Raw genomic sequence first — 121,896 nt, forward strand, 5'->3', positions numbered from 1 at the left:
CTCTCTGGCATTTGATGTCACTGACCGCTTCCTCCATTTTGAAAGTGTCTTATCCTTAGGTTTCATAATACCCACTGTTTCTTGGTTCTTTCTCTACCTCTCAGTCTGCTCCTTCCATGTTTTTTTTTTTCTTTTTTCCTAGCTTGATTTTATTCAGCTCATATTTATTGAACACCTGGCATGTAGCAAGCACAGGGCTAAGCATTTTCCAAATGTAGCTGGTATATATCTCACTGCACAAGAAATAAAACTTCATCTCCCTAAAATAAATTTCACGTCCTTAAGTTTATTTATTTATTTTGAGAGAGAGAGAGAGAGAGAGAGAGCAGGGAGAGGCCGAGAGAGAGGGAAAGAGACAGAATCCCAAGCAGGCTCTGCACCACCAGAGCAGAGCCCGGTGCAGGGATTCAAACTCGCGAACCACAAGATCATGACCTGAGCTGAAATCAAGAGTCAGATGCTTAACTGACTGAGCCACCCAGGCACCCCAAATTTCACTTCTAATCTATGCTTCCAGTGCGCATGGCTTACATGATGTTTTCATTCAGTCTTTCTTGAAGCTCCCATCATCCCCCCAGGTCATACCAGAATCTAATAAATGAAAAATGACGAGAAGTGCAGTTGGCATGCATTTCTTCACTGTACCTGTGTCTAGGTCCCCTGAGGTTTGCTGATCTGTTGTTTCCAAGTTGTGGCCAGGACCCCCAGGGCCTAGGGTCCCACCTCCCTGAAAGGATCACACAGCACATCCTGAAGTGTAACCACCTTCTCAAACCCACAGACTTCTCCAATCTGAATCTCAGGAAAGGTCCCTCTCTCAGCACTCTAAAGGCTACGTCTTTTCACCTCTTCAGTGGGTTTCTGATTCATAAAAGGCAGGAAATCCATGAACTGCAGACTGCTTCTGCTCTCCACCCCTACTCTGCAAAAAGACCCAAAGCCAAGAAAATACTTTAAAGGGAGATGTCTTCCTTGGTAGGAAAAGGAGATAAAAATGAAGGGAAAAATTTAACAAATTATATTCCAGTGAGACTTCCTGCCACAATTCTTACACCAACTCTGAGAAGTAGACGTTACTATCACTATTTTGCAGATGAAAAAATTTAGAGTGTACATCACTCAATGCCATGTAACTGCAAATCTCCAGCTTTTAACCATGGCTTCATAGCCTGTCACCTTGCCTCCACCCTGAAATGCTGGTGGTCTTCTTCTTCCAGAATCCTGCAGAGGGTCTCGAGTATTCAGTCGAACACTAATCAGCACTTGAGGCTTTTGGGGAGGAACTACCTAAAGGCAGGGAAAGAGCCACCCGAAGGGATTGGAAGGAACAGTGCCCAGTGTCACACAAGTAATGGAGTTTTGCCTGCTCCCAATAACCAGAGTGCAAAATTCCATTGGGCAAGGGCACCATTTCCATTTTTATATTCCAGCCCAAACTGAACATCCTTGCCAAGAGGGGTCAAGCACATGCGCTTCCTAGAAACGCAGCCCAAAGAGGAACCTACTGCCACACGTGGTTGGTCCTCCGGCACTGCTCTATTTACCCCAGCCTACAAACTCAAACATCTAAATCTGGTTCCTCACTGTCCCATACAATCCCTCTGCTCAAAGCCATGGGAGAATTCCCTTTGCCTTTACCACTTCCCACCCACAAGGCAGCCCAGTCCTGACTCAGCAAAGACGTAGTGAAAGACAGTTGAAGTGAGAGAAATACCAACAGGAGGAATCATCTGGACTTCACTGCAGCCACCCTCTTCCCAACCACCGCAAGGAATAATGGGCACTGGACTGGGGGTCTCTGGCCCATAGGCAGTTGTACAAACCCAACTGGCACCAACCATTACTTTCGTTCAGAGATTTTTTTTTTTAAGTCAACTCTCCTAAAAACAATTCAGAATGATTTTGCTCTTGGGAAACTATGTGGCTGCTTTCCTGGTTTACACTGTTTACAATGAGCTCATTTTAGAGAGGCAGTTTCTGAATCCATCCACTAGAACAGGACCACCATGCTAGCAAGCAGTTGGCAACTTGCTCAATGAAAGCATGAATGGACTAAGGTCTCCATGTAAAAAAATACCAAGTACCCCAACTTAAAATAGTCTTTCGGTTCTCATTTTAATAGAGCCCCTGTCCATTCAGGGACTTTTGTAAATAACCCCACAATTAATGACGTGTTTATCGGCAAAGCCACTCACCTGAAATACAGACTGGTTGATGTTCTCTCTGGATATGAAGTTTATTCATGAGAAAGAAAGATCTGACCTAACGATAAAAATAGAGCAGAAGTACTCAACTAAATTTGCAACTGCTCACCCCAAAAGCCTCGAGTATAACCTATTTTGAGAAGAGTTCAATTTGAGGTGATCTAGCAATCTGGCTAAGCAAAGAGCTTGCGACCATTGCCACTATTAATAAAAAACAGAACTGCCCCTTCTCCTGCAATGTTGCTGCTGGGAAACAGAATTACGGCACCTAATAGGTATTAGGTGTATTTTGTGTGGAATTACATTTAGAGCATACTATAATTGTCGCATATCTATGTCAACATCCTGAAATTGTAAATCAGATTCCGTCACATCGCTGCTTGAGGCTTCTTTATTTTCCACCGTACTTAGAATCTAATCCAAATGCCTCAATGGGCCTCTAAGGATCTACTCACCTGGTCCCCATCAACCTCGCTGCTATATCAGGTATACCTGTCTCCTTTCACATCCTCACCCATTCCAAGATCTTTCCCACCCCCAGTCTTTGGCCATGCCCTTCTTCCTGGTCCCAGCTCTTCTCATCCTCCAAGTGTCAGCTTTAATGTCACCTACAACGCTCCTCTCTTTCTACCCCTGTGTCTCTCTGCACCTATTTAATTCTTTCACAGCACATGTCACAAGCATGACATCTGGAACCGTGGTTATCTTTTCCAGTGTCATCCCCATAGCAAGTATAAATACTGGAGTGTAGCAACTCACCAATAAATCATTATTGACCGTTAAATGTATAAGAAGTCATATTCCAACTCATTTCCACCATACCCTCACCCCAGCCCAAACTACAAAGCCCAATGCAAGCATTCTTCCATGTTGCCAATCTCGTTTTTCTCTGTCCCATAAAAATCTTCCCTGAGCTCCTTGTTTCTCCGAGTTCAGAGACAAGGTATATGAAGTGCCAGAGATACGCCTGGAACATAGTGGGTGCTCAATAAATACAGCTGTCATCAGCATTGGAGTGTTCACTTCTTCCCATGTATCCCAACAGCTGTTTTCCAGTAAGTACTTTTACTGTTACCACGTTCCTGGTTTTTCCCAATGCCCAGTAAAGTCTCCCCCACTTCTGTTGTAAGGTGTTTTTTACTTGACACAATGCCTTCCTTCTTAAACAAGTTGATTTTACTTTTGTTTTATTGTTTTTTAAGTGTTTATTTATTTATTTTGAGATAGCATGAGCAGAGAGAGAGAATCCCAAGCAGACTCCACACTGTCAGAGCAGAGCCCAATGCAGGACTCGAACTCACAAACCATGAGATCATGACCTGAGCCGAAATCAAGAGTTGGACACAACTGACTCAGCCACCCAGGCACCCACAATTTGATTTTTAAAGGAAATTGTATAGAAATTAAAAACACACTTCACTGACCATAAATGGGGCAACTATAAGAATTAACATAATGAAAACAAAGCAATATGCTGTCCTCTTTTTTTTTTTTAATTTTTTAAATGTTTTTATTTATTTTTGAGAGAGACGGAGACAGAGTGCAAGCAGGGAAGGAGCAGAGAGAGCGGGAGACACAGAATCTGAGGCAGGCTCTGGGCTATCAGCACAGAGCCCGACTCGGGGCTCAAGCTCGCCAACTGTGAGCTCATGGCCTGAGCCAAAGTCAGATTCTTAACTGCCTGAGCCACCCAGATGCCCCCAGTCCTCTTCTTTTTTTAAAAGGAGGACTAGCAACTGTTAGAGATATGAGGACACTAATGTGATCCTTTCTCCCAGACACAATCAGAAGGATTGAAAAATTTCTGAATGACTTCCTCATCCTGTTTCATTATTTGAAGCTGTGGCCATCTATAATCACCCCACCTAGCATTTAGATGCTTGGCATATTAATTATTACTAACACTTTTCACTTGGCATTTATTATTTTCTACCTGAATTGGTTAATTATACTTTTACAGCTATACCCACCCCACCTTCTTACTTCTCTTTATATCCTCCATGGTTCATAGGTTGGTACCTTATACAGAATATATGCTTCAGATAGTACCAGTTGAGTTTAATACTCAGAGCTTTGAATCAACTTATCAAAAGAAACTACTCCTCCAAAATTCAAAATATTTTTAAAAGAGACTGGTGACAGAGGGTATTCTGGAGGTCTTCTGGTTCTCTTGCCCTCTGCCCTTCTGATTTCCCAGAGATGTGTACCTAAACTATCTCATCCAGGCCACTATGGCTGAATAGCATGGATGTTCCTTTGACTATATGAATTATATTCAACAAGGAAGAAGGCCCAATACAGAAAATTTATACTTTTCATGCATGAATATACCAGAAGCAAACACTCTAATTTATAAGTGAAATGAAGGCCAAATAAAACCAGAAAAAACTGAATGTGTGATTTATTATATTTAAGATTGGTCTAAAAGGCTTAAATATGTCTGTCATAATTAACAGTAAATGAATGCAACTTTACAAAATCAGTATTTCAATACAGTACAGGACTAAATGTGGCAACTGTGCACTGGAAAATTAATATTTCCTCAATGCAAATATCAAATTTGCAGCACCATTTAGAAGCTTCCACTAAAAATGCAAGCTGCAGTATTTATTACAAGCTCTACTCGGAACATAAGACTACCTAAATCAAGCGTGAGAGAAAAACAGTGGAGTCATTCAAGCGTAATATGTCAGATTTGGTACAGGATTAAAACACTAACATTTTTTTTAATGTCCTCGTTTCAAATTAATAAATACAAAAACAATATAAAAATATACACCAGTTGATAAGACTGCACTGCAGATGGTCAGATCGTTAAATCTCACTCTCGTATGTATGCAGGTATGTCTTTAGCGTCAGAATTTCTGGATAGCTGCGACTGGTCTTTCGGAAGAAATCCAGACTGGTGAGATGTTCAATGTCCCGCACCCGAGCTGTGTGCATCTTTATGAGTTCTTCGACCCATTTCGACTCGTCCTCTGAGCTCTGCAATGGAAACAGAATACAATCAGAGTCACAATTTTCCAGAGGAGGTTCTCCAGATGATCAATTTGGTGCAGGTCCACAAACGACCCCTCCATACTCCTGCGCCCAGAGCCAGCGCCTGTGATTCCTTCCTGGCCTCCCTGGCCACTCTACCACATTCCTGTTGGTAACACACCACAAATACCTGTCCTTGGCTGTTAACATTTTTGACAGCAATTAGCTGTACCAAATAAATGAGACATGTGGTGTGAAAGGGCCTTTGACTCAATAGGTTTTCAGAACATAAATCCAAATTACAAAAACCAAAGGCCCTGGAGAATTCAGTAATTACTTTCTTCCCCCGCTGCTGTCAAGCTGCAATGTTGGGCACAGAGCAACTTGGAATGCTCTTCTGGCTCCTAAGGAAAGTGAAGAGCTTACGCTCAATGCACAGAATTTCGCGTGTGCGTTCCTGGTCTTTCAGAAGAACCCGCAATATCAAGTACATCATCTATTAAATTGCAATGAATTGATATTCAAATAATGAGTTCAACTTAAAGCAGCTCAAGATACACCTGGTATTTGGGGGCCCAACAGGCCTGGGTTGGAATTGTGGCTTTACCACTTCCTGACTATGAGACCTTGGCAACCCACTTGACCTCTCTAGACTTTCTTCATTGGCTCACAAGGAAAATAATGCTGACTTCAGCAGCTCCCTGGAAAGTAGGAAGAAGAGAAAGGAAGAAGGGGAACAAAAGACAAAGTAGGGAAACATCATAGAGAAGAGGAAGGAAATCTCTTTCTGCCTTAGCTACTTGCCAAGACTGTCTCATTGGCACAAATTCCAGATGAAAGACATCCGGATGTCCCACACCAAACAATTTATTTGTGTCTCAGTTGAAATTAAAAGGTACTTTAGGACAAGTAATCCTTTATATTTTAAAAATACCTTCTTTCACTTTGGTGCGAAGTTGAGAGAAAGCATGAGATCTGAGAGCTCTGGGAATTGTGGGGGAAATGCCTACCTTCACTAGTAGACATGAGGCAGGAGGGCCTTTGCAAATAATTTCATTCCCAAATGCCCCCAGAACTGCAATGGCCCTCAAGAGCTGTTCCACAAGTTGAAAGGTGGCTGCATGTCCAGGGCTGAGTATGTTCAGAAATGCCCTCGCCCAGCTCTTCCACCACCAGTGGTCTCAATGAACTCCCCACCAAAGTCCAAGAACCTGCAATGGGTTTTCTCGGAAAGCTCCAACCCACACAGACCTGGACAGGGAGCTACAGCAGCTTTTGCCAGTGCTAAATATGTACCACGAGGGTGTTGGTTCAGGAAACTGAGGCCTGGCCATCCCAGGCAAAATGAAGAAATAGGAAGAAATTGCTTTGCAGGCTGGGGAAGTAAGGATTTTAACCCTCCATGCCCCACCCTCCTAACCCAAGCTAACCAAGGTCTCTGCGATTCACAGGAAAAGACAGACCTAAATATAACTCTGCCCACAACGGTACTGACCAATCCTCAGTGTGACCATATAATTAACGAAGTAGGAGGTCTCCAAATGGATCAGGACCCCCTCAGAGTAAGGAGAGTAAGCATGAAGCTGTATTTTGGGAGAATTTTCATATTCAACTCTTTATTTGATTTTTCAGTGGTCTAATTTTTCCTCTTGTAAATGCAGTCATTTGAATGTAAAGACAGAGGGTAAAAAGGTTTTTCCTAATATAAATAGTGGCCAGCTGGGATTACAAGAATTCAGGGGGAAAATTGTCTTTTGCTAGTTCTTTCCTTGGGAAGTATTTGCCAATTTCATTCGAAGGGCATTTTCTTCTGGTTCTCACATGCTAAAATCTAGCCTGTCACTAGTCATTAGGAAATGCTGGCTATGCAACACAGGAAGAAAATATCTTCTGCCTGATGCTAGCTGGCAATCCACAAAAGTATTTGCTAGGAGAGACTCTAGGGTGAAATGCAAAACTAATAAAATTCAAATAAAAGTTCATGTGTACCAAGGGAAGAAGAGAAGGAAACATTTTAAAAATAAATAAATAAGTAAATAAACAAACAAACAAACACCCACCCATGAACTTCTTTATTATCTTTCTTGCTATGGACATTTATTTTTCACCTGCCTTTTCTTCCTCACTTTCTCATAAGATTGTGAATTCAAGCCCCAGCAGTTTTATTTAAAAAAAATTTTTTTTTAATGTTTATTTATTTTTGAGACAGGGAGAGACAGAGCATGAACAGGGGGCGGTCAGAGAGAGGGAGACACAGAATATGAAACAGGCTCCAGGCTCTGAGCTGTCAGCACAGAGCCCAACGCGGGGCTAGAACTCACGGACCGCAAGATCATGACCTGAGCCGAAGTCGGCCGCCCAACCGACTGAGCCACCCAGGCGCCCCAAGCCCCAGCAGTTTTAAAGTGACATTCACAGCAAGGACAGGTTTCTGTGTGGGCAGAATAAGAAACATGCTGGCCCTGAACTCTACAAGAAATATCTCTAAGCTCTGTGCAGAGTCAGGAGCCAGAAAGTGGAGGGAGACAGCTGTGAGGACATCTGTGGATTTCATTGGTCAGATGTACAATTTGGGGGTGACTGAAGAATGTCTTTGAACTCAGTGTCCCATCACCAAATTCCCCTGATGACAGAGAAACTTGAACACATACTCGCCAGGAATCTAGCTGTATCTTAAATGACCTCCTATCAGTCTGAAATGTCTTTGCAGTCTCTATCTTAAAAGTGCAAGGCAATTGTGAATTTCACTCCATAATATATGGGTTTAGTTTTTTGCACACATTTTTACCTCTCCATAAGTTTTTAGGAAAACTAAAGTTCAAACAAAGTAGATCATGTTATCCAGAGGCATGACATCCCCCTGGTACACCATTAGCCACCCTCGTGTTTCCGAAGAATCAAAATGGAGAAGGTCAAGTCGATAAGCTGACGACAGCTTGCCTTTCACTTGCAGTTCCCCTGCTTCTCCACCTCCTACCAAATTATTATACGATCTTATTGATCCTTCAGTATAATATTGCTGCCTTCTACTCTCTTTGTTACATTTCCAACACCACAACCTCACTTCCAGTTCTGCTCCTTCAATCCCGTGAATCTTGCCAAAGCAATTTGAACTCCAGGCTTGACCCTTTCCAACTTAAATTTATCTCCCTAAAGGAGAGCCCTGAAATGTTGCTCTTATGCACCAGCATTTTCCGTGGCTATTTAATGCTTGTGCAATAAGAAAAGTTTCTAAGGTCCCAAGGTTCTACTGTGGAAATCTGATAAATTTTAAGGAGGATGGGCTTTTGAAGTCAGAGGACTTGAATCTACAGTTCTGTTCTCCTACTGACTAACCAGGTAACAATGTGCCAAACTTTTCAATGGGAGCGGGGAGAATAACACATATACCTGCCTCTCAGGATAATTAGATGATTAGAAATAATCTATGGAGAGGACCTGCCCAGTACTTGGGTGGTAACACATACTCAGCAAATGGTAGCGATTCTTACCTCTGCCACTACGGCTTCTATTACTACTACTTCAATTTAAAATTTATTCCAATCAACTTTTGTTTTGTTTTGTTTGGGGGGGGGGTTGTTTTTTGTTTTGTGTGTGTGTGTGTGTGTGTGTGTGTGTGTGTGTGTGTTTATGTGTGTTTTGAGAGAGAAAGAGGGCTCAAGTGAGCGAGGAGCAGAGAGAGTGGAGAGAGAGAGAGAGAGAGAGAGAGAGAGAGAGAAGCCAGGGATCACCTGGGGCTCGCGTTCACCTAAAGCGGGGCTCAAGCTCACCTGAAGCGGGACTCGAACTCAAGCGCTGTGAGATCATGACCTGAGCCGAAGTCAGACGCTTAATGACTGAGCCACCCAGGCACCCTCCAAGCAGCTTTAAAAACCTTATCTCCCCCTATTACCCTCAATTCCAATATTCTGGTCAAGCTTAATTAGCTATCTTGGCCATATTTCAAATTTTGTATTTGTGTCCTGCATCCCTTATTTTGCTCTGAACATCCATAGCCTCAGTCTCCTCCCACAGCTGAAGCCCTAGTCCAAAATCGACCTTGCCCATGAAACTGATAACCTCTGTTGAAGCTATTCTCGTGGCTCTTTGCCTTGTAGGGTAGCAAAGTCTGCACCTGTTTTCTGCTCCCCCCTGCTGCAGGCTGCCTTGAGTAGTGCCTATGTTTGACACACTGTTGTTTCTCCCAGAGCACCACACAGAGTTTAGGAACTGAGCAGTGCTTGCTGACTAAGATCCTCTTCTGTAGATTGTATCTCTGCTCCTGCTATTCTATAAAACAAAATCATAGAGGTTACTGCTTCTAAAATCAATCTTGGAGCACAGTCTTTCTGTCACATCAAAGAGATCTGGGGAAGTGATGTGATGTGTCCCTGAGTGTAAGCAGAAGGAGGAGAGGGCCAGGAGCACACTGCATGGCTCCCACCCCCCTGCCAGGGGCCTTCTCGTGATGCCTTGCTGCCTCCACTTACGAATAAGGGTATTGGGTGTCATCTGTGCTGTTTGGGAATGGTGACCTGTTACAAGTGCCTTCATAACTAGCAGCAAATGAAAAATCTGATTTATAAAGTATATACTCCCATCTATATGTGTCTTTATAAAAAGTTTTTACTATAGAAATTTTTCCAATGCCCGCAAAAGTAGAAAGAATAATATAATGAACCCCTGTGAATTCTTATCTAGTTTCAACAATTATCAAAATGTTGCCATTTTTATCCTACCTTTACAAAATACATATGTCTTTTACAAAACCAAAAACATTTGGGCATTTTATCATTTGACAAAATCAAACACGTAATCGGAACTACAATGAATGCACACTTCCATGCCTCCCCACACCCTTACACTGAAAATTCAAAAGCCATTCGAACACAAAGTTCTGAGGTGATAAGCAAAGGTCTTTTCTTCTTTCCATTTGGTTTTACTGTATAGTCCAAACGTCTTATAATAAGTGTATAAGAGTTTAATGGTGGGAATATAAATTAAGAAGCAAAGATGAATCATTTTAAAGGACTCTGTCTTTGAACTCACATTGCAGCTCTCCTCATTGTCTGGTCTGTGAGGGAGAATGAATGAGGAGACAGAGAGGGGGCCATCACACTTGTCAGCAGGCTGGGTGAAATCCAGGCAGCTGGTGATGATGCTGTAATAATGAGTTGGTACGGGAATGGAGCTGCCCTCCACATACCTGGAACAGGAAGGAAAAATAAAGTTACAACACATGTAATAGCTTTCTTGTTTAAATGGTGACCCACGAACATTGCCTAAGTCACGAAAATTAACTTCCATTCAACTGAATCATTTTTCACTTCTAAGAAAGTGGCCCACTTCTGTATTTTGAACCCAATGTTTTTATTGCCTGGAATTCCCTGTCTCTTAGCTTGGCAGAGTGAAAACGATACTCCAGGCAAAGAAAACAGCTTGAACGAAGGATCAGACGCTGGACACAATGAATGGCTCAAGATAGTAGAAATGTGAGGCTGAAAGAGTCAATAAAAGCCAGACTTTGGAGGTTCTGAGGGCTACATTGTGGAATTTGGGTGTTATTGTTTAGGTAGTAAGGTCTCGCTGAAGGTGTCTGTGGCAGGGAGAGTCATCATGAGATCCATGTTTCAGGAAGAGAACTTGCATAACATTGTATAAAGTGGACCTGAGGCAGGAGACGCCGAAGCTGGGGCAATAATAAGCCCTTTCAAACTACAATGAGATGCTGAGCTTGGTAGAGAAAACTCATTCACTCAAGGAAATACTAAGGACTAATGAGCTAGTGATGAGCGTAGAGATTGAAAAAAAAAATCTTTTCCAGTAAACTGAAGTGCAGAAACTCACAATTCCTTACCTGGTTCTCTATTATCTTAATTTTAATCATTTTTAAAATACTGAAATTATGGCTAAAATGATAATTTTGGTTAAAAACTACAGCAATGAGGGGCGCCTGGGTGGCTCGGTCGGTTAAGCATCCGACTTCGGCTCAGGTCATGATCTCACGGTCCGTGAGTTCGAGCCCCGCGTCGGGCTCTGTGCTGACCGCTCAGAGCCTGGAGCCTGTTTCAGATTCTGTGTCTCCCTCTCTCTCTGCCCCTCCCCTGTTCATGCTCTGTCTCTCTCTGTCTCAAAAATAAAAATAAACGTTAAAATTAAAAAAAAAAAAACTACAGCAATGATCAGCAATAAAATAAATGTACAATTAAGTTGACATTTCTCGTATGGATGACTAGAAAGGGAGTAAGATAATTCCTATGTTATTAATTATGTGTATGAAAAAAATTGTTCGTAATTATCTGTAAATCACAATTAAACCTTCTCATCATTTGTGCCCCTCTGTTTCACACATGTATAAAATTAAATGACTTCTTATGAATTTGTCATATTTGTATCTACTTCCCTTCTCCATTGAACTGTTAGCTCCTTCTGAGCAAGTATGCCTTATCTTTTTTTAATCTCCCCAACAGCATCATGGAGAAGGGTAGAAACAACTAGATTTTACAAAAGTCTCCATGGAATTTCCTATTAAGATATACTGACCCGGAAATCTAAGGGGTTCCAAAAGTCTCCTCAAATAATGGAGATGAGGGAAAATTATCATCTTTCCACTGACGAGTTGATAAAGAATAAATGACAAATTAAAAAAAAATCTTTTGATACTTTTCTCTCATGGAATGGAAAAGTACATTTATTTACCACAAAACTCCATTCCATTCCAACCACCAATAAGACATTTAATCAAGCGTCCAAAAGCACTGAAGAAATTACAAGGAGATTCAAAGAGCAAAGGCCTTTAGGGCTATCAGCATTTCTCTAGTACGTGAATATTTGAAAAAGAGCCTTGAATGAGATCTTAGAATTTAAAAACACACACTGAGTGGAAAAGACAAACTTACTGTTTGATTTTGTCCTGTGTGTCATGTAAGCCATCATAGTCATAGTCAAAAATTGGTCCACTTATCACATTAACTCCATTTCTTTCTGAAGCATATTTCTTCACCAATACCCTTTGGAAATAATTCCAGACTCCTGCGGGGGGGAAAAAATCTGTTCTTCATGATCAAAACTCCTTGCTTTGGTCAAATTCTCTCTGGGATCAGCCACATGTCATAAGCCAAGAGACAGTAGAGCTCCTGCGATTCTTGAAAAGAATTCATCCTGAAGTACCAGCTGTGTGTGTCATTTATGAACGAGCAGAGAGAAAGGCATGGAGACACCAGTAGGGGAGTTTAACCCAGCCCAATAAGTCGGGGGAGGGTTCCTCAATGAAGTGGTTACTGAGCTGAGATCTAAAGGATAAGTGGATGCTTTACAGGCAAAGAGACGGAAACAGAACAGGCAAGGGGAATCGTGTGGTCAAAAGAGGAAGGACAGTGTTTGTGAGAAACTGAAAAAAAGGCCTTAATCTACTTTTTCTTCCTTCATGATCTCATAGATATACTTGTTCCCAAGTTTATGTCTCTAGCCCTGACCCTCCCAAGGAGCTCCAGACATGTTATCCAACCACCCATTTCAGGGTCCACTTGACCTAATGACCATGTCTGGCAAAAAATGATCTAAACAAAATTCTTGGCCTTCATTCCCAATCCTGCTCTAACTCCCTGCTTTTCCATCAGGTAATGACACTCACTCACTCACATGTTCGGGTCCAAATCCTAGGAGTCATTCCTGACCTGGCTCCTTCTTTCCTACACACGTGAACAAGCCTTGTCAGTGCTACCTCTGAAATACACCCTCGTCATCCAAATCTGACCACTTTTCAACTATTTTCACTGCATCCATCCTGGTCTCAATTACTATCCTCTCTGCAAAGAACTACCACAAAAGACTACTTCCCAGGCTCCCAGTGAGAACCTCGCTCTTCCCTGCAGCCCACTATATAATAGCCACTCGGATCATTTTACACCATACCCAGAATGTGTCACACTCTTCCCAACTTCCCGTTTCTAACATTCCAGATGATGTATCACTGCAATTAAAATAAAATCCTAACCTTGCACCGTGGCCCCTGCCTACCTGCATGACTCTGTTTCCCCCTTCCCCCTCTGGTACATAGCTTTCTTCCCGTCTTCCCATTTGCCAAACTCATTTCAGATTAAGCTTTTGCATTTTCTCTTCCTTTCATCGGGAAAACTCCCTTATCTGTGCTTCTCTGGTTTCTTCTCCATCGCTCATTTCTCATTTTCAAGATCACCTCTGGAGGGGACTTCCTTGTCCACATTAGGTCCAGGTAATATTATAGTCAAGCAGAGAGAGGAGTGGAGAGGAACAGAGTGGGGAGAAAGGAAAGGCAAAAGAAGGGAATGACAGAGGACAGGAAATGCGAATAGTGAGTTGGTTCTGAAATGTTAGGTTTCACTGAACTACGTGCTACTCTACATGAGGGCTGTGAGGCTTGGGCTATTATCACTTCTTATCTCCCCCTGTGAAAAAGTACTTGGCTGTTTTTTCCCTAGTGCTTCTACCATTCTTTAGACCCTCTGATACTCTACTCAGAAAGAGCCGTCCACCGGAGCCAAAATACCACAGATAATTATTTGCAAGAGAGAAAGGAGGACCATGGGAGAAAAGTTCGAATGTTGAGCACAAAAACTGGAAAGGCAGAAAGGGAGAAAAATAACAATGAGAACAGTCAAAAGGCCAAACCCACAGAAACGTGGCATGTGAGAAAACCAGTCCCAGGGAAGAACAGGGAGCCCTCTGTGAAAGGCCTTTCGCCATGCCAGCCTCAGGGTGGTACCGTGTGTTTCCTTTATTGCTGCTTGGTCAAAAAAGCATCAGCAAAGAACAAAGAAATTCAGGAAACCCTGATGTGTGGACATTATGAAGATGCATTCCATGTAATATTATGACAAATCTATCTATGTTGGTTTCTGAAACGTTTCTCAGTTGGGACTAAGAAAAAACTAGGGAACTGCCTTTTAAAAGCATTCTTTAAATTTTCACGCTTAAGCAATGGATTCTACCTTTGAATTAACCTCCACTTACTAACTAGGACATCAAATAAACATTTTTTTCCTCTAAACCATGTTGGCCATTTCACTGATGTCAAATTCTGGAGGCTTGCTGCTGGAGATGACACTCCACAATCACGCATTCTGAATCTGACACTTCATTTCAGCCCAAGAGTCCTGGAACACAACCAGTGGTCCTCTGCCAAGTAGAAGTAGGTAGAGGTGCTTCCTTTTCCTACCTTTCCTATAAGAATACAAGTCTCGTCACAGTAAAAGGAGGTAAAAATTATTGCATAATGCTTTCTCTATCTTTGTATGGATGGATGGATGGATGGATGGATGGATGGATGGGTGGATGGATGGATGGGCAAATGAGTGAATTATCTGTTATCAGAAATAGAAAATGGATTATTCCATTGGACAATTACATCATATCCATATAAGCCATAGATGTCATGCAATAAAATCTCATAATTTTGTAAATGAGAGGTTAAATATCATTTCTGTAATTATATAGCTAGTTGTCAGACTCCAGGGAAGTCAGTGTTTGGACCAGGGCTCACTGTGCCAATACCATTCACGGCATCACTTTCACCCACAAATATTTACGTCACGTACAAAGACATTATGGGTGTTCAAAGAAACTAAAATAATTTACAAAGCCCTAAGACCATCTGAATTTAATACTCTGATGATTCAGAAGATCCTTTAAAGTTCTTCCTGGGTTTCAAGGTCAACATTCAGAATACATCATTACCATCCACCCTAAAGGGGGAAAGTTCTGGTGGCTTTTACTTTAACATTCAATAAATAAACATAAGTGTTGTTAAACATCAGGTGGCCTCCAAAACAAAAGAAGACCCTTCTTAACCACCAATATAATGAGCATTGAAATAGAAGGAGCACCAGTTGAGAAGCAAAACACAAACTGGGTTTGGTTCAGTTTCTATCATTCGTGAATTGGGTCATGTCTTGTGACTTTAATTTTTTAATTGTAAACAAGAGACAAACAACCCACCAACCTCCCTCACAGATTCATATTTTGGATTAATAGTAGAGAATTTACGTTAAAGTTCTTCTACAATTACAAAGGCTAGACACATGAAATATATTATTATCAAACTTAATATAGAGGTAGAAAGGGTAAGTGGTAAATTTAGAAATATTTCTTTTCATAAATAATAGTTTACTAGGTAAATATCAGACTTACGTTTGAAAGCAGGATACATTGGAACCATATTGGTTACAAGGAAAGCATCATATTTAGCTTCCGGTGAAGAGCTCAGATCTAAATGTTAGGCAAACAAACAGTGTCCATTAATTCCCAAAATCAACATCAATAAAAATGTAATCTACTAAAATGGTCTGAACAGTTTGAAGTGAATTGTGTATAGAACTACTCTTTTATTTCTACTCATTCCCTACTTTAAACAGTATTTCCCAGTTCCCCTCCCACTCAATCTCTTTTCTTCACCAATAGCTTTCTCCCCCAAATTTTTACAATGCTTTTTCTTCCTACCTTGTCTTGGGTCTACTAAGTATTATGTATATAGGTTTTAGAGTTTAAAAAATGTCATCAAGGTAATGAGAGATAATTAAAGTGCTTCCCATATTCTTTTTTTTTTATTTTATACATTTTTTTAATGTTTATTTACTTTTGAGAGAGACAGAGACAGAATGTGAGTGGGTTAGGGGCAGAGAGAGAGGGAGACACAGATCTGAAGCAGGATCCAGGCTCCAAGCTGTCAGCACAGAGCCCGACACGGGGCTCCAACTCACAAGCTGTGAAATCATGACCTGAGCCAAAGTGGGCCGCTCAACCGACTGAGCCACCCAGGAGCCCCAGGGCTTCCCATATTCTTAAGAGATCACCTCTCTAGTATTTAAAACATTAATGTCCTAATGATATACCATTTTACTGTCAGATTCCCACTAATGATGTGAGGGGCACGCTATATATTCCCTTGCACTTCAGAATTCTGGAGAACAGGATTCGTGAAAGGTGGTCTGTTTTCTGACCAATTTTGGAAGTATCTCATAGAAGTTCAATTTTTCAATCTCTTGAGTGCTCCTCTTGAAGAAGACCACTGAAATCCTAACAGTCCAGATTCTACGAAATAATATCCCTCTAGAATGGTCAGATCCTGATATGCTAAAACTTACAAGGAGGGAAGAGGAATCCATAGGACATCTGTTTATCATTTTTGTAGGCCAAACAGCTTTGACTGAAACTCGGAGACACACGGACATCAGGCCGGACGCAGTTGGTCAGGTGCTCAGGGATGCCAGAGACCTCAGCCTGCATGTTGAGTCAGAGGTAGTTAGCAATGCCATCACAAAGACCATGCCAAACCAACAAGGAAATACCAAAACCACGTTGCTCTGTTACGAACAGCCAGAACCCAAACCCCTCTAGCTTTTACTGTAGCTCATACTTGGACGCTGACTCCTTAAAATGAGGCCTCCTCACCCAACCCCCCCAAAAACCAGCAAGGCTTCAGTTTTAAATATGGTAAGCCAGGAATTTGCAAAATCTTATTTTTTCTTAGTGGCAGAACACTTTTATCAGTCTTAAGTAAAGCCATGATATATAAAGCAGAAATTGCATTGTTGAAATAATGGATGGGATTCCATGGAAGACAGCCTTAAAAAATAACACTCTAAGAAAAAATATAGAAATACCCTCTATAAAAAGAGAGACTGCATAGAAATCTGTGCACCAGGGCATATGTACATGCACACCGTACAAACGAACAAGAAGCTGTGTTTGCAGCAGTAGAAGTGTTCCTTTGTAATCAGAAATTAAAAACATACTTCAACTGCCAAATAAACTTTTCTAATTCCATATATAAACTTACCTATCTCATCTTCACCAAAACTGAAACCCCAACATAAAATCTTTATTAAAAAACAGGATGTTGATAGGGAGGCTGTGCACGTGTGGGGCCACGGGTATATGGGAACTCTCTGTCCTTATTCAATTTTGCTGTGAACCTCAAGCTGCTCTAAAAAAATAAACTATTAAAACAAACAGTCAAATCTTGGTGGCTTCTGCAACTATCGGGCAATGGCAAACAGAGGAAAAGCAACAAGCGTTAGTATATACTTCCTTTAATACGTTGATAATTTAACATATTCCTATGAAGCTCTTAGAAGAACATTGAATAAAGTCTAATTCAAAATACTTTGCAGGACACCTGGGTGACTCAGTCGGTTACGCATCTGACTTTGGTTCAGGTCATGATCTTGTGGCTCATGAGTTCGAGCCCCGCGTCAGACTCTGTGCTAACAGCTCAAGGCCGGGAGCTTGTCTCGGATTCTGTGTCTCCCTCTCTCTCTCTGACCCTCCCCCACTCACACTCTGCCTCTCTCTCCTTCAAAAATAAATAAAGATTAAAAACAATACTCAGTAATAGATTCGATATAAAATTTCTTTCTTCAAGATAAATTAAAATCTTTTCTAAGACAAAATTCTGTTAAGCAAGCAATCATTACATTAATGCAAAGAATGTAATCGCATGAAGAGTATAAGCCCCAAAGCCCCAATTTTTTCAGTGACCTGTTTGGAAACGGTGTATGACGTCCAGAGTGGCATTAGGAATATTTCACTATAACCGCTTTCAAAGTCAGTGTGATACAAGATATCGTATCGAGTCCGATAAAGCACTGCAGGCCGTCCGTAGAGGAGGTGTCGCTCTAGGAAAGAGAACAAAAATTGTGTTAAACACACATTAAACTTTACATTAAATATGAAAGAAATATTGGAAGAGTCAAGTTGTCCATAATTTGCTTGCTTACTTATTAATAGTGTAGTTCCTTCTTCTTAATTTAATCAAGTTAGTTTCCCCTAACACTTTGTGGTTTATCTGATCACCTAAGCATGGGTCAAATCTTACAGTTATCAAAAGTATAATATAAATGCCATATTTATTTTAATACTGTCTTTAGTTGTAAAGAATTTTAATCTGTATAGGAATGAAACAATATAGGAAATTTTTAAACGATTCAGCTGAATGGAAGTCAATAGGAGTGATTTTTACACAATTAATTCATTTGACCCCTGGAAAGGCTCATCAAATTAGCCAATGATTTAATTAAGAGGAAGGCACTCTTTGATCATTATTTGCAAACTGCAACTCAAATAATGCATTATTTCAGCATAAACAGTGAGTAGTGATGAGCATTTAAAGTAAGCAGATTTGTCACATGGAGAAAAACTCTTTAGGTAAGAACTTAAAGGAACATGTATAGATAAAGTAAGTGGGCATTCAAGAGGGTGCTTTAAATACAGAGAGGGGAGGTCATCAGCTACCAAAGAGCTCGATTAAGACCATAAGAATGTAGACCTCCAAGAGAAAGCTCTCCTTTTGTGGGGTGGGGGGGGGGGTGGTGGAAAGAGGTCTGAAACCTTACTCTTTTAAGGAGATGGAAGTTTAGTGTGCAAACCTTCATTCCACACCCACAATAAGTGCCTGGAGTTTGATCTGCACATTTTGGATAGACTAAAGTCAGAACTTCCATAGATTCTTGGAAATTGGGGTCCTACGGACCAAAATATTTAGAGATTGAGGCTTAGGTAATTCACAATTCCCTAAGTGATCATCAAAAAAAAAGTTTATGATTATTTTTATTAGAGAAAATCAGTTCTGGTAATCACTTGTTAAATTATGTATACATGTTGCTTTAATTAAAGTATTACCATTCTATGCAAGTAACAGAGAAAACTCTCCGGAGAATATTTTGCAAGCCTTTCCCAAGTAGAACTGCTGACTTGAGGCAAAGGGGCCCACACCTACTAAAGCAAAAGCCTGTTCTGGGTAATGTGGCTTCTTCAGCAAGCAGTCAATGTAGAAGCCTTTTTTAAGCTGCCAAATTTGGGGACCCACCCCTAAAAATTAGAACATAATATGATAACCTTATATAAACAAAATATAATGAACAAATAAAAAGCCAGCAAATCATAACAGTAGTACTTGGGGGCAGTTAACCAAGTCAGACTTTCCTTCAAAACTCAAACCAAACCTTTTCTAGGTTCAAAATTTCCATTAACGTTTTCCTTGTTTTCATTTTTGTTGCCTCTGAATTTCCTGGTTTCAGCTGGAAGCAGAAGTATCAAAATTCTTTGAGAAGCTATTCTCTTTTTATCATTCAAGTTTTAATGCTTACCAAACACATTCCTCCAAATTCAAATACAAGCCTAGCATCCAATCTATTCCATTAAGAGACAACAAAACAGCAGCCATGTTTTTCCATGCAATACCCCTCCTAAGAGCAGCCACCAACAGTAGTCTTGGGCAATCTAAAGATTCCACCAAACCTGGCTCCCCCTCCAGTCCTCATTTACTGGCATTCCTCCGCATAACAGCCCCTTCCATGAAGGCTGGTTTATTTATAACACTCTGGTCATAACCATCCTTAGCAATTCTATGCTATTACAATGTGATTCCTTTTCATTCTACTGGGAATGGCTTCTCCAACAGACCTGTCATGTCTCTCCCTTCAAATTTATCATTAATGTATTCTCCCTCATCAGACATTTACTGAGTACCTTCTTTGTGCCAGGCCTTTGGCTATAGAAGAGAGATGCTGGGCAAAGATAATTAAGTTACAGCTCTTACCTTCAAAAAAACTCACAGTTCAATGGGAGAGACCAACATGGTACAAATAACTCAAATGCAATATGATACACACTATATCAGAGATATCTATAGAGTGCAATGGGAACACAGAGCATGATGAATATCGTGGATGGGGATGAGGTGGCATCAGTACAGTCTTTACGGAACGCACAAAGATAAGCCAGGTTGACCCCAGCCTTCCCTGTCATAATTGGTAATAGTGCCCCTTTCCATACTCAAATGTGGATGACAAACAACAAGCTCACATAGTCCAACCCCATGGAAGTGAAATGAAGAAGGGGGTTGGGGGGGGGGGGGACAAAAGGAAAAGAGACATCTTAAGATTCACTTTCTTTTGAAAGATTTCCTCAGTTGTTTCTTCATCTCTATTCACTCTTCTGCTCTGCGTGTATAGAAATGTGCACTGCAGGGTCGCCTGGGTGGCTCAGTCAGCTGCACGTCCGACCTCAGCTCAGGTCATGATCTCCCGGTTTGTGAGTTCGAGCCCCACGTCAGGCTCTGTGCTGATAGCTCAGAGCCTGGAGCCTGCTTTGGATTCTGTGTTTCCCCCTCTCTCTGCCCCTCCGGTGCTCATGCTCTCGCTCTCTCTCTCTCTCTCTCTCTCTCTCTCCCTCTCTCTCTCTAAAAAATAAACATAGAAAGAAAGAAAGAAAGAAAGAAAGAAAGAAAGAAAGAAAGAAAAAGAAAGAAAGAAAGATAGATGCGATGCACTGCAGGGGTGCCTGGGTGGCTCAGTTAAGTGTCCGACTTTGGCTCAGGTCATGATCTCACAGTTTGTGAGTTTGAGCCCCAGGTTGAGTTCTGTGCTGACAGCTCAGAGCCTGGAGCTTGCTTCAGATTCTGTGTCTCTGTCTTTCTCTGCCCCTCCCTTGCTTGTGCGCTTTCTCTCTGTCTCTCTCTCAAAACTAAATAAACATTAAAAAAAAATATTTAAAGAAATGTGCACTTCATAGCTCCCAAGCTAAGCACATTTGCTGTTTTGGGCACATAGCTGAAGCACAAATATTTCATGATGTGATTTCTTCTCAATTGTTAACTGGACATATTTGGCATGAAGAAAAAAACAATATACTGGTTTTGATAGTTTCCTAAAATTCAACCACTTTCCCCAATTAACCCAAAGAATCTATTTGGCTCTTCCTGAAGCATAATTGCTTCATCTAAGCAAGAGACGAAATAATCTTTGCAGTAAGAAACACAAATTTATAGTCCAGAATCAAAATTTAGATCTTCCTTTTTCAGTTTATCAGAGTATCAACGGACCGCTGATTCTTGGTCACAGCCTGACTCTGTTACTTTTTGTGACATTGTAGGCAAGCCACCGACTGCATTTCTGTTTAACAAAAAGCTCCTGTTTGAGCCATAAAAGTGTGCTTGAATCTCAGTCTCTGGCCATGTAAGATCTTCATCCTGAGACCAGCCACCCTGCAGATGAGCCTGCAACCTTCTACTTTAGAAACATGCTCCTCATGATTTCTTGATATGGGTCTGATGCATTCCATGTTTTCCCAGCTGGGTTCCTCCTCCATCAGATTCCAGACAGAGTCTTCATTCCATACCCAAGTTCCCTGTTTACAACACTTCTCTGGCATTTTGGGCATATCCACGGTTCTCCTCCAGACACCACATTTGAAAAAATACTTGGAGGCATATCTTTTTAAGTGGTGTGGACTTTCCCAGGGCTCATTCTTTTGTCTTCCAAAATTTGGTCATCCAGACTGGAGTTTGTATTTTTTTCCCTCTCAGCTTCCTGATTCATATTCCCACAGATTAGCTGGCTGACTTGAGAGCCACATGAAAATCTTTTTTTTTTTTTTTGTCTTTTTTTTTTTTTTTTTTAAAAACATTCACTCCCACAAAATATGCCCTTGGATTTTACCACATAATCTCTACTCAAGGTCTTTCCTTTTCCTGCATCCTTTCTCCTCCTTCCCCTTGCAAGTGCCTGCTATCATTTATTGCCACGTCAACCTCCCCTGAGATTTGATTCGATGCTTCTGTTCTTTCTTATCTCAACTCTTAAAGCACTATGCTATAATTCATCAACTGGCTAAATATCACAATAAAATAATAATTTCATAAGGACAGGGATTTTATCTATCACTAGATCTCTACCTCTAACAATACCAAATGCATAATATCTACTTGGTAAATACTTGTTGAATAAATGGAAGCTTGTATTATTTTTTGAAACACTGTTCTTTATGACTATCAAGGACTGACTTTCCACATATGACCTGCCTAATACAACCCTGAGAGACAGACTAGGCAGATCAATATCATCTCCATTTTACTAATGAAGGAACCGGAGGTTCATGATTTGTACAAGACAATTCAGCTACATAGCAGTACCCAGAATCTAGGCCTCCATCTTCCTGGTCCATTATTTTTCCTTAGCATTTTGGGCCGTCTCCAAGTGGATGCTAAGTGCTGGGTTATCTAAGGGAGGGTATGCTGGGATGAAGATCCAGCTAATCCCAGACGTGAGTTCTGCCTGAGTCATGACTGCTGCCAAGCTAATAAGAATAGCAATATGCCTTGAAAAAGAAAAGCAAAGTTGGAGGCATCACACTTCTGGACAAGCTGTAGTGATTAAGACAGTATGGTACTGGCACAAAAATAGACACATAGATAAATGGAAAAGATAGAAAACCCAGAAATGAACTCATAACTATATGGTCAATTAATCTTTAACAAAGCAGGAAAGACTATCCAATGGAAAAAAGAGTCTTTTCAACAAACTGGATAGCAACATGGCAAAAGAATGAAAACTGGACCATTTTCTTACAACATACACCAAAATAAATTCAAAATGGATTAAAGACCTAATGTGAGACAGGAAACCATTAAAATCCTAGAGAAAACAGGCAGTAAATTCTTTGACATCAGCTGTAGCAACTTCTTACTAGATATGTCTCCTGAGGCAAGGGAAACAAAAGCAAAAACAAACTATTGGGACTTCATCAAAATAAAAAGTTTCTGCGCAATGAATGAAATAATCAACAAAACTAAAAGGCGACCTATGGAATGGGAGAAGATATTTGCAATGACATATTTGATAAAGGGTTAGTATCCAAAATATATAAAGAACTATAATTCAACACCCCCGCCAAAACAAATAATCCAAATAAAAATGAGCAGAAAACATGAATAGACATTGTTCCAAAGAAAACATACAGATGGCCAACAGACACATGAAAAGATGCTCATCATCATCATCAGGAAAATGCAAATCAAAACTACAATGAGATATCACCTTACACCTGTCAGAATGGCTAAAATCAACACAACACAAGAAACAACAGATGTTGGCAAGGATATGGAAGAAAAAGAATCCTCATGCACTGTTGGTGGGAATGCAAACTGGTGAAGCCACTGTGGAAAATAATATGGAGGCTCTTCAAAAAAGTTAAAAATAGAACTACCCTACTCTCTAGCAATTGCACTACTAGGTATTTACCCAAAGAATACAAAAACACTAATTTGAAGGGATACATGCATTCCAATCTTTATAGCAGCATTATCTATAATAGCCAAATTATGGACACAGCCCAAATGTGTATCAAGTGATAAATGCATAGAAGTGGTATATATATAGTGGAATGTTACTCGGCCATAAAAAATAATGAAATCTTGATATCCGCAATGACTCGGATGGAGCTAGAGAGTATTACGCTAAGCAAAATAAGTCAGAGAAAGAACAAATGCCATATGATTTCACTCCTATGTAGAATTTAAGAAACAATATAAATGATCATAGGGGAAAAAAAGAGAGAGGCCAACCAAGAAACAGACTCTTTACTATAGAGAACAAACTGATGGTTACCAGAGAGAGGTGGGTGGAGGGGTGGGCTTAAAGAGTGTACTTGTTGTGATGAGCACTGGGTGTTGTACAGAAGTGCTGAATCACTAAATTGTACACCTGAAACTAACATTACGATTACATCGTACATTAACTAACTGGAATTTAAATAAATTTAAAGAAATTAATTCTTTTATTTTTAAAAAAAAATTTTTTTTTAACGTTTATTTATTTTTGAGACAGAGAGAGACAGAGCATGAACAGGGGAGGGGCAGAGAGAGAGGGAGACACAGAATCTGAAACAGGCTCCAGGCTCTGAGCGGTCAGCACAGAGCCCGACGCGGGGCTCGAACTCACGGACCGTGAGATCATGACCTGAGCCGAAGTCGGACGCTCAACTGACCGAGCCACCCAGGCGCCCCAAGAAATTAATTCTTAAAAAAGAGAACAGCAGGGGTTCCTGGATGACTTAGTTGGTTAACTGTCCAACTCGTGATTTCGGCTCAGGTCATGATTTCATGGTTCATGGGCTTGAGCTCCACATGGGGCTCTGTACTGGGAGCATGGAGTCTCCCTGGGATTCTCTTTCTCCCTCTCTCTGTCTCTCTCTGCCTCTCCCCTGCTCACACTTGAGCGTGCTCTTTCTCTCTCACACACAAAATAAATAAATAAACATTAATTAATTAATTAATTAATTAATTAAAATGTAAAAAGAGCGGCAATTTGTATCAAAGCATCTAGTACTTCAGAAACAACTTCCAAACCCTGATAAGCGCTGAGTTTCTCTGGACACTTCGTCTTCATTCCAACCCTTGGAATAAGAAGCATTTATAGAGAAAAGCACAGGGCTGTTGTATCACACAGACCTGGAATCAAATCTCATCTCAGCTTTTGATAGCTCTGTGATTCCGTAACTTAACCTCCCAAAGCTTCACATCTCACTGGGATGTTGCATTGTTTAGAGGCAAAAGTGTAAATTGCCCAGCTTAGTCTTGACCCAAAGTGGCTGTGGTTGTAGTGATTTTGTAAAGAACATATGCTCTACCTCAGTAGCAGCAAGGAACACTGGTAGGCAAAGGTTATTAAAATTCAGTGTCAATTGTAAAGAATTATACTATGTATTGATTTCTTCCAAATCTTCCCCAACACACACGCACACACACACACACACACAAGGATACACACACAGAGAAGCACAAGCATATCTCCTACTTTCTCTAGCACGGCTAACATCTCCAGAAATAACAAAAATTAGAAATATCTCAGAATTGGAAAGAGCTACAAAGACTGCCTGTCTAGCCTAGTCTCTTTATGCTTTAAGGTTAATAAGAATTATGAGTGTTTCAGTCATTTATCCATCCAAACTAACTTCTTACTGTGTGTGTGATAAAGAGTCCAATGTATACAGTGTTAAAATGATTTTTAATTATTTTTTTCACAAAGGTGATAGTGAATATGAATCTAACAAAATATAAACCATTTTTATATAAATGTAAATAGAATAAAGACTAAGGTGAAAATGAATAGTATAATTATTCTTAAAGTGAAAATTATACCTGATTATGATGCCCAAATTGCTTGCTATGAGAGATTTAAAATTTTTCATTTTGCTCATTCATTCGTCTATTGACTCAATGGTTCAAAGAAATCAGCTTTCATTGCACAGTAAGTTTGCTAAGACATTATGTACATGTGATTTGGAAACCACAGTCATGCAACTAAAATCCAGAATTCCCCACAAATCTAGAAACATTAAGGCTTTAGCAAGCAGTTTAGATTGCTGTTTTTCCTCTTTATTTTAGTGAAAGACTTGATCCTATAACAGTTTAAATATTTAGAGCAAAAGATTGCCTAAGATTAATTTAATATGCCTCAAGTATCCCCTGGGCTGTTTCACTACCATAACGTACAACTTGCACATGTGTGTTAAGTATGAGAGGGTTTGCAGCATATAACATTAAAATAGCCACACATGAATATTACAAATGGAATATGTACAACACGTGGTTTCTTAAAAAAAATTAGCTACCCGCAGGTGTGTTTAAAAAGAACTAGGAATAAAAATAATCCAACTTTACATTTGTGTAGAATTTTAGGTTCACAAAATACGAAACTTCTATATTTATGTATAGAAGTCTCAATATATATTCAAAGATATTCAGAAGGGAGAAGTAATACTCTGAACATAACATGCACATGCACTTACACACACAATGACTCGAATTCATGAAGTTTTACTCTGGTGGAGCAGACATCCGATATTTCAAGTGGGAGATGAGATTTATGACCCAGGAAACACCATAAAGACCTGAGATAACTCTGACCAGGAAAATGTCACTTTGCAGCTTAATAAATGACTAAGTTATGACCCTTAAGGAGACAAAGACCAAGAGACAGAGTTACAAAAGGACAGGGGGAGAGAATACTGAGGCTTATACATATCCCAAAATCCAAACAAGGAAATGCTTTGCACATAATAAGTCAATGGTATGTAATTATTTTTATTCCATGCAATAGTTCTAAAGTCTCCCTTATATCATTAAAGACTGTCCCACTAGGTCATGAGCAAACCAAAGAGATACGCTACCGTGATCCTCCCCTAACATTTTATGCCACCATTGTGATGTCACATGCAGGAAACTATCAGTGACACGGCTGACAAAACCAAATGATGTCTCAGAGAAATCAGTTCCCAGCCCAGGGTGGGCGCTCAACAAACACCTGTGAAGGTCCATTTCCACGAAAGCATATCAAGTTTAAGCTTCAGTGATGTAAAATCATCTTGAAACAAGACACTTCTGTTCACCTCTGAGTATTGCTTGGGGCAGGGGGCTCCTTCAATCCTGAAAGTCAGTGATTCACCTAGAAGATGCTTATTTTCATGCTCAGACGTTTGAGAGTACTCTTTATGCTGAGTTGTGAGACTGATTTTGTCACATGAGCACACTGTCACCAACAAGTTAAATGCATGATTTTTTTTTCCCAAAATGGAAATGCCTCAGTATCATGAACAGCCAGATCCTGAACCAGCATAAATACGAGTCCATTAAAAGTTATTATAACTAACTATTTTACTGGTGTCTCTCTTTTTTTTTAGCTTATTTATTTTTGAGAGAGAGAGAGAGAGAGAGAGAGAGAGAGAATGAGAGAACAAGCCAGGGAGGGGCAGAGGGAGAGGGAGACACAGAATCCGAAGCAGGTTCCAGGCTCTGAGCTGACAGTGCAGAGCCTGATGTGGGGCTTGAACCCATGAACCATGAGATCATGATCTGAGCCAAAGTCAGATGATCAACTGACTGAGCCACCGAGGCACCTCTTATTGGTGCCTTCCATAAGAGAAACATCTTACTACTATTTCTCTGACTTGGTGATGGAATATTTGAAAAACTCAAATCATGAGACTCTGCACCCATTTACCCTGTCAACATTCCAGTTTTTCTAATTATAATGACCCTGTGGTTCACCAGCAGCTAGATGTCAAACATTTCAAATCACTTCTAGAGTTTGTGGAGGATTTGTATACCTTCTACTAAGTCCTATTTTTCAAAGCTGTTTATCCAACTACATGCCCAAGAGTCTGTGTGTTCTTTGCTCAAAGAGAGAAAAGGGAGGGTGGTGAGACAAAAAGGCAAAAAGGAGGAAGATGAGGATCTTTATCAAAAGGGAAAATAAGTCAGGGGCGCCTTGGTGGCTCAGTCGGTTAAGCATCCGACTTCGGCTCAAGTCATGATCTCACAGTTTGTGGGTTCGAGCCCCACATCAGGCTCTGTGCTGACAGCTCAGAGCTTGGGGCCTGCTTCTGATTCTGTGTCCCCCCCCCCTCTCTCTCTGCCCCTCCCCTGCTTGCCCTCTTTCTCTCTCCACCTCTCAAAAATGAATAAACATTTTTTTTTTAAATTTTTTAAGGGAAAATAAGTCAAGTAAATAAAATCCACTGGTTTCCTTGTTCTTTACTTAACCAGACTGAAAATAACACATATGATAAACAGGACCCTATGTAAGCTAATAGCTCAAACAATGCTCTCAGAAGGATTGACAACGTGCATTTGCTGCCTGACTTGGAGCTGTTGTGTTGAGTTCTATCTGCTTTTTAACATATTTTTCATCATTCATTTGCTGTTTGCTATCCCATCTACTGCAGTAACCTACCTTGGAGCCTTTCCCTCCCCTTCTATTTTCTTCTTATTTTCTGGAATTTCAAAACCAGAAGGAAGAGTTTGTGAGGTAGATGGCACCATTGTTCCTTATTATTTACTGCCCTTTCGTAAAGGAGTATATACTACCACCCATCGGCATGTATCTTGCAGGACGGCATCCCTGTGGAAAGAATACTTCCCTCCTCCATCGGTTTCATGTGCTCTGGCTTCACCAGCCAACTGTGAATGGTAATGACAGATGCCTCATAAAAGCAGAAGCATTGAGGGGCGCCCGGGTGGCTCAGTCAGTTGAGCTTCTGACTCTTGATTTTGGCTTAGGTCATGATCGTGGGGTTGAGCCCCATGTCGGGTTCTGCACTAAGCGTGGAGCCTGCTTAAGATTCTCTCTCTCCCTCTGCCCCTCTCCCCCATTCACACTCTCTTTCTCTCTCTCAGATAAAAAATAATAATAATAATAATAATAATAATAATAGAAAGAAGAAGCCTTGAGACCCACTGCATGGTTCTGGCATTCGTCTCTTCCCTCTGCCATGAGAAGGGCATGCCCCAGCTAGGGGCTGTTCCTGCAGCTTGGATTCCAGAATAAAGAGTTCCCAGAGCCACACTTGGCCTAGAGTCAGCATACCGAAATGTGAACAAGAAATGCAGCTTTCTTGGTACAAACCACTGAGACTCTCTTCTTTAGTCACAATCTTGCAAAAGTTGACTAATACATGCATGTTATCATTGTACACTGCATTTTATGTACAATATACAAACAAAAGGAGAATTAGAGGGCTCAAGATGATCCTCATATAAAGAGGGAGTTCTGATACAGTTCATTCTGCATATCTCTCCCGACCACAACACATTCCTTGCTTCTCCAGGTACATAAGCTTCAGCATAAGTACCAGCTGCTATTATTTATACTGTGACTTCCAGTCCCTTCAGAGAAGTCCCCAACGGCACCTTCACTTATGACCCAACAGATACACAATGGTATGTCTGTTTTTCAGAGAGCCTAAAAGCTATTGGGAAACAAAAAAGCTAATGGAATTTTTCTAGCTATTTAAAGCTGGCATCTTGTGTACATAGAATAAACCAATACCCTTGGCCAGATGGATATTAAAATCACGTTGCAACTCCAATTTTAATTTTCAAAAATATTGTGCTTACACTGTGAAGTAAATAAGAGGTCTCTTCAATTTTTGAAAACTGAAAAACAAAACTTATCTGATTGTTTTTCCCATCAACTCCTCACCTTCTGTGGACCCTTTTATATGAAGGCGTTTGTTGAGTTCATCCAATTTGTTCTTCATGTGTGAAAACCAGAAAAGGAAAGGAGAAAAAAAAAGCAAATCAGAAATGTCCTGTCTTTCCTGCATGCTTCTCTCTACTTAGTATCTTGCTAAATTCAAAACAGGACCCTAAATTCCATCAGTATCATAAGCCCTGTAGAGGAATTACTGTTTTATCTCAAGCTGACATTCCAGGCTTCACCTCCCAGTGGATCTGTGGCCACGAGCACCTTCTTTAATCTTTCCATGACTCTGTTTCCTTTCCCTCAAACTGTGGACACTCATGGAACCAGGCTCCCAAATTGGGGAGAATAATGATTTGGGTACCTATACACGTAAATTAATTAGAATAGTGCCTCAATATTTCAGATTAATCCTAGGTACACTAAAGTGATTCCCAAACTGATTTATGAAGTCACTTTTCCAAGGTTGGAAAGTAATGGCTCAGCAATTCTATCTGTCATTATATACCCTAGGGACACTAGCATATGTGTACGAGAAGACTGGCAATAATGTCTACTGCGGCATTGTTCGGAGATGCTAACAACTGGAAATTACCAAATGTTCTCAAATAGGAAAAGGAAAAAAATCATTATGGTGTGTTTACACAATGAAATATTAACTATTAGCGGTAAAAAATGAACGAGCTAAAACTCATGTATTAATGAACAAAATAACTGCAGAATACATACAGTATAACAGCGTTCACATACAAATGTATAATATGCAATACTATACCATAAGTTATTTTAGGGAATTATATCAAAGATTAATTAACATATTATTTAAGAGACATATATGCATGGAATAAAAATTACCTGCCTGGCAATTATGTACACTATCTTCAGGTTACTAATTACCTTTGGGGTAGGAACGAAGCAGGACTGGCAGGGAGTGTATACAGGGAGCTTCCACTGAATTTATAACACCTTCTTTCTCATGATGTGTGTATTGTGGCATTTATTGTATTAATCTGTATACCTTTGCGGTATGTCTGGACTTTTTTTTAAGAAAAGGAATGTAGTCTTTTGGAGAAACCCATAGACAAAATAAAGACAATCCAGAATTCCTCTCAAATGGTTTAAGATAACAAATCCAAAATATTTCTTGTTTTCCAGAAGAAAGGTAATTCAGAAAGCAAGATACAACTAAAAGATTACTGTAGGGTTATGTTTGGAATCCACCTCAAAGGCCACTTCCTATTGACTTTGGTAACAAGACACCTCCAGCTGAGGTCTCAGAATGACCTGACGGATAGTAGTGGATAGTAATTAGCTTTGTTCATTCTCGTCAGGAGCCAAAGTAGGAAGAAGAAGTAAAAGGGGTCAGGGGGAGAAGAGCAAGCTGAATTCCTCCAGTGGTGAGCTTTTCTCATCCTGTGGCTCCCAGGCCCCCAGGAATCCTGGAAGGTAGCAAATAGTAGAAGGGGATAGGGCAGGCAGGCGGAGAGCTATGTTCCATTTTTCCAAGGTCTACTAGAAGGTTCACACGTTTACCCATAATAAAACCACACATGCAAACATAGCAGATTGTTTTGCTTTGTGTTGGAATCACATCAACTCAGTGTGGTAACACTGATTATTTCTTGCTGTCCGAGCAGTGATTGGTAACCATAAAGGACTTTGATCAATACAAAATTCAGTAAGTCAATTATTGCTTAACACTTACAGTTTGATATTCAAAAATTCTTCAAACACAATGTACTGGGCGGATTCTACTTGCACCACCACCCTCCCCTCTACCCTCCATGCTCTACCCTCCCCTGCTCTGCACCCTGGGAGACTGACCTCTAAGGACTCTTCCAAAGAGCAAGCTTGCCTCCAGCTCCTGAGAGACAACAATGGGTATCTACCCCAGGTAGATACCCCAGAAACCCCAGGTTTCTCTTCCCAGGTTGCAGTGTACTCACTACACCCATCTCCCAAATCCAGGAATTCCTCCCCATACAGCTCTCTCTCCATGTTCTGGTCCCTTTATTGCTCGGGTCTAGGACCGGCACCCTCTAGCGCCAGGGTGCCTCACTGTCCCTCACTGCCTTGCCTCTACCCTGCCCAGCCCATGTAAATAGTCCTCTCATTAAACATGATTTACCCAATCCCTTTAAACTCTCTTTAAAAACCTTTTGTGCATAGGCCATCTGTTTCCTTTTTTTTTTTTTTTTTTTTTTTTTTTTTATTTTTTAATATATGAAATTTACTGTCAAATTGGTTTCCAAGGCCATCTGTTTCCTATTGGGACCATGACAGACAGACACACGATCCACGTTGAAAAAAAAAGGAAAGCCTTTGGTTAGGAATTATAACGCTCCAGAATAGCAGCATGAGTTCTAGTTTTTTGCCCTTTGTTCTCTATATCTATGCTGCCCAATATGGTAGCCACAAGCCATATATGGCTCTTTCAACTTCAAGCAATTGAACAAGACTTAAAATTTAGTTCCAAGTGCTCAAGAAACCATATCTGGTCAGTGGCCAGCACAGATGTAGACCATTTACATTTTCACAGAAAATTCTATTGGACAGCACTGCTCTATACCCAACAATCTCCTCCATGATAATAAAACATAAAGATTATTTCTACCTTTGGCTCTACCTTATCATCACAGTTACAGCCCAGGTCAAAATCAGACTGAAGGTACATAATCCCAGGATAGTTAGGTCTGGTAACTTCCTCTGGCATGGTTGGCCTGAAGGTATTAGTGCGCAGGAGATGATTCAAACTTCCATGGGTCCCATTATTTGGAGCTGGCTTCAAGCCCAGGAGATCTGGTGAGAAGAAAGAAATGGAGTCAGGTGCTTGATAAATATTTTTTGAGGAGCTATAGTGAGAGTCAAAACCATGCATCTTCCAAGGGTCTGAAAACTCTGAACACAAAGCAGAACTGAAAAAGCCAAAATTAGTTTGTAAGCCCCCCTTTCTTAGCTCCTGAACCGTTCTAGCCTGAACATGTCTTGCCACAGCTTTCTGAAATAGCCATGTTCGTTGCCTGCCCATAGAGAGAGGCATTCCCAAAAAGAAAGAGTGAATGAACAGGGCCTTGACCAGCTATTGCTTATGTCTGTGACAGCTATAGGGACTACCAGAGTCAGTGTCAATGCCCTCCTGCATCTCTGAGATTTTTTATCCCACCTTTTGAAATGAGACTTATAATCAATACATAACCCCTAGCCTGCCCTCTAATGCACTCCACAAAAGTATGGGGAGAAGAGGAGGGTTTGGCCCTGTGCCTTGAAAGGCTGCTCTGAAATGAACAGGCTGATTTCATAGCAAGGGAATAGTTGCCAAGCAGGCACACAGTGACTTGCCTAAGCTGAGAGGCAGGACAGGGGAGAGCTAGCAGCCAAGATGGGAAAAGAACCCAGGAGACCCGACTTTCAGACTCCCCCTCTAACCACCAGACCGGCACTCCCTTACTAAATAGGAAAAGTTGTCCTCATTCAGCGACTAGAAGCTCAAGGAAGAAAAATAATTAGGAGCACATAAATAGCTGGCCAGGATGCAAGCTGGCACCATTTTAACCGGGCTGCAACACCAGAGATGGAGGTGGGAGAAAGCTCTGTGAGGAACTCTCCTTGCTTCACCAGGTCTCTGACCAGTGGTGTCAAACTGTCACGTGATGTTAGATCAGCCAGAGGCTGCCAAGAACAACACTAGGAAAACTCCCCATTAGTCAACTGTTAAAGGAAGACAAAGAAGCCTTAGAAGGGGATGATATTCTGTCCTTCGAACCAGTGGGCAAGTTACACCAATGTTTTGCAGGGAGGTGAAGTGGTCCTAGAAAACAGATACCTCGGTTCTTTCTCTGACCTCGCTGAAGTTCATACGATAACTCAGATTGCTTCATTGGCTTTGATTAAATAGGTGACTTACCACACATAACATTGTAAAGCTCAATGTTTTCAAATGGAGGCACTTTAGTCTTGTACTTAAATGTCGGGCCATAACCTACAAAAACAGTCTTCCAAAAGAAAGGGAACAAAAACAATTAGACGTTGCTGGTATCTCGTAGCAACCCTTTTTCCATTTATGAATACTGTTCAACTTCTCTCATGCCAGTATTCTCTAGCTCTTCTGAGAATCACTAAAATCCATTTTCCATTCACAGTTCTGTGGTCATACCTGCATGCTGTTAACTTTGTTATCAAATCCATGGTCTCCCTGGAAAAAACATTTTCCTGATGGTTTCTTATACACATCCAAAGGTTTCCTACATCGAAACAATTGTAGGATTAGTCAGGATTTCTCATGAAATCACTCCTAAGAAGCCGATTTTGACACACACAAAATCTCCGAGAAGTGGATTTTACAAGCATATTCATCTCTATTTTAATTGCATCGTTCTTGTAGTGATGAAAAGATGATGCTATTCATTTTCCCCAGGTGCCTTTATGTTGGCAATTGGCACAGGACAAATGGGGGCCTCTGAAGACAAGGCAGCTACTGTCCTGTACCTTGCTTGTGCTGAGCAAAGCATTTGTCACAGGTAATGTTCTGTCTGCCAATGTGCTTCCCTAGCTCCACAAGGGTAAGATTCTCCACCCTGGGACCATGTTTGTCTGGTTCACTTCTATATCCCTATCACTAGGCTCAAAGCCAAGCACATAATAGGTACTTAAAAATATGTGTTATTTAATCAATGAATGGAGATGTATTTTATAAAAGTGTTTATATACAAATTTACCTATCAATATAATACAATTAGAGGGTATAACTGAGTGGCAAATTTAACATGTATTAGTGACATATTTAACAAAAGCCCAGGCTCCCATAGACAACATCACTGTTTACAAATAAGAAAGTGAAAACATTGCTCTCTAGGCATCAAAACCACTTGACCTTTCTTGTTATGGCAGGGAGATGTCTTTTGCTTAAATGTCATGCAGCACGTTTCCAAAATACTTCCATGTTTAGTAATATAAATACTCCCGTGGGTCCCATTTCTATGGATCCTTGTAAGTGCCTACAGAATCTATTGCACTGCACTGACATGCCTGGTGGAAAACAAATTGAACATTTGGGTCCCCACTCCTAGGAAAAGTACTTTCAGCTTGGGATGATGAGATATGTGCATAGGATAACTCAACAGTGCAAAGTTAAATTAAAAAGGTTTACGGATTGTTGGGGTGTCTAGGTGGCTCAGTTGGTTAAGTGTCCAACTCTTGGTTTCTGCTCAGGTCATGATCTCATGGTTTCGTGAGTTCCATCCCCGCGTCAGGCTCTGTGCTGGCAGCATAGAGTCTGCTTGGGATTCTCTCTCTCTCCTTCTCTCTCTGCCCCTCCCCCACTCACACTCTGCCTTTGTCTCTCTCAAATAAATAAATAAACTTTAAAGAAAAGAAGATTTAGTGATTAGTAAAATGCCTGGCTTTGGTCTCCACTAACTTGGTCAACTGTCATCATCTCTCACTTCTACTCAACTACCAGCTTTTCTGCGTATCAACCTATCAACTGCACCAAATTTGCTCTCTCTTCCAAGCTACGCCATCCATAAAAGGTCCTGAAGACATACTCAGCGAAACCCATTGTGTTCATATCTTGGTAACTACTTCATGAAGACCGCCTATGTCTGTTCTAAATGGTTTCAGTAATTTCTGGTTTTCATACATCTCTCTTCATAATCCTAAATATTGAACTCTGTGTAGACCCTTGACAATTACAGTAGGATATTTATGTATGCGTCACATGTGTCCCAAAAGGCGGTTCAAACTGATACACTGATAGAAGTTTCTAGAGGACCACAATCTTATCATCATCTTCTCTCCCTTGTAAACTCATTACCCAAGTAGAGTACATACAGTAGTTGCTCAACTATCACTACAGACCAACTCCCAAAACTTTTCTTGAGGAGCAAGTCAGAGTAAGAGTGAGCAGAAAAGGGCTTCTGCCAGGTCTGTGTGAAAATGGATACCCTTTTAATGATTAATTCTTTGGAAGTGCTTAGAATTTCCAGACATATTCTACATCAGATTCAAGAGCAAGAAACAGTGTCTTAAATATTGGAGAGTCTTTTGTAGTTCAAAAGAAGGTAAACATTTAAAATATTTAAGGCAACAACATTTTCTAAACTCCTCCACAAATGTTGCTACAGGGTAAGTCTTGTCAAATGAGACCAAATCAGTCCAGTTGTGGTTAAGTCCATGTCCCAGGCATACTTTTGACCTACTCAGGCAATAAGGATAGAGGTTAGAATGTAAATTTAAAAAGTGAAAAGAGAGAGAAAGAAAGAGAGACCACACAGAGATGCACTGAGAGACTTCAAAGAGACACCAAGAGGCTGAGATCCAGAAAATAGAGATGTGTTGGCTCAGCGCTAATTGTTTATCTAGCATAAAAAGTATTTGGAAATGGTGGGATTTCCAACTGAGATTTCTTTTTTTCATGGCTAAGGACCTTATAGCATTCCAGTTGCCAAAGAGGTGGTTATGAAGATCAAAAACTGGGACAGCCAATCCCCAAGTTACCTTGCGACATGCCATCTGCGGTCCACCAATAAATGGATGTCCTCAATTCTTCTGTTGTTGGCATAGTGTAAGCGTTTAGGAAGGTGCTGTTTCATGTAAGGCTTAAAGTGCTGATCTGGTTTTTTACACTGAAATATAAATGGAAATTGGACTTTTACATCGAGTGTTTTCTAGAAAAAGTCGTACATACTCTCTCTCTAGAAAGTTGAAGGAGGTTGTAAGCCAAACAAAGGGCTGGTTAGTGAATAAATGGAATCTGTTATCCCCTATCAAATAATACAAGCTAAAAACAAATGGGTTCAAAGGGGATTTGATAACTTGGTAGATGACATGGAAGGTTATCAGAGGGTAGTTAGGAATTTTTAAGATACATTCCTGACTTGTGAGACTATCACTAACAGCAACTCCAACACTAAAGCCTTTTCCAACTACTTGGAGTCAAGGATGGGAGGCGGGGTGGGAAGGGAGGAGATGAGCACTCAGGCCTGTGTGATTACATCCTGCATGGTGGGGAGGGTGATGGAACAGGGTGATGGGCAGATCTGCTTCAGAGAGAGTAAGGATTTGTTTACTCATGAATGAATACTATTCAGTTCTAATGGAAAGATCAAATATTCTCAGTTTGTGTCATTGCCAAGACCATTAGGGAGTCTGCAGCTGTCCAGTTTTGAAGTTTTGAAAACTCTTAGAGAAACAAATATATGGGACTGCCGGGCAGTAAGGAAAATGTTCCTTCCGCCCCACAGGGTAGGTGAACCTAGGAGGTGAGTGTGTGGAAGCCGCTCCAAGGGCAGAGACCGGGTGACCTGCCATACTTACCGTGAGATTAGCAATAATGGCTTTAGGGTCATCTGTTCAAAGAGAGAAGGAGAGCAATTTCAAAAAAAGATGACAATAATCACTGAGAGAAATAATTTTTACAGCAAAGGACTCAATTATTTCTCTTTTTTTCCCCCCTCCCAGTAGAGCTATCACGTTAGGCTCTATTTAAAATATGTGTAAAGTTGTGTGTGAGTATTTAATATTTTGGTAAGTGGAACGCAGCTAGGTACGTGGAAATACCTCTATGGCACATTTCCTGGCAAGGTCTGGTTCTCCTCTTCTGGAAGGGAATTCCTCCTTCCAGAGCACAAAGATAATGCTGGGTAAACATCTTCTTGAAGTTTCCCCAGTGGTCCCTCTGGATCTTGGCTTCAGTTTATTTGCAATTTGCCATCAGGAACTAAATCGGGCACTTGGGGCTTTTAGTGACACTTCCTATTTATCTGCAGGTCTTTGAAATAAGCTATCATCCATTTTAAGATGAATCTTCTACTCCATTGAGTTATTTTTTTTCTAAATGGAGTTTTGTTTCCCCAGTAACATCATGGGTCTAATTAGGTAGCTGCCCTCTCCAGCCACAGACACACACAGGGATGCACCTCCTTTATTTTTACTAACCAGCAAACAAAAGGTATTTTAGTCAGTACCCTGAGCTAGCTAAAAGCAAAACTATGTAAATGATGACTGTGTTTAAACTGTGGACAGGATTACATTATCTGAAGGTCCCCTTTTGGGGGGTGTAGAGAGAAAGAGCAGATTGTAGGTTGGTTGGATTTTGTTTTGTTTTCAAAAAATTTGCCTTAGTGTGTCATTACAGAATCAGCAGAAAAGGAAAGCAGCATACGGAAGAGATATCAACGCTCATGAAGCAGCCCTCCCTGAAATTTTTAAAAAAAATTTTGAATGTTTACTTATTTGGCGGGGGGGGGGGGGGGCAGCATGAGTGGGGGAGGGGAGAGAGAGAGGGAGACACAGAATCTGAAGCAGGCTCCAGGCTCTGAGCCGTCAGCACAGAGCCCGATGTGGGGTCTGAATTCACAAACTGCGAGATCATGACCTGAGCTGAAGTTGGACGCTTAACCAACTGAGCCACCCAGGTGCCCCAGCCCTCCCTGAAATTTAAGTATCAGTGGAGTAGGTCATGTCTATGTCATTTCTGGCTGTATCCACGGGGCCTGGTTCATGGTAGGCATTCAGTAAGCATTCGCTAATATAAATAAATAAATACTTGTTGTTATTTTTTGAAAATGCATGACTGGGGTGCCTGGACAGTTCAGTCCATTAAGTGGCTGACTCTTGGTTTTGGTTCAGGTCGTGATCTCATGGTTCATGAGTTTGACCCCCACGTCAGGCTCTGCACTGACAGTGCGGAGCCTGCTTGAGATTCTCTCTCTCTCCCTCTCTCTCTGCTCCTCCCCTGCTCTCGCTCTCTCTTTCTCTCTCTCTCTCAAAATAAATGAGTAAAATTAAAAAAAAAAAAGAAGGAAAAAATGTATGAGTAAGCTTGTCTTGCAGTGTAAGTACACATACTTCAGAGACAATTTTCAGAATCTTAATTCTAAAGCTATGAAATCCAAAGCTAAAATGTGGATTCCATCCTACCTAAATTGGGGTTTAATTTTAGTTGCATTTTTTAATGGAAAGCAAGAAAGTAATAAGGGTAGCAACAATATGAACCCAAATTGTGTCCCTTTCATGTGCAGTCTCTGTGAGAACTTTGCAGGCACTTTCTCTCTGGTCACAGCTACTCTGGGAGGTAGGTGCTAACAGAACCCTCACCAAGCCAAAGGGCATTTAGAAGAAGGGTGCTTTTACACTGGGACCCTGGCAATCTGACTGATCGGGCCATCCTCTGAACTTCTATACTCTGTGGACTCATAAACCACAATCCTCAAAGGGACCAAACAGGGTAAGTCACGTTCTTTGATGATGAAGAAAAATAAACAGCACGGGGCAATCTTGTGCTCAGATAAATCCCAGAGAACTACTGGAAAATAACAACTGCCTGAGTCCATGCTTGAGACACCAACTTCGAGTTCTCAAGTTCTCAGGCCTCTCACGCTGGCAGCTCCTGCTTTGCATGAGCGGAAGTGGTCACCCAGCACATGGCGGTGCTTAAGAACTGGTGAATGTGGGTTCACATTCCAGCTCTGCCATGTCCTAGCTCTCTTGTTTCTCACCAGAAACTTCACCTCTCTCTGAGCCTTGATTTCTACTGTTTGCAAAAGGGGATAATAGCACCCGTCCCACAGGGTTATTAGAAGGATTGAAGAAGACTGTATACACATCTAGCTGAAATAGTGACATGGCCAAGACACCATCATCATAGCTAACATTTATACAACTTTGACTATGTGCTAAACTGACCAAGGGGATATGTAAATAATCTCTCATCAATCTTTCCAACAATCCTTTTTTAATAGATGAGGAAACTGAGGCACAGAGCATGTAACTAGCTTGCCCAAGATCATAAAGTGACCACCTGGCCAAGCGGGGATTTGAACCCAGACATCCTGCCACCCTTGTCTGTGCTGCTAACCATCCACTCTACTGACTCTCACGGGATGAAATCACATATAGGAAAGCGTCTGTAAAGTATGAAATATTTCATTATTGGTACTTATTACTTCATTGGCCCCAAGGTTTTCCTTTTCCCCTAAAACAACCTCGTCATTCCATTTACCATTCATTTACTGAAAAGACCTTTCAATATAGACAAAACCTTTCTTGCACAAGCCCTAAAATGTAAGCACCGATTCAAGAGATACCACAGTGACCCGTGTCCTGTCCCTGGCCAGGGCCTTCCTGTCTCAAGTGAGCAGAGGAGAAGGGAGGATCCGGAGGACAGAAAGGGCATGGAAAAGAGACGGCAGAAACACAGAGGATTTGTTTATTTTACAACGTTGCCTGGAGCTGACCTTGGAACTGTTCCCATTTGTGTTGACTCAGGAACGCAGTTTGGGAAAAACTTAATTTTCCAAAGCTTTACACTTTTGCCGATGGTTTCTTATTCCCAAGGCTAAAACCTCTAAAGGATTTTTTCCCCCAAATGCAGCATGTCTCCAATAAAACTGTGGACTTCTCAGAGGCTAGGGAGGCACCACCTAAGACATCCTATTCTATCGATAAAGGTTCTTGTCAGTGGCATATCATAACCTGAGTGTGTACAACATAAGCGATAAGACGGTTCCTGTTTATTTCTAATCTTTCAAAATGGCTGCCACTTCCCAAAGGCAGGACCCCAGGGTTGTGTTGGTCACTTTCATAAAGCTGAAGAGTCCCCTTTAACTGGGCTCCTAGGGACATTCAGGGTCTGAGTGTGGTTCTGACAAACCTGTCACAGACTCCCCTGCCTCAGCTAAAGAGTAAGCTTGAACCTCTTGTTGAAATGTTCCTCTGCTGTAAACATAAGTTTATGGTTATGCGCATGCCTCAAATTAAGTGTATTTTCCACATAAAGAAAACAAGAGCAAATATTTACATAAGGCTGTCATGTGCCAGGACCCTCTCTGAGTGATACACATAGATTTATTTCCACAACAGCTCGATCCAGGAGCTGTTATTAACATCCCATTTTTCAGATGAAAAAGTTGAGGCTTCGAGTTTTTACATAACTTATTCAAGGTCGCCCAGCTACGAAGTAGCAAAGTGAGGATTTTTACGCAACAATTTCAGCTTCAGAGAACGGGGCTGCACCTACTCTACTCTATTACCATTCTAACAACTTAGCATTTTGAGAAGCAACTTACATTTAGCATTATTGCTAAATTTGGACCGAATTCTTCCTAGAGTTCCAGGCACTAATGTAATGTCATCCACGTTAGTCAGGTAATTGCTCAGGAACTCTGTTCTGTCACAGGTGACATCTTCCATTCCTGTAGGGGGCAAAGAACATATTTTCAGGTGATTGTAAACTTAGTATCCTAGCACAGACACTAAAAATAACACCCAGATATGTCCCTAATTCATTTCTAACAACTTACTGTGAGGATCCCCCTCTTTTGAGATTTCTTAACTTGACTTTACATTTTTTAATGCTCCTTTCTATAATCATTTCACCAGATTCTGATATAGCCACATCATCTTGCAGTGCCAGAAGGTGGAAAATGCATCATCTCAATGATCATTTTAAGTCATTCAGCAGGAACAGCAAGACAGAGGAAGTGACTACGATCTTGTTTTTAAAAAGCTATTTACACAGTCATTATGGAAAAGATCTACTCTAAAAAAAAAAAAATCCTAGATTGCTTCAAACTCTTCCCAGCTGGGGGTGGTGGAAATAACTGGAATACATAGTTCTGTGTCTCTTTTACAAAATGTCATTTTCCAATTCTCTCTAATGTATCTCCTGACTTGAGTGCATAATCACCAGTCCTCAGTCTGTCTCCACTGGTGGCCTTGGACGTTACTGACAAAACAATACTGGCAACAAGAGATGAGAAAAAAATGTCAGCCCCAATGACCACCCAAACTGAAAAACAAAATATTGCTGAAAACAAGTTGTAAACAATGTAATCAGTCAAAACTGAAAGCTAGCAACTCAAACACAAAAAGTGTGTAGGTAGGGAATTTTTTTAACCAACAAATATTCCTGCCCTACCCAAGACTGGTTTTCTGCCCCCATAAAAAAAAAAAAAAATCTTAATCAATATTAAAAATAGATGAATAAAAAAACAACATAAACTCAAATGTCAGAATAATAGACTATGGGGACTGGTAGACACATTTATGGTCATTTTGGAATTTATGAGATGACACATAACGATGAAGATTTAATATACTGCTTTGCACAATCCAATATATAGATATTCTCTAAGAGGGGGAAAATAAGTGATTCTGTAAAGGACATCATAAGGTTTTGGAATAAAGAAATACAACCCAGAGTGGCGCAAACCTGATAAAATCCAAATTATCACCTTCTGGGATCCCAGATCAAGACACCCCATCCCTTTTGCAATACAAATGGGAATGAAGAAAGACAAAAACATATCCCAACATAGCACAAAGTTGATACAACTTGTCTTTTAACATTTAAACCATCATAAAGAAAAAACAATGAACAGCTACTGTTTTAGTACACTGTTAACTCAGAAAAAGCAAGTCTCAAAACACATATTGGTGGAAGACTGGAAGGATCTTCCATTTGTTACACGTCTAGGAAGTCAGTTTTGCCATCGTAGCGGTGAACCATCTCTCTTGCTTTCAAAGACCATATGTGAAGAGCTTCTCAAGCGTCATCACTCTCACCCTCTGGACTAACTCTGTGTAGGTAGTATTAGTGTTTTCATTCTGCAGACAAGGAGGCCGCATATGACGAGGTGGCTCCTTAGTGGCACAGTGCAATTTGAACTCCACTGAAATTACTTCTTACTCCAAAGCCCAGGCTCTGAAATACTAGACCATACTACCTTTTAAGAAAGAGATGCAATGGCTTCCCAAAACTAAAGCAATCTACTCATCTCAGAAGCCTGCACCTGGTAAGACAAGGTTTTAAACTAAGACCTTTACAATGCTCCAGCATGTGACTCGCTGGCACCCATCCACTTCTTAGACATGAGGCTCCAGCCTGTGACCAAATGCTCTTGACACCTCTGGGCAACTTATATTGAATCAGCCGTGTCACATGCTCCAGAATCTCTGTCTTATCTGTAGCTCTCTCCCAAGTCAATCTTATGGAGCATGATTTTGCAGAGGGTCACATTTAGCCCCTGCCAAAGAGCAAGCAAGTTCCCCAACTTCTTTTTTTAACTTCTCCTAGATTTTCTAGGACATTCTGGAAAGAAAACTACAGGCCCAAAGCAGACCTTTGACTAGGGACCCTTGCCTGCCATTCTTAACACAACTACCAAAGAGTCTACCAATTGTTTTTTCTCTGAAGCCTTTTCCTAGAAGGGAGCAGGCCCACATTCCAGGGTCATTCTTTCAATTTGATAGTTCTGGAATGCAGGAGGCACTCTCTAGATAGAACTCAGGGTACACAGCTGTGAATAAGAACGCCCTCTGAGGAACTCCCTGCAGCTCCATAATATCTAATGTTTATGATGTTCAACAAAGTGGTTATGAATTCTTCTACTTTATACAGTGATTTAGAAAAACTCTGCCTCTTCCTCTCTTTAACAGTTTCTGTACTGAAGCAAGGTCCTGTGGTTTTGGTTTTGAATTCTCTCAGTGAATACAGGGAAATCGTTTTACTTATATACCTCTTCTTTGACAAGAATCCTATGTCTCCTCCTCCGTATCATATTTAGATTGATTTTTTTTTAGGCACATAAACTCTGTAGGCTCTTTTTGGGGATGTGGCTAGCAGAGATGAGTAGTATCACCTGATATGTCACAGAGAGGAAGCTATTAATACCACAAGCAAATTGTCTGCCACACTTTGGCAAGAGACAGATTTTTGTGGAAAGACTTTCTTTCCTGCAAAGAAAAGGATGACACAGGAAGTCCCCGGTTTGGGTCAGAATGACCCAGGGTCATCTCGTGTCATCTCACACTTTTGAGTCATGGCTGACTTCTTTCCCTACCCTAAAGAAAGAGGGAAGAAGGTGAAGAATACAATCTGGGACTCTGAGGGCAAGCGTTCTCCATCAGAAACATGATCTATGTAGTTGTCCTATTAGCGAAGAAGAAACAAAGGTTTACCATGGTCTCCAACAAAGATGACATTGACACAGCGATGCAGCTTCAGCTGTTTCAGTCCATCCATTAATTGCCCCACTGTTTTGTCAATTTCCCTCAGAGGATTCGTCATCTGGAAAAAAAGAGCAAATTAGGCCCGGCAGGTTTTTGGTTTTTTTTTTTCCTTTTAGTTTCTCATAGATCTTCTACCCCTAGAACATTCTGGAAAGAAAACTTTAGGCCCAGAGGCAGAGCTTTGTCTAGGGAGATCTGTCTGCTGCTCTTAATGGAAATCTGTTCTGATCACTTTTATTTGTATTATTTCAGGAATGTAAAATCTCCCCTCATTCAATCCCTTTTAAGATTCTGTGATACAAAAATATCAGAAAGATGAAGGTAAATTCTTTTTTTTTTTTTTAGAGATAAACTGGCCTTTCTAAAATGTAACAATGTTATTTAAATCCAAGAATTTTGAGAGTGAGCAGAAAGTCAGATGGATAGTTTAAGCCTGTTGTTTGCTAGGTGAAATCACATCAGATTTTGAACCATGGCAAGACGATGGAGGCTAAGTGAATCAAAAACAGTTGTGAGGCAAAATGGTACCCTTCCATTTGATGCTAAATTAGAACATCATTAATACAACGGAATCCATCTAATGTCTCCAAGAACTTAACTGTCAATGTCTGAGAATAATAGATCCCATAATAGAATCTCTTCCAAGAAACAAGGTTACTAGAAGAATCTCTTCTAAGAAACAAGCTATTGCTTCTCAATTTAGTCCCTTTCAAGCTGATTTTGAGTGAATAAGAATCTACAAGAGTCTTAACTTCAGAAGAAGTGAACCACTGAGCTTGTTCTAGAATTCTTATTGAGCTTAAGGAAACACAAAAACTCAGTTGTCTGAAGATTTACAAATCTTAAGAAATATAATCCATCTCTCATTTTCTTGCCTCCAGTGGAAGATTCTAACAGCATGAATTCTCCCACACACTACAGACTTCCCTCTCACTGTCATCTCTATGCGATGGAAAGATTTCCAAGAAACACCTCATCAGACAAACACTTGGCTGTACTTCAGGTGAATTTTACAACTTAGCTGCAACCACACACATACACCCAAGATGACTGGTAAGAACAGAAGGGTCTGCATATCATTTTTTATTTCAGACATATAATATTATCCTCCATTAGTGTCTTCTCAGATGACTCAAGACCTTTCCTCAAATCACATCCTCAGTAAAATCAGCCGTAAACTTGTTTTCCTTCATGGCAGGAGTCAGTATTTCAAATTCTGTCCCAAGGAGTAAGTCACAAGTGAAAAGTCTCAGAATGATATGCGCCAGCATCATCTGAAGGGCTACCACATGTGGAACTAAATGGTATTTGCTTTTGGGAAAACATGCTTTCTTCTAAGACCTTTGCCTCAACAAAAACATACCAAAAGCATTAATATGTCAATGCTTGGCAATGCCTTATTTTCACCAGACAACTCAGGTGAAATCCAAGACCTGCTTCTCAGTGACGATTTCAGATGGTCATAAGCAAGAGAGCGCCTCAGAGGTACCTGAAGGTTTTGAGAGAAGTGACAACTTCTAACCTCTTCTGAATGTACTGAAAAGAGTCGACGTTATTCATGTCTCTATAAGAAAATACACACAGTTCCAACTACCCATTGTTTTCTTTTGCTTTCCACCTCAGCTATTCCCTTGTCTATAACCTAAGACCTTTTCTGGACTCTGAAGGTATGCACCATTAATCTGAGCCAATTTTCTATTGAGTTCGAATTTATATGGTCTTTGAGGAATCCCCTCGCTGCCTTGCTGGACTGTCTCAAGAACCAAGGCTACAAACCATTGTAACCAATTCCATGAATAAGTGCAAGCAAAACCAACAGCCTTCCTAACATTCGTTCAAGCCTAAATGTTAATACTAGGTTTAGGGCGACTGATTCTAAAGAAAGTGGAAGGTTCTTTTTTCCCATCTTGCAGAAAGTTCAGGAGGTCTTCACGTTAGTGTTAACCTCTGAAGTGCCAGATTCTTCTGGACTCAAAGCCAAGAATGACAAAACCAGAGTTTTTCTGAAACATATTCAGCTGATTTTCAAAGCAAGGCACTAAAGAAAACCTTCAACTCAGACCTACCCGCCACAAAGCTTTGGAACAATAGATAAACTTACTTTGTCCTGACGAGTTTCCGCAGCATAATGATCCATCCTATGTAATTTTCTTCTTCTTTTCTTTGGAGGAGCAACTGGTCTTTCCTGTCTCCTCTTAGGGGTAACCTTCCTCTTAGGTCTCTTAGCCGGAGTAAGAGGTGAGCCATAACTACTCTCCTGTACTGGCGGATAGAGATGTCTGGACTCAGAAGTCGTCTGTCCCTCTGGGTCAGATAATAAAGCTCACACTTTGCCATCTTGGGTCAGCAGAGCCTTAGTTAAAAAGACTAAGGCTCCTTAAGTGAGAAAAAGTTGGTAGGAGAAATGATTCATGGAACTCTATAGAGAGAAGCTTCCTAAACCCATCTTGAGGCTGTGAGCAAGAATATAATTTAAGAGAATCTAGTCATGCGGGTTTCTCTTGGGCTAAGGAGACTGCTTGTGGATATACTGAAGGTGACATACAGTTCTGCATTCCATTAAATCCCACATTAGGGAGAGACTGATCTTTGGTTATGAAGAGGTCTCCATTTATAAAGTACTAGCAGAAAACCAAATAAAATACTAGCCATTTAGTCATTTCAAGGTAACCATGGGATTCATGTAGGTGGCTCCAATTCAGAATCTGATGGATATCTGTTCGCACCACCACTATATCAAAGCAAGTGTCACCTTCATTTGCAAGGATTAGGGAAAAATGTTTAAACCAAGGATGGAATGGAGCATAAATAATAAGCAATCCTCCTTGGACATAAATGTATACTTAGACAAATCAGGACTTTCAGCAGGAGAGAGAACTTCCTTCCCACTGATAATTTAGGTTTTCGGTACAGAGGACCTCTGAAGCCAAGAGAGAACCATAAATAAAACTGTCTTTTAAAAAACTATCTTGCAAAATTAGGTAAAATGTAAAACTCATCAAGATCTCTTCATCTTGGTATAGATCTCAAGAAAGAGTCTATGTGCTTATACTCTTTCTATACATCTCGTTGTGAAAATCTAGAGAGAGTGGTGAAGGCTGACACAGAACCTGAGTAAGGAAGATAACCTTTGGGACTTCCAAACGCTAGAGAAAAACAGGCCCCTGATTTGCTGATGGTGCAAAGGTGAATTAAAGCAGCAAGCCCTGACGTCTCCCTGGCTGAGTCTCTCTTGGTGGGACTGCTGCTCCAAGAATCATTCAGATGCAGGAAGGGGCAGAAGGAGGAACAATGTTAGTGTATCCAAGAGGGAGGCCATCTGCCATGCCATTTCACCGTTTCCAGAGCAAGCCACTGCAAAGGCACTTCCGTTTCCGCCTCATCCTCTGTCCCTGGCAGAGCAATTGAAAGACACAGCCCCATGGACTCTGGTTTGGTGGTGTTTGTTTTTTTTTTTTTAATGCATCTAGTTTCAGGCAGTTCTCCACGAGAAGAGAAGCAAAAGGAAAAAGACAGTTTCCCATTTCATGGTCACTGAATACATTTCAGCTAGTGCTCAAGTCGGCCCATCAGACACCCAGCCATTTGCAAGAGACCCCACCATTCAGAAGACTCCAAAGGTGAGCCCTTCTGGTTGCAGCAGGTTAGAGGAGCAGCGGGAGAAACAGGATTTAGCCAAAATGAGTTTTCATCCAGTGATTATATTGCACGTACTTCCTTCTTCAAATGTTAGAGGTAGACAAAAGCTAAGATTTCACTGACCAGCCATACTTTAGTCTGACTTTAGAAGATTTAGCCTGAGGTTATTAGGAGGACCGGAGGGAGAGGGGCAAATTTCCCTGCTTTTCAGAAGAATACTTTGCCATCTGAAGGTAGTAACTAGCCAGCCAAAGCTCTGCCTCTAGGCCTGGAAGAGCAGCCGAACGAGGAGTCACAGAGAAAGCACAGGTCAAAGAGAGAAAGATTGCGCCAACAATCAAAAGCAAGCATGTTTCTGAACATTCACCCTTACACTATGAAACCAGGAGCAATAAACCATTTCTTGAAGCTATTAGCCCAAAGTTTGGTCATCTCATTTAATAGTCTTTGAGAATCGTCCTGGAAAAAGTATACTCAGACAGTAAGCAAATAATGCACAGATTTCAACTTCGTTGTAGCACACAGCATTTTTAATTTTTTTCAATTAAACTTCAAATGCAAGGTATTTTCTCCTTAGATGTAAGTGAAGACATGTTACTGATTTTATGAATAATATTTCCGTTTGTAAAGCCTTTACATGCACACCACATGTATATAACGGATCTACAGGTATATAAACCAATTCGTCTACTACAGAAAAGAGGTTTTGCTGGCTTGTTTTGGTTTTGCATTTTTAAAGCATAAATGGTTTTGTTTTTATTTTTCAGTAGAAATAGGATTCCTAGAACCAAATGAAAAATAGTTGAAATCTGAAAATATCTCTTGCCTTACCAGAAGAAAGTGACCAGGTTACCAAGTTATCGTAACTGGAGATACATTCCAAGGACCTAATTAAGAGTTTTACTCAGGGGATACATGAGAATATCCCAGTTAAAAGGAAGTATTAATACTAAAAAGAACATAGCTCTAATACCTTCAAGTCTTAATTCAAAAATTCTAGAAGAAAAAAATCTCTGTTTGTATATTTAGGAGTAACCCTGAGCACAGCATCATCACTACAACAAACGAAAGCATCTTATATTACATTCCATCTAGCACTGCTCAGTACTTTAAAAGAAACCTTTCAGTTTATTTCTTGATTAAAACATGCACACAGACACTTTCAAGTACGCAATTACAACTGAACTACACATTCTAGAAATCCAGAGATGTTCATGGATAAAAAACATTGCTGAGCTTTATGACTTTTAAGGAAGTCAGGACCGTAAGGGTTATACTTCATCTACATTGTCAAAAGCCAACTTTTGACATGAAGAAAATCTTCTGTATGAACTGAACATGGTTATTAATGACCACTCTGCTTATGTCCTGGACTAAAGGAGAGATAAATGGTTCTATGGGAAGACCCTGGCCCAGGAGTTCTGAGATTCTACCGCTCAGTCCACTTACCAGCCAGGTGACTCGAGCGGCCCCAGTCCAGCTTCTTCCTTTTAAAAGAATGGCTAAACCAACCTCTGGCTTGCCTATGCCATGGGATCTTTTAAGGGATATTATTATTCAAGCAAAGCTGAACTTTTAAATAAGGCACATGGAACTACTTAGGATTTTTTTTTTAACATTTTCATAAAATGTAGTTCCTTTTGTTCACTTTAGATTAATCTCAAAGAAAGTCATCCTAAAGATAAAACAGCCATGCTTGTTCTGGCAAGAATAAGATTTGTGTTTCATGCAGATGTTTATCTCATTTTATCATTTGTGTTTCATAATCATGCAACACTCGTTAAACATCAAAGGGACAGGAAAAAGAGCATCAGACTTATATAACTTCAATGATTTAAGGCAAACTAAGAATGGTTTCACATAGCCATTAGTTTCCAGTGTTTAAAAAAATCATGACAGAATTGATGTTGAAACATTCAAAAATATTTATGGCTTCTTGGTATTTACTGCCTTTGTTTAGATATACTGGGTTTTGTTCAAAAGTATTTAAACCACACTTCTCTGTATTTCCTACTCAATCTTATGCTGAACACAATGAACTTAATTATCACGAGCAGTGTTGTCACAGCCTATTAGAGAATGGAAGGCAGCTTCCATTAACAGAGTTTTTGAAATGATTTTTTATCCCAAATCAAGTTTTATTGTGTCAATGTAGATCTTACCACACTAGTTAGAAAGAGAGATGGAAAACGTTTTAGATTTGCAAATCCTGTCATGTTTTAAAGTGATCTATGCTGCAACACTGCGAAGATTTCCATTTCCAGACAAATGAGGAACATAACAAAACACAACTATCTCTTTCCCACCTCTGAATTTGAAGTTATACTGGATATCATATAGCAGATTGTTTCCAACTAAGATTACTGACTGACTGATAAAAGGGCATTACATTGCTCTGCTAAATAGATTCATTCAATAGTGCATCTCTCTCCATTAAAAATTAATTTCAGGCACCTGGGTGGCTCAGTTGGTTAAGCATCTGACTTCAGTTCAGATCATGATCTAACCATTTGTGAGTTCGAGCCCCGCATTGGGCTCTGTGCAAACAGCTCGGAGTCTGGAGCCTGCGTGGGATTCTGTGTCTCCCTCTCTCTCTGTCCCTCCCGTTTGTGCTCCCCTTCTCTCTCTCTCTCTCTAAAAAATAAATACACGGTAAAAATTTAAAAAAAAGAATTAATTTTATTTGGGGGAATAATGGATACATTCATAGTCTTGATTGTGGTGATGGTTTCACAGGTATATATCTATGCCTAAATTGATCAAATAAAGAAGGGTCCAATGCTATAACATATACCAGGTTGATTGCACCTGCTCAGGCTATTAGAGCTACTTAGCTGACCTATCCTCTCTGACTGCATAATCATTGTAACAGAGCTAAAATTCAGTTGTAATGTTTTGTATTGTGCGTTTCATCTCCAGATGCCTTTCCACTCTATCCCAGTGATGGCAAATGCCAACCCTCCCTGATCCTTCACCTTTTGACTAATGCCTTCAGGGATGGCATATACTTCTCCTGTCAACACCAAGATTAGGATATGTTTGAATATCAAATCAATCTGAAATGAAATTCTTATAAGAGAAACAGGTATGTTCAAGATTTTTTTAAATGTTTTTAGTCTTGTAGTATATATATAAACCTTGCATATACAAGACACTTTGTACGAGACCTGAAATAAGGTCAGCAGCTCAGGTAGCCAGGGGCACAGGTTCTCCTCAAGCAGATGATAAGCTACTAACCTCAGGGCCAAAAGGGCCATATTTGTGTCCAGAGAAATCAGGTTGTTCCGAATAGAAGGCATAGACTGAAGGCCTACGGGAAAATTGGAAGGTTCAGAATCTCCCTCAAACCACATATAACAAAGAATATCAAGTGTCTCTTCACATTAAGAGAAAATTATCTCAAATCAAGTTAATTAATATCCCAACCACTGTTAGTATTACCATGGAAAATGTCTCTTGTTTTTTTGGGGGTAGGAATTCTATTTTTTCCACATCCACTGCCCCCTACACCACCCGCACTGTAGTAACTGCCTGGTACCACTCTCAGGGACCAAACGTCACAAAGGATTATCTGAACACATACTCAGGTCTTTGATCTTCAAGATAACAGAGCCCAGTGAAAATTCACATGGACCATGCAGTCTGCAGCCTAAAAGAACCACTCCATTAAAGTGAAAAGTCAGTCTTAATGCTTCCCCGGCATCATTGGGATGCTGCTGGTTCATTTATCAAAGCCAGGAACTCCCTTAACCTCTGCTGTAGTGGCCAGGATTAACAGCTGTAGTCCATCCATGTAATTACATGCTCCCCAATAGCCTACGTCCATTATACCCTTCTTAGGGAAGGTAACATTCAAGACTGAGAACCATAAAACTTTTAATAATACCAAACCTTGACTGTGCTTCTATTTCACAGCCCATCTAGTTTTCACCCAATTCTAACCTACAATGGAAACAGACTGAAGAAAGGAGAGGTTAAGTCAGGGAGATGGAAACAAATACCTTTCATCGTCTGGCAGGGTGAGCCACTGCAGTATGGTTAAGATTCTCCGCTCATGAGGGATGACTCTGTAGGGTGATAACAAGTAAAGCATGATGTTAGGTTGCATTTCCACAAACTTCAGCCTGATGACTGCTCACGCTGGCACCAGGACCAAGGGCTCTCTATTTACCGCCATTTGCTTTCACATCCTCATCATAAAAGGCCATCTTTCGAATCAGTGTTTAAACTTCCACTTCCATTTGCAACATATCATATTGCTCAACCTCTGTCATAGAAGGTGAGACTTGAAACTCTCACTCACAATCAAGTGAGCAACCTGTCTGGCTGATCAGAGATTCTGCTACAGGCAGAAAAGGACCCTGGGCTCAGAAGCATTGCCATCCAGTGAGTAAAGCCATTAGCTATGGCCACCGAGGTTACCAGGACACCTCAATCTGCTTCTTGCTGGTGGTATGACCTCTCTTAACCTCTACCCCACTTTGATCTCTCTGGGCCTCAGTTTACTCATCAGTAAAAGAGAGATAATAGCAAGGCATATGGCACATAGCTTGGTCATAAAGATAAAATGAGACAAAACAGGCAAAGGGCACGTACAGGGCCTACCACATAGTAAGTTCCAAAAAAAAAAAAAAAAAAAACCCAAAAAACAAAAAACCTTTATTTTTATTAATGATCATAATTAGTTATCATTCTATCTCTAAAGACCTATATGACTTTGGAAACATTATTTAATCTGAAACTTTACATTCTTCCTCTATAAAATAAGGGGTTAGGAAAGGTATTCATGAAATTCTCTTCTAGCTTATCAAAATCTATCAAGAATAGGCACCTATAATTATGAGACTGACAGGGTATAATCTTCATCCACAATGACTTTTGTGTTTAAGTCTCATTCCTCTGTTGAAATATAATTACCCAAAATCTGGCACCAGCTTTGGGAGCTCTCAGCTAACATGATGGTACTGTATCCTGGGCTGAGTTTCACTGAGATGCTCACAAGCTGAGCAATGTCTTTATTTATGGGGAAATTGGCTTATTCTTCCCTAACAAGTAGCATGACATGCTTTTCTGCCTCCCCCCCCCCCCATCCAAGAACAGGCATTAGAGCTTGTTTATGACGAACTCAAACTAAAGCCCAAGTTTAATTGTAGTCAGTAAACATTACTGTGACCAAGAGTGACCCCTCATATGAACTGTGTTCCCTGGGTGATAATAGTGTCAGTGTAGGTTCATCAGCTGTAACAGATACACCACTCGGGTAGAGGACATTGATAATGGGGGAGGCTATGCATGTGCAGGGGCAAAGGGGGGCTTGGTAAGTCACTGTACCTTCCAGTTTCATTTGCTGTGAACTTAAAACTGCTCCAAAAAATAAACTCTACTGGAAATTTATTGTGTGATGTTGGGTGAGCCACTTACACTTTTACTCTTGGTGGAGGTGAACAAGAGAAAGCTGGGAGAAAAACCAAGCTCCAGAGCCATGGTGGAAGGCTGGATGGAGCTGGCAGGAGCCCTAATCAAGCAGTTCCTCTCCCCAGGCAACCCCCACCCCCCAAGCCCCACCAACTCTCCTAGATCGGAGCTTTGTCCTTCCTCTGGCCCCCTCCCAGTCTAGAACTATCCCAACAGCGCCAGAAAATCATGTTTAACATAAAATGAGTCTTAATGTAAACAAATTTCAAGGCTACTGAATAAATGTGACCCTGTGTATTATAGCCTATAATTGAATTAGAAATAGGCATAGCAAAGCCAAGATCATCACTTAAGGTATTTAATTCATCAGCCTCAGAAATCCTCTGTATCTGAGCGAAATAATTACATATTTAGAATTCTTTCCTAACTTAAAAAAAAAAAAGCCAAATGCGGTAGCCTTTTCATTTTACCTTATTTCACGACCTACCTGCCAGCTGCTTTATTTTACATAATTGCTGTTAAGTCACAAAAATGGACTCTGATGGACTCCCTTGATGCTAATGGAAAAATACAAGCTAATAGATTTTGTGTCGAGCTCAGAACACGCATCCTCTAACACCTTCGTTGGATGGGGCGTCTGACCAGCAAGGAATAAAAGCATCCACTCTGAGGCTGGAATGCTTGCGTTTGAATGCTGACTCCAACATGTGCTGGTGACTAGACTTTGCCAAGTTACTTAACATTTCAGTGCCTCCATAAAATGAGGATAACAATAGCTCTTATCTCATAAGGCTCTTTTAAAGATTAAAAGAGATAATACACGAAAAGCACTTAGAACAGTGCCGGGCACACAGAAGTTAGAAAAATGTTAGCTTTTATCATCATGTACTGGATCCACAAGTCCACAGAGATGACACACACACTCATGAAATATTTGTTAAACGTATAACATGTTCAAGGCATTTGTATGAATGTAAATAAAGATACAAAATTCTCCTACTAAAAAGACCATTACGGAGGAGTCGCCATTCTCTTCTTAGAAAGATAAGCAGGGGATTACCATTTTCTGGGCAGGAGCTGAGTATGTGTGTGTCCTAAGAACCAGAGATGAGAACTGTAGATGCCTGAATATCCATTCAAACTGTGACCCTCGGGCATGACATTTCACCTCTCTCGGCCACACTATTCTAACCTTGCCAATGAGGAGCTGGACAAAGTGGTCTCTAACTTTCCTATGAGTTCTACATTATCTTTATGAAATTGCCCAGGAACCAAAAAGACATAGGCCCTAGCCATTAGTGTTTAAAACACAACCCAGAGACAGCACAAACAAATGTGGCAAAGGAACAGTGTGTGTCCAAATGGAAAGGGAATTGGTGCTTGTGTCGCTGTCTTTACCATCACTGTTTGATATAGAATTTGTTCTGAGACCAAGTATGTCAGAGATGGTCAGAAAAAGAAAAAAAAAAATAGGAGGGATGGAAAATGAAGGACCAGATGAGGCATTTAGTGTTAAAGGGAACCAATTACCTTAGAACACATATAGCCATTGTATGGTCAGTGTTGGAAGAGATGATGTGGACTAGAAAACAAAAACCACTTATTGGTTACTCTCTGTGTACTAAGCACCCTACTAGGCCCTTTAAAAAAGTTAGCTCATTCCATCTTCACAACACCCTATGTTATCGAGGGATTAAATCACTTGTCTACAGCCAGCAATCTATTAAGTGGCAGCGCTAGGATTAGAAGCAATCTAAACACTCATACATAAAAGGAATTACTGCTTTTGAACATGAATTGACACACACACACACACAAAATGGAATGGAGCAGCATCAGTACTTTGGAATAGAATACTATCATTTAAAAAGCAAGAATAATTCTAGGTTGCAGTACAGAATCACGTTAAAAAGATGGCCTTCCAAGTCTAACTCTGCACCTTGAATCTGGTTTTAAACTTAAAATTTTTCAGAATGTACCATGTGTAGATTCCCCTGACATATATTCCATTAAAAAACTGAAAGTATGACCCTGGTGTGTGTGTGTGTGTGTGTGTGTGTGTGTGTGTGTGTGTGTCTGTGTGTGTGAGTTATAACAAGATTTTTTTTTTAAAGAAAAAAAAAAAACAAAAAAAACCTAAATCCAAGTCACTCCTGGAATATAGAGATAAAAGAACAATAGCCTGAGAAGCAAAGCCAAACTAAGGACATCTTTAGAGCACACAAAAGCTACCTTCTTGGAAGTAGTTTGAAATGGGTGGAGAAAATTGCCATTCAAAATCAGAACACTGGGCCTTTCAACGAAGCTTTGCAGCAGTTTCGGGGGGTAAGGGTGGGACCTAGGTATTAATTATGTTGTTGGCTCCTTTCCGTTCTGGTGAGCAAATATGTTGTGGAACAGAAGAAATCATTTCTGTAAGCATCTATGACAGTCGAGGGTTACAAAAATGTAATGCAGATGATTAAATTGGTAGATCAACATGTCATCTACATGTCATTTCTAACATACCCACACTTATTTCTCAACTCAGACAAGCTCTTTAAAAAATAGGGCGGGGGAGACTTTTAAAGGGTCACTGTCTTAAAGTCACCAAACCCAGTTTCAACGCAGCCCTTCAAATCTGAAAAAGCTACTTTTATTCCTGAATTTGGAGAATATAGATGGTCCCATTCTGGATTAATCTGAACCTGTGATTGCTCTCAGCACACTACTATTATAGAATAGTCAGATTTTTGTTAAGGCATAAGAGGCAAATATGGAAACAGCTTTAGGTGGTTAAAAAAAAAAAAAGATGGAAAGAACATCTCAGTGGGAACAAAATCCCCATGAAAGTTGAAACAGATTCCTTTTCTAACTAAGGAGCCTTAAAAATAATCAACATGTTGACACTTTTATTAGGTAAGTTTCACCTAAAGACTACTTTATGAACATTAACTACTAATCCCCCCATTAGCTCTGTGGGGAAGACAAGTGGTATTTCCATTTTTCTTATTAGGGAAATCCTAGAGTTCAGTGGAAAATGGAGTGGAAACAGAGGCTTCCCCTTGTCTCCTGTCTGGAATTTCCAATCTCTAGACTACTACATCAGCTGTCTGAGACCACACTAGACTTTTAATGTTGTGAACCAAAATAAACATAGTATGTTATAATATATTTATAGAAAATGATAATGCAAACCACAGCAATAAATAGTCCAAGAGAAATATACGATCCTTGGTGGTAAGTTACCAAACCCTATAAATGGACAGAAAAATCTGAAGGATGACAAGAAGGGAAAATCTTCATATTCTATTAAGAAAAGACGGAGGAAAAAGGAGGGAAGACCTCTAAAAAATGATTGGAAGATTATTTTCAATCAGAAAATATAGAAAAGCTCAAGTGCTTTTGTATTTAACTGAAATGAAATCAAATTGAGTTAATGTTTCATAAACTGATCATAATTGCAATTTTACAAACACTGACAAAATAAAGACAACTTACACAGACCAGAAGAATGTCCCAGCTTTCACCCCTTGCTTGGTGGCTGTAATCCATAGCTAATGAGGAAAATATAAGAGGCTTATAACACGTTCCGAGATTTTTTTCTTCTCAAAGAAGAAAAAAGTTTTAAAATATATTAGATCAGATCTCTTGTACTTTACCCACACCCCGTCATAAATTTCACATTATTTGCAATCATTCTCTTTTCACATCTGGAAGTCAGAAGCATTGTTTCCATGAATGTCATTCAATACATTCTCTGCAAAAGCTTTCAAAAGCTCTGCTGTGATTCTGGTGGCATTTTTTAATTCCTATTTCATCTCAGAAGTCTCTTCTGTACCTGTCTTTTCTGATCATTGTTTTGAACATTTCACTTATATGACAGAATTCTGCTCATAAAAGGACCCAGGAGTGGACCATATGTTTCCTGTCCTATTAAAGCCTATAGAGGAGAACCCCAATTTGGTACACAGATGCCAGAATCCTGGAACCCAGCTTTGTCTTGTTTTGTTTTAAGCTAGGTGAATGAGAAGGGGAAAAAAGCTATTTTTTATTTTGGATTTTCCCTTGTGTCTTTTATTTAGCTTTTCAATAAATGGAAATTTAAGAATAAATTCCTGGGACAAGTTAGGTGACCCAAGCATTTCTTTGAGGCTTTTGAAATATTCTTTCCAGCACATGCTGTTGCGAGTCAGAAGACAGGGCAGTTAAGAACCTGAGCTCTGCAACCAGATAGCTGCTGGATTTTAAGCCTCCTCTCTGTCACTTACCAAGTATGCAGTCCTCCAGGAAATGACTTAAGCTCTCCTTGCTTCAGTTTCCTTTAAAATGTAGGTAATATTACCTAGCACATAGGATTATTCTAAGCTTTAATAAGTTAATACATTTAAAGCCCTTAAAGCAGTGTCTTAGCATTTGGTGAACACTAGATCTATTTTAATCTTTATTATTATGCATTGGAAATAAATATAATCCAGTTATTCTAGGAACATTAAAAACAGCTTAAGATGGCCAGTGTCCCATTGAACATAAGTCTGTAAGAACCAACCCTCCACCCCCACCCTGTGCTTTGGGAGGCAAACAGAAAGAAATATATGGCTCATTTGTTGTAAGACCCAAGCAAAATGGTCTAGGAATTGCAGCCAGCCCCTTTTCTGATTTCACTGTATCTAGACTTTCAGAGTGTCTTACCGACTCCAGTGAAAACCTCTGTTTTGGGGGGAGAGGGGATATTTGGAGGTGTGGGGCCTCCAGGAGGTTGGCCATGGATTCAGAAAGGTCTGGTGGCCTGGCCTGGGGGATTCCGCATGGATTCCCAAGCTCCTTTGGAGGGACTAAAGACCCTGAGAGCCCCGCAAAATCACAGCTGCTGCATCTGGCAAGTAAGGAATGGGCAGGAGAGCACAGAGTGACCTCTCAGATTTGAGGAGGTGTGAACTGCTAGAGAATGTCATCTGCATGGGAGAGGTGGTTCCTCCTTCCATGGGGATGGGTCAGAGATATGAGGATCTCAGCCCGCGGACAAACTGCCATGGACACACAGGCCAACCAGGGTTCAAAATGTGTCCATTTGTTCTTTTTTTTTTTCTTGGTTATCACATTTATTTAAATGGCTGGGGGGGGGGGATGTCCTTTAGCTTAAGTATTTTTGACTTATCTGCAAATCATTTCAGGAGTGGAAGAATCCTTGGTCGTTTCTTAATATCAAAATTTACACAGAGTTCTCTATATAATGTCTCTGCATTTAAAAAGGCAATCATAAGAAGTCTCCTATATTCCACACACGACAAATTCTTTGGTTCAGCCAACTCTTAATGGAGGGCAACTAGTACACCATCATCTCCCCAAAGAGCATAGGAATATTCTGATATTTTCAAAAATATTTTGTTGATTTAAACATCCCTTCGTATGTTTCCTCATCAATTTCTATAGTAGTCACAGTTTCCTCTGCATCTCCCAATGTCATATTTAAATGCTGACCATAAGCATGTACTCTGCCTCAAAGCTCTCTGTCGTTTCTCATTTTCACGTAAATTCGCTCATCCATGCTGAGCCTGATGAGATCCAGGGGCTCTTCTACAGGTCTGGCAGTTTGTTGCTGGTCCTTGTCATCCGCCATGTTTCAAACCCTGTACCCTTTCCCGCCTCTCGCGAGAGAATGCGAGCCCCGTGGTCTCTGGAAATGAGGGAATGCAATGTGCCGGAAAGTAAAAAGAAATTTGCTATGCACGGTCTTGCTTTGTACAGTTTTCATTGGTCATTTGAGGTTGGGGCAGAGCTCCAAGGGGCGGGGGAGTAGGCTGGGCCTATAAGAAAAGAGCGTGGCCATTCCTCTCCATCCAGCACCTCCACTGTAAAGAAGATGCACTCAGACTAAATGCTGGACAGCCTGCAGGTGCCTCAAAACTACATCAGATCCCAGAGAGACCAGTTTCTTATATTAAGTGATCTATTTCTATACTTATTTTAATTTCAGAGATTCAAATTTAGCGTATTCACATCCAAACAACTTCATACAAAACCTAGGGCCTTGATATTCACAAGGAAGTTGTACGAGGCAATAGTTGGCAGTTATGAAATGTAAGATTAATCTGGGGTTTTCTAATGGAAAATTTTAAATGCAGTTTTGTCAAATGATGAGCCTGCACTTTCTAAAGTTATGCTGTGGAATATATGCTGATGTTGGCATTATCTGGACAACAGGAAGCCCTATGGGTAAATTTTAGTTCCATAAGGCTTAGGAGAAAAGTTCACCAGAAGGGGTCCTTGCGGTGCTATAAGAAAAGTGCATTGGAAGAGAGGGTGGCAGAAGTGGGTGTGCTAAAATTTTCCCAATGGCAAAGTCAGGATCATTTGTTCTTCATACTTTTCTGAACTTCTCAAACTTTTTACAATGACAATTAAAATCTTTGTCATCAGAGAAAAATTAGCCAATTGTAAAAAGCAAGTGGACCACAAAGACAATAAGAAGGTAAAAAAAAAAAAAAAAAAAAAAAAAATATATATATATATATATATATATATATATATATATATATATATATATTTGAGTGCTTGGGTGGCTCAGTTGTTAAGTGTCCAACTCAGGTCATGATCTCACAGTTCCTGAGATAGAGCCCTGTGTTGGGTTCTGCGCTGATAGCACAAAGCTTGCTTGGCATTCTCTCTCTTTCTTTCTCTCTCTCTCTGAAAATAAACTTTTTTTAAAAATTTCATTTCTTCTCCAAAAAAGAAGCAAAACATTCTTCCTGCTTTTTTTTTTTTTTAACGTTTGCTTATTTTTGAGAGAGACAGAGCACAAGCAGGGAAGAGGGAGAGAGAGAGAGAGGGAGACACAGAATCTGAAGCAGCCTCCAGGCTCTGAGCTGGATGCAGAGAGAGCCCGACGCAGGGCTCGAACTCACAAACTGTGAGATCATGACCTGAGCTGAAGTTGGACACTCAACTGAGCCACCCAGGTGCCCCATCTTCCTGCTTTTTGATACGAGTCATGTTGACTATATTTTATAAAAGAAAAATGGGAGCACGGTCAGAAAAGTGCAAAAAGTGAACAAATGAGAGAATATTTAAGACTAAAAAACACTTAAAAACCTCAAACAAAAGGACCGTAGCAGTAATGAAGCCATTCTGTCAGGGTCTAGCAAATGGTAGGAGATTGAAACATAATGTTCTTGGGTTATCAGATCATAAGTAGCTATAAAACTTCTCTTGCAGTCATGTGTATACATTATATTTCTGAGCTCAGAAGTTAAATCTAGTAATTACACAGAAAAAAAAAAAAAGGCACCAAAACTTTGGTCTAAAAACAGAAAAGCGAAAGCAAGCCTCTGGGGCTATTTAAAAAAGAGAGAGAGAGAAGTTCCTAGTTCCTTGTTAATTCAGAGAAATGGGAAATCAGTATTTCTCTGAATTTGAATGTAAAATAAATTTCCTCACAGACTGGTAAAACAGCACAACTAAAATAACCTGACAAGACCCTGGGTTTGGATTTCCCACCTTTAATGCCAACGTTTCTCCATTGCTCTGCTTTATCTAGAGGCAGTTTTCAATATTCGTGTCTTACATGCTGTATTTTGAAGAGGGGACAAGTGGGTACATCATTATACCTACTTGATATGTTATCAGGAATTTTTTTTTTTTTATAAAAGCTGTCTCACTGGAATCAGAAGGATTTAACTGTGAAATCCAATACTTTCTGAAATGAAAGTATGCTGCTGTGGGAGGAGGGGGAGAAGTAGAAAACAAGCAAAAAACATTTTTCAAAAACATGAACTACAACCGTAGTTTTTCTAGCAGTTCTTTGCAGGGAAATTATTCCTTTGCATTCAAAAGCATGGAGCCAGGATACATAGAATTCTGGGGAGCCAGAGGGGTGGATGGGGCCATAGCAGATGCTGGAATAAATCATTCACTGAGATTCAGGAGTGGGTTTGCAGCAGGACAGACTGTGGGCTTGGGTGGCTCTTCGCAGGCGGTTAGGGCCAGAAGAAGGTGAGTGATACAGTACAGGATAAAAACCAGGTGTCAGAGAGGGTGCAGTGCAATTCAAGACACAGTAGTGGGACACCTAACTGTGTCAGGCTGTGGGTTAGGGACTGAGAAAAAAGAGATTCTACCCCCAGGGGACCCACAGACTAAAGCAGATACGTGAATAATTTCAAAAATATATGGTCGAATTTATGACAGAAATAATATGAAAACCCAAAGGAGGGTCTCTGAGCTTAGCCAGGGCTGGGGGAATTTAGTGACTACCTAGGGACAGAGACTTCAACTGACATTTGAAAGGCTTATGAATAATTATGAGTCCAGTAGCAAAGTGGCCACGTGAGCATTTACAGCACTCTAAATACAGAGCAGAGTCCATCTTAAATACATTAATACAGTAAAAAAAAGAACAAAACCAGATTTATAGCAATCTAGGGAAAAGAAACAAAGGGTAAAAGAATAAAGGGTACAACTTTCCTTAAAAGAAAGCAAAACCACCCACTAGCAGGTTAATAAAATAGACAGGAAGAGGGGGAGGCAACCACTTGCGCTTTGCATCAAGGCATCCCTTTGACCTGGAAATTCACTTCTGTTCTAATGTCATTCTTCTCTTTGCCATCTCTTTCTCCAACATGCCATTGTTCTTGTATTTTCACACTACTGTAATTCATGAGGATGGTCTCAGGACCAACTCATTGCATCACCAACACTGGCAGAAACAACTGTAGGCTAAGCAGCTTAAGGAATGATAAGAATGCCTCCGTTTCTCTTAGAAATGCCCTGCTCTGGAAACTGTGGCTTTAGAGAACTTGCATGATGGTGGCGTGTTGGACTTTTTTTTCTCAAATCTCCATGTTTCGTGCACCCCTTGGAGTCTCATTCACTCTCCACTTTGCTGGGTCCAGATTGAAACTGAACGGGGAATTTCCCACTGAGATACCTTACTATCAGAAATTGCATGATTAGAGCAGAGAGATTTTTCAAAGAAACAAACACACTTAAGGAACTCCAGGAAGAGTACAGAACATAATTTTGTAATTGGAAAAAAGTAACTACAACTGTAAAGCAACAACAATGAGAGGAATCCCATAAAAATATGTATGAGAAATGTGGCATCATAAAGTGAATAACAACTTTTAATAGCACATTCTGAAGATTAACAAATTAAAAGCAGACTTGAGTTTGCTAAAATGGCTATATCAGTGTTAAAAAAAAAAATGTGAGGGGTGCCTGTGTGGCCCAATCAGTTAAGCATCTAATTCTTTTTTTTTTTTTAATTTTTTTTTTCAACGTTTTTTATTTATTTTTGGGACAGAGAGAGACAGAGCATGAACGGGGGAGGGGCAGAGAGAGAGGGAGACACAGAATCAGAAACAGGCTCCAGGCTCCGAGCCATCAGCCCAGAGCCTGACGCGGGGCTCGAACTCACGGACCGCGAGATCGTGACCTGGCTGAAGTCGGACGCTTAACCGACTGCGCCACCCAGGCGCCCCTAAGCATCTAATTCTTTAGTTCAGCTCAGGTCATGATCTCATAGTTGTGAGATCACGCCTCACATAGCACTCTACGGTAAGCGTGGAGCCTGCCTGGGATTGTGTCTCTCCCTCTCTCTCTGCCCCACCACTGCACTCATGCATTCTCTCTCTCTCTCTCTCTCTCTCTCTCTCTCTCTCTCTCAAATTAAATAAATAAACTTTAAAAATAAGGTGAAATTAAATTATAGAAATTTTTTTTGGAAACCTAATGGTGAGATTCAAATTGTCAGATGGGACACTATACAAGTGCCTCACCCCATCTATTAAATTTCAAACTAGGATAAGAGTGGTTCTTGTTTACCTTTTAATCTGGCTCCTTTATTATTTAGCCAAATGTCTTTCATGCTTTAATCATTCAGTAAAAATAAGTTAAGTTTAATGTAAATACCTAAGGTTTTTATAAATATTTTCTCTACCTCAATTATTTTTTTCACTGGTGATTTTGTGAAATGTATAAACCTCTGAGAGGATGAGATAAATGCTTGAGAAATATTTATTAAGGCTCATCTTTTCTTATAATATTTATAGTTTCTTATACTCTTATTCTGTAGTTCCTAGAGTTTCCATCCATATGTTCTTCTTCTATGCCAAATTTCAGTAAGATGTTTTTAAATGATAGCTACTATGTTCCTTGAAATTCTTGTGGTGTCCTCTTGTTCAAGAAGATAGAAACACAAATCAGTTTCTCTCTAAATCTCTGTCAACACTAGGAAAATACTGAACTTGGTCAAATCTATCAACTTTGAGAGTTAGTTGGGAAACAGGCAAACAGGATTGAAACAGAGACTTCACTCCATTGGGCAAGTTAACAGCATTGCCTCTGCTCTGCTTCTGCAGAAATTAATGAAGATGTGGACTCATCTTCTGAGTCCTGCCAACCTAGAGGGAAACTAAGGTCAACACTTGGTGTAAGGTGATCCACTTTGATAAAATTACTATTTGTCTCTATATCCTTTGTGGTTCTTCAGGCAAGTTTGCTTCCACGACAAAATTAATATAAAAAACCAACTAATAATAATAGCTTGAGAGAACTCTAATTTCAATCATTGCATTTACACGTAAAATGTTCCTCTATCATAAACTTTATGAAATCCACCTTGTAAACAAATTTTACTATGCTCACAACTTAGGTCATCACAGACTTCGGGGAGTCCAGCCTGAATGAAGACAGCAGAATCAAAACCTCTACTATAAAGAAATACTTCTGCAGACATACAAGAAGTACTCCAGTGTTTGTTTGTTTATGAAAAGCCCATATTTAACCTTGCATACTTCTTGGTTATGAATCTTTTTTTATCACAAATGACCTTTTATCAAAGAGCATTACCATTTTTCTCTTACTTTATATTCTCCATTTTGCCCATAGATTGCAGCAAACATTTCCAGCTGTGGGACCGTTTAGGGATAGTAGATTCATGGGTATATGCAGACACTGGTCACTCTCTTTGCCATAGCAGATTGCACAAAGGCGGGAGCCTCCAATCAGAGTCAACACGAGGTGGAACCATTTGCCATCTTTCTCCTACATGCGTTTCAGTGACTGCGTGTACGGGGCTGTGCTCCTGTGGAGATTCTGACCCTTCTACCCAGGGTCGTGCGCACTCGGTTCAATTCTGCACATTCAACAACTATGGCCTCATGTTGCTATTTTGCTCATGTCTGACCAAAGCAAGTTGCCCAACCATACAAACAGTCATAGGAAAAATACTATGTAGAAAGCCATCTACATCCCTTTTTACTTTCTGCCCACCCATCGGAGCTGAAGTAAACAGGATGAGTTCTTTCAAAGTATTAATTTGCTGGTCCAAAATTAAGGTATAATTCCACTTACATGTAACTTCCAAGAATTTCAAAAAACGGATTAAACAAAAGAATTTATGAACTTACTGTGGGTTTCATTGTTGAGTTCTTTTTTTTTTTTTTTTCTTTTCAGCAAGCTTCCCTGTTTCTATTCATATGGCACCTGAGCTAAAATTTTGGGGTAGTCATAGTCATTCACTTCTCTTTTTCTTTGTACCCATAAATCTGGTAAATCAGTAAGATATGACTATATATTCCTTCCTCAAAATGTTTCTGAAATTCAGCCCCCGTCACCATTTCCATCACCACCTGCCTAATGAAGACACTTATCACCTCACACTTTTATAATCATAACCTCACCTACACACACACACACACACACACACGTAGACATATGAACATATATATGTACACACATTATTTATGCATGTGTGTAATAGGTATACACACATACATAAATACCGTATATACATATATGGATATATATACATATTGTGTACACACATATACACATAAATATTATGTGTACACATATATATAAAATACCAAAAGACAGAAACATTGCCAAGTATGAGGAAATTTTAGGCATCTTTTTTACAGGTAACAAATTTTGGGATGAAATGTTTCAGCGCACAAATACACACATAAAAAATGCAAAACTTACCGGTTGACCTCCCCACCATCTATGATTAAATTTCTCTCGCCCTCGCAGATGGAAAGTGGCATCAAATACAGGATCATACATTGAATTGCCAACAATTCCATGTGATTCCGGATATAGTCCCTTTGTGTAAAAGCAAATTTATTGTTAAAATAACAATGTAATAGTCTGTACCTGTTTGATCTATCATAATTTTTTTTGTCATAGGAGGCTTTATAACAATATTTAATTTCCAAATTTATATAAGATATATAGAGACTTTATATATGTCTGAGAAAACATGAGTATTATCTATGGACTAATTATAAGCTATCTGAGAGACTTAACATGATTGTAAGAAATTTAATATTTGGGTTTTTTTAACTGTTGCAATTTAATAAGATGACAATAACTTTCATTACAGTAAATTAACTTTGAGATGGAAATTTATTTATTGCCTCCAAAGAAGCTTCTACTTACAAATACACTCTTCCTTTTCCTTAAGTTCTATTTCTATCCCAGAACCCCTCAAATCAATCATAATAGTAAAATAAATAGAGCTGCCTGGGTGGCTCAGTCGGTTAAGCATCTGACTTCAGCTCAGGTCATGATCTCACAGTCTGTGAGTTCGAGTCCCGCTTTGGGCAAGCTCAAGCCCCTCATGGGGTGAGCCCCACTTCTCTCTCTCTTTCTCTCTCTCTTTCTCTCTCTCTCTCCTTCTCTTTCTCTCCCCTTGCTCACTTGTGCCCTCTCTCTCAAAATATAATGATCATCATAATAATAATAAAATAAACAAATTATGTTTTTCAAGAAGAAAGCAAGATAGGATTGGGAGTATCTACAAACGAAAACAGAATGGCCTTGAAGTCAACACTGTTATTTAAAAATTCCGAAAATACACAATAGATCTTGTGGTATTTGAGAGAGGTTTAATGTACGTGCTCCAACAGAACTGCGCCTGGAAAAAAGTGTTCAGTTTTGAACCTGCAGTGAAGTTCAGTCGTCCACACAACTGCAAAAGACATTTACTGGGAACGACTCACGCAGACAAGATAGAAAACGAAAAGATTGTCTTTAAACATTAAGAAACATGTTTTTGCGAATCTCCCTTTAAGTCACTTCAGGATGAGGTCTACATCCACACCCTCGGAATCTATATTATGTGAAAAAATACTTACAGTGGCCAAAGTGTATAAGTTAGGGAAAGTTTTTGTTGGGTACACGGGCCTCATGTAGGGAGAGTGTGTGCCGCAGGACCCTAGGAACAGAATTTCAGATGTTAGGACAAGAGGACCAGCAGGAGCTACCTCACGTGTGGGAATCTGCTTCATAAACTATAAAAGACTTGTGTTACCTTCACTCTCGTATGATAAAACACATCTAAAGCCGCGTGTCCGTAGCTCTCAAAGCCCACAGCTAAGCATTTACTGTGCAGACCACGAATACTGACGAGAATACAGCATGAAAGTGACTTACTTAGCTTTTCAATGTTAGGCATGACCTTGCTGCCTTTCTTCATGTAGGATGCTCGGAAACCATCCACAGAAAAGATGATTAATGGAGGGCGAACAAACCTTAAACAGTAACATATTCCACTTTAGAAAACTTGCTGCTATAAAGTGTCCATTACACCTAGTCATTCTCAACAATTGGGACCAGGAAATTTCCAAGATGAAACTTCAAATGAGGATATCCATACAAGCCTGGGCTTCTGGCCACGTCACATTTGTGATGACCAAAGTCCAGAGTTAAATGACCAAGATCATAAAAGGGCCAGGCAAGGGACCGGACTCCAGATTTCCCCTAATAGACTTTCTCCTCTGTTGCCTCTCGCATTGCGAACAAGGTTGTTCACAGGGTATAAAGTTGCTATATTTGCCTGGAATATGTATTCTCCCATCTGCTGCCTGGAAAACTCTTATGCATTCCTTGAAATCCAGCTGAAGGCTTCCTCTTCTATAATGTTAGTTGTTCCCATGTTTCAATTCCTTTAAAATATTAATTCATACCTCTTTTGCCATTCTTTGTATCTTATTTATCTTTCCATTTTGTGGACCTATAGTAGGGCTTCAATAAATATATTTATCAGACACATAAATGAATGGATGACTGAAGTAAATGAATATGAAATTAATAGCCACAGCACTCCTGTCACTGGAACTAAAACTTAGAATTCTTTTAGATTTAATCCTAAAATAACTTTAAAAATAATTAAAATTGTCGAAGATCTTTAAAAAGTTCATCAGTAAAGGACCTGACTATCCATACCCATCTAGGGCAGAATCTGATGAAATGTGAGATTCACGTTCGTTACATTCTTTTGTCCTTTGTTATATTCTGAGGATGTAATTGTTGAGTCAGACCTAAGAATACTAAACTAGGTGCAAAACTTTTTCTGATAGCTTGAAGATAACTCAGCAAGCACCGGCTTGAGTTTATTGGAAGCCACATGATAAATGAGGTGTATTTCACATGGGTCACGTATAAAGCACTTAGAAGAATACTATAAAAGAGTTCATTCTAATCCTTACTATTATCGTTTCATTCTACCACTAGACTGCTTTTGTCTCAAAAATAACTGAACATATTTTAAGCAGTCAGAAACCATCGCCATTCCATTCTAAAAGTCCAAAGAAGTTCAAGTGGCTCATTAAAACTAAAAAGGAAACGAAAATAAAGACAGTATGACAATGCTTGGATTTTGTGACACAGGCCGTGCCGCCTAAGACAAAAATACACTTGAGCAAATACATTCATGAAAACACACTTGTTGAAAATGTATTTTCTGCCAGGCATTTTAAGGGTCCATGAATTTTCAACAGTTTCCTGGAAGGCGTAATAAGTGCCTTATGCTGGTCGCACTTGAGCTGTGGGGTGTCACTCCAGCTTGGCCGCACCCCAGCAAAACCCTGCTTCCGTAGTTTGTGAAGTTTCTGCAGCATCTGGTAGGAGTTACCATCTTGGATATTTCTGAGAAGCTCTATGGTCCTCCTCTCCTCCCCCCGCCCCCGCCCCCTACAAGGCAAAAGCAGCACTTCAGGAAAACACACTGGAAAACAAAAAGAAAAACAAAAAAAACCCCAAAAACCCAAATCAATGCCAGAAATGTTTCTTTCCATCTTCAGCGATATTTGGACACGCTTTGTAAAATCTTCAACTATAGTGAAACACAGAGGATACTCAGTCTCCAGTACAGGCAGAGGCAATAAGAGAAAGAGGTGAACTTTAGCTTTTGATTGATTAATCACTTATAGGTCCTCGAGTATAAGTTTGCCTGTATAAGAGGATTTCAGCTTTACATTTCTTGTAACCGTTTACCCTGACAAACCTGTGACAGGTTGTCCACTAATATATAAAACTTCATAATCTTTATAAAATGCACTTACCCTGCGGGGCATTCCGGGGCCTTTATTTCCTCACAGTCATCATCGACCCAATGTGTCTCTCCTAGAAGAAAAAGTGGGTAAATTCACTTGTGAATCTAATCGTAAATGCCAGCCAGAGCCTTAAAGGCTGCAATTGCAGGACCTGTGTCCTGTTTGATACTTGTTGCTTATGGGATACCATCGAAACAGAAACACTCAAATGAAGTCCAATGTTGGTTTGGCTCACTGAAGGACACCCATACATAATGGGAAAGCTAATATTTAATAGCCCCAAGTGGTGTTTACAAGAGCCTTCTGAGTCTAAATGGTTTGTAGATAAAAACACCAGTGGCGTCAGCGAACAAAATTCCATGTTTGTTTCCCTCCAGAAATAAACTGTTTGGTCATTAGATGGAACATTCTTTTCTCCACCACCGGACATCTCAAAGCCATAGAAAGGATGGCACAACTTCCCTTTAGCTGCGGGAAAAGGCTTAGACTACTCAGGGATGATAGATGGAAAACTGCATGAAAGAGATTGCTTGCCAGTGAATCTGTGTACAGCCCATGAATTTAGGAATAAAAATCAATGCCATCTTTCACTTTTATCTTCCACCAAGGTCTGAGAGCTTTCCTGAGTTAACCCATCAAGAATGGAGAACACAAAAGAGCTCAGGTTTAAAGTCAAACACACACACAAACGAGGCTTCCTTAGGAGAAAAGGAAAATTATCACAAAGCATTTGCTTCAAATTGTCCTAAGACAAATAAAAATCATGTGTTTTGACTATAAGAAAAATTTGTGATCAAGACTTTGGAGAAATGGGTCCCATGTAAAGAGCACTGGAAATGTCCCTGGTCATCAAGACTCTGACTCCTGACAACTGGGTAAGTTAGTAACAGGCTCCTTAAAACAGGGGGAGCTTTACCACATACGAAGCAACCCAGGGCTCACACTGGGCTTCGCAAAAGTACTGCAACTAGAATTTTACACCAGCAAAAGCCGATGTTTAATGATTCAATGACTGGTGACACTTAGGACTCTTTCTCTATTCTGTCTTTTAACAGCCTTTGTGGTTTATTGTTTCATTTGTTACATAGGGAAATAAAAAAGGGATAAAATTCCCGATCAATTTTATGCTTTATCCAAAATTACAATAATTGTTTGGGTAGGGGAAATTTTCCAAACTCAGGATTAATGCAATACCTTCTTGCCACAAACTGAACACTAAACACATTTCAGAACAGATTTGCTTTCTCCCTGAAATCTCTTAACAGAAATTCTTCTTAAATGTTCCGTGTCACAGTTAGGAGGAAGGACACAAGAAAAAGGGACTCACAAAGCTCACATAAAGATTCTTGGATCTTGCCATTCATTGCTGTTAAGTGAACGCTAGGGCGACTTAAACTCCTTAAAGACAGAAACTGCATCCTTCATAGTTTCTTTAGTCCAGTGACTAGTATTTATTACTGGAATAAAACCATCACATTCTGCAATCAACCATACAAAGTCAGCAGATATGTATACATAGCTTTGGGATATAACAGGAGCTGCCGGTACCCTGATCCTCTTTACCAGCTAGTACGCCCACCTTCAGGCTGCTGCTCGTGCCTCGGTTTACAGCTCACGTGCAATGGGTACAAAAGCCATGCCCCCTTGCCTCAAGGGTAAGGACTCTGCAATTTAATTTCCAGAGCCTGCAGGAACACGGGCCAAGGTGAGACTCCACCTAAAACCAAGTCCTTGCTTGGCTCCCCCCCTCCCCCGCCTCCCTTGTTCCCTCACAAGGTTTTGCTGCAGAGAGCATTCCCTCAATAAACTCCAAATATGGAGTCCTGCCTCAGGCACCGCTTTTAGAAAACCTGATGGAAGACCAACACAGCAACTTTAGTGGGAGAGAGCCAAAGCATAAGAGACTCTTAAAAACTGAGAACAAACTGAGGGTTGATGGGGGGGGGAGGGGGGGGAGGGTGGGTGATGGGTATTGAGGAGGGCACCTTTTGGGATGAGCACTGGGTGTTGTATGGAAACCAAGTTGACAATAAATTTCATATATTGAAAAAAAAAGAAATCTCTTCATTATTATGATTCCACCAAATTATGGAATGTGGGGGTATTTCCTGATTATGTCGGATCAGTGAAAGGCAGGGAAGCAAAACTAAGAAAGAAACATGAGAAATTAAAAAACACAACTCATTCCTTCCTCCCAAACCCATATCCAAGGTGTTATATCCACAACATCCAAGATTCCTTGGAGCATCTCCAGTTTTTACTCGTTCAAAGCTCCAGCCAACCCACGGAAACATGTACCTTTGCAAACCACTTGGTAATTAGTACAGCAGTCTCCCCTGGCCAAGCAGTCTTCCGAGCAGTGACAAGCATTGTCTTCGTTCCTGACTTCTCCGCATCTGTCCTTCGTACACTCCCAGCCGCCGGCTGAAATCGGCACAATAAAACACTTTCACTCCTTCACACAAACCAAACGAAAGAGGCCTCGGTTGCTTACAGGCGTTGCCAACAAAAAGAGCTAAAATCCCACGTCATTTAATCTGCTTGTGAAATTAGAGTTGGCCTAAAGCCTAGATGATATTTGGAGGATTTACAAATAGGTTGAATTCCTAATTTTTCAAATCAGAGTACAAAGCCAAACATAATTGGGCTCCTTTGGCACAATGGAACCCTTACCATTTATGAACTGTACTGAAAACCCCAGCAAAATGCATGGTATGTAAGGTTTGTGACAGGAGTTTCTATCCTTACAGGCATAGTCACCACATAGCTGGCTGGGCTCTTTTATTTCCCAAAGTAGCTTTACTTGACTTTAATGAGCTAGATTTAAATACAAATGATAATGTAACCAAATGGCCTCTACTTGCCTTAAGTTGCAACCCAAGGTTAAAGTCTGAAACAGGCATGTGGAGTATAAAGGGATATAACAACACTCACAGTTCCAACCATTGACCAAAATGTGGTCCCTGCCTATACAGTGAGAGATCACAGGCCCTACTCTCAAGGAGACCAGTAGGTGAGTTACAGATTTCTGTCTGAACATCATGGCTTAACTCTATCAAGAGAAAATATTTAGAAAACTGTTTTCATCTTAAAGAGAGTGCTGTACTTTTTGGTTTGACTTTTCATCCACTAGACTGGAACCTCCAAAGCAGAAAAGAAAAAAATCACATCTCTCTTTTCACCACTGATTCTCCGATGCCTGAGACTGCCTGGCCCATGCTAGGTGTTCCATGAACATTCATTAAATCTCATTGCAAATTACCATGAAAATAAAATATGACTCTTTAAATTCAGGATTGATGTATTGAGAAACTTTATAATTAATTCATTTATTCAAGAAATATTTCTATTATGTTCTCCATGTTCTAGGTGCTGGGGAGGTTGTGAAGAACAGAAAGACAAGACACAATATCTTCAAGAAGCTTACTTTCCAACTGGGAAAGACAGACCATAAGCAAAAACAAGATAAATTCAGCCTGTGCTAAGTGCTATGAAGGAAATAACCGGATGGTATTGATAGTGATAGGGTGGAAAGGGGATGCTACTTGACATGGAATGGTCAAGAAAGCCCTCTTGAGCTAAGGATGCTTGAGGTCTTCATCTCTTAAAACTTGTCATAAGTAGAAGGCAATGATTTTAGGAAGCAACTCACAGCTGGTGAGTTCAAGCCCCACATCAGGCTCTGTGCTGACAGCTCAGAGCAGGGAGCCTGCTTCGGATGCTGTGTCTCCCTCTCTCTCTCTCTCTGCTCTTCCCCTGCTCATGTTCTGTCTCTCTGTCCCTCAAAAGTAAATAAACATTTAAAAAATTTTAAAACAATATTCTACCAACAGACACTCTGCTAAGTGAATAAATGGATACGGAGGTATTCGTTGCCATGCTAGAAAACCATGCAACTACTGTTGACTTTCCACTCTTTTAGAATTACCTTTGTATCCAAATTCCATTCTCTGTTTTTTGATATCCCTACTTCCTCTGCCTTCTATTCCCAAACAGATTAAATGCTTGGAATTCCTTTATCCAGGAACTGCTATTCCCAATGGTTAGCAATTTTCCAAGGTTACTTTGACTGATTTTTCCCAATTCAAGAATAACTCTTAATCAATATGCTTTTATTCTTGCCCTGGTATATAAGAAAATCCCTTTGTTTACAAAAAAGCATCACTATTAACAAGCTAAAATTATTGAGGAACTACTGGCTTTGAGTAAGAATGGAATTTTAAAAAGTCAGGGTTCAGTGTGAACTACAAGCAAGGTATGAGTCAGTCAGCTACATAATTTTCACAGCAAACATGGCTATAAAGAGAAAAAACATCTAATCTTATGGAATAATAAGAGTGTTACCTATCAGATAAGATAAAAAAGATTTTTTTTAATGAGAAAATACATTTTAAAAGTGAGAACATGTTGAAAAGGGAGTGGTGGAAGGCTCTTGTGCCTTCGAGAGGAATAGAAACATTGCGAAGTATAATTTTGTAATATACATAAAAATTTGCACTTTGAGGGGCACCTGGTGGCTCAGTTGGTTAAGCGTCTGACTCTTCATTTGGGCTCAGGTCATGATCTCATGGTTCGTGGGATAAAGCACCCCTGTCAATGCAGAGCCTGCTTGGGATTCTTTCTCTCCCTCTCTCTCTCTCCCCCTCCCCCTCCCCCTCCACCCCCCCACCCCCCGTGCATGCACTCTCTCTCTCAAAATAAATAAATAAACTTAAAATAAATAAATAAATAAGTAAATAAATAAATAAATAAATAAATAAATTTTGATTCAAACTCCCACTCCTTGGGAATTATCTTAAAGAAGATAGAAAAAAATACAAATACGCATGAAAAATATTCACTAATACATTGTTCGTAACAACAATTGGGGAAAATCTGAATGATGATCAATGAAGCAGGTTGCATCTGTTCAATGGAATACTGTGTAGGCATGCAAAAGGCAGACACACCCTCGCACAGGTGTATATAATACAACACACACACACACACACACACACACACACACACACACACACACTCATATAAATACACATACACACAGAGTAGTCAGGGTCTGCACTGAAACACTGTGCTTATCTCTAGAGAGTGCTTGTGCTGTTGGAGTAGAACCTCAGAGACTTTTGTTTTCTCCTTCAACCTGTTGTTATTATTTGATATTTGATTCTTCCACATTTGGCATATGTTATCTTGGTACAAAGGAAAATAAACTACTTTAAAAATGTTATTAAAGTCCATATTTATTGAACCTCGGAAGAGAGGCATGAACTACACTCCAAGAGAGCTAAGCTGGAGTGAGGACATCCACGAAACTTTGCAAGGAGCCCCAAGATCAGGAACCCGGGCATCTGAAATGACATGTCAGAGGCCAGATGCTCATGGTAGAGAGGAAACACAACATCAGTTAGTTTCCCGGCACCAAGCAATCACAGGCTGCTGGTTTGAAATAATGTTTTAGAGCCAAAGAACTCAACTAGAACAGCTGTTCCATCCATATGTTCAGTTTACAAGGTTCTCAGCATTTAAGTTTGCAGGCCCACAACTAAGGAACCTGGGAGAAATTCCAAAGGAAAGTAACAAGAAAAAAAAAAATGGCTACATGTTTGGAAAATGTATTATACAGAAAACAGTCTAATAAAACTCTCCTTATTTGGGGGGAAAAACAAACAAACCAGAGCCAGTAAGGGAGCTGGTGCTGGTTTTCATATGAATCAAGGGCTACTTCTTTAGTAAAGGAGAATAATGTCTCTGTTTCTAATGATATTATTAGAAAGACAAGGCTAATATCAAAGATAATATGAGTTAGATTTTTTAAAGAATCATCTAAACTATAAAAGTTCAAAAACCAGTAACAACTTGTCAAGGAAGCTATTAAATCTCTTCCTCTAGTGATCTTAAGAACGGGGTTGATGGTCATCTTTCTCAGAGAGTTTGAATACGATGTTGCCCCAGAGGCATGGCCGAGAGCCTACCAGGTCTCTCCAGAGTCCTGTAAAGCGTCAGGATGTGGAACCAGGGAAGGTGTAGTGGCAAAAGTCTACAAAGGTGCTTCTTCTCAACTCATGCACATTCAGAAGCTCATATGGTCTATTGATGGTTCCAGTATAGAAGACACAGAAAGAAAGGTCAGGAAGACTGTAAAGGAATATTTAAGAACTACCCTGAGCATGTGACCCCACGAGCATGTTAGAATTCCATAACACCGTTCCACCTGCACAGAGAATGGGGAATTACATCAGGGTAGACCAATAGTTACCATACAGTAAGATGAAATAAAACAAATGCTATAAACTGGGCAGGCAAGCAAAAATAAAAAATTAAAATTAAAGCAGAAAAACCCAACCCTTAAGAATGTTCACAGTTTCAGCCCAGGTGCCCTAGCAGTGAGTGTGGGAGTTGACAGCAAAAGATAGAAATGATGAAGATGAAGGGGGGGAAAAAAAAGCCTGGCCATAAATACTTCCGAAACCAGTAGATAATGACTGCAATTGCAAAAAACCTCCTTTGGGTAGGTCTCGTATGCAAACAACAGTCACACGGGGTATACTTATAATCCAATTGACAATCATTCAAGAGGCAAAACTAAACCCCACAGTTTGGTTTGGCCAAAGCAGGGTGGCAAGGCCAGGGAGGATAACAGCAGAGGGCCTCGTCTTGAGAGGACTCAAAAGTTACCTACCTGTCTTCAGACAAAGCTCATCAAAGTCATGGCAGCAACTGCTGTAGCTCTTACACAGGTTATCGCAACGACAATCAGGGGGTCCAATCTCTTGAAGTTCAAAGCATCTGCCCTTACAAGATCCAGAGGTGTTGGTCCAGGGGGAGTCCGATAACACTGCAAGATACAAGAGGCAAAGGCAACGAGATTGGGAAATGGGTCACGTCACTGTGGAGAGGTGGCCCTGGGAAGGAGTACGGTGTGGTGATGCAGTCAGACTCTAGCTGAGCAGTCTGGTGCCATCACCTGCTAGCTCTGAACCCTTGGCAGGTGGCTAAACTTCCGGTGCCAGTTTCCTCATCGGTAAAGTGGGGGGATTAACGAAAGTAATTTGAGATTATGACGAGAATTAAATGAAACAGTCCAAGCAGAACACTTAGCAGGCTATCAGACACAGGAAGTGCAACAAATGTTGGCTATTGGTTTTACTTTACTGTTTACAGTTATTCTTACTACAAATCTGTGAGAGTGTCTCTGTAGATGCTAATGATGGCAACAGAGAAGAGAACATCGAGGTATATGCTTAGAAACAAGAGTTCATTGTCCTATTTGAAAATCCATAACTTTTTGTAAGGAGAACGGGGCGTAAATGTTCTGAGAACAGTCTGAACATACCAGATTAAAATAAAAGAATCGTAAGACTTCTTCCAGCCATTAAATCTATACCTATAACTAGAGTAACGCAAAAACAAACACCAAAATCTCAGCTTGTCAAAAATAAATCTTCTTTATTTTCTATGATTTGATTAGAATCAGCCAAAAATCTGAAAAAAACAAATTCAGTGAGATGAAAAGTCCACATATTTGAGAGATATAACCAATTAAGCCCAAAAATTACAAGGAAGCTCCATGCATCATAGTCCCTAAAAGATACAATATCTAGGTATAAATTTCCTAGGACATGTGTACGACCTACATGAAGAACACATTAAAATGCCACAAGAAGATATTTCAAAAGATAGAATTAAATGGAAAGATATACCATCTTGGAGAAAAAAAATAGTTTATATTATAAAAATGTCAGTCCTTCCTAAATAAACCCAAAGACTCAATGCAACTGAAATAAAAATTTAAGGAGGATTTTTTGGAAACTGGAGAGGATATTAAAGGTTTATAAAAAATAAATATATGAAAATGAAACAAAACTGAAAAGGACGAGTCATTGGGTGAAGACTAGGTAGTCAAATATATTCTGAAGTTAGAGAATTAAAACAGCTTGGTAGGAAAGAAGTAGATGAGTGCTGGGGATGGGGATGGGAAAAAGGGCCACAAAGATGAGAATGTATTTATAAGGAAAGCAACATTATAAGTCAGAGAAAGAAAGAAGGAATTATCAGCAGGAGAAAGGTTTAATTAGGAAGCCGTGCTGGAATAACTACTGGCCAACTGGAAAAAGTGAAGCTGTAGCCTCATCCTAGTTTACAAAATAATTAACTTCTGATGAATGGAAAGTGTAAGCAGTATCATACCTGGTGCCAGGAATGAAAATTTCTGTAAAACGGACACAACGCCCATGGATCTTCCCTGCAGAAATTTCATTACTAGGAATTTATCTCTCATATATATTTGCGAAAGTTGACCGAGATATTTGTACAAGAAAGAATCACTGTATCCATAAATGGAATACTACCCAGCCCTTAAAAACAGTGAATCAGAACTGTGTAGGCTAATATGGAAAGATCTGTAAAATATATGTACAAGTTGCTTTTTTTTAAGAGCAAAGCACAGAACAGTGTTATAGTATTAAATATTATATATTTTATGTGAAAAATAGAGGTAAAGAGAGCAATAAGGATAGAGATGAATATAAAAATAAAAACAGAGCTAGAGCCAGAGAAGAGAGGGGGTGGGCAGTGGCATTGAGAAAAGATGCAGGTGTCAATAACCTTCCCCCGCACCTCCCACCCTCCTCACAAGAAACTCTTTACAGGAATTACATTTGAGCAGTCGTCTGTTTACTTCTATTTCCCTCATACATACATATATGTTTATATCCCTGTGTATGTATGTATATACATGTGGGGGGGGGGGATAAAGTATATATTATATAACATATATTATATATAAATATCCTAACAAATATTATTTATGACATGCTATGTATAATTTTATTCCCTTCTGTTTATAAATTTTTTATTTTTAAAAATAATTAGCAGGCATTACTTTTAAAAACAAGCAAATGTAAGAAGCAGGGGCAGAACAGATGTTATAGAACATTTCCAGGTTCACTGAAGCCATTTACCTGAATATCCGGTTCATCCCTTAGTCCTTTGTCCTTTTAAAAATCAGAGTCGCCCAATCCTGGCCTTTATGGCATCAGATCAGTTCAAGGAAAGCAAACAGATTCACTAGACCATGAGATGTGAAACGCTTTTGCATGGTTGATTCTGGGATGTCGAAATACATACAAACCACACCAGCTCTGTTTAGGAAATAATCAGGCTTCCAGTGCCTTCCTTACCTCTGGTTCAAAAACAGACTCTTCTATTGACTTTGGCCAACCTATCAACAGTGCATGCTGGCCATAAGAAACTGTGGGGGGAGGTGGGGATGAGACGTGGAAACAGTGAAAGCAGAGAAAGCCCTATGGCGAAAATAAAGATAAGAAAAACGCTTATAATTGAATTATTCCCTTTTTAAGGATCAGTAGCCATCTAATAAATTCTGAGCAGCATTCATTCCCGTGAGCTGCTTACATCAATCTGCTTGGCTATGCTGATAGCTAACATAAGGGGAAGCGATCCAAAGGCACTATGTTTACAAGTGTTTCCTTGTCCCATCTTCTCTTTATGGTGTCCCAGCCTGCACCCGGAATATTTCTCCAATCATGCCCTCTGCTTTCTCCCTCCTCAGAATCTCTTCCCTGTTTTTTTCTTTACTTTCAGAATAATCTGTCTGGATTTTTAGCCATTTTTAAACCTTTCTCCATCCATGCTGGCCACGTGATTTTTACTATTTGCTTACAGCATTGATTATTCTCTAAGTGTATCCCTCACTTTGCTCTTGAAAATAATCAACTCTCGCTCAATAGCCTTCCCTCTAATGATAATCTGCTTTGCCACACCTTAAACAGAAGACAGCTTTGTTGAGAAAGAGTTGCACTTATACTCATCCTGCAAAGATATGGATCATAAAAAGGGCTGGACTCGAGGTTTACCAACAGCCCTCAAGCAAGAGTAAATTCCCGGGTCTGTACGGGTGAGGCACACATATACCAAATTCATTCTTGGATGGCTTGGACTCAGCTGACAACAGCAGGAAGAGAAATGGGCAGGTGAATTGATCCACATAGTTCTTCCAATCCAATAGTCTCCAGAATTTGAACTTCTGTACCTCTTTTGATAAAATCAGGTGAAAGAATAGAATAACAGCACTTCACCTTTCCAGGGAGGGCCTACCTCACCCCTGCCATCTTTCATGACAAGCTCTGGTCCCTATGCTTTCGTGGTTCTACTGTTCATCCTCCAGGCTCTGGCTTTTTCACTCCATGACCAGGTCTCACATCCCCATGCCAGGCTAAGGACAGATTTTAGAATTTCTCTTTTTACTATACCTGGATCCATGGCTAAATATAGAAAGATTTTCTTACTTATGAAAGTCTAAATTCTAAAATCTGTAAAGCTTTCCTTTACCTGACCTAAATCAAGAGAAGAATATCAATCTGAGAACCCAGGTTCTATAATTTATTGAACGGCGTGATGAAAACTGCAGGATCAGTGAACTTGTGTCTCACAAATACTGAGACTTCCACAGGATCTCAGAACCAACAAGGAAGACAAAAGACAAAAACACCTCAAAAGGATCCAGTCAAAAATGTGTGATAAGTATGGAGGTTTAGAATTTCATATGACACACTTGCCAATACTTTTATGACATTCAAATTGATTGCTGCCTTTCTTTTTTCTTTTTGGTGGGGGAGGGGCAGAGGGAGAGGGAGAAAGAGAATCTTAAGCAGGCTCTACCCTTCCCCGTGGAGCCCGACACAGGGCGTGAGATCATGAGCTGAGCCGAAATCAAGAGCTGGATGCTTAACCAACTGAGCCACCCAGGTATCCCTTGCTGCCCCTTGCTACATGTTTAAATAATGTTATTTTACTTCTAAGATGCAAGTCACTTCCAGAATCTTAAAAAATAAATGTTACAGTCTATACAGACATATGTTTTCTTAAAATAGGGACTTCAAATTTTAAAACATGTATGTACATACATATGTGATAGGCATAAAAAAGTGCTACGTATTCCTTATTTTTCACAGAAGCATTTCATGATTTAAAAACACCAATGTAAAAACATGATTTATTCCATTCAAATTCATAATTCTGATAGAAACAAGTAAAATTATTTTCACTCAGTTAAGTAAAATCTTATTTCTAAAACATTCCATCTTAGAGGCGCCTGGGTGGCTCAGTCGGTTAGGTGTCCAACTCTTGATTTCGGCTCAGCTCATGATCTCAGGGTTACTGAGTTTGAGCCCCACATCCGGCTCTGCACTGACAGTGTGGAACCTGCTTGAGATTCTCTCTTCCTCCCTCCCTCCCTCTCTCTCTGCCCCTCCCCCACTTGTGCGTGCACACACACACTCTCTCTCTCTCTCTCCCCCAAAATAAATAAGCCTAAAAAAGATATCTAAAACATTCCATCTTACCATACATATACAGAGGCATGTTGTAGAGTTCTGGTGCCACTTACATGTGGAAAAACTACAGATGATTCAATAGACTATTGGAAAGAACCTAATTCATGACAAGAGTTGTGACCCAAACATGACTCCATCCCGGACTCCCAATCATGTTTTCCTCTAAATCCCTCTGCAAAATGGAACTTTTCAGATCTGGATGACCGTCAGCGAGGGAAGCGGTACCTAAGTTTGAAAACATTTAGCTTTCTAAAAGCTGGAAGATCGTTTCTTCGAAGCTTTGCGTGGTCCTGCGGTCAGGGTTTGAGATAGGCCCCCGTCTGTTCCTCCCGTTCTCCGTGGTCCTCAGCCCGAGTGCTTCCTAAAAGTGAGGGGAAAGCCTTGCGTGGCTCTGCCGCCTCCTGTTCAAGGGCACTGAAACAGAACTGGTTCTCCTGTGTCTGCCTGCCCGTCTGAAGTACAAACCATAGGGAAAGGAGGCGTTCAACATGGATGACATTCAAGATGCTGACCAACTCTAGCATTTCATACTGTCTTCTGCCCCTTCTGGAGTATATGATTCATCCTTTCTGGCCATACTTTCTTGTGCTGCAGTGGCCATTCGTTCTTGATATTTTCGACCTCATCTCGTAGTGAGCCACACTTACGTACAGGCCTGTGTGTCAGGACCTCAGCTTCCAAAATACATCAGTTCCTGTCAACACCCACTCCTGGAGCCTCTCTGTTCTCTCCTCCTGCTCAGCTTCCGAACCAGATTTCATAGACAACCTTTTCAGTAAATAGGTCCACCTGGGAAGTTTTCAGACACCAGGACTTTTAAAGCATTTATAAACACAACATTCTCATGTAGAAGGACCGCATAAACTACAAGAAAAGAGATTTCTATGTGATGTAAATAAAAGAGATTAAAAACTCTAATTCGACTTTAAACCTCTCAAGTAGCATTTATGATGGTAATCAGTAGAATATGTCTGATTGGGTTGCAAATTTGCTCCCAAACAATGAAACGCTGTCATAAGCACAGGTATTGTCCACTTGAAAAGGTAAAAATTTAGACACTGGCCTTCAAAGAGAAGTGAAGATAAATTAAACTTAGCTTCACATACTTAACAACTTATATTCCCTCCAACCCTAATATGGCATTTTGTTTTCAAAAAACTTTTCCGATAAAGAGGCAACATTATCCCCATTTTCCTGCTTGGAAAATCAGAACTGTCAGTCTGATTTGAGACAGCCAGGGCCTGGCTAAAATTTTAGATCATCCGAATACAACTATGGTACTGTCCTCATTCACAAAGGATTTTTCAAATTTTGTACGTAGGCTATGAATTTGATGAAGACATGATTTGGGACGATTTGTCCATTCAAGAATCTCTGTGGAACTCCACTGAGGACTGAGATTTCTGGTTATGCAGACAAGACAGAAGATTCTGTATAATGTTAAGGAAGTGAAAAATCCCTACTCCAGAGCTTCATTTAACATCAACAATAACAACAACAAAAAACAAACAAAAAAACTGAAAAAGCTGTCTCCTTCTTAGATTCTAATTCAGATAGTTTTATTTCATTTACTCTAAAATGTCCCCTGACTCTATGTTAGATTGAACATAAAGCCCCATAACATGACCTTCATCATGACAGAGGTCTCCTCGCAGGGTCAGGGTCACAGTTGTTATCTGTCAGCTTTGCAGTTTCCTATGTGTTACTATCCCGTCATCAAGAAAGCTCTTCATTGTAGAATGAAATCCCCAAACTTCTCAGATGAACCCACCTTCTCGTTCCTATTACCATTGTGTTTTCTCTGTGATTCACAAAGAAACACTCTACTCATCAAGCGACATTCTTCACTTCACATTTACTCATGAATTTTATTCCCATCCACATACTTTTAAACTTTGGAGCCACTAAAAATGACAGTTGAATTGAGCTTTCAAATCTCTACTTGCTAGCTATTCACAAGTTCACCAATTTCTCTGTGTCTTCCAAGTATGTTGCTTATATTTCAGGTAATATCCCACTTCCATCTACAGACTGAAGGGGCATTTATCATAAGCTTCAGGAAAATAGACTCCACTGTAACACCACAAATGTGCACCTATGCACATAGTTATGAGTGCACATGCATATATATATATACATACATTCTCTCGCAATCATCAAGGCAAATCAAGCTGGTTACACTGGATGTATGGGACAAAGATGTCAAACTGATTTGGACTTATTATTTACATTTTCTTTGAAAATTTATTCCAGCCATCCCATGTACTTGATTGCCCATTATATTTACCCAATAGAACCGTAATTGGCTTCGCTCATTTCCGATCTTGTAATAAATTCATAGATCTGTTATCATCTGGTAGAAGAAATCCTATTCTACTATTACTTCCAATAGATCACTAGGTCCTAACAATAAATCCAGCTAACAAGTGTGCTAGTTGGTTAATTATAACAGTTTGTTTGCATTGCCACAGCCTTGAAACTAACACCCCAGTCCATAGTACAGCACTGAGGGTCTGCCTGTGTGTAGAACATTCTCACCTATTGTTGAGGACTCTGAGGAACTACACTGACTAAGCAAGAAGGTACATGCTTTTAAATGGGAGATCTTGCTCCGGTCAGTGGGAAGTTGGCCATATATTAATACCCTTTGTGTTCCATTTGGTGAAACAGTCTTGAACTGCTAAACTTCCCAGGATTTCTTTGGAACATGAAAGCATTGTTGAAAATAGGCATGGCTGCCTTTCTGCTTACTATCTTGTCCTAATACATATATAACAGTTCACCCAGTGTTTTCTGATGTGAAGGCCTTGCTGACAGAATCACCAACCACATGTGTTATATGAGGGTGGCCCTTTCTAAGCACAGAGAACATTTAAAAAAGATGAAAATGCTTCAACTCTCTGTACTATGCTCTCACCCAGTTTCCAAAGTACATCTCTGGTCTTTATTCAGAAGCAAGCAACCATAGTAGTGCCTGAAAAGCCGGTAAACTATAGCAACAGAAAAATTAAAAATAAGAAGTGTTCAGGCATACCAAAAATCCCCAAACTCAGACTTAAGTGGTATTGTATCCCAACAAAGCTTCACAAAGGTAGAAATTTCACTAAAAATTATTTTAGAAGATAACCATAAAGGCTAAAATAATCAATGATTTAACTAAATAATTTGAGAAGCAAATATTTGGTACTATATTTAAGATCACTTAGGGGCGCCTGGGTGGCTCAGTCGATTAAGCATCCGACTTCAGTTCAGGTCATGATCTCATGGTTGGTGAGTTTGAGCCCCGTGTTGGGCTGTGTGCTGACTTTCAGAGCCTAAATCCTGCTTGGGATTCTGTGTCTCCCTCTCTTTCTGCTCCTCCCCCACTCGCATTCTGTCTCACTCTCTCTTAAAAATAAATAAACCTTTAAAAATATCCAAAAAAATCACTTAGATTTATAGATTATAATATAGATTATATTATTTTTACAGAAATAACACAGGCTCATTAGCTCTTACAGCTGTTTCTTATAACACAGGGAGATAATTACGCACAAAATATATTTAAGGATTAATAAATCTGTTCTATACTTTGCAAGTTCTCCTGTAGAGTGCACACGAATCCAAGAGTCAATGAGACAGAATGGTTGGAAATCATAAGCTTTTTTTTTTTTTTTTAAATCCATAAGGAAAATTAGAAATCATCTAGTCCTGGGGTGCCTGGGTGGCTCAGTCAGTTAAGCGTTCGACTTCAGCTCAGGTCATGATCTCACAGTTTCTGAGTTCAAGCACCACGTCAGGCTCTGTGCAGACAGCTCAGAGCCTGGAGCCTGCTTCAGATTCTGTGTTCCTCTCTCTCTTTGCCCCTCTCCCACTCATGCTCTCTCTCTCTCTCTCTCTCAAGAATAAACAAAACATTTTTAAAAATTAAAAAAAAAAGAAGAAAGAAATCATCTAGTCCTGCTTCTCATTATACAGCTAAGGAAACAGATGTCACAAGTGACTTGCCCAAGGCCACACAGCAAGTTACATGGATCCAGGATGCTAGTCCAGGGATTTCATGACTGTTTTCCAAAAAAGTCAACTTCGAAAATAATGAGTGACTTGAATTTACACATTCATTATGAAAACAGCTTTTAATATCAGTTTTGGCTGAAGTAATACATTAATATGAAACAGAAAGAAAAGTTCCTTTTAAGGTGCATTGGAAAGAACCAGAAGTGGGCTCTCAAGCAGCTAGCTTGCCCACATGACCATACTTAGGATCCGATCCCCTTCCACTCTGCACAGTTACAGTCAGTGTTAATGGGAGTTACACTCGTCTGGAACAAGAGAAAGAGGTCTTTGAAGACAGCATTTGTTACCAATAAAAACAGGATTCTCCAGCCTGGTGATCTCCTCTCTTCTCCCTCCCCAACAGAAAACACGAATCATTTTGTCCATTTGGCTCCCTGGGGGTGCAATTTTTATGATCTATTTTCTTACTTTTCACCCTGACCACACCCCACTTTGACTCACTAAACTCCTTCTAATATCATTCTTTCAACTTTCTGGCATGACTTAAAAGCAACTTACTTGATGTAAGGAAGACCTAGTATTCCATCAATATATGTAGCATAGGGTGGTTAATAAAAGCTCATGCTGGCTAAACAGAGACAGGTGATATAGTCTTTTAGATTAGTCAAGTCAAAAAAAAAATACAGAAAAATTCAAAATTCACAGGAAGGCAGACAAACGTGCTGAGATGTCAGAAAAAGTCAAGAAAATATTGCCCCCTAGAGTACCCATTACTTAATATGTAATTTTTATTTATAAAACCATCAGCAGCTCCAATTTCCAGGAAATTAACCAACTCATTACTTAAGACCTGGTCAGCTAAGCCCCCTCGGTTCACACAAGGAGCTCCTTTATAAGAATTCCCACACTGCTTACGGCACAGTGTATTGTAAAAGTAAACTCTTTCACGTTGGTTCTATTAGTTAAGTCAAGGTACACTATTAAAACTTACCTTTCCTTATGCCAAAAGAAAAAACTGAGTGCAAATGAATCTTGTAAGTTCTTCAAAGCACCTCTTCTCTTTTATATTTTTCCTACTTTAGCTAAATCTTGATTTCATAGTCCTAAACTCTGAAGTTTCAGAAAGACAGTTCACTGCTTTTCTTAGTGGTGCCCAGGTGGCTCATTAGGTTAAGCATCTGACTTCAGTTAAGGTCATGATCTCACGGTTCATGGGTTCAAGCCCCGCATCGGGCTCTGTGCTGACAGCTCAGAGCCTAGAGCCTGCTTCAGATTCTGTGTCTCCCTCTCTCTCTGCAACTCCCCCACTCACACTCTATCTCTCTCTCTCAAAAAAAATAAATAAGTGTTAAAAAGATTTTTTAAAGAAAAACAGTTCACTACTTTTTTTTAACTTCCATTCCTCTTTTTTTTTTTTTTTCTGGGTCAGAAGTTTCTGGAGAAAAATACTACATCCTATATCACATGCCAAGAAATCAAATTCATGTATCTGCAATATTAAACCAGCACCTGTTCTCACCACTTCTATCTTAGCCTTGTCTGTTCACAAGAGTTTTAATTTTATCTTAACATTTATAAATACCGGAGTGCAAAGATTTAAATAGCCTGCTATCACGAAGCAAGCATAAATGTTCTCTAATTAAAACCACATTCTCTCACCTGAATTATACACACAGCTAGTTTTATTCCAAAGAAAACTAGGACTACACTAGTTATACCGCAAGATTATCTTAAAGATGCATTTCTTAACGAGCTTCTATTGATTATCCAGTCCATAATATTGTAAAAGGACTGAAAATGCTGATAGTCACTACACTTACCTGTAGGAGGCCCTTCATCCCAGCCTTCTGCCCTCTTAATTCGATTTGCTGTGAATCCTAAGCAGATATTGACTCCAACAGCAAAAGTGAACAGGGATATTACCTAAGGGAATAGGGAGATTGAGGTGTCAAACCAATGAATCAAATTATATGAAGGCAAATGAAAGGACTTCAACATCACCACCCAGTCCTACAACTTCCAAAATGCACTGTAAAGCGCTGTCTGGATTTTTAAAACAAAAAGCAAAATTGCAAATCAGGAACTGATTCTTAACATCAAGTCCTTCCCCCCATGCCATCTTTCTCCTACCTGGTAGGACTGGACCGGACTCCTCCTTGCCATGGCAGAGGGTTCTTGGAAAGCCTTTTGCAGTGTGTTCTCTTTTGCCTACACTGAATGCACTGCTTTTTGGGGCTCTGAGTTCAGTCTATTAACTACAAGTAATCCCACCTGGGAGGTTGACAGCCTCCCCTGATTTGTCCGGAGCTTGATTTCATCACGATTGATTCACAAATGGCAGCTCTGAGCCTAAGAGGCTTGAAACACCCCTCTCCTTCTCTCCACCCCCTTATCGGTCCCGCCCCTAACACACACACACACACACACACACACACACACACACACACACACACACACTTTCATGTGGTTTCCTCTGGTAACATGAGGGTTTCTTATGTTGCTGTGGCCAATAACAGTGCATGTTCATTTTCCTTCCCTCACAAAAACATGGTTTTTAAAAAAGAAACCAAATGTATTTGATCCGATAAAAATGAAACAGAGCCGTAAAAGGGTTTCCACCAGCTTTAAGCTTTTAAGGTTTACAATGTAGTTATTCAATGTAGTCCACCTCACGACTTTATTTTTTTTTAAACAAGGAAAGTTTTATAATTTATAAACCTAATAACTTTCCCTGTCTTTCCCATGTATTTATTTTTTCTGGCAGTTTAAATGACCCTGTCCCTACTGCCACATTCTCAGCTACTCCCGACTACTCAAATATTTCTCACGATAAAATCTCCCAGGACTGTAACGAACACAAGAGATAGCACTATTTTTCCCCATGTTGTTGTTAGAGTTTAGAGAAGTAACTTTTATCAAAATACTGGGAATTGCCAGCTAAGCAGTAGAGAGTCCTTCTGCCCTGTGAGGAAGGACAGAATAAGAAGAGCCTGGCTCTTCTTCCCTAAAAAAAACTGTCAGCTTGGTTTTGGGGAGGGGGGGACGGGGGGGAGGGGTTGGATGGGGCAGCTTTATTAGTGATCGAATTTAGGAAGGAAATCTCAATGGCAGCCAGAATTTAGCTTTAAACATCGTTTCCTTGATGATTTCCCAGTTATATTGTCATCCAGTCACCAAACACGGTGTCCTTTAAGGCTATTGCCAATGTTCAACTTTCTTTACTAAGCATTTGGCAACCAGGAGACTTCTAAAAGAAATTGAGGTCTCTAAATCTGAAAGTTATTTAAATATTATACGTTTTTAAGATTCAGAATGAGGGAAGAAGGCTTGCCTTTGGTTTTCCCCGCACCAGGCCCGGGCACCATTAATCTCGCACTGAGCATATGTGCGTACATAAACAAATACAGCACTTACCATGCAACAGATTACTAACGGAGCAGTGGCTCTGCTCAAATAAAACATGATAGCATGAAAGCAAGCACTGTGGATTACACAGTAGGCCTGGCTTTCATTATATATTCTAGAATTCAGTAACGGCTAATTGAGAAAAAGAAAACGCACTGCCAAACTTGAAGTTGCCTTTCTAAAAATCCTTTTAGTCTTGTATTCTTGCAGAGATGGCGGGCTTATGGATTTTTCTAGAGAAGTCCCTTGCTTTAGTTTGTGTGCCATACTGAAATGATTTGGAGCTGGGTATTTAGCAAGGCTTATGAAAGATGTTAACCGCATGTAAGATTTTTCTACTATTGATGTTCAAGTTCAAGATGGACCCTGGCTTTTATAGTAGAAAACTATAAACTGAAAAGGAAAATCAAGGCAAAGGCCTGCGACTGCCTTGTGTTGTGTGCCACGTGTTCCAAACGTTCCCCCCGAAAACCTGCCTCCCCTTCTCTCTAACCTCCCCGGCCCTTGCCAACAACTTTAGATTCTATCTGACATTTGAGTGTTGAAACCCAGCTTGAGGATAATGAAGGCTCTCCTTGGAAAAAAAAAAAAAAAAGACTCAGAAGCTGAACATCATCCATTAATTTTTTTTGACATGCAGCATAGCTGTGCAGAGAAAAAAGGCTTCAGTGTAATAGTCGATCCATAATTGGCTTCTGTACAGCACTTGTTACCAATTATCTAAGAGGATTGAGCTCAGGCATTATTTCTGTCAACTGTTCTGTCAAAGAACTTTGTCTTCAGGTCATTATGCACACGGAACTCATTAAAAAAAACACACATACACAAGTACACATGTGTGCACGCGTGCACACACACATACACACACACACATACACACACACACACACACACACACACACCTTCTAACCCTAGTTAAACAGAATCTTACTACTAAAACATCCCTATAAATTAACTGGCAGGAGGATGACCAAAGTCTCTACCTCGGGCATCAAATCAACTACAAAATACAATTACCCTTCTTTATCTAAAACTGAGAAAACCAAAAGTCTGGTAATAAATACCATAGGTCTAGAAATTCAGCTAAATGACTGGAATATCGTTCAAAACCTTCTGTAAACAAAACCAAACTGAGAAAGTCCATCTATCTGGTGTTTAACATTTTGGAACAATGTCACCTATAGTTGGGTCAGTAAACAAGAAAGCGTTTGAGAAAGACTAAAATTAACTTCCAGAATGGTTTATTAATCCAGCTACATTTCAGAGAACACTGCCCCCTGGCAGAAGGAAATCCAGAACTTGCAACAGTCTTAGGCCCTAGAAATCATTCTGAGGTTCTCAAGCTTTCTCGAGAATAAGAATCACCTCAGGAGCTTGTCTGAAATGTGCGTGCTTGTGGTCTACTCACCAAGATTTGGATTCAATAGGTCTAGGAGGGAAGGTAGAAAAACCAAGGATTCTAGAAGTCAGACAAGAATTGGCACGATAGGTTATCCTGACGTAAGTAACGTAAGGCACACATTTAGAGAAACAGAGCACTGGAAGAAATTACTCTGAATCAATTTGTTTATGCCCTGGATGTTGAGTTGCTTGGTCTAATGCTAATGTAATTTTCATATATTATTAAGAGCATTCACTATTGATTGGACATTAAAGTCTAGATCTCCATGGCTGTTCCTCCATGGGAATCATCTCCAAACTGTAAGCAGCAAAACAGAATTTTATTTATTTTGCTAGTGGCACAAAGCAGCAGTGTGTGTATTGCTTAATTGCACTACAGTAGTTGCATTTATACGAATGCACAGTCTATCTTTTCATGAAATGGTTCTGTGGATCCTTGTTCCCAAGCGCTGATTAAGGTAAGAGGGCTTGAGGTTCATAATGAGATTTGAGAGATAGATAATTGACGGTTGTCATTTTTGCCGCCTGCAGTAATTATGAAATTTTCATAAACTGCTTCAAACTTTATCTATACCCAGTTTCTCATTATGCAGAGTTAACTGCATGATGGTGTCTTGACTTAACACCATTCCCAGAATGCTCTAAAACTTTAGTGTTAGACAATTACCAACTGCCTGATTTTTCAGTAGTATCGTTGAGCAGTAAATATAGCACATACACTAAGCAAATAAGAAAATAATACCCATAGGTCTTCTCCCTATTTCATTTTAAAACTCTTTGAGCTAAGTCTTGCTTTTTAATTCTGCTGTGGTTGCTGGCTATTAGAAAATTCAGAATAAAAACAGGACAGCAGTCTTTGCGAAAGGGGTTTACCAATCTGAATTGAGCAAAAAATTATGATGGCTAATGGAGGAACAAGCTGGCCCAATTGCTCCACAATTCAAGACCGCAGATTGTATAAAGTAGACACCACTTAAGATTCTGAACCACAGACGCAAAGTTTGATGGGTAATCTTTGGTCCCAGGAGGTTCTCCAGTGGAGAAATAGCATATATCTGTTCAAATGCAAACAGGACTTGTGTTATTAGTTATTACACAATTGAAAGCTGAAATCAACACCGGCACATCTTTCAATGACTACAATTTACATCGTAAACTTCTATGCATGACACTTATTCCCAGTGGATCTAAGCGTAAAGCCCCCACACCAGAACAATCTCTATCTTCTAAGAATATTCATTCATTGCACAAATATTCATCAGCTCCTACTGCGTACCAAGCACTGATCTGGCACTAGTACTATATGGGGAGCTGAACCAAAACATAGCCCCCTGCCCTCCATATGAATCAAATAGACACAGAAATAAATGTGTGATCTCAACTGATTACGTGCAGAAAGGTAGAGGTAAGCACTGCTATGAGAACATATAACTCTGGATTGATCCAGTCAGGAGGATCATGGAAGACTTTGTGGAGGAGCAGTTGAGCTCTAATGTGCAGGGTAGGTGGGAGTAACTAAATAAGAGTGGGAGAAGATTCTAGGCAGAGCGAACAGGGTGTGCAAAGGTTCCACGTGGGGTAGAGGCACAGCACACCCATGATATGAAAAGACAGCTGGTTTGACTAGAGCAGCAAGAGCAAAAGCGGGCGTGTTGTGAAATGAGTCAAGGGATTAGCAGGGGCCAGTTCGTGTGGGGCTCCGTCCGTCATGTTGGCTGCTATTGTCTTTGCCTTATAAGTGATGGATAGCCTTAAAAGAGCTTAAGCAGGTGAAAGTTACTCCGATGTTGAAGGATGAATCTCTGTATGGTGTGGACATGTAGTGCAGGGAGTCAAGAATGGACACAGAAAATCAGTTTGGAGATGATGAAGTAATCCAGGAAAAAGCTAGTGACACCTTGCACCAAGAGGGCCATGGTGGTGGATTGGGAGAAAACTGGGGCAGGTGGGGAAAAGATCCATTAATGAACTGGGTACACGGGTTCAGGGGCAGGAAAGTAAGAAGTGTGACTCCTGAGCTAATGAATATGTAATTGGATTAGGATGACATACAGTACTCAGTAAAGTCACTCCTAAAGGTTTAACTGGATTGCAAAAAAGACGTGGAGATTGATATCCACTTGCTAACATTCTAGACTTAGTTCAAATAAGGGATACGGCTAATAGCTTTAAAACATGTCAGTAGTTTTAAAAACCAATTAAGGCAGCTGTTTTAAAGTTCCTTTGGACTTTAAACACTGAAAATACATTTATTCATAATTGAGGTTTAAAAGGAATTACTGCCTGGAAATAACTCACCTTTGTTGCTAACTCTAGCTTACAGTACATTTTAAAACTTGAAAGTCAAGGTTTGTCTACTTCTTTTCAGCTACTCTGCAAGCTGCACGCTAAATTTCCAGGCAAGTGGAAGAAGGTTGTAACAGTTTGGCGAGATGGCGAGATGGTGTGTGTGAGAGCCTCCTGGTTTCATGTGTGAGTCCGCTTTGTACTGTGCACTGTGTGATATTCGCCACAGATGGGTGGGTATGACACTATATGGAAGAGTTTCAGGGGTGCCTGGGTGGCTCAGTTGGTCAAGCGTCCGACCTCAGCTCAGGTCACGATCTCAACGGTTCGTGGGTTCAAGCCCCACGTCAGGCTCAGAGCCTGGAGCCTGCTTTGGATTCTGTGTCTCCCTCTCTCTCTGCCCCTCCCCCACTCACATTCTCTCTCTCTCTCTCTCTCTCTCTCTCTCTCTCTCTCTGTCTCAAAAATAAAATAAAACATTAAAAAAATTAGAAAAGAGTTTCACCACCCTTGCCTTCTAGGCTCTCACATGCGCGGGTGAGAAGCTCCTGTCAGTTCCACTTGCAGATGAAGAAATGGAGGCTCAAAGACTATGTGACATCTCCAAAGCGGGACAGTAAGTGATTGAGCCAGGTCTGAGGAACCAGATCTCCTAAGCCAGCTTAGTCCTCTTCCCGTTATGGCATGACGTCCCTGGACTACACCACATGGGGGGCCTCAACTTGACACAGGCAGCATGCAGCTACCCAAACAACCGGTTCACCTTCCAGCTTCTTTCCTTTTCCTGGAAACCTTCTGCAATCCTTCCATCTCTTGTTTCTCATCAGACACCATGTCTACCGGGTCTTGTTATTGATTACAGTTATTACCATCCTTTCTCAGGGCTTGCTGAGCGTTCTTAGTATCTAAATTGTCTTTTTTTTTTTTTTTAATTTTTTAACGTTTATTTATTTTTGAGACAGAGAGAGACAGAGCATGAATGGGGGAGGGGCAGAGAGAGAGGGAGACACAGTATCAGAAGCAGGCTCCAGGCTCTGAGCCATCAGCCCAGAGCCCGACGCAGGGCTCGAATTCACGGACCGCGAGATCATGACCTGAGCTGAAGTCGGACGCTTAACCGACTGAGCCACCCAGGCGCCCCTCTAAATTGTCTTTCTATGTGAATATTTTAGATTCTCCCTTCATCCTCATTCTACAGGACATGCATGAGCAGTTCACCTCAAAATTGCCCTTCCTGTTTGCACCCTCTGCCCCCTTCAAACACCCTTTCATTCAGGCCTCTCTTAATTCATTCCCACTCATTCCCAGAGGTCCCTGCGTAAGATGCAAATCTGATGATGCTCCTCCCAATCTCAAAACCTTCAGTGGTTCCCTATCACAGCAGTTCTCAAGGAGTGATCCTGGGGGCTACCTGGAACAGAATCACCTGGAAACTTGTTACAAACATAAATCCTTAGGTCCTACCTCAGATCTATGGAATCAGAAACGTGGGGGCAGGGTGGGTAGAGCCCAGAATCTGTGTTAACAAGCCCACCAGGCAAATTCTGCTGCCAGTTTGAGAACCACTGACCTAAAGCATAAAATCCAAACCCCTTGGCAACGCAAATAGGATTCTAAATCCAAAATCAAGTTGGCTATGGGCACCTGGGTGGCTCAGTCAATTAAGCGTCCGACTTCGGCTCAGATCGTGATCTCACGGTTCGTGAGTTCAAGCCCCGCGTCGGGCTTTGTGCTGACAGCTCAGAGCCTGGGGCCTGCTTTGGATTCTGTGTCTCCCTCTCTCTCTTCCTCCCCTGCTTGCACTCTGTCTCTCTCTCTGTCTCTCTCTCTCTCTCTCTCTCTCTCGAAAATAAAATATTTTTTAAAAATTCGAAATCAAGTTGCCTGGATTCAAATCTACTACTGTTTAACCGTGAGACCTTACATGACCCTTAGGCGAATTACTTCTCCATCCTAAGACTCAGTTTTCTCATCTGTATGCAGCTCATAGGAATCTTAAGAGTATTACATGGAATAATCCATGTAAATTGCCTAGCACAATGCCTGGCACAGAAGAATGCTTAGCAAATGGTAAATTTTTTAATTAGAGAAATATTTGCTGTTCCTTGATTAAGTTGTACCCTGTGACACATCCATTCTTTAATATATGTTGTTGCTTTGGCCTAGAATGCCCTTCTCCACCTAATCTCCCTGGCAAACTCCAACATATTCATGAAGATTCAGGTCAGGTGTCACTCTTCTGTGAAGCGCCCCCCTCCCTCCCGATTTTGCCTCTCCTGTGCAGAGCAATGGGTTCCTCCACTCTGCTCCCATATTGTCTACAAATCCGTTTTTAGGCCTCTCTGTCCCTTGTGATATTTTTGAATGCAGGGATCAGTCATTCTTGTGCTTCACAGAGCTATGCATCTTTCCTGGGATGTAATAGGCAGGCAATAAATGTTTGTTGAAGGAATTACTTGATATCAAGAAATTCAAATTGGAACTTCAATCCTTACTCTCTTACTACTAGCTGTGTGACTTCAAGCCCATGTTTCCTCAACTGTAAAGCAGGATTATTGGGCTAATCAGTGATCTGTAACACTTTTTGAAGCAGCGAAACCTTATTTTCAAAGAAAATCTTAAAATGAATACCAACATCTAAATGCAGAGCTGCTCTACTTTAAGTAGGGAGTGGGGAGCCAAGATCCTATCCGACCAGCCACCTCCCCTTCTCCCTACAGTACTTTGTCAGAAGACCGGACATTCAAGGAGTGCAATTTGTGAAAATAAACAAAGACAACAACCAAGTTAATTCCACTATTTAAACACTTTTTTAAAAGTTTTATTTATTTATTTAAGTAATCTCTATGTCCTACGTGGGGCTCAAACTCATGACCCTGATCAACTGAGCCAGCCAGGTGCCCCTACCTACTTTTCTAAATCCAACCTTTTGTTGTAGTATTCAGATATATACATACATGCCAAAATGCGACCCAAATTACCCCCAGGCCAGATCTTTCATTGGCAAGTGACAGAATCTTTCACTCCAGCCAAGCTCCTCCCCTAAGGAGTCCAACCAAATTTCCAGCCTCCTCATGGTGTTTCTCAGCTCTGAAGTCCTCCTCTTTCCATGGCACTCATCCAAATCTGAGTCAATTCAGAGCCTTCCCAAAGCTATGGATTATTAATAAAAATAACATGAGTTCTTATAACACAGGGTTGATATGAAGACCAACTGATATAATGCATGTTAAGTAGCTCAGTGCTTGAAACTTAGAAAATGTGCAAATATTAGACACTATTACATACAGGAGGCTAAAGACTACATCTGTTATCATGTTCTCAGCATTAAGCAAAGAACTGAGCACATAACAGGTGCTTAGCAGTGACATAGATTCTAGGAAAATTCCTTTACTTTTAGAGAGATTATGTATAGATTAAAGTTGGAGATGTTACAAACCTCTTGTCACATTCTCTCTAACCTCAAGAGAAAATGAGCAGCATTTATATGGTAAAGGGTGGGGTGACTCTGGGGACAGCCTTGAAGGCACAGGTTTGAACTACAATAACAAAGACCCTCTATTCGGACTGGAAAGCCCCAAGAATTTGAGCTTCAACTCAAGAAATTTGTTTGAATATAAACACAAACCTAAAAGGAAGTTTATGCTCGCTACTAGAATGCCATCATCACATGCTTAGCAGCACAATGGTGCCCTCTTGGAGAGGAAGCAGAACTGCTATTTCTGTGATTCCCCTTGCAAGCAAACAGGAGCTAGTGACATTCATCGATCTAGAAACAGAAGGGAATTTCCTCTGACTGATAAAAGACTTCTGTGAAAAACTTAACAGCTAACTTCATGGTGAAAGACTAAATGCTTTCCCCCTAAGATCCAGAACAAGACAAGGATGTCTTCTCTAACCACTTCTATTCAACACTGCACTTCTAGGCAGGGCAATTAGGCAAGAAAACAAATATAAGGCATTCCAATTGGAAAGGAACAAATATAGCTATCTATATATAAGGCATGAACTTGTATATAGAAATCTTAATGAATCCTTTAAAAACTATTAGATGAGCACTGGATATTGTATGTAAGTGAGGAATCACTAAATTATACACCTGAAACAAATTTTACCATATATGTTAACTAACTAGAGTTTAAATAAAAACTTGAAGGAAAACTATACAAATAAAGAAATTCAGGAAGGTCACATGATACAAGCTAAATATTTTTTTTTTTCAACGTTTTTTATTTATTTTTTTTGGGACAGAGAGAGACAGAGCATGAACGGGGGAGGGGCAGAGAGAGAGGGAGACACAGAATCGGAAACAGGCTCCAGGCTCCGAGCCATCAGCCCAGAGCCTGACGCGGGGCTTGAACTCACGGACCGCGAGATCGTGACCTGGCTGAAGTCGGACGCTTAACCGACTGCGCCACCCAGGCACCCCACAAGCTAAATATTTTTAAAAATCAGTTGTATTTCTGTACACTAGCTATGGAAAATCTAAAATGAAATTAAGAAAACAATTGCACTTACAATAATATCAAAAAGTCTAAACTACTATGAATCAATTTAACAAAAGAAGTATTAGATTCGTACGCTGAAAACTAGATAATGTCATTGAACTACATTATGAAAGACCTAAATAAATGGGAAGACACCCACATTCATAGATTGAATGCCGTCATTGTCAAGATGGCAAGAAAGTAAAAATGTGGTCCATAGCATGGGAGAAAATATTTGCAAATCAATACCTAATAAGGGCCTAGAATACAGAATATGTAAAGATATCTTAAACTCAGCAGTAAAAAGACACATAACCCACATTTTTCAATGGATGGGAATAGACATTTTGAGAAAGAAGATACATAAATGGACAATAAATACATGAAAAGATGATCAACACCATTAGTCATTAGGGAAATGCAAATCAAAATGACAATGAAATACCACTTCACACCCACTAGGATGGCTCAAATTAAAAACAGACTATAACAAGTGCTGGAAAGGATGCGAATCCTCATATATTATTGATAGGATCATAAAAGCGCAGCCACTTTGGAAAATAGTTTGTCATAGGGTTATCATATGACCTAGCAATTCTACTCCTAGCTATACCCTGAAGAACTGAAAATATACGCCTACATGAAACCTTGTACACAAATGTTCACAGCAGAATGATTAACTGATGAATGGGTAAAAAAAATAAAGTATATAAATACAATTAAATTTTATTCAGCAATAAAAGAGAATGAAGTCCTGACACATGTTATAACATGAATGGACCTTGAAAATAATCAAGTGAAAAAAGCCAGACACGAAGGCTACATATTGTATGATTTAATTTCTATAAAACATCTAGAACAGCAAATCCATAGAGAAAGAAGGTAGATGAGTGGTTGTCAGGTGATGTGGAAGTGACTGCTTTGGGTATGAAGTCTTGTTTGGGGGTGATGAAAATGTTCCAAAGTTACGGTGTTGTTTGCACATCGCCATGAAAGTAATAAAAACCACTGAAATGTACAGTTTAAAAGGGTGAGTTTCTATGGTTTATGAATTATATTTCCAAAAATGCTGCTTAAAAAGAAAGAGAGAGCTAGTGAGATTATCCCTGCAGTGAAGCAAATTCCAAGTCTCTGGACCCACAGGAAAGGAACATTAACCCTGACCTTCAGCTCTCAGGTCAGTTCCTTCCAAGCTATGTGCAGAGTCACCTCAGTTACCCTCCGAAACTTACAATTAACAGGGACTGAAGCATTTGAGTGGTGGTGTGAACCTTTTTTAACCAGCCCCTGTATGTGATGAAACCTTTTACATTCCTAAAAATAGGAGGATCTCTTTCAGAGTACTTCGGGGCCTCTGCCATAGGACTTTAATCAAGTTTCCTGTTTCATTTTATTTCAAAATAAAATGAAAACCCAGTGCTTGCCTACGGATCTCAAGGGACTTGAATCTTAATGGCAACAACCTGTAATCAGAGTTTGTGGGACAATTGTGGGAATTTAAGAACAATGTCTTGGAACGACACAGATGGGCCTTGAGGACATTATGCTCAGTGAAATAAGTCAGACAGAAAAGACAAACACGGAATGAACTCACTTAATAGGCGGAATCTAAAAAAAAAGCTCATAGACCCAGAAGCGGGGGGGTGAGGAGTGGGCAAAATGGGCGAAGGGGGTCAGAAGATACAAACTTCTAGTTATAAAATAAATAAACCATGGGGATGTAATGTACAGGTCATGGTGACTATAATGAATAATACTGTATTGCATGTTTAAAAGTCACTAAAAGGGTAGATCTTTAAAAGTTCTCATCATAAGAAAATGAATTCTGTAGTTAATGTATGGTGACAGCTGTTAACTAAACTTATTATGGTGATCATTTTGTAATACATACAAATATAGAATCATTCTATTGGACACCTGAAACTATATAATGTTATATGTCAATTATACTACAATTTTTTTAATGCCTTGCATTTGAAGAACACTTCTTAAAAAAAAAAAAAAACCCTATAAGAAGAATGAAGGCTCACTCACTCTTTCTACTTTGCGATCAGTAAAACTGAAAGCCCGCTCATAGGCAAAGTCGCAGAGCTAACGTACCTCTGACTGGGACATCATGACAGTTCAGGACAGGATGAAGGGAGGGGAAGCAAGTGTGGATGAATGGTACCATACCTGGCTTGGAGCAGATACTCCATAGGTGGTAGCTAGGATTTCCTAAGTGCCTGCTCTTTGCTGGACAACACACTAGAGACACTTATATATACATATATTGCCTTATTTAAGCTCCTTAAAAGCTTTCACACTATTATCATTGTCAATATATGAGAAAACAAGGTCAAATATATCAGACACCTTGTCCAAGTTCAAGCACCTGTTAAATGGAGGAGTTTTCTCTTCTCCATGATTTCCTAATGAGGATTATAAACTGGCAAGATCTAAAAGGAATGGGAATATTAACTATTTGCTGCAAGAAACATGAGTCTATTAAAAGTAGAGAATCCAGGGGCGCCTGGGTGGCTCAGTCGGTTAAGCGTCTGACTTCGGCTCAGGTCATGATCTCACAGTTCGTGAGTCCGAGCCCCAGCTGTGCTGACAGCTCAGAGCCTGGAGCCTGCTTCACATTCTGTGTCTCCTTCTCTCTCTGCCCCTTCCCTGCTCATGCTCTGTCTCTCTCTGTCTCAAAAGTAAATAAACATTAAAAAAAAATTTTTTTTAAAAAGTAGAGAATCTGATAAATGTTTGATAAGTTTTAATACTTGATAATGTTTCCTAAATCAGAACACACCAGAAGCCACAGATTAACTTCTATCCTAGGCTGACCTAATTCTCACCCAAAAAAAGAATCGGGTAGTAATGAGGAAGTGACTGGCCCGAACCGTGGGCGTCATGGCCATATCATTTCAAGGTTCCTAGGAGATCAGAGAGAACGCGGATCATTGTCAGACAAGTGACCTAAACTTCCAGAAACCAGAATTTTACAAATTCATATAATATTGATTCAAGGCAGATTTAGTGAGCACTCCCTACAACATACGCTAATGGTTATTGAAAGCTTGCTCTGTGCCAAGTACTACTTGATGTCAAGGATACTGAGATAAGAAGCATGTTTTAACTGGAAGACGTGGAAGCCTGTTAAACACACTCTGTTAAGTCACAGAGGTATGCAGTGGGGATGCAGTGGGTATGTGTGGGGGCTACTGAGGATACGCTCACTCAATCTCTGCTCTACTCCAGTACCAGGGAACCTTCTTGTCTTACAGATTTTTTGTAGGATGTGTTATAGATACAGTTCATATATTCTGCCAGTTATGCTCCTGAGGTGGTCTTTCTGCACATGCTATTTAAACAGCAGAATTGAGGGGCGCCTGGGTGGCTCAGTCGGTTGAACGTCTGACTTCGGCTCAGGTCATGAGCTCACAGTCCGTGAGTTCAAGCCCCGCATCGGGCTCTGTGCTGACAGCTCAGAGCCTGGAGCCTGCTTTGGATTCTGTGTCACCCTCTCTCTCTGCTCCTCCCCTGCTCATGCTCTGTCTCTCTCTGTCTCAGAAATAAATAAAACATTTAAAAAATTAAAAAAAAATAAACAGCAGAATTGAGACAAGGTCCACCCTCCTGTCCCTTTAGCTGTTTCTCTGGTAACAATTTTTATAAAAGAAAGCTGGGAGTTTTTGTTACCTGAAAGTCCAATAGAAGTCCATGCTTGATCACAACTCTAAGTGACCTCATTATATCTTGGGTCCCTTTAGTAGACAATGACTGCCCAACCCAGGAGAGAAAAGTTCAGGTGGCACCGCCTAGACTCCCATCTGGACTCCCATCTTTATTTTAGATGTCTTGTTTTAGTAAGTCACTAAACTACACAGCATTGAGAAAGGCATGACCAGGATGATGAGGAGTCCGTGTTACCCAATTCATTCATTCACTCATTCATTCATTCATTCATTCACTCACTTGCTTATTTACTCAACAAATTTTTACTGAGCACCTTGTATGCCATCAGGCGTTAGGGATGCAAAGTGAACAGAGCAAATCCTCTGCCTCAAGATCCCACATTCCAGTGGGAGAAGAAATGTAATATAATTTCAGATACTTTATACATGATAAGGGAAACAAAGCCAAGCAAGAGAACAAAGAGTAATGGCAGTAGGTATTTTCAGTTGGGTGGTAATGAATGTCTTTCAGCAGCGATGACATCTGAACAAAAATCTGGATAGAATGAGGGAAGGAACAGCAAATGAGACCCTAATTTGTAGGAGCAGCCGAGTATGTTCAGGAAGGCCTGTGTGGCTAGAGTGGAGTCAGGGGAATAATCCCAGATGATCTCAAAGAGGCTATCGGGTGCTGGTCCATGCAGGACCTCACAGGTCACAGTGGAGCCTTTGTGTTTCATTTTGGGTGTGATGAGAAGTGACTGGGGGGATTTCAATCAGGCAGTGACATAATCCGATTTGTTTCAAAAGGCTCACTGGATGTTTAGAGAATGGATATTTAATGAACTCCCCCATGGCCAATGGTTGAAGACTGTGCAGCTTGGGTGCCTTGCATAGACGATGGAAGAAGGTGGGTGTGGTTGTCCTTCTCAAATGTTCTAAGGGCAATACAAGACAGATGAGTTTTATTTTGTGTACTTCCTCAGGCAAAACTAGAAGTTACAGAGAAGCATGCTTCATCTCACAATAAGAGGAACTTTCTAGCAAATCAGTGCTGCCAGAGTTCTCTCATCAAAAACGAACTCACAGTTACTATTGAAGAAAAGGCTGGGTAGGTGAGGTCAAGAATTATGGCAAAGTATGGAAATTCAGAAGAAGATTGGCTATACAACATTTTAGGTCCTTCCCAACTCTAGGCTTCTATTAGTTGCCTCTCTTTTTAAAACTGTCTTTGGAGGCTGAGTTCTCTCTGTAATGACCAGCAAAGAGCTACTCAAATTAAATTAAATAACCAGAATTCAATTTTATTTTTTTCTTAATAAATCAAAAAGAAAGGGAAGCATCCTTAATACACACTTTGTTCTTACTGTTTCATCGCCTGAAGGAAATGTACATATAGTTATAGGCGGGTATAAACAGTATAGGATTGGCATGTGGAATTTAATATGCCAAAGAAAGAGAACACTGGTCAGGATAAGGCTAAGAAAAGGAGAAACACCTTCCACAAAGTCATTTGATGGATTTAAGCAAGAGATTAAGCAATCTACTTTGGGTACATCTAAAAGACAGGCATAAGACAAGCTGACCTTATACTGCCTCTCCTAGCCTTACAGGTCTCTTACAATCCTTTATAAACAGAGAGCCACTGCAAAGTTGAAATACAAATGACCTCAGCTTGCCACTAGAGTATTATGCAAGACAATGCAGAAGTTCTGGACCTTATATTGTCCCGCTAAACTTCTGTGGCTCTAATGAGAGATGTTATACAACTTGTTAATTACTAAAATCCTGGGCTGTCGGGTTTGGTTAGAGTCATGGCTCAGATGCTCACTAGCTGTGTGGCCTGAATTAGGAAATCTCTCCAGACCTCTGCTTCTAGGTATGTAAAATGGGAGTAAACCCAGCACCTCCCTCATTGAGTTGTGGGGATTAAGTAAAATAGTCCTTGTAGTATTGATTGTTAATAATAACAGCTACCATATACTGAGCACATAGAATGTGCCAGACATTGCACAGAAATCCTCTCCACAGTCTTGCAGGGTACGTATTGGTTTCTCTTTTTGACAGACGCTCAAGAAGTTTAAGTAACCTGCCCAAGGTGATGTAGATTCATCCAGACTCAGCTCTGCCTAACCAAAGTCTAGCTTCTAAGTACTTCTTTTCATAGTACACTATGCTACCATACATTTGGTTTATTACAAAAATTCCTCCAACCTCACATTTGGAGGGCATTTGAAGGGTTTTTCTCTAGTGCCTTTAAGAGTTCAGATAAAGAAGGACTCTGTAAAGGATGGTTTCTCATTTTCACACCAACTACAGGTTGGAGCCATTATACCAATGTATTCTATTTGTGTCATCTGACTGATGCAGCCTGTCTTACATGCCTTCTAGGTTTGTGGCTGACCAGTCTCAGTCACAGCCTTGTAGCCTATGGTCTCAGATAACAAAGCATTTTGCAAAAGATGCTGTTTTCTCTTTTTTTCCCAGTCTTCTCTCCCTTCCTGCTGCTGTTTCCCCTTCTTCCTGAGAATTGATAAAAATTCTCTCACTCTTACTTTTGCAGTTAATCTCATGTGACCTATTGACAATGACCCAGTTGTTCTACTCAACTACAACACAGTTGAGATGCCAGTGTAAGGACAAAGATCGCCGCCTGATGGAGCTGGGAGCAATCTTTCTGTATTGGTTCCTCTCACTGCACCCAACACAATCTAATCATAATAAGGGCACTGAGCACAGTAACCCCTACCGGGAGTCAACCACTGGCCAAACATCTAACATGAACTTGCTCATTCATCCATTTATGCAGCAAATACTGTTTTAGGCAGAAAAGACACCAGCAATTAACAAAATAACCCAAGTGCCTACTCATGGAGCTTATATTTTGTTGGATGGAAAAGTCATAAATTATACAAATATGTCAATTAGTGACAAGAGCTATGAATAAAAAATAAAACAGGATGGTGGGAACAAGGAGAGAATGCAGTTGGCCCTTGAACTACGCAAATAAAGCCATTAGGATTATCCTATTTTACAGATGAAGAGTTTGAATAATTTGCCAAAAGTCGTCCAGTGTTAAAACAACAATCTGCCATATTCTCATGGTGACAATAATAAATATAACACCATCTATGAAGGTGGTTATAAAATAGCATGAAGTAAAGAATCATATTTTACGAGTGAAGAACCAAGACCCAGAAAGATTAAATAATCTGCTCACAGCTACACAGTAAGTGATGGGGATAGAATTGAAATGCAGTCTGAACGGTTTGAAGTCCCTGATCTTTCCACCTGACCTTGCCCCTTCTGTTGTATTTGTTCCGTCTGAAATTCTTTTCACTGAACTCAAAGATTCTTGAGGACAGGGACTGCACCTTCACCATCTCCTGCAAGTTCTACAGCATCTGGCACAGAAAGTGTTGAACTTTCTGCATGGGGACCAGCCACATTCCCCAGGCAGAAAGCAAGATGGCCGCCCATTCTAATTTTCAGACCTTCTCAGCCTCACTTGGCAGTGGGTCTCAGTGTATAATTAGCATTGTGAGCAATATTACCCTTGACCCCCAGAGTGCCAAGAGACACCCAGTGGCAACCTGCTAGCCTGAGCCTAATCTCTCAGAAATACCTGCATTCCCAGGCAGACTTGTGTCCTGCACAGACTTGTTTGCCTCTTTATTAGGCTGGTGTTTGTCTAGGAATCAAAGGAATAAGCAAGTAGGATGCACATGGCCTGCATGTTAATGAGGGTCGATCCTGTGGAGTAAAGGGGGTATTGTGATGAATTTGAAGGGCTTGCCGACTGGCTGTATCACGTCAACTCCGGCCTAACAATGCTTTCCTCAGCACTCCTCAGCAATGGTGCTCACAGCTGCACTTTGCACTTAGTGCACATTGTGCTAACCCATCGTAGATGATCAGATGGGGTGAATGAATGAATGATTTTCCTTCTTATTATTCAGGTTGCTTCGCAGGAGTACAACACAACTAAGTGGAAACATTTTGAGAGCAAGTATAATTCTCTTTGGGTTAAGATTTAGGGCAAAGCGGATAGAGCTTAGAGTCAGGCAAACCCGGGTTCAAACTTCAGTGTGGCCACTCACTAGCTGGATGGGTTTGGAAACTAACTCATCAGACTTCTCTGCTCTCCTTCAACCTTCAGTTCTCAGCCCAGAGAGCCCTCGACCCTGTTGCTTCCCAGTCATCTTGTTATTCCCTTTCTCCCCCCACCTATTTGTCTTTGAATACTTACCCTAACTCTTGGCATGTACACCTCTCCCACTGGACTGTAAGCTCCACAATATTAGTGAGTCTATGCCCCTTTCCTCTTACGTTCAGAGCCTAGCATGGTGACTGGCACACAGAGACATTCAATTAATACTGGCTGAATATATTAACAAAGGAAGAGGACGGTGAAGAAAGAGGAAGGAAATTGTAAGGAGAGTGTAGAGGGTTCAGACAGAGGAGGAAAGGGATCAGGCAAGTGTCTTACAGTTTTACTTTCCTGTGAAATGGCAGCAGAGTTGGCTTGGGCCTTCTTCCGTCCCTCCGTCCCTACCCAGTCCGGCCCCCAAGGCCAGAGTTCTCAAGAACTCTCTGGATCCTAGAGGAGTGCTAAGCCTCAACGCTAGAAAAATAATGCCACTTTCTTGTCCCTGTCCCCAGGCACCCAAGAAATGCTGGGAAAATTGCAGAACCTTGCTGCTGATGCCCACGCACACTTATGTCGCTTCACTTTAACCAAGCCTCCAGGAGCCTCGACCATGTCTTTAGTTACTTCATGTTGACTAACCACTGAAGTGTCTGTATACAATGTCAGAAATTTTTCTAGATTTTTCAAGCCTTCTGCTCCCATCCCTCTCAGGGAATAACTTTAATCCTTTATCCCCTCAAAAGATCAAGGCCATTCTAACATGCTTATTACGTCCTACATACAGATTTTACTCCCAGTGATGCCATACACAAAAGTTGCTTTGGAGGGTGAGGAATACTGGGAAAAACTTTTTTTTCCCTTGTTTTTGCCTAAGGATCAAATTATAGATCGAGGTGTTTCTTAGGAAAATTGCTTGCCTTGTGTTATTTAGGAAGGTCATCCTCTGGCAGCCTGACTACATTTTTAGTGAATTTAGAGCCGCGGGGAGTGGACGTCAAGACTATAAATAATCGAGGGTAATAGTAATAAGGGGTTTAGGATCCAGTGAGCACTGGATGAACACCCTGTAACATCTCACAACATGCCTTCCCAAGGCAAATGTGGCTAGCCAAGGACTAAAAGACATAGTTAGGCCGAAGACGTCTCTCACAGAGAAGCTGGAAGAGTGTCTACCTTAGCTGTTACCTGTTACCTGACAAGCAGGGGCCGCCATGCTCTGTAGATCTCCTGGTTGAGGTGTCCTGTCAACCAACCGCAGCAGATAAGCTCAACTTTGCCAAACTCTTTTTTAACCCCGAGTTTGAGATGATAGTTATTTGAAATAAAAAGAACAGGGGCCCCTGGGTGGCTCAGTCGGTTAGGCGTCCAACTTCCACTCAGGTCATGATCTCGCGGTTTGTGAGTTCATGCCCCGCGTCGGGCTCTGTGCTGACAGTTCAGAGCCTGGAGCCTGCTTCGGATCCTGTGTCTCCCTGTCTCTCCGCCCCACCCCTGCTCATGCTCTGTCTCTCTCTGTCTCTCAAAAATAAATAAACATTTAAAAAAAATAATAATTAAAAAAAAATAGACTACATGTCATGTATTTCTTCTGATTTCTTTGTAGACATCAACTCATTGAACTTGAGGAACAATCACACATATAGGTACTGTTATCATCTGTAATTGATGGGGGCAGAAACTGAGGTACAGAGAAATCCAGTGGTAGACACGGGGCTTAAACAGTGGCAGCTCCAGAGCCTGAGCACTTAAACACTACCCACCAGATCTGCCTTGTCTTTGAGATGAAGGGTGTTAAATAAAAAATTACAAATCAGTTCCCCACTGCTAAGCCCATTTAGGACAGATGCAATCTACAATCAACCTTCCAGACCACCTGTAGTAAGAGCAGAAGTTTTGGAATCTAACAGACCTTAGTTTGAATTCTAAGAGCTGTGAGAAGCCCCAGATGCCTCATGGATAAGGCATTGGCCTCCTAAGAACTATGAGACCTTGGCCAGTTATTTAACCTCTTTAGGCCTTTACTTTTCCTCGTTCTAAAAATGAGAATAACAGGAACTCCATCCCAGGGGGGTTTTGAGCAGGTGTAGGCAAACTTTTTCTGTAAAGGGCCAGATGATAAATATTTTAGGTCTTGCAGGCCATGCAATGATCACTATCATAACTATTCAAGTTGCTATTGTAGCGTAAAATCACACACGGACTCTGCAGAAACAAATGGGGGTGACTGTGTTCCAATAAAACTTTATTACAAAACAGCCACCAGAGCAGGGCTATAGTTTGCCCATCTCTGGCTTTGAAGATTACATGAGATAATGTATGTGCTTTGCACGATCCCTAGAATACAAGAAGTCATCAAAAAAGATAGTATAATTATGGTTTCATCATAAGATGACTAGTGCTTTCAAGTTGGTCCAAAAAAAACCCAACCAAAACTAAGTTAATTTAACATTGTCAAGAACCTCTGAAGGCTTACATGGGTAAATGTATAACTTTCATAAACTCTTTTGAGATACTGAGAAATTACCAACACTCTACTCCTAATTTTACTTTATAGGAAGGACTTCCAGAGACAATAGATTTTAGTGTTTTCAATATTTTGGACATATTTAAACTAAAAAATAATTTATTGTTTATTTGAAATAGAAATTTAACCGGGAAATCCTGAGGTTTCCCGTTGTTGTTGTTGCCTGTCTTGTTTTGCTTGTCTGTTTTTTTCCCAAATCTGACAAACTACCTATAGGCTTCTATGATTCTGCAATTTGGAAATCACCGGTTTTATCGCATAACAAGAATAACCCAACACAAGCAACATTTTGTTCCTTCGGCGAAGAAAAGAATTACATTCTTATGGAATTATCCCCAAGGTTCAAAACTAATAAGTCCCCTGGGTAGAAGCCACTGAAATACTTATAAGACAACCAGTGCTCTGCACTCACGGGTGCCAAGAACAAGCTTAGGTCACCCAAGGAAAAAGTGCAATAATCTTGCATTTGTTCCTGCTGATTAAAGTCAAGCAGCTTCTGGAAACTGTGAGGCACCCCTCATGTCACTATGTTGAATTAATATCTGAGCAGTATTAATGATGGAAAAACCCAATTATGTCCAACACGTCCGAAGTTTTGCAATTGGATTTGTCAGCAATCAAACTGTGTACTAAGAGAGCCCAGTTTGGCAGTAAACAAAGCTTCTGAGTGGAGAAGAAATATTCTGCGCACATAAACACTGGCGCCTAAATTCCTGATAAATATTTGATAATGAAGATGTGGGAGGAGGAGCTGGTGCCTTCAGGCATCAGATATCTTCCAACAAGTCAGATTATAAAATCTTTCTCAGGGGATTTAGAAAGAGAGAGAGAGAGAGAGAGAGAGAGAGAGAGAGATGTGGCTTAGCATGCCACAGCCCATATCTTTTCAAACTTTAAAGACAAAAGATGGTATTTGGCATGTCCATGAAGGTGAGAGGCACTGTTTTAATTAATAGTATAGTATTTAGAATCAAAAGTCCATGTTTGAGTTTCAGCTCGACCACTTCCAAGCTGTACAACCTTGATCTCGTCTCAACTTCCAATTCCTATCCCTAAAACAGAGATATAAGAATTATCATCTCTTATGCTTTGGTCAGGGTCAGAGGAGATCATGGATATGGAAATGCTTTGCTAACTGGAAACAGCAAGACTCTGTCATCTATCATTCCTATGAATAACAGCAGAATCTCTGGTGACTGAAGAGCAAAATAATGTGTTGAGTGTTACCAGCTGAAACCATGCTAGGGGAATTAAGCTCTCATGAAATCTGTATTAATCTAAGTCTGTAGAAAGCCATGACAAAGTATCACAAATGGCTTAAGCCACACAAATGTATTGACTCACAGTGCTGGAGGCTGAAAGTCCGAAGTCAAGATGTCGGCAGGGTCAGTTCCCTATGATCCCTGTGAGGGCTGTGAGGGCGGGATCTGTTCCAGGTCTCTCTTCTTGGCTTTGTAGATGGCCATATTCTCCCTGTGTTTCTTCCCACCCTCTTCCCTCTGTGAATATCTCTGTGTCAAATTTCCCCTTTTTATAAGGACACCAGTCATACTGGAGTAGGACACACCCTGATGATCTCACTTTACTTTGATTACCTCTGTGCAGAACCTGTGATGGTTAGTTTTATGGGCCAATTTGATTGAGCTAAGGGATGCCCCAATAGTTGGTAAAACATTTCTGGGTCTGTCTGTGAGGGTGTTTCTGGAAGAGATTAGCATTTGAATCAGTTGAGTAGAAAAGATCACCCTCACCAATGCATCATCCAATACACTGAGGTCCTGAGGAGGAAGAGCAAATTTGCTCTTTTAGCTTGAGCTGTGACAACCATCTTTTTCTGCCCTCATATATCTACATTCCTGGTTCTCATACCTTTAGACTTAGACTGGGACTTACACCATCAGCCTCTCATTGTTTGGACTCAAACTAAATTACAACACCAGTTTGCATGATTCTCCAGCTTGTGGACAACAGATCATTGGACTTCTCAGCCTCCACAATCATATGAGCCAATTCCTATAATAACTCTTTCTATATTAGCTGACAGAGAGATAAAGATAGTTTATCAATAGAAGATGTGTGTGTGTGTGTGTGTGTGTGTGTGTGTGTGTGTGTGTGTCTGTGTGTGAGACTTATTGATTGTGTCCAGACTAATACAAACCTTACCTCCAAATAAGGTCACATTCTGAGGTATTCGGGGTTAGAACTTCAACTGGTTGGGGGTAGGGGGAGACAAGGGAAAGACACAATTCAATCTGTGACAACATCTTCTATTTATTTTGTTAAAAAGTCACCAAATTCACTCACAGTGTTTCCCAACCAATGCCTGCTTCCAGATGAAAACATTTCACTTTAAAATGGAGACCTACCTGCTTGCTGAGTGTCTAAGATGATAAATTATTTACTTCAGAGTAAGGATCTAAGGCCATGGCCACATACCTTCTCTAGACACCGAAACATTAGGCAGTGTCTTTCTTTTTAGAAAATTATCTTTATCTTATAACATACATGTCACCATTTTTCCTTATATTTGGCTTGGGAATAAAATTTTGTCATACTGATAGTCACAGAGATACTGAAGTTTGTAGATTTCAAACTCAATTCTTTTTTTTTTTTTTAATTTTTTTTTTTAACGTTTATTTATTTTTGAGACAGAGAGAGACAGAGCATGAACGGGGAAGGGGAAGAGAGAGAGGGAGACACAGAATCGTAAGCAGGCTCCAGGCTCTGAGCCATCAGCCCAGAGCCCAACGCGGGGCTCGAACTCACGGACCGCGAGATCGTGACCTGAGCTGAAGTCGGATGCTTAACTGACTGCACCACCCAGGCGCCCCTCAAACTCAATTCTTTAAAAAAAAAAACATTTATTGGCTACGTCTCACTTCTGCATCAAGCTTACCTATTGTTGACACGTTTCCAAATCAGATGCCTTCATTAAATTTCAAAAAAAAGCTAATAAGTATATCCACACATATAAATAAAATATCTTATAAATACATCTATATAACATAGAATAGGAATTAAGTTTTTAGAAGTGAAATTAGACTTTTTTTAACTCATCCTTTCTTAGCAACTCAGTATCCTGTTTTTGTCATAAACTGTCTTACCATTTTAGAAACTATAAATGTCCCCTACAGAATAGATACATGGGTGCATGGACATGTGTCTCTGGGGGTAATCATAACATTTTTTTATACTATCAAAAAAGTGGAAACAGCCTGATGTCCACCAAGAGGAGTTTGTTAAACAAATAATGAGGCAACGGAATGGGACACGATACACCCATTGAAGATCATGTTTTTGAAAAATATATAAATGGTATCGGGTAATATTCTTGGTATGTTGTTAAAGGAAAAACAGTTACAGAAGGATTTGCATGATTCTGATTTTATTCTTTTTTAAGTTATTTATTTATTTGTTTGTTTGTTTAGAGTACAAGTGGGAGAGGGCCACAGAGAGAGGGAGAGAGAGAATCCCAAGCAGGCTCCACACTGATAGCACAGAGCCTGTTGTGGGGCTCGAACTCATGGACTATGAGATCATGACCTGAACCAAAACCAAGAGTCGGACACTTAACTGACTGAGCTACCCAGGCACCCATGATTCTGATTTTAAATCTACATGTGCATAAACCTAGAGAAAGATATTCACCCCTGTGTTAATATGCTTATCTCCAGGTACTAAGATGTGGACAATATTTTGTTTCTTCTTGGTATTTTCCTTATTTAACTTTTTTCTACAAAATGCATGCATCACTTACAAAATGAAAATATGACTTTTTTTTAATAAATAGAAATTCCCTTCTGAAAGGTTCTTGCCTTAGACATAGCACCATTCATACCATAGGGTTACTGCATTTTTCACAGTTCTTAGTACTGGGCTTCTAGGGGATAATAGAAGAAGATCAAATAGGTATAAAAAATAATTACATACTCAACACTAAAATGCAGCCTATGACGTTAAAGGAAGGCTTGACAAAAATTCAGCATTTAATTTAGGTTAGGCCTTAATGAAAAAGTATATTCTCAATGAAGTAATAGGTTAGACAGAGGAGGAGTGGTCCTGACATTAGAAAGGTCATAAGTAAACAAACAGGCAGCAAAAACGCTGAGTCTCCTCTGAAAGTAACAAATAGTTCAGTATGAGTAGTTCCTAGGGTTTCTAACAGGATGCCAGGGGACCAGGCAGGAATATTAAGTCAAGGGCATGAATTGTCAGGAAGTTTATTGTTCAAACTAAGGCCCTTCAGCAGTGAAAGTGAGGACTCTAAGTAGCTACCAGGAGACAGTAGGCACCAGGACTATGCAGGGAAACCAGGACCCATGGCTGCCCTACAAAGGCTTGGATCACACCAGCCAGGCTGAGATATTGGAATTTCATACACAGAATCCTGGAATCTTTGTGTTGGAAGGAAATGTCAGTGCCCATCCAGCCAGGCCACCTCTATTCCTGCCTCTCCAACTTGGCCAAGAATAGTTACAAAGTGTTTGTTTTTGTTCAAATATCTGTGACAAAATGCTTATTGCCTTGGAACAGCTCTGTTAGAAAATTCCTCCTCGTGGGCGCCTGGATGGCTCAGTCGATTAAGCGTTCGACTCTTGATTTTGGTTCAGGTCATGATCTCACAGTTCGTGGGTTTGAGCCCCACGTGGGGCTTTATGCTGACAGTGTGGAGCCTGCTTGGGATTCTCTCTCTCTTTCTGCCCCTGCCTCTCTCTCTTTCTCTCTCTCTCTCAAAATAAATAAACAGAAAGAAAGAAAGAAAGGAAGGAAGGAAGGAAGAAAGAAAGAAAGAAAGAAAGAAAGAAAGAAAGAAAGAAAGAAAGAAAATTCCTCCTTGTATTGAGCTGAAATTTATTTCCCTGACTCTCCCACCCATTTGGCCCAGCTCTGCCATCTCAGAGAGAGAAACACAATGCTAATCTCTCTTCCACATGAGAGTAAAAGATGTAAAGACAGACATCCTAGCCTTCTAGATCCTCTCCTTTGCAGCTGAAATGTCCTGTAGCCGCCCTCCCTACAGCATTCCCACAGTAGGTCACTACTTGCTTCCTATGTCCTAGTTCGCTCTTGAGTTGTTCCACGCTTGTCCTTCTCCTTCTCCCATTTTGGATGGGGCCACCATCTTCTCTTGTTTATATTACCACCACACCTCCCTCGTCAACCATCTCTCCAAGCCACTGTCCATTCAGCAGCCAGAATGATCTTTCCAAAACACAAAACTGATTGGGACCCTGCCCTGTTCACAGTCTTCAATGATTCCTTATTCTCCTGAGGATCAATTACAGCTCTAGTTCTAGCTCCTACCACCACTCTATCTCATCTCTCTCATCCCCTCAGCTCTCTGCACCCCCTCTTTCAGTTCCTTGAACAGGCTTCTTGCCTTCAGCCTACTGAAGGGTACCGTTACATTTGCCTGGAACTCCTCCCTCCTGCACTCTTGAGAACCCTTACTCAGCCTTCGGGTCTCAGTTTAAACATCATTTCCTCTAAAAGTCTACCCTGGTCCCATTAAGCTTGGATTAAATATCTCTTCCTAGGTGGTTCTACAGGGATCTAAGCTTCCCCTACGAAAGCAAGTATGACATTGAATTGAAATCATCTCCTTATTCTTCTGGCACCTTTGCCAGACTGTGAGCTCCATGAAAGCAGGTCTACCATTTTCAGCACCATTAATCATCAGCATCTGGCACAATGATTGGTACATAATAAATGCTTTAAAAAATGCTAATGGGGGTGCCTGGTGGCTCAGTCGGTTAAGTGTCCAACTTTGGCTCAGGTCATGATCTCATGGTTTGTGAGTTTGAGCTCCACATCAGGCTCTGTGCTGTCAGCACAGAGCCTGCTTCCAATCCTCTGTCCCCCTCTCTCTCTGCCCCTTCCCCACTCTCTCTCTCTCTCCTTCTCAAAAAATAAACTTACAAAAATTAATAAATGCTAATGAATTAATATGTATCCATCAGAACTAGATACAATTGTTCTGATACAGTCTGCACAATACAGAGAATGACTGTCACCTTCCATGTTCTATTTTCTATATCTTTTTACATAAAACCTAACATTATTTTAGAAGAAACAGATCACTATTGGTTTTATTGTCAGTTTAAACTCCTAAATCTTAACTATATGAAACCACAACTTCTATCCCGAACTTTCCCTCTCTGTCACTTCCTGCCCCTCCACTCTGTCCCTCCTCTCTCTTCCCCTCTCTCTATCCCGCTTCCTCTCTTATCTCTCACTCTCCCATCCCTTTCTCGCTCTCTGTCTCACACAGATATACCCAGTAATTTTGCAATTGACTTTTATGATCCACGCAAAATACATTCTGTATCTATTTCTGCATACTTCCCTACAATCTAAAAAGGCAAAATAGACCACAACTGATTGATAGCTTCTGGACCCCTAATCCTTATGCCCTTTTCTAAGCAAATGTGATCAATGTGTTATGCATTCATGGACATCAACGACATTGAATAAAAGCGGGGTAAGGACACAGCCCAGAGCATACCACCAAAGACATCCACCTGCCAATCTAATCTCCTTTAACAAATGCGTTCAACCGGGTATTAATTTAACCCACGCGCATCCTTCTAATCCAGAAGAATTTTGCAAGATCGGGGCCCTTCCTAAAATCAAGCTTTTTAATTGATTGATGACAATTCTGTACAACCATATTCAAGGTGCTTTATTTTAGTTAAAACCCCCAATACCTATTATCCCTTTTTAATAAATAATACAACTCTGATTCAGAGAGAAAGTCACACACCTAGTGAGTGCCAGAGCAGGGATGTGAGCCCAGGTCCTGTGACTCCAGATTCAATACCACACATTACACTGGGATCCTCTCAAAAGAGAAAATACACTTAATTGGACATGTGCTGGCTCCTGCTAATCACCACCTACCCTCCCAAATGTCTGTTGAATGAATTAATCCTTTGACTAGAGATTTTTAACCTGAGGTTCATGTCAACTCAAAGGAATCCAAGAGTGGACTTGTATGAACTTCCTGAAAGTTTACAGAAAGTGCCTTGTGCTGCATATTGTCCATTTTTGCTGAGAAGGGTAATGTCCACCCAGATCTCAAAAGGACCATGGCTCCAAGTGAGAACAGCTTGCAGTTTCGAAAACTCTCTGTAGAACCTAATTGTCACTCACCTCTGTCTAGAGTTTCAGACACATATCTTTCTCTCTTTGGAAAACCAAAGCTGCATTTTCTCATCTCTCGTCTGCCAGAGCCTCTACCATGCCCAAGCCGCCCTTAGAGATCTCACCTGCTGGTGCCTTCCCAGGCCTTGCAGACCTTCTCTGGTATCAGAAGACACCAGCTTGTGTCTCAGGTACCACCTTATCAAAAGGCTCAGAAGCCCACCTATCTTGGCCTTCAGTACCCTCTTCCCATGCCAGGTTCCAAGTGAAAAGGACTCCTTTGCCTTCACAAAGCCAAAGCAAAATTGGAAAAGACTTTTCATGCAGCTTTTCCCGGTCTTGGATAAGGTTAGGATAGATGCAGGTAGCAGTCTGAGACACTCATTAGTTGAGATGTGGACTGGAGAGTGAGTTGGTAGAACTGGAGACTTGGGGGATTATCTCAAATACCTAGAAAGTAAACCCTTCCTTTGTTAAAACCATGAAGACTATGACTTTTCCTGATAATCATTGTTGACCATCGCTCTTTGTTCTTGATCATACTGCATTGTATCTCTATCATCCTAGTCAATGCCTGAACATAACAGTCACTGGCAAGAACTGCGCAAGAATTCCCGCAAATTTGTTGAGCATCCCAGCTGGGCTGATGCTAAGACAAAAAGAGCTGATCCCTGCAATTGAGGAGTTTACAGGCTAGTAGGAGGCAGACAAATAGATATTTGCAAGAAAGAAGGGTGAATGCTCTGAAAGAAGGAATAAAGAAAGTTCTGGAAAAATATGGGAGGGATACCTAACCCATTCTGGAGGATGGAGAGCAGATGGTCTGGGTGGTTTCTAAAAGAAAGTAGCTCTCAGCTGATTCTTCAGGAGAAAATAGAAGTAAGACATTGACCTAACAGAAGGACAAGGAGGAAAGTCATGTTTTATAAATAATTTAATGAGCCTACATTTTCAAAAAAACGTGCATAAAATGTGGAGAGGAAGTGAAGGATAAGAAGGGGACGGTAAAAGGCAAGTTGTGGAGAACGTGTGTATGCCAACACTACTCTCAAAAGGAAAAAAAAAAAAAAGAGGAATCTACAGACAACTTTTCAGAACAGATCTGTACGATGATATTTGCGTTTTAGAAAGCTCATTGGACATAGTATGGTGACAAGATAGAGGGCACGAGATGGGTAGTGCTGGCCTCAAATGAGACTAATGGGAAGTTGTGACCAGAATCCATTTGGGGGTGGTACTGATTTCAACCAAAACCGTGGCAGGTAAGACGGAGGGGGGTTGTGCATGTGAATTATATTGAGCAGGTAGAGTGGAGACTGATCAGGTGTGGTGAATAAAAGAGAGGAAGTCACCTAGGACGATTCTGTTGTGTCTGGCCCGGACACTGGGAAGGTCATTTGAGTAGTGGCCAGTGGAAGAGGAGGGGCAGGCCTGGGAGGAGGGGGGAGAAGACAAATTCAGTTTTGGGTATGCTGATTTCAATGTGCTCCTAGGGACATCAAAATGGAGATGTTCTGTATTAAAGGCTGGTATTTAGAAGAAAGATCAGGGTGGGACCCAGATTTGTACGTAATGGTTGCAGCCATGGGAATAGATGAGATCTCCCAGGGGAAGAGAATCTTCAACAGTCGGATCCGCCAATGCCCATGCAGAGAGGACCTCTGAAAGGCACTACAAAGTCAGAGGAGACCAGGAAAGTGTGGTATCACAGAACCCAAGAGAGAGTAATGACATGGAGCGGGGGTGGGGGAGGGGACGAGCAACAGTTCAAAATGACACAGAGAGGCCGGCGGAGAGCTGAACTTGCTCTCGGGTTCAGAGAGGTCTCCGGCGGCCCTGACCGAGCTTGGCGTTCAGAAGCGAGGGTGGACGTTCAGAAGCGAGGGTGGACGCCAGCTGAAGAGCAGGGAAGCAGTTACTGGGCGGTGACGGCGTGGAGACGCCCAGTGTCACCCACCCTTGGGAGAAGTGCAGTGGGAAGGTGGACGACAAAATGGAGATGGCAGCTGCAGGGGAGGGAGGGCAGCGGCTCAGTTAACATCTCAGGAACTGCAGTGTGGAGAGCTGCGGTGCTGTGTGCAGCTGGGCGTGCGTGCGGTAAACGACATAAACAAATACCCCCGCCGGCTTCCCTCTCCGTCCTGCTGAGCGCTAGAAAGCCTTTTGTTTTCATTCCCTTTATCAGTGAGAAATGGCTCTGGGCTTAACCTGTTAAACTGAAACCAGAGTGTGGCAGTGCAGCGGCCGAAACCCTTTGACCCGCCGCTAGCGCCCGAGCGCGGGCTGTGCCCACCGCCCCTTCCGATCCTCCCCACCTGCTCTGTTTGCCCTGGGAGGTTTCCAAGTCCAGATCAAAAGCACCCCTACTCCGCCGAGACCCCAGGCTCCCTCCACTCTTATCCAAAATTAGCCAGATCCATTTGCAAGACTTGTTCAAATAGTTAAGTACAAAGGGCCGAGAGACCGGCCGCCCGGCTGTGTGCACGCCAATCAAATCTTTCCTTTGTGGCGCCCGGGAGGGGGACCCCGCCTTGTGGAAGGGGCTCCCTCCATCTGCGAGATGATTCTGTTTCCTTTGGACGCAAGTGTAGGCTCCCAGAGAACATTACCGAAACAGATGGCTTTAAAACTCCCCATCCCTCCTGCAAAAAGCCGTTGTCCGACAGGTAATAAACAAAACGCGGAGCCTCTCGCGGCCGCGGGAGGGGAGAACTCACACTCACAGCACCCCGAGACTGGCTGTGCCCCCGGGGAGCTCCCGCTTGGCACGGGTTCGAGCTCTGGTGAACGGAGACTCGTCCACCACCCCTCTCCGCCAGTTCCACCGGCTCGTTTTCCAGAAACGAGAGGCGCAGTGTTCGCAAACCCAAACATTCCCTGGCAACGGAAACTCGGAACGAGTTAAGCTCTGCATCCGGCGCGCCTGCAAATGCTCCAGCTGAGTGCACGGGAACGCAGCCCAACAGGGACCGTTTTCCGGCAAATCTGGAGGCCCCTTGCAAGGTTTCCCGGCTGACAGAACGGCAGCTTGGACTCGGGAGCCCCAGCAATGGAGGACGGGAAGAGAGAGGCGCCTACCGTACCCGATCGGCGCGGCGGGTCATGCTGCGGGCGTCTGGGCGCCTGGTCGGGCCCCGGGCGCTGCGGACGCGGCCTCTGCTGCGGCCGGGCGGACCTGTGAGCTCTGCCCCGGGACGGCTGCCCCGGGCTGCTCTTGTTTGCACTGGGCCGTTTGCTTTTGGGATTTCTCCAATGCAGATGTAGTCAGGGGGCCGCTGTCCCGGGGGACAATGATTCCATTGGAAGCTGGCCTTTGACAAGACTCACACATGACCTTTGACTAAAATGGCTTTGGGGAAGGAAAGTGTCCGGAGGCCGAAGACGGGGCATCCAGTGCAGGCGTCCACATTCCCACCCCCAACTGTGCCAAGTTAATTTTTCATCCCGTAATCTTTCAAGGAGAGTCTCCGCGAGGTTTGATTTGCGTTTCTCCTTCATTCCGTGGGATTTTCTCCCCTGCTTCCAAAAGGATTTTGCTGCACAAGTTTCCTGCGGTGCCGCTGATGAGTTCCCTGAATTAGCGTTTCCAGGTTAACGGTGGGCAGCGGTTTACTGTATAAGTTCCTGTAACATTCTCCGAAATAATATCACCATTTTTTTTTTTCACTCTCCTTCGAGCATGCTACAATTTACAAAAGCGCTTTTCACAATCATGCTATCATTTGGCCTCCAAACAATGCCGGGGAGGCTCGCCTATTACTGACGTTTTAGACAAAAAGAAACAGAAGCTCTAGAAAAATTGGGTATTTGCCCAATCACTCAACCAGAAAGTGGAATCTGGGTCCTCTAAATTGGCATCCTCTCCACTTCCACAAGGCACCTTGCTGGGTGACCTCCCTGCTGGGTGACCCACTGCTCAAAGTCAAGTATAACACAAAGACACTATACAAAAACGCTAACACATTATTATAACATGTAATGCAAAGTAGTAATGGCTATAACTATTTTAATTTTTGAATTATGAAAGCATTGGAAATTGTTTTAATAAAGTAGCTGTTTTGGTTATTGATGTCCACAGATGTCTCAAATTCATTGACTACTTTTTTTTTTCAATTGTCTAAATTTTTCCTTCAGCAGCTGTTAAAAAGATGCTGTGGGAAACAGCCTGGCCACTCCCAGGTGTGGGTACAAACCAGGGGTTCCTTGGGCTGCTGCCAGAGTCTACCACCAATGATGATCAGAGTCTGTTCCCCTCTGTTTTCTGGGTCCTTCCAGATGATGAACAAGGAGTCAGCATCCCAGAATTTTATTGTGCTGAGAAGGGCTTGAGGAAGGTCTACAGAAATGCCCTGGAGCCCCCTGGCAACATGTCGGGTCGTATCATTCTCATTTTTTTTTTTTTTCAGCTTATAGAAGGAGAAAGGGGGTGATACTCACACTCATTTTGGAAGGACTGTAAGGAGTCAGCCAGGAGGAGAAGAGGGAGGAGGACATCACGGAGCAAGACAACACCACCGACAAAGGCTGTCCATTGCCACGAGCGAACTGAAAATAGTTCCTGCAGGCAGGAGCCCCAGGTGTGGGAGGCGGATTCTAGAGAGGAGGGTGTGGGTTTGGACTCTGACCAGCCTCCTGTGCCACTCTAGGGAATCTGGACATCACCCTGCAGGGCCAAATGGGTTCATACAATTGGCCTGGGTTATCAGCTCACACGAAAAGGATGCAGGAGTCATATGTTGTTCTACAACAAGAAAAAAATAGATCGATAGATCGAAAGATAGATCGATATATATATATATATATATATATATATATATATATATATCCACCTAGCTTGGTAGTTATGGGCCTTAACTTCATACACGAGGTTTCTTCTTCCTTGCTACAAAAATGTGAGCTATCTATTTAACCTCACTGTGCCTCAGTTTTCTCACCAGTAAAATGAGGATTGTGGTATCTGCTATGCAGATAAAATGCAGTTATGTAGGTAACACTCTTGACCTTTCTTTGGATATATGGTGGCATTTGAAAACAGGCAGCTCTTGTCATGTCTCACAGGACTTTTGAGTGCGCAGTGCCTGCCACGGAGACCCGAGGAGAAAACAAGCAGCCCTCTCTCTCTCTCTCTCTCTCTCTCTCTCTCTCTGTAAGAGAGCTGGAAGGGAAGGAGCCCCTTGTTTTCTCTCCACCGCACTTTTGGCCTTTGACTCATGAGGGTTTGTCCTTTGTTCCTTCCACTTGTTATCTTTCAGCTCGACACGACTTCCTTAAGGTCCCGGTCTAGACTTTAATATCAGTCGCAATCTTCCCCTCCGTCCAAACTCTGAGTTTGTTCATTTCCTTGTTCTAAACCACTGCCACACCCCTCTATCTGCAAATCCCACCAAGATGTGGCTATCGGCTCGCGCTACACGTCACCACGCAGCCATGGCCACGGGTCCCACCATTTGTATGTGGTCGGCAGCTTCGGCTGGGCGCCCATACCCGTGCTTGTGATCTTTCCAAAGGTCCCTGGCCGTCCCACCTCTCCAGTTACACAAAGTCACTCTTCCCACCTCCTCAGAACTCTGAGCTCACTTCCACCTGGCTCCCTTTCAGCAAACAACCTCCTCTCCCCCCACAGAACACTGTAGACATTGGGAAGGAATGCTACTTCCTGTCTCTGCACCAGAAATGGTATTTCCTGCCCTGCTCCTTCCCTCCCACCTCAGAGGTGCCCCTTCTTCGGTGTGCTTTGGAATCCCCCTCTTCCCATTTCCTCTGGAACATTCTTTCATCAACCATCACCCTATCTTTCAGTTTCTTCTCTGCTGATTTCATTAGTTCGTGTAATCAGTAAACATTTATAAAACGATTACATGCAGTCAGCATCTTTGATTCTAGGCATACGAGGATAAATAACACACCATAACCTACAAACACATTCAAGTTTCTCCCATACAATGAACTCTCTTTTTCCTAACGTGTTTGAATATGACCCTGTTCCTTATAACGACAACAACAATGAACACACACATACACACACACGCCCACTGTCGGGAACATACTCCCCATGAGTCTTCTGAGGCCAGTTTCTTCCTTTAGAACCTGCCTTCAAGTCACTTCAAAGAGACCCTCCTTGACCAGCCAATCTAGGGAACCATTCTGTCCCTGGTTGTTGCTGTTAATCTTTCTTATTTACTTCATATCATTTATCTCACATTGTAATGAGAGACTCCTCCATTTGCTTGCTTGCATATCTTCAACAGACAATAGTGTGAACCTTCCACTAGTGTGAACCTTTATGAGGTCTGGGACTCTTTTATTCGCTGCTGTATTCCCAGTGCCCACGGTGTACCTAGTACGTTCTCAGAAAACATTTGTTGACCCTCAACTTTTAAGTGCCAGGACCATCTTTGTTCTAAACTTGTTTTTAAAGGTTTTTAATGTTTTTATTTATTTTTGAGAGAGAGAGAGAGAGAGAGAGAGAGAGCGTGAGGGAAGGGAGGGGCAGAGAGAGAGAGAGGGAGACACAGAATCTGAAGCAGGCTCCAGGCTCCCAGCTGTCAGCACAGAGCCCAATGGCGGAGTTCCAACCCACAAACTGTGAGATCATGACCTGAGCCGAAGTCAGATGCTTAACCAACTGGGCCACGCAGGCACCCCTCTTAATTTTTTTTTTTAAATCTCCATTACACAGCCTACTGGTATTTGATGCAAATAGAATTTCCCGCGCGGCTTTGAAAAATTCTGATGCCCAAAGCACCCCAAGACCAGTTACTTCTGGGGTAAGACATACCTATCAATTTCTGTAAGCTTTCCAGGCAATTCTCAAAGCCAACCTCAAGACCACTGACCTAACCTCTGCCTTACACACAGGTGATGCTCACTCAAGAAATGAATGGTTGGGGGCGCCTGGGGGGCTGAGTCAGTTAAGCGTCCAACTTTGGCTCAGGTCTGATCTCACGGTTCGTGAGTTCAAGCCCCGCGTTGGGCTCTGGGCTGACAGCTCAGAGCCCCGAGCCTGCTTCAGATTCTGTGTCTCCCTCTGTCTGCCCCTCCACTGCTTGCACTCTGTCTCTCGCATTGTCTCAAAAATAAATAAACATTAAAAAAAATTTTTTTAAAGAAATAAATGGTTGAAGGAATGATTCAAGGAATGGAGTCACTCAGCTCCTGCTTATCTTGCAATTCTCTTCTCCCTGGTCTTTCCACACCTGATCTGCTATCCAGGCATGCAAACCACCAAACACGCACCTGTGCTCTCATGTCTCCAAGCTTTCCCATGCTGCTAGTTCGACCTAGAACCCCCATACCCCGTCTTGGCTACCTGCGGCTGGCCTCCCTGGTAAGGTCTGGCTTTGGGCTCGGTACCACTGCCTCTCCCAGGTCATCGCCATGTCCCCACAGGGCTCTGGACCTCCTCTACCCTTGCATATATCCCTATCAGAGAAGGCATGCTGCACCTGATGTTGTGTCAGGACCCTTCTTGACCGGGGGTTCTTTTCTCCTTGTATCCTCATGTGTAGCAGCCACAGCAGCCACTCCACAGATATTGTGGAATGAATTCACAAATTAACGGATTAACATATTGATGAATTTTTTTTCTTTTCAAATTTTTATTTTAAGTTCTAGTTAGGTAACATACAGTGCAATACTGGTTTCAGGAGTAGAATTCAGGGATTCGTCACTTACATACAACACCGGGCGCTCATCGCAAGTGCCCTCCTTAGTACCCATCACCCATTTAGCCCATCCCCCCACCCACCTCCCTCCATCAAGCATCTCGTATGGTTTGGTTCCCTCTCTCTTTTTCCCCTCCCATATGTTCATCTGTTTTGTTTTTTAAACTCCATATATGAGTGAAATCATATGGTATTTGTCTTTCTCTGACTGACTTATTTCACTTAGCATAATACGCTCTAGCTCCATCCACATCATTGCAAATGGCAAAATTTCATTCATTTTTTTAGCTGAGTAATATTCCATTATATATATATATGCACACACACACACACTATATATATATATATATATATATATATATATATATATGCGCACACACACACACACACACACATATATACACACCACATCTTCATTATCCATTTGTTAGTCAACAGACATTTGGGCCCTCTCCATAGCTTGGCTATTGTTGCTAATGCTGCTATAAATATCAGGGTGCATGTACCCCTTCGAATCTGTATTTTTGTATCTTTTGGGTAACATATTGATGATTTTTTTAAGGTTTATTTATTTTTGAGAGCGAGAGAGAGACAGAGAGACAGAGAATGAGTGGGAGAGAGGCAGAGAGAGAAAGACACAGATTCTGAAGCAGGCTCCAGGCTCCAAGCTGTCTGCACAAAGCCTGACGTGGGGTTCGAACTCACCAACTGCAAGATCACGACCTGAGCTGAAGTCAGACTCTTAACCGACCAAGCCACCCAGATGCCCCCATATTGATGAATTTTTAAAGAGGTAACTGTACATTTATGTTCTATTTTTTGTTTTTAATTTTTGTTTTTTAAGAGCTTTATTGAGCTATACATCAAATAACATATAATTCCTCCATTTAAATTGTACAATTTAATGGTTTTTCAGATATTCACAGAATTGATATTTCTAGAATATTTTCTTCACTCCAAAATGAAACCTTATAACCATTAACAGCCACCTCCTTGTCTCCCCAGCTTCCCAAACCTAGGTAGCCACCAACCTACTTTCTGTGTCTATGGATTTGCCTACTGTGGACACTTCGTATAAATGGAATCATGGTTTTATGTGTGTGTGGTTGGCATCTACTTCCACTTTTGAAGATCTATTTGGCCACAAGCGTCCCTTTCACATTGAATTGATGTGACAGAATACAGACTCTGGAAGAGATCTTGGAGGACAAACAGGCAGTATTTCTTAGATCCTATTACACAACAATCTAATAAATTACCCAAACTCCTGAGCTGGGAGAAGGAAGATATAGAAGCTTAGCTATACATGCTACCATGGAAGAAAGGGAAAGGGGACAGATTCCAGGATGGCTTAGCTCTGCCTCACCAGCCCTGTCCAAACTACACCATTAGGACAGGACCTTCTGTGCCATAAGGACTCCATACTGAAGGCAAATTGTCCACAGGTCAAGCTCTAGCTTTGCCACATATTAGCTGTAACTCCTGATTCCCTGCTTCTTCATCTCTAAAAAGAGGATACAAATAGTTCTTGTCTCATAAGCACCACATCACAGCACTGTTATAAGAGTAAATGAGGCGACACATATCAAGTGCATAGCACAGCACCTGGGACATTATCAATGCCTGATAAATATTTATGCTGTTGTAGCTGTTGAAGTTTGGCCACAGCTGTTTATATATTGTTCTTCTAAGTAAAATTTAATGTGGAAAGAGGGTTCTGGTGCTTTTAAAAAATAACACAAGCCATTATTCTAGGAAAACTATACGCACCATGCAGATAGCCACTGCCAGATGGTCATCTGTGTTCTGCTTGATGAGAGTGGGGACAATGGCAAGATTTAGCTGAAGCTGAGGAATAATCATTAGTGGAAAGTGGGGAGGTAGTGGGTTAGTCCATTCCTGGCATAAAAAGCTGATGGAAATACCCTTGTTCTGCCCACCAAGGGTACATGGGTACCATTAGCAAGCAGAGGTTACAGGTTCCGTGGACCTGAGGAACTAAACTCCCCTGCAGCAATTTCTTTATTTTCCTTCTACTCTTCTTGCATACAGACCTGCCTGTGGCATCCTCTGCTAAGCCCTCCTGGGGTGTCTCTTAAGTACATCTGAAATCAGCCCTTGGTGGCTGACCCTTGGCAGGCAATCTCGTGATCAGACACAATCACCCGTAGCAAGCGGTCACAGGCTCGCCGAGTTTGCTACCAAGTGGTGGCAACTGTTCTGACCATTATCCTTCCAATTCCAGGGCAGCTGTCCTTACACGTAAGTATTAAGGGCCTTGGTAGACCTTCATCTGACTTCCGCTGCTTTGAATGGTTTTTCTGGCACATCTGGCCAGCCTCTGTTCAGATTCTGCTCAACTATCTCTCTTTCTTGACTTCCTTCCCTCTAGGATCTCATAGTTCCCTGTACATGCCTGTGGGGCAGCGCCTGGACAGTCTCCAGTTATCCCCTGTGTAGATGACTGTGAACAGCCAAAAACTAAAACACAAGGACAC

At 40.9% G+C, this 121,896-nt stretch overlaps 1 protein-coding gene across 8 annotated transcripts; it reads right to left on the minus strand.

The window, feature by feature from the left end:
* Positions 1–4,588: 4,588 nt before the first annotated feature.
* On the minus strand, positions 4,589–116,296 carry ENPP2 (ectonucleotide pyrophosphatase/phosphodiesterase 2). Of its 8 annotated transcripts, none has more exons than XM_078441589.1 (26): positions 116,172–116,296; positions 84,506–84,608; positions 74,015–74,170; positions 69,637–69,762; positions 67,348–67,408; positions 65,438–65,535; positions 65,140–65,219; positions 63,986–64,105; positions 55,502–55,557; positions 50,608–50,673; positions 49,844–49,916; positions 42,917–43,025; positions 40,024–40,149; positions 36,272–36,303; positions 35,453–35,580; positions 33,111–33,198; positions 32,862–32,949; positions 31,584–31,756; positions 28,958–29,009; positions 19,142–19,216; positions 17,679–17,815; positions 16,283–16,418; positions 15,330–15,407; positions 12,062–12,194; positions 10,212–10,368; positions 4,589–5,189 (listed from the first exon to the last, which is right to left on the minus strand). In XM_078441589.1, exons 1-26 carry the CDS (start codon positions 116,226–116,228, stop codon positions 5,019–5,021), a joined length of 2,679 nt encoding a protein of 892 aa, XP_078297715.1. In that variant the 5' UTR covers positions 116,229–116,296; the 3' UTR covers positions 4,589–5,018. The 8 variants fall into 8 exon arrangements, with proteins under 8 accessions (XP_078297715.1, XP_060467198.1, XP_078297716.1 ...); XM_060611215.2 differs by having other exon boundaries at positions 31,572–31,756; XM_078441590.1 differs by lacking the exon at positions 116,172–116,296 and adding an exon at positions 114,818–115,270 and having other exon boundaries at positions 31,572–31,756.
* Positions 116,297–121,896: the final 5,600 nt, after the last annotated feature.

This window comes from Panthera onca, chromosome F2, assembly GCF_046562875.1.
Source record: "Panthera onca isolate mPanOnc1 chromosome F2, mPanOnc1 haplotype 2, whole genome shotgun sequence".
Classification (NCBI taxonomy): domain Eukaryota; kingdom Metazoa; phylum Chordata; class Mammalia; order Carnivora; family Felidae; genus Panthera; species Panthera onca.

Coding starts and splice junctions, on each gene's coding strand:
- ENPP2 (XM_060611214.2), bottom strand. CDS start 84,848: ATGGCAAGGAGGAGTCCGGTCCAGTCCTACCAG. Junction 32,950..33,110: donor ACAAAGTTAACAGCATGCAG/GTATGACCACAG, acceptor TTCTTTTGGAAG/ACTGTTTTTGTAGGTTATGG. Junction 29,010..31,571: donor ATGATAAGGTAGAGCCAAAG/GTAGAAATAATC, acceptor TCACACATGAAG/AACAAATTGGATGAACTCAA.